Source organism: Geotrypetes seraphini, chromosome 11 (genome assembly GCF_902459505.1).
Source record: "Geotrypetes seraphini chromosome 11, aGeoSer1.1, whole genome shotgun sequence".
Lineage (NCBI taxonomy): Eukaryota > Metazoa > Chordata > Amphibia > Gymnophiona > Dermophiidae > Geotrypetes > Geotrypetes seraphini.
The window spans coordinates 137290301-137395340 of NC_047094.1; the positions used below are offsets into that span (position 1 = coordinate 137290301).

A 105040-nucleotide genomic window follows, 5' to 3' on the forward strand; every position below is an offset into this window, starting at 1 on the left:
TCCAGAGGAAGGCTACTAAAATGGTGCGTGGTCTTCGTGATAAGGCGTATGGGGACACACTTAAAGATCTCAATACTTTGGAGGAAAGGCGGGAGAGGAGAGATATGATACCTACTTACGTGATGTAAATGCGCATGAATCGAGTCTCTTTCATTTGAAAAGAAACTATGCAATGAGAAGGCACAGGATGAAGTTAAGAGGCGATAGGCTCCGGAATAATCTGAGGAAATACTTTTTTACAGAAAGGGTGGCAAATGCGTGGAACAGTGTCCTGGAATAGGTTGTGGAAACAGAGACTGTGTCTGATTTCAAGAAAGCCTGGGATAGGCACGTGGGATCTCTCGGAGAGAGAAAGAGATAATGGTTACTGCGGATGGGCCATTTGGCCTTATCTGCCATCATGTTTCCATATTTCAGACACGATATTTTCACAGAACTGTACTTAGCTTGTGTAGCCTTGCATATTGTGAATGTCGTAAAAATGTCAGAGGGATAACCAGAAGAATTAACATTTCAAATGTTGTTCTACATCTCCCTAAAGCTGTTCATAAGTTCGACCGGGCTTGGTTTCAGGGAACTCAGCCCCTTTATTCAGGAACCCTTCCAGGAGTCACGCAATTAAGGTGAACATAAAAAAAAGGTTTTATAAAAACCTTAATGGAGATGTAGAAAATTTGAAACGTTAATTCTCCTGTTTATCCCACTGACATTTTTACGACATTCACAATACGCAATGCTTCACAAGCTAAGTTCTGGTTTCTACGCTGGGCTGACATCACAGGGTGTTGTTTGTGGAGTTTATAGTAACCAGGATCTTGCGCCAATTCTACCACTTTCTGGTGCTTTTGCTTTGCCAAGCAAGCTGTACTTTTTGAGTTACAAGAGCTCCAGAAACCAGGCAGAGGAGGGAAAAGGAAGCAGGAAGACCCCCTTTCAAAAACTTTTATGGGCACATCCAATTCACAGTTTCATATTCCAGTAGCAACAGGGATCTGCCAGCTTCCCACCTCTGCTCCCCAAAACAATTAATAACATGTTGAGTACATCAGTCACAGCTAACAGTCTTTATTACAATGTGGAATAATTACAATTGCACATTTCCTTATTAACAGCACCAAAAGTTTCTGAAGAAACTGTTTTGCCAACTTTAATAGCTTACTGAAGCCAGCCCTGTTGACGCTCTCAAGTGCAAATACACAACTGTTTAACAAGTCAAAAAATAATCCTGTCGGAAGGAAGCTTTTAAAATCACATCTAGTACTGCATGTACATGTCCCATGTACATACATTGCAACCCAAAAAGCTGACAATCGCAAGCATGTTTTTCCCTGAATCAATACTTGTGGAGCACAAATTCTTATCAAGGTGTTAACTTTCTGGCCAGCATTGTAAGCACTTCTGACAGCGAAGCCCGATGCAAACATGCAAAGAGAAAACCTGTAGTGGGACAGTAGAACAAGTCACCCGAGTGATGTCAGGAACAGAAGAAAGCCAAAGGAAACCTATTCCAATAATGTTGTTAATGGCTTCCTGAGTCTCATTCTGTTAAACCCATAGAGCATGCAGAACTGGTTAATGACTGAATTGGAGAGCGCATCAACTTTGATTTCAACACAGCTGACTTCGTAGTAGGCCAAGATGGAAATACTGCTTTAATAAGGACATGTGCAGCAAATCCAGTATCAATATCAAAGAAATGACTTACATTCAGAAGACGTTCTATTCAAACATCAGAAGAATCAAAAAGACTCATGATGGGAAAAGTAAAACCAACACAAGCAATGGGTTTCCTCATAGGATCCATACACAGGCTCTAACTGGAAGCCCTTATGAGGATGTCTGATCAGTGGCTAAAAAATACTACCCAGTATTAACAGTAGAGAAGAAAACAAAGTCAATTTAAAAGCAGATTTCCTGGTGGTATTCATCTTTAACAAAGCGAAGATCCACTGGTAGACGTTACTTGCCAACCCGCCTTGAACACAGGTCTGCAAAGGTGAGTAATAAAATCCAAAATGTTTTGGATCAGGACTCGGCATAAATCTAATGAATGTTATAAATCTGACGATAATGTCCATTTCCGTAACTCAATGGTAACTGTTTAAATAATCTTTAGTCAAATCAGAACCTACTTTACAAGCAGGAGATGCACAAGCAGCAGCGAAATTGAAGAACTAGGAAAGAATTCTATGATCTTTGTTGGGGCTCTGGTTTTCTGTTATTCTTGTCCAAATCCTTCCGTTTCTTCTATTGCAAACAGCAATTTTTCCTTCAATTGCTCGTAGCTCTTGTATGGTGGCAGGTCCAGGCGGTTGAAGCTAAAAACAAAAATCCTGCTTAATTTCTGAATAAAAAAAAATAAGCCATTGGAAGTAACAGCTGTACAACATAAATTCAAGTCTAGAAACACCCGAAGTTCTATTTAAAAATATATTGCTTACCCAAGATAAGCCACCCATTAACTTAATATAGAAACACAGAAACCATGGCAGAAAAAGACCATATGGCCTATCCAGTCTGCCCATCCAAACCAATTACCATGTTTCCCCGAAAATAAGTCCTAGCTTGATTTTCAGGGTAGATCTAAATATAAGCCCTACCCCCCAAAATAAGCCCTAGTCGCCGGCAGCAGCACTTCCCCCCACGAGACCGAAATACCTTGTAACAAACAGCAACGTCGGCAGCAATCTAGACAGGCTGCTTCAGGGCCTTCTCTCGCCAGGGCGTTCCATGTGCCGCGTTGCTGATGACATCATCAGTGATGTGGCAGAGGAACACCCGGGTGGGAGAAAGCCACCAAGCAGCCTGTCTAGATTCCTGCCGACGTTGCCATTTGTTACAAAGTGTTTCGGTCTCGCAGTTGGCGGGGAGGAGTGTGTGTGTGGGGGTGCACACAGCAGGGGGGATGGGAGGGAGGGAGGGAGGGATAGAAGCTGCAAGGGATGCGAGGGAGAGGTAGAAAGATACTGCACAAGGGGATGGGCTAGAGGGAAGGAAAGATGCTGCACATGTGGGGGAGAGAAAGGAAATAGGAAGAATTGGGGTAGAGGAAGGGAGAGATGATCATTGTACATGAAAAGAGACCTAGTGCCTTTTTTGGGCCCAAAATCAATATAAGACAGTATCTTATTTTGGGGGAAGCACGGTATTAATCCCTACAATCCCTTCCTCTCTCTTGGAGATCCTCTGTGCCTGCCCCACATTTTCCGATATAGTTCTCCATCTCCAAGTCCTCTGCTGAGAGGTCATTTTATGCTTCCAGCACTCTTTCTGTAAATACTTCCTAAGATTACTCGCGAGTCCACCCCTCTTGTCCTAATTCGCAGGACATCAGAATTTAGTTTGCTCTCTCTTCCCTCAACACCTGACTTTTGAATGGAGAACTACACTTGACCCAGTGCTGCAATTCACTCATTACTAATCCCCCTCTCCCAGTAAAATTTTCACATGCACCCTTCCCAGCCTCTGCACATCACTCACCATGTATGACTCCTGGGGAGCCAGTTTTCCTTTCCAACTTTTTCAATACAAAACTTCTGTGGTCCATTGCTCCCTGCAATAAAACAGATTATTTTGTTTTGAGCAGGGGTGAAATACCTACCAGCAGTTTTTCTATGAATCATGTGAGGTAAGACTTAACAGAAAACCTATTGCTTAGCTGATAATCCAGTTTTGTTTCATTTCTCTTCACACTGGTTTTCGTTTAATTAAATAGCAGAAAGGTATCAGTGACAAAAAAGAAAAACCTTTTGTTTTCCTAAAACCAGGAACTTATAATTCCTTAAACATATTGTGTAAGCTAAATAATTAAGGATTTAGCTCAAAAAAAACCTTTAGAAACAGAAAAATGAAGTCAGGTAAAGACCATCTGGCCTATCCATGCCATCTACTCTCCTTTCCTCTCCCTTAGAAATCCAATGCACTTGCCCAGTCTATAGCAACCGAGAACTATTTTCCCCTTTCAAGAAGTCTCCCCTCTTGGACTTCTTCCCTTGGAAACCATCATGTATATTCTGCAGAGAAGGTGCTGCTGCAAGTAGCTTATGAGTGGAGCAATGTCTTCTCTAGTCAGGAGAACCAGAAGCTGAATTTTGTGTGTGTGTGTGTGTGTATCCCGACTTATCTATAAGGACACAGAAAAATACAGATGTAGTTTGTAGCATGAAAAGTGGCGAGCAGCTATTTTGCAGGGAGTGGCTTCAGTCAGGAGTTTGTGCATTTCCAAGGGAAGCCAGCCAATTAACTAGCCAAGCCAAGCGAGGCCGGCCCCAACTTCCCCACATCACTCTTGCAAATAGCAGCAGTTAGCTGAGACACTTCTGCCTTACAGCCGGTGTAAGTGCTGATGTCTAAAGGACGTGTTGAAAAATCAAATTATTTTCAAGCCACATGCTATTGGTAGACTATGAATAAGCAGCTGCTGCAGTACAGTTCTTGGTTTGGACTTTTTCAGCAGTCTGGGTGAGGGCATTTCCTGGTTCAAGAGCCAGCAGCTGAATCCGAGTCTCCAACATAGTAGAGCGGTATTAATCGCCACTGATGTTACTTAATTACAACTAGCAAAAGGCATTGGCTCCCCCTACTTGCAGCAGTTAACTAAATCAAAACTTAAGTTTGATATAAAACCAATTTGTACTGGGCAAAACACATCTGTATCTAGATTTTCATTGATCTTCTCTTTTCTATCTCTGCTCCAAATCCATCTACTGTACTGCCAGCATTGAATCAGCAATGCCAGCTGTGCCAGAGCAAGTTTCTGGCCCACGGCCCTGCTGAAAGACTTTCCTCTAGGGGAAAAAAATGCTCATCTCACTTAGAAATTTCATCTAGCCCAAGTGCTTAAGAACTAAATGTGAAAAACTGTGGCCCTGCTTACTTTGGTAATAGAAATGTTTCTGATGAACTGTAAGCATGGAAATGAGTGTAAGCCAAGAGCCCTGCTTTGCTGCTAACACTTTAGGCTCTAGTAGTATAATGAGACATTCTGCTTCCTTGAGAAACTGGCTTTTTGATTGCGCTATCTTAAAGAGAGCAGCGATGGTCCAGTATTTATGCTCACCCATTAAGTCAGCAAACCCTCCAACTGGAAGCCGACATGTTCCAGCAACAAATTGTAGCAGCCTCATTCGCTTCTCATTGTCCATTTCTTTCACAAACTGAAAGAGAATGCAGGTGAACATAAGAACAGCCACCGCTCACATGGCGGCCCTCTGGTCAAGCGTGAAAAGAGGCACACACAACACACATCTTAATTCTAATCATGTTGTGGAATTAGCACACGCTTCTGGAAAGTAAAAGAGATTAAGTGACCTCCTGATATGCAGGTGAAATGTACAAACTTGCCCAAAGCCCTTAGAGGTGTCCTTGAGTGGTGGTGGGGGGGTGGGGGGCGGGGGTCAGAAGGACTGTTCATTTACATGCTAATTTACTTAGTAGGTGTGCAGTTAATTTTGCTGGGGTAATTTCCAAAAGGAAACTAGACAACATACTTTCCCTTTTGAAAATAAGTACAAACTGGAACTTTAGATCATTTATTGTCTTATTGTCCATTCATTAAGGCTTTTTGGCAGTCTATTTGGGATCAAATAATCACGTAGCATTGTCTTATGATACAATTTTATTTGGCATGTCTATGAGAACTAAATGTCAAATATCTGCTAATAATAACAAACTTTTGATGATATTGACAGGAGTTGCCATCCAACAAATAACATAATTTGGAAGGATTGTAAAAGGCTGAATTATTGTTTCTGGTGGAATTCAGTTTGTCACGTGTATAAAATGGAAAGAGCGTTGGCAGTTCAAAAAGGTTATTATAATAAATTTAAGGATGTGTGGGGACCATTATTAAATTATTATAATGAATAATTTACACTTTTCCCAATTTTAATACACATGTGGATTTGGGGTGGGGGAGATTCTTGGTTTTCCAATATTAATATATATACGAATGACATAAGATATTATTTTCATGTGGTATATTTTAGTTGTATATGAATTTGGGAGGGGGGTGGGGGTTAAGTCTTCTTGTTGTATGATATTGTAGATTTTCAAGTGATGTTGTACTATAATTGTTTGATATTTACTGTACACTTGATGTAAGTTATAAAATGAATAAAGAAATTAAAAAAAAAAGAAAATAAGTACAAAGTCTGTTGGTAAAAACTATCTGAAACTTTACACACTCTGAATATTAAACTACCCCTGCTCCTCCCCAACATTTGGCAAAGTCACTGAACCAATTACTGTATACAGTTTTGTTTGGATATGCTCCGAGAGACAGTGTACCAAATGCAATAAATGAGGTGTGCAAATTCAACTAGTTGAATGATACAAATTCATCTGAACAAAATACGTAGGGAGCTTCCTTTGGATGATGAAATTAGAGTCTTAGATTGCGTAAAAATAAGACAAATGACACTTCATACTGAATACAACTAGAATTGCATTCAAGACTATTACAGTCTTGAAAACTATCTAATACAAACCTGCCAAAACCAAATGATCTGTTTGCTTGTCCTGGTATAATGCCGGTAGATGGTGTGTCTCTGCCAGTCATTCAAATCGATCTCTTGCATCCCACACAAAAGCACCTTAAGGAGAGACATAATGCAGGAAAGTTTTTCATATTTGTTGGTCGCTGGCAACCCCTTCTTCCCCCACTTTTATTCTTGATGCCTATGTGGGCAATTTTAAAAACCATTTCTGTGCATAAAGCAATGCATTATGAATGGAAACAAGTGCTTTTAGGATTGTACAAAAGTCACAACAAGCAAAAAACCAGGAAGGAATCGCAAAACAACCAGAGCTGGCAAGGTGGAGCAGATAGAAACTTGAGAATCCCAGATTTATTAATAACAGAAAATAAAAACAATAAAATCAAATACATCTGGCAAACAGTCCCAAGTTTATACCAGTCTCTGAAAGGGAGTAATCATCATATGCAGATGATTTCACTTTATTCTAACCCTAAAGCCCCGTCATGTAATCTCTCTATCATTGGGTACGGATGCATCTTCTTGTATTAGAACAGGGGTATCAAAGTCCCTCCTCGAGGGCTGCAATCCAGTCGGGTTTTCAGGATTTCCCCAATGAATATGCATGAGATCTATTAGCATACAATGAAAGCAGTGCATGCAAATAGATCTCATACATATTCATTGGGGAAATCCTGAAAACCCGACTGGATTGTGGCCCTTGAGGAGGGACTTTGACACCCCTGCATTAGAGCAATACAAATGGGGGGGGAATGTTCTAATAAAATCCAGAAGATATGGAAGTCTTGTAGTGCCTTTGGTGGAAGGAACATGCAATAAAAGGTTGAGACCATTGTATGACTGATGCTGCTCCTAATATCGTCATCTTGAGTCTCACCTCCAACTCTTTAGCATCAAAGTACTGTAGATATTGCTGTGGTAGAATTTCATTGAAGCCTTCAAAAAAAGCCTGGGTCTGTTCCTCCACACCACGGGAGAGTCGCCATTCTGCGACTAGCCTGGAAGATGGACAAGAAATAAACCTTTACTTTCAACTGCAACGGTTATAAAGGTAGTAATGTACTCAACCTCCTTTCAAAAGCAAGGAAGATTCTGGAAACAAGTCATCCAGTGGTTCCCAAACCTGTCCTGGGGGACCACCAGCCAGTCGGGTTTTCAAGATATCCCTAATGAATATGCATGAGAGAGATTTGCATACCTGTCACATCCATTATATGCAAATCTCTATCATGCATATTCATTAGGGATATCTTGAAAACCCGACTGGCTGGTGGTCCCCCAGGACAGGTTTGGGAACCACTGAATATAATTGTCCTACAGAAAATAATATCTTCTACAGATGAGTGTCTTTATTTGGACATTAGCTGAACTCAGGTCTTCCAATGTGCCTGCATTAGAATTAAACTGCATAATCACTGGGCTGCAGAGTGCACTGAGCTACCCATTTCTGGCTTCCCCCCCCTCAATCGATTCTTTCAGTCTTATTCTTGGATCTCCTTTTCTGCTTCTTATACATTTCCAAATTCTATTATGGCTCTATCCTCCTCTTGAAATTCTAATTAAGTACCAAAAAGGCCACTTGAAGCAGCTGATTCAGAAATGTGGAACACAGGTTAGTTTAAGCAGAGCTCTATTTTTATGCTGTTAGATAACTATATGTAGGCAGAACTTGAGTGCTTAAAATATGCAAGGAGAAGGGGCAAGAGGTAGGGAGATTAGATCACGGGTGGTGGTGAACCTTAACTCTCCTCAGATTAGCAGACACTAGTGGCAAGGAAACAAATTTATCTCCCCCGTTATTCATTCATACAGGCAACTCACACATTTTGCTCCTCTCGTGGTCTGACCTTAGACTCTGCCCTTCCCTCTCTGTTCCCCCTTTTCTCCAATCCCTGCCAAAATACTACATACTAGTAACGTGAATAAGATTGAGCAGTGTAAATCTGGTTATGATCATTCTAAATACTTGGCCCCTTTTGATAACATGGAGACCTGACACTGATTCAGCAAAACAGTTCATTTTTTTTCTCATGCGATCCTTCAATCTGTTAGCAGCAGGCAATACTGTGGATAGAAATTAGGTGAGGGCAAAGTAGGCCCAGCCATAGCTCCTGACCGATATTCCAAACATGGCCTTCCATCCGAGGTAGAGGCTTCTCTTTTTATGAGACTTTTACAGAGAAAGAACTAATACACTTTAGGAAATCTAAAAGGCATTTTCTGATGCTGGTTTTCCATATAACCCAGGGATGAGCAACCAGTTCCCATTAAAAATTAACTTACCCTTAAATAAGTCATATGAAACCAGATGTAATGTAATAATTAGGAAATGATGACTTTGAGGTATTTTTTTAATCTTTACTGTTGAAGTTGTTTTGTATTTATTTGAAGAGAGCTCACTTACCAGCACAGCACAGCACCCCAGTCAGGTTTTCAGGATTTCCCCAATGAATATGCATGAGATCCATGTCATATAATGGGAGCAGTGCAGGCATCTCTCATGCATATTCACTGGGGAAAACTAAGCTGGGTCAGACCAAGGGTCCATCTAGCCCAGTTTTCTGTATCCACAGTAGCTAATCCAGGTCACAAGTACTTGACAGAAACCCAAATAGTAGCAACATTCCGGAATCTCAAAGAATAAGCAACATTCTGGAACCCCAAAGAGTAGCAACATTCCGGAATCTCAAGATTCCAGAACCCCAAAGAGTAGCAACATTCCGGAATCTCAAGATTCCAGAACCCCAAAGAGTAGCAACATTCCCTGCTACTGACCCAGTCTATCAAATTTTCCTCTCCTGACAAGTTCTAGAGCTTAACTATGTTCGAGTGAAAAAATATTTCCTCCTATTTGTTTTTAAAGTATTTCCATGCAATTTCATTGAGTGTCCCCTGGTTTTTGCACTTTTGGAGAGGGTGAAAAATCGATTCACTCTTACCCATTCTACACCACTCAAGATTTTGCAGACCTCAATCAAATTCCCCCTCAGCCATCTTTTTTCCAAGCTAAAGAGCCCCAACCTCTTTAGTCTTTCTTCATACAAGAGGAGTTCCATCCCCTTTATCATTTTTGTCGCTCTTCTTTGAATCTTTTCTAATTCCGCTATATCTTTTTTTGAGATAGTGACCAAAACTTGCACAAGATGAGAGGACACACCACAGAGTGACCTGACTGGGTTGCAGCCCTTGAGGACTGAGGTTCCCCCCTCCCCCCCCCCCCGGTATAGCCAGTATTTTCATTCTTTATTGTAATACATTTCATTGAATTTTTGTAATAAAGTATAGCGGAACATAATGAAACCAGAAGGTCCAAAATATTCAATGACAAGTAATTATAAGCATAACTGTACAATCGTTTGTATGCCTTTATGTAAAAATAAACATATTTTGCTTAGTAAAACATAAAACAGGTAACCAACTGTTGGTAAAAGTTTGCTCAACATGAGATATCCCAAGGATATTCCATTTCCTTCTGGAGCAAGAAATTAAAGCAAAAATAATCTATTGATGTAACGATTTTGAGTACGATTAGCCAATGTTACAAAGGAGGAGGTAAAGGCTGCAGAGTTGCCATCATTCCAACATTCTCTTTTACTGCCTAGGGAATGGAGAAATTAGAAGCCCAGCACAAAGACTTTGCATCATCTCTAATACGGATTAAAACATAATCCTTCTGAACTCATTAGTAGATGCAGAATTCAAAGCTTGCTAGTACTTGCCTAATGTAGTCTTCTTTATTTTCTTCAGTAACCAGAATGTCTCCACCATTAGGTTTCAGCTCATGGCTTTGCACTTCACCCAGAATTTCTTTGTCAACCGAGAAAAACATTTCCAAACCACATTCTTCAATGTTGTTTTCTCTGTAAAGAGGAGGAAAAAACCACATGGCTCTCATAGAATCCAGTACACTGTACACACATGCTGAACAATAATTTGAAAACTCAGAGTTTTAGAAAAAATACTTTTCTTATGTCAACATAAAATACAAACTTGCATTTGGATTCTACTTCCAAAAGACGTGAAAAGGTGGGTAGTGATTATACGCATGTAGCTGATGAAAATATGAGCATACATGGCGATTAAATAAATTTCTACTGTTACTTTAGTTTACTTCTGTTTAACAGTAATAATATTGTTCAAGGTTGTTTCTATGAGTTGGACAGAGCAACCCACCTTTACATAGAAACATGACGGCCGATAAAGGCCAAATGGCCCATCTAGTCTGCCCATTTATAACCAAGTACTCTTCCTATGAAACATTCCAAGTCACATGGCAACTAGAGAATGACACAGGGACAAATTTGTCCCCATCCTGTTTCCGTGAGTTTTGTTGCTGTCCCTGCCCCATTCTTGTAAGCTCTGCCTTAACTGCACAAGCCTCGAATACTTATGATTTTAAAGCATTTGAGGCTTGTGCAGATGAGGACGGAGCTTGCAGGAATGGGGCAGAGACAGGAAAAGAGCCTGACGGGACAGGAAAATGAGTTCCTGCAGGGACGAGGAAAAATTTATCCCCGTGTCATTCTCTAATGACAACTATTGCCAATGATGGCATTCCTAGAGAAGTTGACCTTTGTCTACCATACTGTAAAAATTGCAGAAAAATCAACAATTCAAACTTGTGCACAAGAAGGAAAGGATTTTACAATGCTAACAACTTAGTATTAGTAATGTCTGCAAACATGGCCACGATTATAATCTCTCAGATCACACTGATTTTATTAAACCTATCGACAATCTTCTGCAGTCCAAGCTCATTCAGGATTCAAGAAAGTTACCAGTGGTCAAAGTTTTAAGACTCGGAGGTGTTACAACAGTCTGCAAGATGGTAATTTACTTTCTTCACTGAAAGTACCCCAAGACATATAAGGGCTGATTCTCATCAGGCTGCCAAAAGTGAGGGTGTCATTTAAAACCAATTAAAAGGTGATTTAAAAAAGGGTGCCGCTAAGTAGCATCCCCGACCAGCACCTATCTCCTTGGCAGCTAGCAGCACACAGTGACGCCAAAGCCTGAAAGGGGGTGTGGTTAGGGGCAGTGCCGGACTTCGGCATCACTATGCACCCCTAGCCGTAATTCTGAAATGACCTTGGCCTACATTTGACGCCTTAAGCCGCAATTCTGTCAGTAATTGAGATGTGGCGGGTGCAGATTTTGTGCCTGCCATGGCAGACACTCCTTCCAGAATCAGCCCCATACTCTATGTGTTCCATTAACTAGAGGGTGCAGTACTACCCACTGTGAATAACTCATCACTGACCCCCCCCCCCAATTCTCTACACCAATGAAGTGACAAAAAAGCATCTAGGCTGGTTAACATATTCTACTTTCATAAAACATTCATGTTTAACATACACTCGGGGGTGCAACATATGTATACGATTCGAACTCTGTTAAAATCCATCTTAGGAGATGGACAAATTCACCCTTTGTGGCTCCTGTTCCATTTGTATGCTTTTACTTACCATTTCAGTATCTGGTGAATCTAATTACTCATCATTTTGCACAACTCAAAAATCGCTTATTTACAGTCGTACAATTTAAAAAAATTTTTTTTATTACTTTGCTTTTATGTTGTCTTTTGGTTGTACTTACATTAAGCAAGTCTGATTCTCAGTATTCTGGTAAGATGCAAGCAATATTTCTAATGGCATAAAGTTTCATATTTAATTGATTAGATCAGGTGTAGGCAATTGTGGTTCTCGAGAGCCACAGGCAGGTCAGGTTTTTAGGATATCCACAATGAATATGTACGAGATGGATTTGCATGCACTGCCTCCTTGAGATGCAAATCTATCTCATGCATATTTATTGTGGATATCCTGAAAACCTGACCTGCCTGTGGCTCTCGAGGACCGGAATTGCCTACCCCTGTAGATAAATGGAGCAGTTCTTTCTGCCCCAACTAGGACAAATTTGATTTCTATTAACATATAAAAATTCCACATCTGTAGGAGATTTGTATATATTTTTTCTATTTAAAAAAGTCAGAAGAAACATTTCTTCCTCGAGTAGAACATTATTAAATATGAGTTTTATTGACCAATCCTGAATCACATATAGCAATTACACCATGACAGTCTAAATAATATCATTAACTTACTTTATCCAGATCAAAGAGTTGTAAAACTCTGGATCAACAGATTCTAAATCCTTGAGTCCTACTGGTTTGTTTAGGATGCGCTTATAGAATGGCAAAGAGAAACCAGTATCTATGAATTTCCCATGGAATAATGCCTGGTCAACAACAAGGAACAAGAATGGAGTTAATCCCAAAAATATCAAGGTAACACTATCACATTTACCCAGGCAGAGTTTACACTGCAAAGACTTGGATGCAACCATCTGTATATTTCTTGATTGATTTATTCAGTTTTCTATATCGTTCTCCCAGAGGAGCTCAGAATGGTTCACCTGAATTTATTCAGGTACTCTAGCATTTTTCCTCGTCAGTCCTGGCGGGCTCACAATCTGTCTAATGTACCTGGGGCAATGGGGGGATTAAGTGACTTGCCCAAAGTCAAAAGGAGCAGCGTGGGTTTGAACCTGCAACCTCAGGGTACTGAGGCTGTTAACTTTAACCACTGCACCACACTCTCCCTCTGTGATCAGTCTTAGGAAACCACAATATCACTAATCTATGCTAAAGGAAAGCCTTTTTGCTCACCTGTTCCAGGTGTTTACTGGGACTGATCCAATGACACCAGGACAAACAACTCTCCCAGAATTCAGAACTAAGCTTACAGCTCTGAGCCTGCATCACTCTTCCCAGTTAACTCTTGGGAAAGTAAGTAAACGTGTGCGCAGCAGAGCCGCTAAAGAAAACGGGTGAACTCTGGCAGACCTTCAAGTTCATTGAGCAAAATATAAAGGTTTTCTAGAATAGGAATAGAAATCACGTCCTTATGTGATTATGCTTTTGAAGTGTAATCTGTTATTGGTTTTATTATATTTCTTTAACCAGGTCATTATGGCAGGAATAGGGGAAAATAAATAATCTGCTTCAGACAATTTGAACTTGAGTATATTAAGAGCCACATTTGCTAAGGTTCTATTATCACTTACTAACTGAGATCATAATTCTGTTTTTTTGTTTTAAAACTTACCATTGCAATGAACCTGCCAATAAAGCGGAAGTATTTCAGGTGGTCAGGGTTGATGTATGAGGCTGGATTAATTTGCAAGCAGTAATTATCCTTCCCTGCATATTCAAACAGGCAATACATTGGGTTCAACACTTCATGAGACAACAGAAAGAACCATTCCCTGAAATCGAGAGAGACATGAAAAAATCCATGAGGTCTACATGCATGGACAAACACAATATTAGCACTCACGTGCTCCTTACCAGCAAGGGCACAGACAATTCACAGGCTGTGAAAATGCAGCTAGGAGAGTCTTATGCAAAATCAATACATGATGGCTCCACATTGGTATGCAGTTACAGCAGAAATTTAAACATATGCCATGAGCGCCTAAATGGATTCACTTGTGTGCTTGAATGTTACAGATTCACGTACAAGTGCTGGCAGGGCACTAAGCAGAATTCTGTGAGCTTAGCATGCAACTGCAACGGGACATGACATGGGCATCGCCCACAATTACAAGGACTAAAAGCAGCATTCACACCCATCACAGACATGGCTACTTCTCTAATGGCATTTGGGTGCACAGATTTCATTATAGAATTTGCGCTTGGTGCACTTTGTAGAATTGCCCTGTAAGAGAATTTGTCTCTTAATTTACAAAACAACTTGTAGAGGTTACGTCTTTCTATGCATAGTTGATTGACTGAATATAGTGTGAACAGAAGGGGATTTTTTTGGGGGGAAGGGGTCCAATAGATGGTGGAAGAGACACAGCAAACTGTCTTAATTCCAGCTAGCTGACTCTAGGAGTTCTCTCACCTCCGTGCATTCTCCGTTGCCTCTCTGCGCTCACTTTCCTCAACTTCCTACCCCACCTTGCACTTCAATCCCTCCCCCTTGAACTCTCAGCCTTCCTCCTTTGCATCCACTTCCCCTCCCCCTCCTCCCATCACCATTATCTCGTACCTCCTGTCTCCCTTTTCCACTACTTCATTTGGCTTATTTCTGTTCTGCTCTTCGCTGCGGCCGTGGCTCTACTCTTCCTCTGCCACTGGAAGTCAGGCTCCCAATTGGATTCTCAGTGGCACATTAATAATGGTGCCATTCTGACATCTTTCACTTTTTTTTTTTTTGATGCCGCAGGGGTTGGGTCCTTGTAGCACCTCCCTTCTTCATGTAGTTGGAACGGACCAACTTGTTAAAAAGCTTGATCATTTGGTGTCCACTGGCTCTGGCTGTTAATCATCCACACAGGAAAGCTGGCTTTTCAAGTAGGGATTTCAATATTTGTGTGCTAGCATAAAGAATCTGTGTAACTCTGAAGGGTAAGTGGCTGAATTAGCTCAGTGTGTTTGCTAAACAGTCTTTAGGGATTTTGAAAGTTTCCTTATTTTAGATCCCCCTTTTCCATCTTTTCTTTTATTGCCCTACGTCGCCCCGCTGTCCATTTTTATTTCTTGCTGGTCTACACCTAGCGTCAACTTGGCTGTAAATCAAGCTCCTAATGGAGGTAGTTCACCAAAATATGCTGGCCTACTACAGCAGTAGCGTTTTCCCTCTATTGGTCGATCAAAACCCACATTATACCAGGACACTAAGAGAGACCTGCCCTCAAAAAATGCCTGTTTGAGGAAAGTTAATATCCGGCACACTTTCAAGAACTCTGTGTTGGGGAAAACCATGTGGCACTATCTTATGATACGGTTTTACTTGGAATGAGTATGAGGGCTAAGCGTCAAATTTCTGCTGCTAATAATAAGCTTTTGTTGATCCTTACGGGAGTGGCTGTCCAACAGATAACATATAATTGGAAGAATTGTTCTAGATTAAATTATAGTTTCTGGTGGAACTCAGTATGCCATTTATATAAAATGGTTATTTTGATAAATTTAAGGATGTGTGGGGGCCTTTAATAAGTTATTGTAAGGATTAATGATTATTTGTTTCTTTTCCTTATGGGATATTAATGAAAGAAGGGGGGGGGAGGGTGGGTTAGGATACTTTAATATTAAAAATTGGATATTATTATTATATGTTTAATATTTGGGTTATTGGATGAATTGGGGGGGTGGGGGGATAAAGCTCATTTTAATTATTAATGAAATATTTCAAGTGATGTGATATTTTATTGTTGAAATTTTTGTACACTTGATGTTGAAAATAAAATGAATAAAGATTAAAAATAAAAAGAACTCTGTGTTGGAATCCATCTGTCAAAACAGGCTTTAAATTTCAATAATTTATATTTATTTAATGTATTTATTGATTGCTGCTTCTTCCTTAGGACACAGGATGATGTGTAACATCATAAAAACAAATAGAATACATGAAACAAAAGGACATACAAAAATATCTATATATCCAGATGGAACAAAAGACTGTGGGGTCCTTTTATCAAGCCGCACTAGTGGGATTAGTGCATTGGACATTTCATCACGCGCTAACCCCCATGGCCGGCTAAAAAACTAACGCCTGCTCAATGCAGGCATTAGCGGCTAGCATGGCAGGCGGTTTAACGAGTGGTATTATTCGCGTTAAACCCTTACCGCAGCTTGATAAAAGGACCCCTGTGTGTATATTGTTTTGAAAATATGTGCATAAAATTGTATTTTCCCCTTTAAAAATCTGTCAGCCTGCCAGTGCCACAGGTAAGTCCTCCCCACCCCAATACTTTGTAGGTGGTAAATATGTGGAGGAAAGCAGAGGGGATTTCAAAATTTTGCTGGTTCTACCCCAGTGCCATTTCTTTTTCCCACATGGAAGAATATGCATGTTGAAGACAGATCACTTATTTTCCTCACGGAGGATCTGCAACAATTTTTGAAGGGTTTGATCTAGGGGGCAATCATTAAACATAGAAACATAGAAATAGACGGCAGATAAGGGCCACGGCCCATCTAGTCTGCCCACCCCAATGACCCTCCCCTACCTTTCTCTGTGAATAGATCCCACATGTCTATCCCATTTGGCCTTAAAATCAGGCACGCTGCTGGCCTCAATAACCTGAAGTGGAAGACTATTCCAGCGATCAACCACCCATTCAGTGAAAAAGAATTTCCTGGTGTCCCCGTGCAGTTTCCCGCCCCTGATTTTCCACGGATGCCCCCTTGTTGCTGCGGGACCCTTGAAAAAGAAGATATCTTCTTCCACCTTGATATGGCCCGTGAGATACTTGAATGTCTCGATCATGTCACCCCTCTCTCTGCGTTCCTCGAGTGAGTACAGCTGCAACTTATCCAGCCGTTCCTCGTACGGGAGTTCCTTGAGTCCCAAGACCATCCGGGTGGACATTCTCTGGACCGACTCCAGTCTCAGCACATCCTTACTAAACTAAACTTTGGGTTTATATACCGCACCATCTCCACGGATGCAGAGCTCGGCACGGTTTACAGGAAGTAGGATGAGAGAGGAACTACAGTGGAGAGATTAAGAGTTAGGTGTAAAAGGGTGGGGGAAAGGGGAGAGGCCTAAGAGGGGGGAAATGTTACAGTTTTGAGAATAGCCAGGTTTTTAGGTGTTTATGGAAAAGTTGGAGGGAGCTTGAGGTTCGGAGCGGGGAGGTGAGGTTATTCCAGATCTCAGTGATTCTAAAGGGGAGGGATGAATCAAGTTTGCCTGCATGGGAGATATCTTTTGTGGAAGGGAAGGATAGTTTAAAAATTTGGGACGATCTGGAGGAGGTAGGGGTTGGGGAGTTCCAGGATAGAGGGATTACGGCAGGAAGGATGCCATGTAGGATCTTGTAGGCTAGGCACGCACATTTGAAGTGGATCCTGGGGATTACTGGGAGCCAATGGAGCTTAGACAGGAGTGGCGAGACGTGATCGAATTTGCCTTTCGCGAAAATAAGCTTAGCTGCGGCGTTCTGAATCCGCTGAAGTATGTGGAGGCTTTTCTTGGTTAGGCTGAGGTAGATAGAATTGCAATAGTCCAATCTGGAGAGGATGATGGATTGTACTAGGACTGCAAAGTGTTTTTGGTGAAAATAGGGTCTGACTTTCCTTAGCATGTGAAGGCTAAAGAAGTATTTTTTTACCAAGGATTGGAGATGGTCGTTGAAGGATAGAGAAGAGTCTAAGGTGACACCCAGGACTTTGCTTGAGAACTCGAGCTGTAATGAGGAGCCGGAGGACAATGGGATGGAGGAGCCAAAGGAGTTTTGTTTTGGACTCGTTCAGTTTCATTTGCATTGTGAATGCCCAGGATTGGAGGTTCATTATGCATGAGGATATGTTCGTAGAGAGGTTAGTGAGGTTCGAGTCGGTCTCAAGGAGGACGAGGATGTCATCAGCATAAGTGTAAAGAGTTTCAAGGGGGGATAGTTGGAGTAGTTTCAGGGAGGACATGTAAATGTTAAAGAGGATTGGGGAGAGGGGTGAACCTTGTGGGACACCACAAGTCAGGGTCCAGGGGGAGGATGAGATGCCGCTCATGTTAACCATGTAAGAGCGGGAGCGTAAGAATTTGGAGAACCAATCAAGAACTATGGAGCTAATGCCTATCTCAGAGAGTTGGAAAATTAGAATGTCGTGGTGGACAACGTCAAAAGCTGCGGAGAGGTCGAATTGTAGGATAATACGGTAATGCGGCCTCCAGAATTGCACACAGTATTCCAGATGGGGCCTCACCATGGATCTATACAATGGCATAATGACTTCAGGCTTACGGCTGACGAAACTCCTGCGTATGCAACCTATGATTTGCCTTGCCTTGGATTAAGCTTGCTCCACTTGATTGGCAGTCTTCATGTCTCACTGACGATCACCCTTAAGTCTCGTTCCGCTTCAGTTCTTGTTAGGATCTCGCCATTAAGGATGTAAGTCTTACATGGATTTTGGCTGCCCAGGTGCATGACTTTGCATTTTTTGCCATTGAAGCTGAGTTGCCAGGACCTAGACCAGTGCTCCAGTAGGAGTAGGTCGTGCATCATGTTGTCGGACATTGAATTTATGTCTGTTGTGCTTTTGCCCACTACATGGCTTAGTTTGGCGTCATCGGCGAATGTTATTTTACCTCGCAGCCCTTCTGCCAAGTCTCTTATAAAGATGTTGAATAGGATCGGGCCCAGGACCGAGCCCTGCGGCACTCCACTGATTACCTCCGTCATTTCGGAGGGGGTGCCGTTCACCACTACCTCTGAAGCCTACCTCCAAGCCAGTTCCCAACCCATTTCGTCAATGTGTCGCCCAATCCTATAGAACTCATCTTGCTCAGCAACCTACGGTGTGGTACGCTATCGAATACTTTACTGAAGTCCAGGTATACGATGTCCAGGGACTCCCCAACATCCAGCTTCCTCGTCACCAAAGAAACCCCTTAAAGAACTGCCTAATCAGTAATTTCTAGTTTTGAAATCTTTCAAGCCTGGTTGCTGTTAAGAATATGTAACCAATGTTCCCCTTTACCTTGCCACCCCTCCATAGTCTAAACCTTCTTCTCCAGGAAAGATAATCCACAATCGTCTTCTCAGGTCCTGAGGATTAATACTCATTATCTAAAATAAAGCAAAGGAAAACAGTTTTTCTTTCTTCATGAAAGCCCTTGAAGTGTCACATGTAACATTAACAGGCTCACAACCTAATTTTCAGCCATCCTGAGTGCATAATCTAGGTGTAAGCCTCATTTTCAGCCAAAATTAGGGACCTACATTTTAAGTTGAAAATGTTCCTAAATCTTGGCAGCCAAAATTTGACCAGTTCACCATGGCTGAAAATATGCACCCAAGAACTGTCTCAGTGACAATCGTCATTCTTATGAACACTGGGAATCCCTACTCACTTACCCACAATCTTCCCAAGCTAACTGGGAGCAGAATGTTACCTTAACTCCTACCAGCTAATTTTCCCTGGTTTCCCCCAGGAGCATCATTGTCAGAGGAATAGAGACCATCAAGTATCCTTTCACTTGCTTGTTTGGGAGATTTCAGCAGAGCGTTATGCAGACTGGATGGACCATTCGGGTCTTTATCTGCCGTCATCTACTATGTTACTATGTAGATGCTATCAGCACCCATGCTCAGTTTCTGAAGCCAAGTAAAAAGGAGGAGGGCTGCTATTCTCCATCTAGCATTGCTCTGAAAATTATGGCAGGCTCAAGCGGCATGCTTTAAAAGGTTATGGGCAGGGGAGTTTGCGATTATTGCTTTAATCAAAAGCTTGGGTGGGGTGCTATGATCTGAGCTCTGATTCCTTATCGGTACATATCACCTCTCATTTCTTTCCCAACTTGCATTAGAATACCATCCAATCTTAGTTCATGGCAGAACATTGGGGGTTGGGAGCGTGACAGGCCAGGTACTACTCTAAACCATTCTTCTGTCACCAGCATTTCTGCTGTGTTCCAGGTAGGTCAAACAACTTATCTGCCCTGCAACAGGACGAGCAGGCTAGAGAAGTGCTAGGCCTTATGCACCACCAAACGTGCTCTCTTGCAGTCAGCTAGGATTGGACAGCTTTTTTTAGACCAAGCCAAGGAAACTTGACACAAAAGTGTTGTTAAATATTCAAGGACTTGGGAGCGTTTCTGGCCTCTTACTATGTTGGTAAGATTGTCATTTGTTATACTGCATCACCATATTACAGACCTCAGCGGTTTACATTCTGAATTATATTAAATAATAATAAGGAGAAATTAGGTTCTTACCTGCTAATTTACTTTCTTTTAGCTTCTCCAGACCAGTAGAGGTTAACTTTACGATTGGGTATATATCTAATCATGACCAGCAGGTGGAGACTGAAAACAAAACTTTGGGACAGTATATCCTAGCCCCTCCTCTCTATTTCCCTCAGTCTGCCGAATAGCCAAGCAGAACCAAGAACTGGAAAACAACAGAGAGAAAAAACAATACTCCGAAAGGAGTAACAAATAACATACCCAAAAATGCTGTTGGAAAATGCAGAGGAGAAATTCCCGAAGGAAGAAGGTCCCCACAGCTCGCCAGCTAAGCCAGCCGAGCCACAGCCGCTGTTCTTCAATTCTCCCCGGCCCTAGAAAAATACTAGAACCCGCAGCAAAAACCAAAAACTGCCCGCGCAACAGCCCCAACAACAACAACAACAGACAGGGTGGGGACCTCTACTGGTCTGGAGAAGCTAAAAGAAAGTAAATTAGCAGGTAAGAACCTAATTTCTCCTTCTTTAGCACTCTCCAGACCAGTAGAGGTTAACTTTACGATTGGGACGTACCAAAGCAGTCCCTCTCACGGGCGGGACCCCCGAAGGGCCGATACCAGAACACGCTCACCGAACACCGCGTCCCGACGCGCCTGAACATCTACCCGATAATGCCGAACAAATGAATGCAAGGAGGACCAAACCGCAGCCTTACAAATATCCACCGGAGGCACGAGCGACGACTCAGCCCAAGAAGCCGCCTGACCCCTAGTGGAATGAGCCTTGAGAAACTCCGGAACCGGCTTCTGACTCAGAAGATAAGCGGAAGCAATCATCTCCTTGATCCAACGCGCAATAGTAGCCTTAGAAGCGCCAGCCCCCCGACGAGGACCCGCCAGAAGCACAAAGAGATGATCGGAGCTCCGAAAATCCCGGGTCCGCTGCACATAAGCATGGAGGACCCGACCGACATCCAACTTGCGCAGCTGTCGTTGCTCAGAAGAACCCTCCCGACTACCCAAGACCGGGAGGACCACCGATTGATTGACATGAAAAGGAGAAACTACCTTCGGCAGAAAGGAAGGAACAGGCCGCAAAACAACCCGCTCCTTCGAAAACTCCAGGAAGGGAGCCCTACAAGAGAAAGCCTGTAGCTCAGACACCCGTCTAGCGGAAGTAATGGCCACCAAAAAGACCGACTTCAGCGTAAGGTCCTTCAACGAACAGCCATCCAACGGCTCGAAAGGAGGGCGCACTAGAACAGAGAGAACCAGATTGAGATCCCAAGAGGGAATCGAGGGCCTTATGGGAGGCCTGATCAACTTGGCCGCCCTAAGAAAGCGAATCACATCAGGAATGGCTGACAAACGCTGACCTGTCACCAGCCCCCGAAAAGCCGACAGGGCCGCCAGATGAACCCGAAGAGAAGACCAGGCCAGGCCCCTATCCAGGCCATCCTGCAAAAACTCTAGAATGTTAGGCAGAGAAGCGCGAAAGGAGACCACTCCCCGCGCTCGGCACCATTCCTCAAAAAGACGCCAAACCCGTACATAAGCCCGAGAGGTAGAAAGCCTCCGGGACCCCAAAAGTGTAGAGATCACCTTGTCGGAATATCCCTTCTTACTCAGGCGGCCCCTTTCAAGAGCCAAGCCGTAAGACAAAAGGGAGACGGGTCGAACATGGGAATGGGACCCTGCGTCAGAAGATCGCACTCGAGAGGCAGAGGAAGAGGATCCGCCACCAGATGCCTCACCAGATCCGCATACCACGGACGACGAGGCCAATCCGGAGCCACCAAGACCACCAGCCCCGGATGGCGAACAATGCGAAGCAGTACTCTGCCCACTAATGGCCAAGGAGGGAACACATACAACAGCCCCTCCGTTGGCCACGGTTGGACCAGAGCATCCAGACCCTCGGCCAGACCGTCCCTGCGACGACTGAAGAAGCGGGGTACTTTGGCGTTGCCACTTGTAGCCATCAGATCCATCAGGGGCTGCCCCCAAGCACGCACTAGCAACTGAAACGCCTCGGCGCCGAGACACCACTCTCCCGGATCCAAGAAGTGACGACTGAGGAAGTCCGCCTGAACGTTTTCTACCCCGGCAATGTGAGAGGCCGAGAGGTCCAGAAGATGCGACTCCGCCCAAACCATGAGCCGAGCCGCCTCCTGCGCCACCAGAGTGCTCTTGGTGCCCCCCTGACGATTGACATAAGCCACCGCCGTGGCATTGTCCGACAGGACTCTGACCGACTTGCCCAACAAAAGGGAGTGGAAAGCCAACAGCGCCAGCCGGACCGCCCTGGTCTCCAACACGTTGATCGACCAGGAGGCCTCCTCCGTGGACCAGGTTCCCTGAGCTGAGTGACCCAGACACTGGGCCCCCCAACCCAGGAGACTCGCATCCGTAAGGAGCACCGTCCACTGCGGAAGATCCAGACCCACCCCCTGAACTAGGTGAGGGGTCCGGAGCCACCAACGCAGACTGCAGCGCGCCAAGCCTCGCAGGGGAACCGGAACATCCATCCCGTGCCTCTGGGGAGACCACCTCCGGAGCAGAGCATACTGGAGAGGACGCATGTGGGCCCGCGCCCACCTCACCACGTCCAGGGACGCCGCCATCGACCCCAGGACCTGGAGGAAATCTCGCGCCCGAGGACACCGGGACGCCAAAAGCAGGCGAATCTGAGACTGCAATTTGCTCACCCGGGCCTCTGGGAGGAAGACCTTCCCCAAGGAGGTGTCGAACAGCACCCCGAGGTACTCCAGACGCTGAGCCGGAACCAACCGACTCTTGGAAAGGTTGACCACCCAGCCCAGCGACCGGAGAAACTCCACCACCCGAGCCGTAACCCGGGAGCTTTCCTGCAACGACTTGGCCCGAATTAACCAGTCGTCCAGGTAGGGGTGTACCAGGATGCCCTCCGACCGCAAGGCTGCCGCGACGACCACCATCACCTTGGTGAACGTCCGGGGAGCCGTGGCCAGCCCAAAGGGAAGCGCACAGAACTGATAGTGCCGACCCAAGATCGCAAAGCGCAGGAAACGCTGATGAGAGGTCCGAATAGGAACATGCAAGTAGGCCTCCGTCAGATCGAGAGAAGTGAGAAACTCCCCCGGCTGAACCGCCAGAATGACCGACCGCAGCGTTTCCATACGGAAAGAGGGAACCTTGAGAGCCCTGTTGACCCCTTTCAAATCGAGGATGGGCCGAAAAGTCCCCTCCTTCTTGGGCACCACAAAGTAAATGGAGTACCTGCCCGTGCCCCACTCCGGGGGGGGCACTGGAACTACTGCCCTGAGATCTAGCAAGCGCTGAAGGGTCTGGCGAAACGCCAGCGTCTTCCCAGGAGTCTGACACGGAGAAGCGAGGAAAAAATCCGGCAGAGAGCGGGCGAACTCCAGGGCATAACCGTCCCGCACCACCTCCAGGACCCACTGATCGGACGTGATCTCGGCCCATTTGGGAAAAAAGTCGCGCAGCCGGGCCCCCACCGGAACCAAGGGGGGCGCCGGCAAGGCGTCATTGTGCAGGACGGGAAGCGGGGGAACAGGCGGAGGGATTCCCTGCCCCCCGACGGGCCCCCCGAAAGGGCTGCATGCGCTGGAAGAACCGACCCCGGGAAAACCCCGGAGACTGGAAAGAAGCAGCCCCACGCCCAGGGCGATACTTGCGAAATTCCCGCAAACGCCCCCGGGCCGCACCACCCCGAGACGCCGGGCGGGCACGGTCCTCCGGCAAACGGGGAACTTTCGAGTCCGACAGAGTCTGAATCAACTTATCCAAGTCCTCTCCAAATAAAAATGACCCCCGAAAGGGAAATTTAGTAAGCTTAGCTTTGGACGCAGCATCCGCCGCCCAAGCGCGCAGCCACAACACACGCCTTGCGGCCACGCCAAAAGCCATGGACTTAGCCGAGATCCGCACCAAGTCATACAGAGCATCCGAGAGGAATGAGGCAGCCATCTCAATCTTCGCTACCTCCTGATCCACCAGAGACCAGTCGTCAGACTCTCGATCCAAGACCCGCTCCGCCCACCGAAACACGGCGCGAGCGACCAGTCCCCCACAAATAGCCGCCTGGACCCCAAAGGCAGAGACTTGAAAATTTTGCTTAAGGATGGTCTCCAATTTGCGCTCCTCAGAGTCCCGCAAGGCAGAACCGCCCTCAACAGGCACGGTATGCCGCTTGGAAATAGCCGAGACCACCGCATCCACGACTGGCGAAGCTAACGTAGCCCGATCCCCTTCAGGAATGGGATACAGGCGAGCCATGCTGCGCGCCAGCCGAAACGGCGTCTCCGGCGTTTTCCACTGCTCAAGAATAATATCCCTAATATCCTGATGCATAGGAAAAGAGCGGGAAACGGAACGGATCCCTCGTAACAGAGGGTCCCCCACACGCGGAGTCTCCGGCGGCGCGTCCTCAAAACGCAAAGCCGAAGAAACCTGTTGAATAAGGTCAGGCAGCTCATCTCTCTGAAAAAGGCGCACCACGGACGCCTCGTCACTGGAGAACGGGAAACCCGACAACCCGCCGCCAGCTTCCGTCCCCTCCAGAGGGTCCTGGAATTCCTCAGAAGGGTCCAGGTCCTCCTCCAGACCGACACGTTCCTCCGACCACAAATCCTCGTCCCACGACACCCGCGGACGCTTGGACAAGAGAGGCGGCGGAGGGGACGTCACGTCAGACGAGAGAGGCAAAGCCGCAGGGAGCGCGGAGGCAACCCCACCCCCCGAGACCCCCTGGGCGCAACCGGGACCCCCAGCCGCCTGAAAATAGGCTTTGCATAATGAAAAGAAAAAATCAGGGGAAAAACCCCCCGAGGGTCCCAAGGGACTCCCTGCCACAGCAGGGGACCCAGCAGAAACCTGCCCCTGCTTAGCCAAAACAGGGGGAAGGTCACCTGAGGTGGAAGACAAAATGGAGGGGCCAGACAGAGAAGATGGCGTCTTTCCCGCCAAAACAGCTCCCTCCATAGCCTGCAGCGGCTGAGAGACCTGAATAGTCTCAGCCGCTAAAACAGGCAAGCCGGCATCAGCTGTCAAAATATCAGCTGAGAGGGAATCCTCTAAAACCCGACCGTCGGCGGCTCGGGGAATCCCTCCGTGGGCGGACGGAGAAGACCGGGCTTCTCCACCGTTCCCTGCCGACTCGCGAGGCACCATCGGCGGGGAGCTCTGGGCGCCTGCAGCCGCTGCCGACGGAGCTCCTCCACCGCACCGGCCTGAACACCGCTTGCACAGGCCGGCCGCGAGTGCCTCGCGTCTGGAGCACAATGAGCACTTTTTCCCTTTAGAAGTGCTCATTGCTCCATACGCGACCTAGCTGTAAAAAAAAGTGCCGGTTAGTTGAAAAAATACAGTAAAATACAGTTTTCTTAAAGGGATACAACCCTCCAGACCAGCACTACCTCAGGATTTTTTTTTTTTTTTTTTTTTTTACAGAACAGACTCCACAGGCTCTCGAAGCAATATGCCTTGCTTGATTTAGGGGGCAAGGCTTACTGCTGAGGCTCCTCTAAAAAAATATGGGGAGGTGGAGGAAGTGGGGGGAGGGACCCCGCTCGTGACCCGCCGGGTTTGACACCCCCGAGGTCGGACGAACCCCCAAACAGAGTCCGTCCAAGCTCCGTCCGGCTAAAAACGGGGACAATAAACCTCTAAACAAATTCCAACAGCCCTACCAAGGGAGATGGGTACAGATCACTCAACACCTGCTGGAGACTGAAAGAAGACTGAGGGAAATAGAGAGGAGGGGCTAGGATATACTGTCCCAAAGTTTTGTTTTCAGTCTCCACCTGCTGGTCATGATTAGATATATACCCAATCGTAAAGTTAACCTCTACTGGTCTGGAGAGTGCTAAAGAATGAGAACTTTGTACAAATAAGAGAAAAAAGAGCAGACAATTTTGAGTTCAAATTGAAAGAAAGAAGAGAATAAGAGCAGAAAGAGAATCAGCATAGGGAAAAATAAATAGATAAATAAAATAGTAATAAGATTTTCTCATAAACTGGACAGATCAATCAAATAATAACAAAGACAAGTATAATAAAAAGAAAGAAAAATAATGATTATAAAAATAATAAGATGACAACCAAGGCCTTGAAAATTTCACTACACTTTTGTGTCCATTACCTTGGCTTCCTCTAGAGATAGAAATAAGAGCTGAGGGGAAGGAAGGGCCTGTCCACATAGTTTTTTAGACCAAACAGGACCACTGGGTTGGAGGGGACGTGCGTTTGGAGGGTGCTGGAGACCCACTCATATAGGCATATACTGTATGTTGCCTTTATAAATTGGGGCAACGTAAGGGCTGGTGTCCCTTTTTATGCTGAGGAACCTGTTGTAAAACTGACCCCTTTGGGATCTCCAAAGGCTAATCATGGCAAAAACAAGAGCACTGGAAATTCCAGTCCTGACCTTCAAACAGAAAACTTATTGAGCAAGTGCATTTTAAATACCTGCTGAAATGAGTCCTCAAACAAGTTCTTTCTTGTCACTGTAATCTTTATGTGTTGTGGCAATGCGAGTTGCTGAAACAGATGCAAGTGTTATGATACATAATAAATAAATGGAATAAAGTTTATTCAGTTCTTACCCTCCGTAAACATCAGAAAAATTGTATTACTTTGATCCAACTTTAAAGGTAACCAAATGAAGCGCTTTATCACCTCTTATCTGCAGACCTGAAGTGATTTAGAAGCACAAGTACGATCATCATCCTTTCTCCTTCTCTCCCATCTCCATTCCACCCAACTAACCAGTTCACCGCTCTTATCCCTCCGATCCAACTGTACCTCCGCCCTCAATTTCAGCTCCCATTACATCGTCCTACTTTTTTACCATATGTCACAATTATAACAGGGATTTGTGGTATTTCTTATAATGCAGAAGATATACTGTTTTATCTATGAGATTTTATGAATAAGTAGGAATATGGTCAGCAATGTTGGCAGCAGAAGCTTTTATTAGATACAGTGTTCTTCCCAGGGTCTTTTAGCCGGGCGCACCGCCCAGCTAATTTAGATGACCGCCCGGCGAATCCTTCTGCTACCGCCGATGCTCCTTCCCGGGCTGACTCTCTGCCGAAAATTTTGTGTGACGCTTGCCTTTTTTTTTTTTGCCAGCATGCTTTTACTTGCTTCGGGCCTTCCTCGTTGGCGGGTCCTGCCTTTGCAGAAGCACTCTCCAAGAGGTGGGCTTTTAACTGGGCCTTGAACACAACCAGAGACGGATCCCACTGTAGGGATTCGGGCAGCTTATTCCTAGCATACAGCGCAATACAGCGCAGCAAGGCAGAAAGGACAGAGCCTGGAGTTGGCAGTTGAAGAGAAGGGCACAACCTACCTGTATCTGCCCGTATCACCTTAAACGTACTCAAAGGTGACTGGCCAAATAGCTCCGTGGTGCTCCTTCAAGTTACTAAACAAAAGTCCCTCCTGTACAGCAAATGAGGGATGGGAATGTTGAAGGCAAGTTTACATCTCCATCACTTCTTCCTTGCTTAATATACACCAAGTCCACTTCCCAAAATTAGATTAAAGCAGAGTTTTATTTACCTGACACCAAAACTTGAAATACTGGACTTTTGCCTTGAAATCTCGCACATAGGCTATCTGGGGTCCATTATCTCTGAAAATAAGATGAAAACAGAAGTCTGCTGAAAATTATACTATAAGTCTTGAAAGCAAAGATAATATCTCAAAAACGTGATGGGACTATGTAGTGCAGTAATGTTTGGGGGGGGGGGTTAAGTTCACATTAGGTATCACTGTGGTTGCCTTACTTATATCAATAAGTTTTGGGTGGGGGGGAGATTTGTTGCACTGCACAACCCACACATACAAATGTACCTTATTCATATTCACTCTGGATATCCTGAAAACCTAACAGGAGAGGTTTGGAATGCCATGTTTTAAAACGCATGTCATTTGTACTAATTTGCTTTAAATTATAGCTGTAGGTTGTGTTCTTTTGGTTATTTCCTGTCTGGTCCCCCATTTTTTTCTCTCTCTTTTGCTATGGCCTTTGGGATGTGGGACTGGACATGTGTTTGGAACAAGTTGGAAATTGTTGATGCCATGACTCCACCTTTTTGCTTCCGCTGTTCTTCTTGTTCTTTTATCAGCAATCATAATGGAAGGGGGAGGGGTTTGGGATGGGACTCTTTCTGTATTATATTGACCACCACCACTGTTTGTTGAGTATATCTTCCGTTATTGTTCAATAAAAAATTATTTGCACTTATTTTAGCTGTAGTTAACTCATCTGAAGGAGTCCAATGTGAAGGGATTTTGGGTCTTTTTGTGTTATTTTTTTATTGGTTCTATTTCCAAGTGAATGTCACATTGCATAAAGTTGTAACTGAAAGAGATACGTACTTCACAGCTAAAACTGCTCATCGATAATTAAACATGTGTGTTGTGCATTTTACTTTGCTTTCCATATAGCGCTGATATTTATCCCGTATTCTATTTTTATCGTAATTGTTATTTATAGAAAAATCCTTTTGCACTATGAACTGGATTCTCATGGAATACACATAATATATAAAATTGTTTCCTGGACCTGTCCACCTTTATATCCCCTGATTTTGGTATGGGAATTTTTCCCCCTTGATCACAATACATTAGTAATATCTCAAAAAACTCGTATAAGTTTGTCAGGTGTATAAAATGGAAAGAGCGTTGGCAGTCCAAAAAGGTTACTATAATAAATTTAAGGATGTGTGGGGACAATTATTAAATTATTATAATGAATAATTTACACTTTTCCCAATTTTAATACACATGTGGATTTGGGGTGGGGGGGGGGTTCCACTAATAATATATATATGAATGACATAAGATATTATTTTCATGTGGTATATTTTAGTTGTATATGAATTTGGGAGGGGGTGGGGGTTAAATCTTCTTGTTGTATGATATTGTAGATTTTCAAGTGATGTACTATAATTGTTTGATATTTACTGTACACTTGATGTAAATTATAAAATGAATAAAGAATTTAAAAAAAAAACAACAACAACTCATATAATTTCTGGATTCTTTATAGATTATATTTTAATAGTTTTCCTTTTCTGGGTGGTTCCTAGCTGGTTGCCAGGATTGTCTTTTAAAGGCAAATGGGGACAGTTTTGATGACTTCCAAGGCAGAACATCTAAAGAAACAGCAACAGGGAATATAGAAGAGATACTTACAATGCAGATTTTCCAGTGCGAGGATCGATGTACGTGGTAGTTCTTCTATTGTGATCCACAAAGTATGGAATCCCATCAACGGTAAATCTCATCTCCCAGCCTTCTGGTAGAGGTTTTTCATTCAACTGACTAGAAAACAAGGTAACTAGTTCATATACATAGACCATATCCGATCCTGACTATGCTGAACCGGAGTAACTTTTTAGAAACATGAGAGAACTATAAAGCAATAAACAGGAAATGTTGCAATACCAAAGCATGACTCTTAGTACAGGTTCAAGATCCTTTAGCTGAAACACTGAAAAGCACTGAAAAACAAAATCTGAAGCTTCGTTTATGTTTGAAGGTATCACTTAAGTCCCCTAGTTTGGAACATGTTTGTGTTTGAAGTGTTTAATGGTGGCAATTTTAATGTCTTATAGTCCGTCTTTTGCTGACTTACCATTCCGAAAACCAAAATATGCTTGTTCCCAAGGATTTTGAATACCTGTACTTGGTAGCTGCATTTTCCCCCGATTTTTTTTTTTTAGTTCCGATACCAAGTCCATCCTCTTCACAGAACGGAAACAGTGGTTCAAGACACTATTAAGCTAGAACTCACTAGCAACCTACAGCTACTAGTCCCAAAACATGATCATATTGGACAGTGCCACGCAAATCAAAATTTCAGTTTTCTTCTTTTACAAAAGAAACTTTTAAAAACAATTACAGTTCCTAACAATATACAAAAATATAAGAGCGCTGAAATTTACCCTTGACTCCTGGGATCCTCCCACTGCGTGGCCCGTGTGTTGTGATTGACAAAGTAGACTCGGCCATTGCTGTCTGTTCTCTTCTCTATCAAAAGGGCAAGAAAAGACATTGTTAGTCAAATGACAAATTATAAGTCATAAAATACACATCTATTATGCACACCATAGATTCTGATTTTCATAATTTAGCTTACTACAAACTTCAAAATTAATTCCAATTACAAAACAGGAAATGAAAACATTTCCACTTTTAAAAAGACAAGCAAAACAATTTATGCCATTATGCTGTTACTCAGTAATTTTTCAGGTTTTTTCCTTTATTTAAAAAACAATACAGATTTATCATTTACTTCGCTTTGCCTTTTTTTGTGTGGAAACTTTCTTATCTGTCCCTTTTTTTAAAATATAAATTTGTACTTTCTAGTCAAAGAAATCATGGACAATTAAGTCAATTAATAACATTTACCATCAGATGGAAGGCTTCAATAGGAAATTAGACATTTAAGACCAAGAAGGATTTCAAGTTCTATGAATAAATTTATTTATTTAAAAGATTTATATACCACCTTTAAGCAAAGCGGTTTCCATAAAAATGAACATACATAATTGTAAACATAAGACAGAATTACAATTCTAAAATCAAAGCTAAATTACAAAAAAAAAAAAAAAGATACCATTCTCACCCGACAAACAAACAATATCCAGCCTAAAGTATCCTCCAAGCAATCAATAATAAAGGCATTTAAAGATCCACTTATTGACGCAAACAAAGAGCCAAGACAGAAGTTACCATTTTCCAGGAAACATATTATCATGTAGGCTGGTACGGCTCTACAAACAGGCATCCACAAATCGCTTTTTAAAACTAAAGCGATCCGTGCTTAATCTTAGAGGTCCCGACAGCTTTCTTAGTATATCTTATTTCATTGTTGATAAAATGTGAGCCCTGATTAAAACAGCCTGCCACAGCCTTTATTCCTTTCACACATTCCAGATGTTGAAGAAAAATGGCGCCTCAGTCGTACAACAGAGACGCCGACACTAAATGGACATTGTCCCCTGAGGAAGGCAACGTTGTCGCCAAAACTGGGTCCTAATTGGGATTTTGTTGATTTTTTATCATTTTCTTTCAATAAAAAGACTTGAGTTCCCACGCTGCTTGTGACATCTCCAGTGTCCCTTCTTGCTGCTTTTTCCTTCTTTTTTTGGTTCTTTGGTATAAATGTCTGTGCTTGCACCCTTACGCTAGTATTTCATGAAGAAAGTATGTACCTTGTTTTTATAAAAAGCAGTCTTAATATAGGCAACCTTCATAAAATGATCTCCAGATTGAAATAAAATACTTTTTACTATGCAGACTTCTCTAAATTTTTCAAAGTGAAAATATATGCTTACTTTTGCTTGGAAAATTACCTACAGAAAACTAGGGGTATATATTTGCTATTTGGAACATATACTCCCCTTGATCATACAATATCTCACTGCCCAGAAGGCTGTTGACAAGAGTTCCCCCACCACCACTTGGACCCTCTTCCTGTGACTTAGCTGGAGGTGATCCTTGGGGTCTAGTGGGCTGGGGCAAAAGTTGTTCCACATTGAATTCAAAAGAGCACCTGTGACCCCTAGTAGTAGTCTTAAGACAGTATCACTAGGCATTAGCCTTGCATAAACAGTAAGAACCCCAGGCCACCGGGCATCACCTCCAGGGAAGTCTTGGCTCTTTCATGTAAAAAGGAGTATGGAATGGGTGTGTGATGGGAGGGAGAACATCAGAAAGTATGGGGGGGGAGAGAGGGAGAGATGACAAGCGCAGGGTCAGGCCACAACCCAGTGCTGGCACCCACATAGCTAAGCAATCAAATGATTGGATTCCCTTTTGTGCCACTTAGCTATTCAGGTGCCAACACCCATAGCTGAATAAGTGATAGCTCGATCCAAATTTGCCCTTGGAATGCCATGGAACTGCCAAAATTATAGCAGGGAGGTTCGTGATGAATAGTAAGTAGTACTGCCTGGTTAAGTGCCACTGGCAACTGATGGCCAGCTTGCTCTGAGGGTAGGAGCCATTTCAGCCTGCTTCAACCACTCTGAACTATTGGCTCCTAAGTAAAGTCTACTGCTCCAACGTTTGTCAGAAGATGGATTTTCATATGACTATTACAGTTTCTGCAATTTGTTTTATTTTAAAACTTCTTCTTTATTTTAAAACTTATTTTAAGACTGCTTTCCCAGGTAAAATACATCTAAATGGACTTTGTTTGCTGAATGTAACTTACCCCAACCAAGTGGCAATGGACCGAGTGGGTCAAATTCTTTGCTCTGTGCTGAGAAGTCTTGATTCTAAAGAACATAAAAATTGAGATGCAAGTCTAAACCACCATATTTGGAAGTAACGGTTTAAGGATAAAAAGCACAAAACAAACAACTCAAAGAGCCAAGAGTACCTTACCATCTGATTACGCACTCGTACCCAGTTGAAAGCTTAGGAAGGATTAGGATGAACTAGCTAAATTTGACAGTAACCAGATGAACAATCTTAGTTCATGGCATTGTTGTTAATACATTATGGCAGTCCCGTGAGAACTCGTGGCAGCCAATCAGCTAGCGGCTCTGCACAGGCAGGAGAGAAGGTCAGTCGCTCCTGCCGCGGTTCACTGCTGGACCACTAGGGATTCTAAATGTACACGGGGGAGGCATGAGGGAGGTAAAAATTCTTAGAATCAGCTGGGACAGGAGACGAGAGAGATCCCTCCTGTCCTGGCTCACCGCTAGGCCACCAGGACGGCAGGCCCAGTGGAGGACTGCAAGGCATTGGGAGGAGGGGGAACAAGGGACAGAATCTGGCAGGGAAGGAGGGGGTGGGTGGGTGCAGAGACTGGAAGGGCAGAGCAAGGCAAGGCACCGCACTCGAATATTAACCTCCCAGTTTATATTCAAGTCAACCTTTTTCCCTCCTTTTTTGGGGGGAAAAAGGTTACCTTTGTTTATATTCGGGTCGGTTTATATTTGAGTATATACGGTATTTCTTTGTGCTTTTGTAGTTCCATTTGTTTGTCATATTGTTTTTTTTTAAAAAAAATCTTTCCATCATGCTCCTGCTTCTCTTGCCCACATTAATTTTGGATAGAGGTTTATACAACCAAAATTAATCTGTGTAAGTGCTAGAAATATTACTTTTAAAGTATACATGCAGTTGGCAGTGGATGTCAACCTCATCAATACTGTTATATTACTGCCAACTGATTAATTTCATTATATACTTCACAATCTTAAATGAGTCTCAAGAGCTGCTAGTTTGTGTGGCTTCGTAGTAATATGAAGTCAATCCCTCTGGATCTCTGCAAAATTGACTCACTCATGTTACTCAGGAAACAGCTAAAGCCATACTTGTTTCAAAAACTATGATCGTTTGCTCATTCGGCACACGAGGATCTTAACATTATTTGGCTGTTATTTGTTTGTGAATATTAACTATGTATGTTTTCTTATTGTATTCTGCCTTTAACTGTGGAATGAGCAGAATATACATTTTTTAAAATAACAAAATTAAGAGATTTTGAGATTTTGAAAAATTTTGCATACTCGTGTTTCCAATCTTTGGAGGACCTGTTGCTACCCTCATCCTAAAATGTTGTTCCACTTGTCCAATGTTGTACATCCAGTTCCAAAGGGCCTATGCAGATTTTTGCAAAGAACATTGTTATTTGGTAAAAAGTTGATATTGTTACATTGGTTGGATTGTGTCCCTCTTTCTCTGACCCAGTGGCGAATCTCGATGATCCAGCAGTTGAAGATAGAACGAATGGAAGTGACCGATATGGATTCAATTAAAGGACGTCAACTCCAATCTATATGGGAGCCATTTTGGACAATGTATGCTCGTAGCAATATGTTAAATGTTTAAGTACTGTACACATGGATAGAGAATGATGTGGGGACTAAATTTTCCCAGTCGAAACTCAATCTCCCCATCCCATCTCTGAAAGTTTTATCACTGTCTCTGTCCCATTCCTGTAAGCTCCGCCTTAATCGCACAAGCCTCAAACACTTATGATTTTAAAGTGTTTGAGGCTTGTGCAGATGAGGACGGAGCTTGCAGGAATGGGGCAGGGACAGGAAAAGAACTCGCCAGGATGGGAAAATGAGCTCCCGCGGGGACAGGGAAAAATTTGTCCCCGTGTCACTCTCAACTTGGGTTCCTGAGGATGTCTTTTTTTTTTTTGAAGGTGTGATGGGATGGGTGCATATCACCAATAATGTTCTAGTCAAACATGCACTATTTGGAATGTACCTTTGCATTGTATATTTATTGTTTCTTTTTTTGCTTTGACCAATAAAGATAGCTGAGATAAAATAACAAAATAAAAATAATATCACTGGGAGACTCTTAGGGCTTCTTTCACAAAGCTGCGGTAAATGCACTAAAGTTCATTGAATAATTTCACCAGCCTCAAAGAAAACTGGTCATGAAGCCATGATAGTACATCAAGCTACAGGCATTTTGTAAAGATCATGGGTTGCAAACTGATTACCTAGAGACTTAAGAACATAAAAGCAGCCATGCTGGGACATTCCAGAGTTGAAATTGTGACATCATAATACCTCATTCCACCAATAACTAAGAGAAAACCTCATCAGTGATGTCACAATGGCTTGATTGTCCTATACTTGGCTCACATAAGAACATAAGAGCTGCCATGCTGGGACAAACCAACGGTCCATCAAGCCCAGGATCCAGTTTCCAGCAGTGGCCAACCCAGGTCCCAAGTTCCCAGCTAGATCCCAAGTAGGAAAACAGATTTCATGCTGCTTATCCTAGGAATGAGCAGTGGATTTCCCCAAGTCCATCTGAATAATGGCCTATGGACTTCTCTTTTAGAAAATTATCCAAACCATTTTTATACCCCGCTAAGCTAACTGATTTCACCACATTCTCTGCCAACGAATTTCAGAGTTTAATGACACATGTAAACATAAGGACTAGGCCAATGGCACAGCACTCCGGCTACATGAAAGCACTGTGAACATTTTCAGAACTGGCGAGCTGGCTGTGCCGAGCACATGAAAAGACCACAGCTAACCTGAAAGCTTTGGAAATGACTGCGATGCCAGAATACTAGAAGAGCCAAAGAACAGCATGATAGATGGAAGACATTTGAAAGCATGGCATGACTGCTAGGGTGCACAACAATATATCATTCACCAACGAAAGTGACATGTGCAGTGGACACTGCAGTTCTTACCCCAAAGATGAACCTCTGGTTAAACTGCTGCATCGCTCCTTGAAGCTGGTTACGTTGTAGCTGCCACTGTTCATAATTTCTCACAGATTCCAACGTTGGTCGCTGCCATGTTGTTGTTCGAGTGATGTGATCGACGTAGTATATTCGGCCCATGTTGTCAACTCGACGTTCCCAGCTAAACAGGGCAAGATAGACATTTTATACTGTTTGGGTCAAGCACCAACTGCTCTCTCAGCTAGCTCTGCAACCCCACCAAGCTTCCAAGTTTATGATTTCTTTGATATACCGGCTATCAAAAAAGAATCTAGATCAGTGGTTCCCAACCCTGTCCTGGAGGACCACCAGGCCAGTCGGGTTTTTGAGGTAGCCCTAATGAATATGTATGAGAGAGATTTGCATAGAATGGAGGTGACAGGCATGTAAATCTGCCCCATGCATATTCAGTAGGGCTGTCCTAAAAACCTGACTGGCCTGGTGGTCCTCCAGGACAGGGTTGGGAAATACTGATCTAGATGGTTTACAATCATTAAAAAGCATTTAAAGAAAAATACAGTACAAACAATTAAAATTTATAAAATGGAGGGGAATACAAGACCATGAGGGACTAACATGATGAGAAGGAAGGAACAAGAGGTGGTAAAGAAATACATGGAGATAAAAAAAAATTAAAATATTGGAGGGGGAGGGGGGAGACAATAGGGGGGGTTTCGCTTTGAGAAAAGCGTTTGGTGAAGAGAGTCTGAACTGAGTCTTAACCAAAGAAGGAAAGAGAGCTTTAGTATTAAGAATTGTATGCATCCTTAAAGAGGTAAGTTTTCAGTTTTGCTACCGTCCCTTATCCCGAAGACACCCCCCAATCATTTGATCTCTGTCATCACATTGCGGAAATTAGTTTCTTCAAAATGACATCTGTCAGGTTATTAAATTAGCTTAAGCTCATGGTCACAACTTTGCTGGACTGGTAAATTTTGCTTTAAATACAAGGATTCAGAGACTTTTCACAAAACTGTTCAAGAAGAGATATAACAAGCATAACATATAATAACTAGTCTTTAAGCCCGTTACATTAACGGGTGCTATAAACAATTTGGGATCAAATAAATTGTTTATTGGAAAACCATGTAGCGTTATCTTATGATACTGTGATATCTGGAATGTCTATGAGGAAAAAGAGTCAGATATCAGCATGTAACAACAAACTTTTAATGATTTTGACTGGAGTTGCCATCCAACATATTACTAATAACTGGAAAGATCATAGTAGGCTTAATTTTAATTTTTGGTGGAATTCAGTATGTCATATATATATAGAATGGAAAGATCAATAGCGGTACAGAATGGAAATTATAAAAATGTTATTAAAATATGGGAGCCATTAACATCTTTCTGTCATGATTAGATGCCATTTTTCTATTAATTATACACCATTTAGTATTGGGTGGGGGGAGGGTTACAAATATATGATCTTATAATGAATAGAGGGATTTGAGGGAGGGTGGGGTGAGGGTTACATTTCTACTTATAAGTTATAATGATAAGATGTTCAAGTGCTCAGACTAATTGTGTTTATTATGAATATTTGTACACTTGATGAAAGTTTTAAAATGAATAAAGAATTAAAAAACAAAACAAAACAAAAACATTAACGGGTGCTAGAATGGATGTGTCCGCTGTCTGTCCCCCCCCCCCCGAGCAAAGCTGTCTGCCCCAAGCACACACCTCCCCCCAAAGCAGCCCCCTTTCCCTCTCCCTAACTGTTTCTCCATGGCCCTCTTCTGTCTTTCCCCCCAGAGCAAAGCTGACTGTCCCCAGCACACCTCTCCCCCAAAGCAGCCCCCTTTTCCTCTCCCTATCTCTCCATGGCCCTTTCTGTCTCCCCCTAGCACACCTCTCCCCCCAAAGCAGCCCCATTTCCCTTTCCCTCTCCCCCTCCCTCCATCCTGGCGTCTTCTGGCCTGCTCCTCTTCAAAGCAGCCTGCAATCGTGGTGGCTGGCTTTAGCGAACCTCATGTGCATCAGAGGGAACGTGCTACTGAGGTTGGAGAGCGGCCTGCGAGGTTCTTTAAAGCCGGCCACGATCGCAAGCTGCTCTGAAGAGGAGGATCATCAGCGGCGGCAGTGGTGAGCGAGGGTGGGAGATGTGTTCCCTGCCGAGGAGCTTGCCTGTGCTCCCAGTTGGTGAGTGAGGGCAGGAGGAGGGGAGTGGCCAGAATGTTCCCTGCCGCCGGGTTCTAAAATGGAACACGGCCACGGATCACACACTACAGCGGCAGGGATCATGCTGTTTTAACAGCGCATGCGCCGGTAAGCTTTTATTATATAGTATAATATAATAATTAACAATAAGTGGGCAAAACCCAAAGTAAACATCAAAGAGCAAAAACCAGCATAAAAAATTTTCAAATTTCAGAGTATTCTCTGACTCATTTGGCAAATACACAGTTACCCTTCCATTTTTGGTATATTGAGCTTTGCTGCCCCTGAAATGATTTCTTTCCAGTTATTTCCGTGACCGTTCATTTATTCTCTCTGGCTATTTTTTTTACTTTATTTTTCTTAAGAGCTCACCCTGGTGGCAAGGGTTCGGGTCTATCCCACGTTGTTCTTTTTTCAACGTGATCTACATAATATGCTCGACCATGCTGATCCACTCTCTGTTCCCAACTGCAAAAAAAAAAAAAAAAGGTGAAATCTCTCAAAACAAGAGCAAGTAAAACAACAATTATTAAACGCTTTGGAAAACATGTTAGATTACTCAAAGCCAAAACAAGACTGTCCTTTCAGCTACATGGTAAGATCAACCAACCTTGTCACATATATTCCAAGGTAAACATTTCCAAATGCAACAGATCGTGCGATTTTTCCTTTTAAACATAGACCATCATCTATCCCCTCCCAGCCCTTCGTTAATTCGCCCCCCTTTTCTCTTGCTAACTACACTAGTCCCTCACACACATCTTCAGCCTCACCTTCTGATTCACTCAGCTTCTCTTTTGCACACCCCTGAACCTCCAATGCTCTTTTCCATAGCTAGTGTCCTCTCACTGTCTTCCTCTTCAGTAACCCAGGTCCTAAATTCTTGGAACTGTGTGGGACACTAGTCTCCCAAGGCTAAAAAAAATATACCAGACGGGCTCTGGGGAGACTGGACATGGCCAGCGGTGTCACTTATTTTCCTACTGATCAGTGCAGAAAAGCGGGACTGCCGTTTCCCATCCTGGTTCCGGGTCTCCTGCAAAGGACCTCACAATTCTGCAGTAAGAGAAGCTTACACCACAGACATATTCAAACACGTGGAAGCGTGAACAGAGAAGGATGAGCACCTACCCTGGAGGAAGAGGTCCCTGAGGTGCAGCAGCAACTCGTGACCCTGCAGGATTTACGGGCATGATTTGTCTGGAGATAGGTGGTGTGGTCAATATCCCAGTCGCACCTTCTTCCGGACTCCTTTGCAAAGGTGCATTGGTACTTGTACTTAGTACCGAGGTTGTGCTAGATCCATCAGTCCCGGAAGGAGCACTGGAACCACCTGCTAGAAGGCAATTTTTTTAAAAGTTCCTATCCAGTTATTTAATAACAACTTTATTTTTAAATACCGCAATACGAAAACAGTTCTAAGTGGTTTACAGTAAGAGAAAAACTGACGGCCAGTGAAATACAGTCAATGCAGGCAATAAAAAATACAAGAAGTGCATTATGAGGTAACAAATTTATCGAAGAGAGGTCTTTACAGATTTCACACAGGTGTTCTAATACCTGTGAGAGCCATCTTCTACAATGAAAAGATTTTGCAGGGGAACTCTTGGAATATATACCTATATTCATTAGTCTTCTATCTAAATTGAGAGAGAGAGAGACAGAGAGAGAGACAGAGACAGAGTGAGAGAGAGACAGAATGAGAGAGAGACAGAGTGAGAGTGTGTGTGTAAGAGTCTATATACTGTATATAAAGTTTGGAAATCTGTGTGCATTATCAAGCAGATGTTGAGAGTGTGTGCTTGCTTCCATGGGAAAGTATTACCCTGCCTTGGATAACTGCTGCCACTTACGTGCGTAATCACCACGTCGATTAAGCGACCTGCTGTTAAATTATCCTCTCCATTTAACGAGTCGGCTTTCTGTAATATTCCCTCCTACCTTTAACCAATAATCTTTCAAAACTCTCTCTGGGCTTCTGATAGGTTATCACCACTAACAGTAATATACCCCCCCTTTTTTTTTTTACAAAACCATGATAGTGGTTTTTAGCGCAAACCAGCACGCTGAATGCTCCGCGCTGCTCCCGACGCTCATAGGAACTCACACAGCACATAGCATTCAGTGCAGTTTTGTAAAAGGGGGGGAGGAATAGTGAAGGATGGCAGTTCAACAGGAAGACCCCAACTGCACAAAAAAATCCCCGCCCCCCCCTTCTGTTTTCAGGTTTAGCAGGTTACTCCCATCTACTTTTCAAGTGTAAAAGTCATTCAATCTCTTGCCATATACAGGGTGGAAAAAGCCTCCCACTTAGCATGGGTTGCTGCAGTGAGTGGCTGTGACGGAGGCGAAAGAGCAGCCACTGACGATAACTAGTGCATCGACCGCTACCACGTGCTAGCTGTCACTACTGCCAATAGTGTGATTGCACCTATCAGAACCTCAAGAGGTGCCAAATAAGGAAAACTGCAGAGATGATGTACCTGATTCAGGAAGTTTATTGAAGAGAAAAAACGATTATTTTCCATAATGTTAGAAACTGGGAACCAACACGCTCTGTGTTTCGATGAAACGTCTTCCTCAGGAGTCCAAGATGTCATAAAATCTCAATCATTGTATTGTACTGTTACGGACGGCTATAGGACCTTTTCCAGTCCCGCAACCACGCTGTTACAAGTCAGCTGTATTTCTTATGGTTTTCCATGATTGAGATTTTATGGCATGCTTGGCCCCTGAGGAAGACGTTTCCTCGAAACACAGACCGTGTCGGGTCCCAGTTTCTAACATTTGAGAACCATCGTTTTTTTGTCTTCAATGAACTTCCTGAATCAGGTACATCATCTCTGCAGTTTTCCTTTGTTTTTTGTTTACTTGCTTGTTGGACTTATTTGTCTTATCATGAGGTGTATCTGTGCCATTAGTATCCTGGTAGAGGCCACTGTCAACCAAAACGCTATGGCGGTGCCCCGTCCCTCCCTCGAACCATGTCACTGGCAACATTTTGCATCCTGGTGCAGTCCCAGGCAAGAGGAGTAGAGGGGAACTACTATGTTCTGGGCCCACTGGAACCCTCAGGCAAGACCCAGAAGGAGTTGGAGCGGGGAAGGGAAGGTGTTTGAGCCTTGGAGAGAAATCAGGCGGTTCTAAACCTGGAGAAGGATCATTTGGGAAGGAAGGAAGGGTGCCAGCACAGCAGTTCTTTATATTTGGTTTTCAGTGGCAGACTGTGCAAAGTGATACCTATCTTCTACCACATAGTACGAGTCTAAGTTTAAATATCTCCTTAAACAAATTTAATTTTTTGGCCCCAACAGTAGAAACTTGCCATCGCTGATAGAAAACTGCAGCTAAAGGCAAGAATCAACATTTCCACAGCAGCGACTTGAATTCAACGACGTCACCATTCAACTTAAACTAGCACACTTATCCAACTTACCCAGTTGAGTCAGGCCAGAATCTATCTAGTCAACTTTAGGACACTAATTTCTGACCAGAAAGCACAGTTACTTACCGTAACAGGTGTTATCCAGGGACAGCAGGCAGATATTCTTAACGTATGGGTGACGTCACCGACGGAGCCCAGGTACGGACATTTTTCACTAGAAAGTTCTAGTTGGCCGCACCGCGCATGCGCGAGTGCCTTCCCGCCCGACGGAGTGCGTGGTCCCCAGTTAAGATAAGCCAGCTAAGAAGCCAACCCGGGGAGGTGGGTGGGTCGTAAGAATATCTGCCTGCTGTCCCTGGATAACACCTGTTACGGTAAGTAACTGTGCTTTATCCCAGGACAAGCAGGCAGCATATTCTTAACGTATGGGTGACCTCCAAGCTAACAGAGAGGGAGGAGGGATGGTTGGCCATTAGGAAAATAAATTGTGTAATACAGATTGGCCGAAGTGCCCATCCCATCTGGAGAAGGTATCCAGACAGTAGTGAACTGAGGACCAAGTGGCAGCCTTGCAGATTTCCTCGATGGGCGTGGAACAGAGGAAAGCCACAGAAGCAGCCATAGCTCTGACCCTGTGGGCCGTGACAGCACCTTCCAGTGAAAGACCGGCCCGAGCATAACAGAACGCAATGCAGGCAGCAAGCCAGTTGGAAAGCGTCCGTTTGGAGACAGGACGACCTAGACGGTTAGGGTCGAAGGACAAAAGGAGCTGAGGAGATGAGCGGTGAGCCCTGGTACGGTCAAGGTAGTAAGCAAGGGCACGCTTACAGTCCAGCGTGTGCAACGCCTGTTCCCCAGGATGAGAATGGGGCTTAGGGAAAAAGACAGGCAACACAATGGACTGGTTGAGATGAAAGTCCGAGACCACCTTGGGAAGGAATTTAGGATGGGTACGCAGAACCACCTTGTCATGGTGAAAAACAGTGAAAGGTGGGTCGGCGACCAGTGCATGCAGCTCACTAACCCTCCTGGCAGAGGTGATGGCAATGAGGAAAAGCACCTTCCATGTAAGAAATTTGAGTGAAGTTGTGGCAAGAGGCTCAAACGGAGGTTTCTTTAGTGCTGATAAAACCACATTCAGGTCCCAGACGACTGGAGGAGGCTTCAGAGATGGTTTGACATTGAAGAGGCCTCTCATGAACCGGGAAACCAGGGGATGAGCCGTAAGAGGTTTTCCGAGGATAGGCTCATGGAACGCAGTGATGGCACTGAGGTGGACTCTGATTGAGGTCGACTTGAGGCCAGCGTCGGAGAGAGAGAGCAAATAGTCCAGTACGATTTCCACCGCCAATGAGGTGGGATCTTGATGATGAAGCAGACACCAAGAGGAGAACCGGGTCCACTTCTGATGGTAACATTGGAGGGTGGCCGGTTTCCTTGAGGCATCCAGAATACGACGGACAGGCTGAGATAGATTCTCTGGAGAGGTCAGCCCGAGAGAAACCAAGCTGTCAGGTGGAGCGAGGACAGATTGGGATGCAGTAGAGACTGATGCTGCTGTGTAAGTAGAGTAGGAAACACAGGAAGAGGAATGGGCTCCCTGAAGCTGAGCTGGAGTAGGAGGGAGAACCAGTGTTGGCAAGGCCACCGAGGGGCGATGAGAATCATGGTGGCTTTGTCCCTGCGGAGTTGAATAACGTCCGCAACATCAGAGGTAGTGGAGGAAAGGCATAGAGGAACCGATCCGTCCAGTCGAGCAGGAATGCATCCGGGGCCAGACGATGAGGAGAGAAGAGTCTGGAACAGAACTGGGGCAGCTGATGGTTGTGAGGAGCTGCAAAGAGGTCCACCTGAGAGGTGCCCCACTGAGCAAAGATGGAGCGGAGTGTGGGGGGATCCAGAGTCCACTCGTGAGGTTGAAGGATGCGGCTGAGATTGTCGGCCAGGGAGTTCAGTTCACCCTGGATATAGACAGCCTTGAGGAAGAGACTGCGGGCCGTGGCCCAGGTCCAGATGCAGATGGCCTCCTGACAGAGGAGGGGAGATCCGGTGCCGCCTTGCTTGTTTATGTAGTACACGGCGACTTGGTTGTCTGTGCACAGGAGAAGAACCTGAGGGTAGAGAAGGTGCTGGAAGGCCTTGAGGGCATAGAACATGGCCCTGAGTTCCAGGAAATTGATGTGATGTTGACGCTCCTGAGGGGTCCAGAGTCCCTGAGTGCGAAGTTCTCCCAGGTGAGCTCCCCATGCATAGGGGGAGGCATCTGTGGTTATGATCATGGAATGAGGGGGTAGATGAAAGAGTAGACCCCTGGAAAGATTGGATGAGTTCAACCACCATTGAAGAGATTGCTGAAGAGACGATGTCACAGATATGGGATGAGAAAGAGGATCGGTGGTCTGTGACCATTGGTTGGCTAGAGTCCATTGAGGTGTCCTGAGGTGGAGTCGCGCCAGAGGAAGCACATGGACTGTCGAGGCCATGTGGCCCAGGAGGACCATCATCTGCCGAGCTGGAATGGAGTGATGAAGGAGCACCTGGTGGCAGAGGTGGAGCAGGGTCCGTTGGCGGTCGGAGGGGAGAAACGCCCTCATGAGCGTGGTGTCGAGAACGGCTCCAATGAACTGAAGTCGCTGTGTGGGAAGCAGATGCGACTTGGGGTAGTTGATCTCAAACCCCAGGAGATGGAGGAAGGAGATGGTGTACTGAGAGGCTTGTAGCACAAGTGGAGACGTAGGTGCTTTTACCAACCAATCGTCCAAGTAGGGGAACACCTGGAGGTTGTGAGCCCTGAGAAAGGCCGCCACCACAATAAGGCACTTGGTGAACACCCTGGGCGATGATGCGAGGCCAAAGGGTAGCACCTTGTACTGATAGTGGCGGTGCTGTATCTGAAATCGGAGGTAGCGACGTGAATTCAGATGGATTGGAATGTGAGTGTAGGCCTCTTTGAGGTCCAGGGAACATAGCCAGTCGTGTTGAGAGAGAAGAGGATAAAGCGTGGCCAGGGAAAGCATTCTGAATTTTTCCTTGACCAGACACTTGTTGAGGTCCCGGAGATCGAGGATGGGACGAAGGTCTCCTGTCTTCTTGGGAACCAGGAAGTAGCGGGAGTAAAATCCCTGACCCCCTTGGTCTGTGGGAACCTCTTCGATGGCATTGAGGAGAAGGAGGGATTGGACCTCCCTTAGGAGGAGAAGGGACTGGGAGGAGTGGGACGCAGACTCTATAGGAGGGTTGTCTGGTGGAAGAGTCTGGAAGTTGAGAGAGTAGCCGTGGCGGATGATGTTGAGGACCCACAGGTCTGATGTGATGACCTCCCAACGTTTGAGGAAGAGGTGGAGACGTCCTCCGATTGGCTGAGGAAGAGGTAACGATGGTGGAAGACTGGCTATGCCCTGGAGAAAGGAGTCAAAAGGGCTGAGATGGTTTTGACGGAGGAAGAGGTTTGGCAGGTTGGTGAGATTGAGAGCGAGCCTGAGTGTGTTGCTGTTGACGAGGTCTGTGAGGCTGCTGTTGGGGCGGGTTGAGAGGCCTGGCCGAGAACCTGCGCTGGTAAGAGGACTGTGGTCTATAAGGACGAGCAGGTGGAGTCTTCTTTTTAGGTTTTACCAGAGTGTCCCATCTGGTCTCATGTGCTGAGAGCTTCTGGGTGGTGGAATCCAGGGACTCCCCAAAAAGTTCATCCCCAAGACAGGGTGCGTTAGCTAGACGGTCTTGGTGGTTGATGTCAAGATCAGATACCCTCAACCAGGCCAGACGTCGCATGGCAACAGCTATGGCAGACGCTCGGGAGGTCAGCTCAAAGGAATCATAAATAGAGCGCACCATGAATTTCCGCAGTTGAAGAAGGCTGGAAATGTGTTGTTAAAAGAGTGGAACTCTGCGTTCAGGGATGTATTTTTGTAGGGCGGATAGTTGCTGTACGAGATACTTCATATAAAATGAGAAGTGAAATGTGTAATTATTCGCCCTGTTGGCTAGCATGGCATTTTGATAAAGGCGTATGCCAAACTTATCCATCGTTTTGCCTTCTCTGCCAGGAGGGGTGGAGGCATAAACACTGGAGCCCTGAGTTTTCTTTAATGTAGACTCAACTAGGAGAGACTCATGGGGCAATTGAGGTTTGTCAAAACCCGGAATTGGGATGACCCTGTATAGGCTGTCAAGCTTACGAGGAGCTCCGGGGACAGTGAGTGGATTTTCCCAATTTTTATAAAAAGTTTCCTGCAGTATGTCATGGACGGGTAACTTGAGGAACTCTTTGGGAGGTTGTTCAAAGTCTAAGGCATCCAGAAAGGCCTGGGACTTTTTGGAGTCGGACTCTAAAGGAATAGAAAGAGCCGCCGACATCTCCCTGAGGAATTTGGTGAAAGAGGATTGCTCAGGCTTGGAAGTGGTATCGGGCACTGAGGGTTCCTCGTCTGTGGATGATGCGTCCTCCTCGGTACCGGGTGGGGATTCTTCCCATAAGTCCGGGTCCCTGATATCAGTGTGCGCACGCCGAGATGTCGGGGTGGAAGGCTCGGTGTGGCGGGTCTTAGAAAGAGACTTGCCAGAGCGCATGGAGACGGTACCGGGAGAGGAAGACCGGTGTTGACCCCGGTCCCGGGAAGAGCAGTGCCATTCTGGGTCCCGGGGAGACCGGTGCCCTTCCTGGTCCCGAGGAGGATCGACCTCAGAGCGGGTCTGTACCACAGGACGAGAACGGAGTGGTTCAGCCGAGAGGATCGGCATGGAAGTGTTGAGTGGCACCGAGGGGGGTGGACACCGGTGGGATGGTGCGAGGCTCGGGCCGGTCTGGTACCGAAAGAAGTGGTGCCAATAGGGTCGGTAGCAGGTGCTGGAGTTGTTGCTGCAGCTGTTCCTGCAATTTGTCTTGGAGTATGGCCGCGATGCGGTCATCCAGGGGTGGCACCGGTACCGCTTTTTTCTTTTTCGGTTCCATAGGTGCTGCTCCACGCCCCGGCGATGAGGAGGCCGATGACGAGGCACTCTCCGAGATCGGGGCGGAGCGTTTGCGGGGTCGGCGTGAGGCCGGGAGGACCGGCGTCGCCACTGTGGCAGGTGGGTGCTCAAGGGAGGTGGAAGGCTTCTTAGCCGGCTTACCTGGTGCCAGCGACCCCGAGGAAGGATCGGGCGTCGAAGTGGTCGGTGCCGTCTTTTGCGGTACCGTCGACGTCGCTGCAGGTTCCATAGTAGATCCGGTACCGAAAAGGATGTTCTGCTGGATCTGCCGATTTTTTAAGGTGCGTTTTTTAAGAGTGGCACAGCGGGTGCAGGTGTCAGCCCGATGCTCTGGACCCAAACACTGTAGGCACCAATTGTGTGGGTCAGTGAGAGAGATCGGGCGTGCACACCGCTGGCACTTCTTAAAGCCCGGTTGAGGGGGCATGAAGGGAAACACGGCCTCCGCAAAATCAAAGCCGGAGGCTTGTATGATGGCAACAGGCCCCGCCGGGGCCGGCCTGAAAAATAAAGAAAAAAACAAAGGGTTTTTTTTTTTGTTTTTTTTACAATTTAGAACGGAAAAGAAACCCGAAAGGAAAAAGAGAAAAAACAAGAAAATAACGCGAGCGGGAAGGCAAAAAGGAAGTTTTCAACGGCCGTTGAAACCACATGCGTCTTCTTCGCTCCGCGGAAACGAAGAAACTGGGGACCACGCACTCCTCCGTCGGGCGGGAAGGCACTCGCGCATGCGCGGTGTGGCCAACTAGAACTTTCTAGTGAAAAATGTCCGTACCGGGGCTCCGTCGGTGATGTCACCCATACGTTAAGAATATGCTGCCTGCTTGTCCTGGGATAATAGCAGCGACTGTGAAATATCTAACTCTACCTCAAGATAACCAGCTAATTTTTGTCCAATGAGCTGCTAGGACAAAAGTTAACCATTTCAACATCAGCCTCAGTGTTTGCTCCTATGGCATTTCTTAGCTCTGGTGGTGACTCACAGCAAAGGGTCACATACCTGAAATAGAGAGTCTGTATGGTGTAGGGGGAGGTGGTCTTGAAGGCCTTGGGGGAATAACAGGTTTAAGGCCACCATTGGAAAGTGCTGGAGAATTTCCATTTATCACCCTACTTTCACTGGTCCCAGAATCTTCACAGATATCAGAGGTAGCTATACTCGTGCTTGAAAATGAAGAAGAAAAATATACACAAAATTATCTTCGGATGAGGCATTTGGCATGAAATTCCATTACTAAGCAGGTGACCTGAATTCAATTCTTATATCTGCTCTTTGTTGGAGGGATTTTTTTCGCTCATTGCAGCAGAGATCATACATTGCTTCTCAGGGGTATTATCAGGACACGTGTACCCGGTTACCAAGCAAGTTGTGGTCTTGTTGCCTTTCATGGAGAACTTTTAGGGGTCCTTTTACTGAAATGCTGTGTGATTTTGTAGTTACAAGATGTTAACTGTTGGGGGGGGAAGGAAAGAGCACGCACACTCCCAGCATCTCCCCAGTTAACACCGCAGTAGTGTCCTCATCTCCTGTTGTGCATTATGAAACAAAAGAAAACCAGCACGACAATGCACCTAGCAAAATGATTGTGTTGCGCTGGTTTTCCTTCATTTCACAGTGTTTATGTGAGGTGGGGCGAGAAAAACAGACTCCTGAAGGCAGCAGATTTTGCAGAAACACAGGCCATGTTGGGTTCCAGTGCACACCATTCAATACTGTGATATGTTGCTTTATCCCGTTGTGATTTTAATACTTTTTATGACAGTTTCCTGGTGTCATCCAGATAATAATAATAATAATAATAATAATAACAGCTTACATACCGCAATACCGTGAAGTTCTATGCGGTTTACAAAAGATTAAGCAAAGGTACAAATTGACTGACTTCAAGAGGGGAAGAAGAAAGAGAAGTAATTAGACAGGAAATTCATTGTTGAGGAGAAAAGTGATCAAAAGGACAGTAGGTCGCTATTGAGAGGAAAGAGATAAGTGGATCAGTTGTCAAGATGTTTTAGGAACAGGTGTGTTTTTAGACGTTTCCTAAATTCCTCATAAGTAGAGGGCGAAAGTAATTGTTCTAGGTCTTTACCCCATGATACTGAGTCCCGGATTCTGTAACCAGCGCAGTTTTCAGTGGCCACCGAATGCATGTCAATTATGCAACGGTGCCAAGTACAGACTCGCACCTCCAGCAAAGGTATGCACTGGAAATGGAGGCCAGGGTTTTCCAGGCATACATTTCTGGCACTTACCTAGGATGTGCATCGCTTTAGGCCACCTAACGCCACTTCTGGCATTAGCCACACCCACAGTGCCTATGGAGGCATGATTCCAATTTTTTAGGTGCCATAAAACTCAGTTAAAAACGTTACTTTTTTTTTTTTTTTTTACTGAGCTTGGGCACCTACCTGCGCCGATTAGAGAATTCAGGCCTGAGTGACTCTCTCCACTTTTTTTGTTTGCTGCATTTTTGTGTTTGCTTTACCCCTTTGTTTTTTTGCTAATAAAAAAAAAATCTAAAAACTGCCCTTTAGTTATTTAAGCCTAGTTTGTGTCATTTTAAGTATGCCATTTCTTGCTAATAGTAGCTTTTATTGAGAAATGAAGTGTTTTAAAGGAATCTGGGGAATGTATAGCAGGAGGAGTTTGATTAATCTTTGTAGGCTGTGATGGTTGATCAGGGATAGGCTTTTAAGTGTTTCTAAAAGTATTTTATGTGTTATAATTATGCATTTATTATGATTTGCTTCAAAGCTCAACTAGTGATGTATGGAATTAAATGTAAATAAATATAACGAAAACATAAGAAAATCTTGATCAACAACACAGGCCACAGGTTCCCAAACCTGTCTTAGGAGAACCCCAGCCAGTCATACATGGGGGTAGCTGCTGCTTGCCCTAGGACTGGTAGCCTGGAATCTTGCTACTCTCTGAGATTCTGGGAATGTTGCTACCATTTGGGTTTCTTCCAGGTTACTTGTGACCTGGCTTGGCCACTGTTGGAAACAGGAAGATGGGCTAGATGGGCCAATATGGCTAGTCTTATGTTCTTATTGCATGCATATTAACTGCAGATATTCTAAAAATCTAACTGACTGGGGGTCCCCCAGGACAGATTTGGAAAAATCTTTCCATAAACTCTTGGTTGTAAGTCATGAGAGCTGGCAGAGGACGGGATAATTCAACATCTTTATTCTACAAAATAGTGAGATCAGTTAAGTTTCTGAATAATTAGGGAAAAGAAGATCATGATCTGTGCAGGTCAAATAGTCAAATTAGGCTCATGAACTTGTACCTTTGCTTGAATTCAGATCTTGTGCACTGGGAAGTGTTAAAAGGAATGAAAATAAAGCAGTGTGTGGGGCTGACAGAATGAACAGTACATTTAATGTTTTCCAATTTAGCCCATGATGATTGCAAGTCTACAAATATCTGTGTTACCTGTGGGCCTACAAGCTAATTTTCAAAGGGAAACCTTCTCCTTGAAAACTCCATGGCCAATATAAGAAGATTTGGGGACCATTAACAGATTTTTGTAATGATTGATATCATTTTTCCCATAATAAGATACTAGATAAAGGAGGGGGGGTAGGTTTATTCTCTTTATCATAAAATATAAATAAATTATCATAATAGTTGTTATATTGTGTGCAACTAACAAAATAAGGGGAGGGAAGGGGATTCATAATTGAATAATAGTTGATAAAATTATTACATTTTATATGATGTCTAAAATTGTAGTAAGGATTATATAAGATATGTTGTATGTACAGTATGTTATGGAGATATCAAGTGTATACTTAAGGTAATTGTATGAATCTTTATGACACACTTGTTGTTATATGAAAAAATTAATAAAAAATGTTAAAACAAAGAAAACTCCATGGCCATCATTTGCTGAACAGATTTTATTTTTTTTTATTTTAAATAACACATTTTGTAGTTGAAAAGTAGGCAGGCTAAATAAACACCATGAGGAGATGCCAAATAGTCTCCGTGTGAGCTTTAGCCAGCCCCTTCCTTCTCACATGTGCCGCTGACAGTGGTCTATTGGTTTTAATATAATCGCTTTTCATGGGTAATGTTAGGTGGTATATAAGAGTTAAAAACGAAGTTTATCTGATAGGATAGCTAAAGATCTAAAGAATAGAGGTGGAGAGTGTATGGGGAGTGTGTAGTGCAGTGGTTAGAGCTACATCCTCGGCACCCTGAGGTTGTGGGTTCAAATCCCGCACTACTCCTTGTGACCCTGGACAAGTCACTTAATCCCTATTGCCCCACCGGGACAGTTAGAGAAAAATGCGTGAGTACCTGAATAATCTGTAATCCGCATAGACTTGTAGGATAAGCGGAATATAAATTATTAAAGAAAAAAAAAAAAGTGGTCTTAAGTTTCCCTGCAGACAGGAACGGACAATTTGAAAAGGATTCCTTGTATGTTATCTACTCATTTCCCATGTATTTACTTTATTACAGATATTATAGAATGTTAAAAATTTCTGAGCAAAATAAATATATCCAAAGAGCTTTCAGACGTTTTTTATTTGCCTGCTTTCTTACCTTAATGAAAGTGCATCATTCTGTGTCCGAGATCCATTAGTTTGTGTAGTGTCTACAATATCAAGAAACACAGCAAAGCAAATAACTTACATCAGATACTAAATCCATTTTAATACCACTGTTACACTATTAAATGTTGCTGGAACTGGCTAAAGTTGCATCTGGAAATAAAAAGGAAAACGGAACAATCTCCTGTAATGGTCAAACCCATTCAGTGGATAACTGAAAGAGCTCTATTGGCTGAAAATTGGGTGTCAGGTCAAAAGCGTGACAGGATAAAGGTGCGCCCAGACAATTGAGCGCAGCGTGGAGGCGCGCACCGCTCTAAATTACTGTTTTTAGGGCTCCGACGGGGACATCGTGCCGCGTTGTGGGGGGGTTGTAACCCCCCACATTTTACTGAAAACTTCACTTTTTCCCTGTTTTTAGGGAAAAAGTTAAGTTTACAGTAAAATGTGGAGGGTTACAACCCCCCAAACCCCCATAACGCCGGCACAATGTCTATTAAGTAAAGTGGGGGGGGGGGTTCCCCCCCACGCCCCCCCATCGGAGCCCTAAAAACAGTAACTTAGAGCGGCGTGCGCCTCCACGCTGCGCTCAATTGTCTGGGCGCGCCGTTGTCTATGAACCGAAAATTGAGTTTAGAATCAATTATAAATTATTGCTGCTGGTTGGGATGTTAAAGCAGAACTTGGCTGTACCATCTAGAAAGGAGCTAAGTTTGAAGATGGTGAGAGAGAAGGTTTTTTCATGTCACGGTCCAGAAGAATGGAATAAGCTTCCATCTTTCATTAAGCAAGAAAAGAGTTTGAAGGCCTTCAAGAAATTGGTTCTATTGTCTGATATATACAGTACGACTTTATTGGCGATGCTGCGATTGTTTTATGGCATGTTCATTGAGCTGATCTATTTGGAATAGGAAGATTGTCTGGAGAGATTAATGTTCTTATGTCAGTTTGTCATGTAATTTGGTCTCAGCCCATGTACCTAAGGCCCCACCCATAGGAGGGGCCTTAGGAGCCTGTGGGATGGGCAGGAGAAGAGCAGGCCTGCCGGACGGACAGTGGGAAGACCCAGCCAGGCAACCAACCTTCTAGGTGAGCCCCGGGTGAGTGGGGGACCGGGGGGGGGGGTCTGGCAGAAGGGATTGGGCAGCCCTCCTGCCGGTGATCTTCGGGGAGGGGTGGGGGGGTTTGTTGGGGGGTTAAGCAAGAGAGATTGGGCACCCTCCTGCCATGATCATACGTGGGGAGGTGGGCAATCTTTGGGCAGGAGGGGTTGAGCTCCCTCCTGCTGTGATTGTTCGGGGGGGGAGGGATGCTGTGGCTGCTATACTTATCACAGCAGGGAGAACCCTTGCCGCAATAAGTATAGCAGCTGCATCTACAGTAGCCCGGTTCTGTAACCGGCGTCTGTAACATGAACGTCAATTACAGAATTGGGTTTATTTTGGGTGGGCGCAGACCCGATTCTGTATAGGACGCCCGTCCCAGGCATTCTAAACAGAATCCAAGTACCTATGTTGCCTTTATATATATATATATATATATATATATATATATATATATATATATAAATGCACCTTCTTGAACTTTTCACATACTGTATGTACTCTCTTATAAGAATTACCCCCTTAGTAAACTTACAGGAGTCCAGGAAGAATTCTTCCCACATCAGATTTTAAAATTTGATTAAAAACTCGACCATGTTGCATTAAATCAATTATTAAATGTCAGTGTTTACATAGTGCTACTTGCAAAATTTAAAAAAATGTGTTCAATTTTTTAAAATTGTTTTGTATAAAATTCCTCCAGAAGTTTTTCAAAAGCTTTCATTTGCCTTCATAAAAGCCTGTGAACAGTAGTTTCTCCTTGCCTTTATTCTTCTAGGCTATCAAGATCTCAGTGGGACTTACTGTTTATACAAGTTGCATCCCCATTAGTTAAAAGCTCAGGATCTACTTGCATCCCATCTAGACAAACTGACAAGTCTCCGACCGCTTCTCCCTGTTCTCTGTCACCCTGAAGCTGCAAGGACATCACCACCTCCTCCACTGAAACAAAAATGCAGCATGTTAAAATATAATACAAGCAACAATACGGTCACAGCACCTGTTTTCAAAATTCTGTGTAATTTAATTTAAATCATATCATCCCGAGCCGTCTATTCCATGCTTTGGGGGAACAGCATTTATGTCGCTAAACACTTTGCTGGACGGTATAGATGGTCGTTCGTTCTGACCTTTATCTTCTATCATTTACTATGTCATGGGTCTTTGACTTTTTTATCTTGCGATATACTAATTATTTGTGGGCAGTGCTTTTGTAATGATCAATGAATGTGTAGCCTGAGTCCAAAACAAACATGTTTAACTCAGCAATTAGGTTTCTCTGGACAGGATCAGACAAGTCACTCCAAGATTCTAGACAGAATGACTTCAACAATTTCAAAAATCCACTTCGCTCAAGCAACTATCTTACTCTAAAGTGTGCTTTTAAACAAGCATTTCACCAGTGTGATAAAATCCCCATTTGAGAAGCACATACACCAACATTCAAGCAGTATTTAAAGTAATGCGCATGAGTCAAGTCTCTTTCATTTGAAAGGAAGCTCTGGGATTAGAGGGCATAGGATGAAGTTAAGAGGTGATACTTTTTACAGAAAAGGGTAGTAGATGTGTGGAACAATCTCCTGGTAGAGATGGTGTCTGAATTCAAGAAAGCCTGGGATAAGCATATGGGATCTCTTAGAGAGAGGAGGAGATAGTGGATGTTGCGGATGGGCAGACTGGATGGGCCATTTGGCCTTTATCTGCCATCATGTTGCTGTTTCTATGTTTAATCATTTTATGGTAACCAAAGATCTTTTCAAAATCAGAAAAACAATTTACTTTCATAGTCAGTTAGACCAGATCTTGTACCTCTCTCACAGGTTGGTCCCTCTCTCTGAAAGACATCATAATATATGTTCCAAACACAATCTTTCTGGTACTTTGCTGAAGCACTTGTGTCTATGCCAAGGACCTTCCATGCCCAAATCTTAAAATTTCATATGCAAAAAACAGCACCTTTCAGGAAAGATGTGTTAAACTCAAGGTGTCAACTACCTTTCAAGGGACACAAAACCCAATACTTATAGCCCCGGACAGGTACAGGAAAGAATATTGGGAGTGTTCAAATCCCCACAGAGCTGTAGCTTAAGTCTTGGTATAGAAGGACTATGGACTTTTTCCAAATACTCACGTTTCATGTTGTTAGTCTTCAACGTCTCATAAATGTTTAGTGTAGCGCTTCCTAGTAAAACATCAGACTTCAACGTTTGATGACTCCAGACTCGAAAATTCAATTTACTGATGGGAGTTACAATTCTAAACAGAAATACACACACGCAAAAAAAATCAAAATGACTGCAGAAGCCTTTATTGAACATCCATCTCAAGTTTATTAAAAATTTGATATACCACCTTATCATATATTTCAAGGTGGTTGGGCAATTCAAATTAGGGTAATACAGAAAGTGTATCAAAACAATTAACATAAAAGGACTACAAAGAGAACACCTAGACAAATTATAAAATGACTGGGCAAACAGGTACGAAAGGGAAAAGGGAGAAAAACAAGAGGGGAAATGGACCAAGACAAGTTTAAAAATCCTCATAAGGACAAGTTAGCTTGATTTGGGTAAAGGTTCAAATAGTGAAATAAATATTTACAGTTTATTCAACTTGATATGCCGCCGTATCAGAAAAGTCAAGGCAGTTCACAAGAACAAATAAAGAAGACATACAGAGAGATACAAACCAAGACTTCAAAGGTCTCCAAGGTGGCCAGAAAGCCATACTGACTAGATTGATGTCAGAAAACCAGGTATTATTAAATCACTAAACCTTACCAAATATCTGAGTGGCCTGTATTTTTAGGTCAGGGGTGTCAAAATCTGTGTGAAGATGTTTCTTAAATATCACAGGAATGTGCAGAAGTGATAAGTGAAATTGGTAGAAATGTGTAGAGTCTAGAAACAAACTAGAAAGAAATCTGGGACTCACTGAGGAGCAAACCTGGTCTCAACAAAGGTCTGTTTTTTTGTGAGGGTGCCTTTGAAGTACCTGCTGCTACATTCATTGGAGGCTTTTTTTCTCCCTCTTAAGTTTTGTCATATGGGTTAGAAACCCCCCTTTTATAAAGCTACATTAGGCTTTTTTATCACCGGCCACAACAGTATTAACTCTGACCAGGGCTGTGGAGTCGGTAGATAAATGTTCCGACTCAGACTCCTCAGTTTTTTGTACTTCTGACTCCGACTCCAGGTACCCAAAATTTCCTCCGACTCCACAGCCCTGGCTCCGACTCTCATAAAACTCCTATAAGCATCGGAGCTAATACTGCCGTGGCTAGTGATAAAAAAGCCTAACGCGGCTTCATAAAGCAGGGGGGTGAATTTATAATTTTTGTAAGTCGTATCAGAGTCTGATTTAAAATTGAAAAAGGTGCCAAGTGTTAGTAAAATCATTTTGGGCTTCTTTTTACAAAGCTGCGCTAGAGATTTATAGCGCAAGCCGGCGTGCTGAATGCTCCGACGCTCATAGGAATTAAGGACATGGCTAAAGCATGACAACCCAAATTACACTATTAGACTAGGGTTTAGGGTTAAGCTTGTTTTGCAAATGATCGGGAAACAAATTCCCCTGTATGCTCCATACCAATCAGCTGGTAATAGAAGGTCACACGGTTCATGGCTTCTAGTGTGCTATCTGCACCTGCTTTCCACTTAGGCCCGCACTCCTGGGTACTGGCACTGTTCCAGATCTACTGCTTCTAGTAATCATTCTGTAGGTCTAGTCATTCAGTAACCTTGTGCTGGAGATTTAGTTTTTGGTTAATATCCAGTCCCATCAGGCGCGCTGATGTGCAGAGATTCCCAGGCCGCACACCTAATAATGATTAATGAATTCGCCAGTTTTGGAATTTAGCTTGAAAATCCGGAACTTCTGTTTATCAAGACCAACAGAATTTTTTTTTAATTATGAAGAAAACTGCAAAAAAGTACCTAAGAACAAGTAATTTAATTCAGTGATATGCAAAAAAAGACCAATACTAAATAAAGAGAAACCGGGTGAAGAAGCTAAGACTTGGTACCTTTTCTTAGATTGCGACAAATTTATGATGAGCTTTCGAAGTAATTTGAATTAATAATCTGAAGTAGAAGGGTTACCTGCGAAAGCTCATCATAAAATGCATTGAGTCAGTCCAGTAAAAAAGGTATCGCCTTATTTCCTTTCTTTTATTTCTATATATTACCTTGAAAAGTGGACTAATATGGCCACACTATTTCTTTCTGATAGAAAGTACAATGTAATGTCTCTGGCAGTAATGTAAAGAGAACCAGGATTGTAAGGGATACCATTTAAAGAGAAATAAAAAGAATTAAAGAAAAAAATAATTAAGTCACGAATAAAAAACAAATGTGTGACGTAGCACTTACAGGGACATTTAAGAAGAAATCAAGCCCTGACTTGTAGTGCTCTGGGCCTCAAATCTAAGAAACTGTTCTTTTTCTTGAGTTGCCCAAATGACACATGTAGAACATTTTCAATTTAATGATCCACTCCCAGTCAGGTTCCAGATGGAAGTTCATCTATTAATGCTTCTTAATCACCAATTCCACATCCTAATTTCCCTTTAGGCTCCTCCCTCCACCTAACTTCTTCAAAGTCAAAATCGACAGCATAGCAATGATGGCAGATGAAAGTCCCAAATGGCCCATCTATTCTGCCCAGCAAGGTGTCTAGGGTTGTAACCGTGGCATACAAGTTTCCCTCCATGCTTTCCAAGGTTGCAATTACCACTCTGTGGTTTCTCCTCACACTTTTCATAAACATAGTAACATAGTAAAGGTGGCAGATAAAGACCTGAACAGTTAACTTGTCTCTTCTTTCTGGGCCAAAGTCTGGTCTTGTCCTAGGTTCCAAATGCTGAAGTTGCCGTCTAAGCTCACTCCAGCCTATCCAACCATCCCTTTGTTTGCAGGACATCTACCGTAAAGTCTGGCCAATAACATCCTCCTGTTCCATATTAGTGGAGTTCCCATTGATGCCCACCACAGCCCACCCTACACCAAATCACAATATATGGAACACTGTTCAATACCAGCCTTTATGTTTCTCTGTTTTTAATATTTCTATTCCACTGTTGGTTTGGGATGACTTGTCATTGCGTGCAGATTGCTCCAGTGCTTTATTTCCATGGTCTTGTCATTAGGGGATCCTCCGATTTTCCCATGCCCTTCTGAATTCCGTTACAGTTTTTATCACCACCATCTCATCTGGAAGGCCATTCCTGACATCCACCACCCCTTCCTTAGAAAATATTTTCTGATGTTGTTCCTGAGAGTAGCTTCATATCTTGTCCCTTAGATGTAGTTTCCTTGTCTTTGGTAAATATATAGAGTATATATATATATATATATATATATATTTTTTTTTCTTTTAATTTATAATCTTAGTATGTAAACATCTGTATATATTCCATTGCCCCTTCTCTTAGGTATACATATTTAAGTCCTCAAGTCTCACGTGTCTTTTTGTATGGACCCTGCACCACTTTGCCTGACTCTCTCGACACCAACCTCTTCTGGTCCTTTCTGAAGTAAAATCTCCAAAATGGACCACAGTATTCCAAGTGAAACTTCAAACTTTTGATGTGAGAGACAGTCTCAGATGAAACCTTCTAAACCACGGCAAAGGATCACTTAAATGTAACAGATGCAGAAACCATAGGAATTAAAAACAAACAAAAAAATCAAACTTCTTTTCTGGTTGATATTTCTCAGTGATTCTACCTTATTTCCTAAAGCATTTCCCCCTAAACATAAGTATCCTTCTTGTATCTGAAACATTTTGCCTTTATGGCGTCACAATGGGTAGCGAGAGACTGGACTTGTAAGTTCTGGAACTTCTGAGGTATATCATGAATCTGTCAGCCACGTTAGAAACATGTGACAGAGGTTAAGGAATGGCTTTTCAGATTGTTTTTCAATTTAATCCCATGAATGGGTGATAGTAAGATGGTAATTTGAGGCTTTAGAATCTTTCTATCTGAAAAGCTCCCTCAGAGTTTAGTCAGAAGAACCTTTTCTTCCTCTGACTCCTTAATCACTGCTCTAGTAATTCTAAAGCTAAGGACATGGCAATAAAATGTCCAGCTTACACAGGTTCCATCATGGGGACTTAAATATTATTTTTTAAACTCATTGTAAGGCATGGTACAGGGTTAGACAGGTGCTGTGTGTGGCCATGCCTCCTCTCCATTAGGAGGAGCTGTTCTCTCTTCTGTGTGTTCTTTGGTGTCTCTCTTGTGCTGCCCTTGTTCTACAAGAAGTGCCTCCTGTGTCTGGTCTGGTCTTGATGGTTGGTCTGTAGTAATACTAAAAATCAAGATCAAGTGTGCCCTTTTGCTCCACGGGAGGTTTCTGTTCTCCCTGAGCTCACCGCAAGACACCTGCATTGTAGTTTAAATGTTTAATTCTTTATGCAATGAATCCATGCATGATTTGTGTTTTAAAATTTGTATATTTATTTCATGTAGACCCCCCGACGCAGGCAGATTTGTCGAAACACGGCCTATTTTGGGTCCAATTAATGAAATGTGTTTGTCTGGAAGGCCCTTCGTGCTTTTTCTCTCTCATATGAGTACTAGACATTTTTTATGATAATTTTTAATGTTTAAAAGATTAATGCCACTAGCAAACATATAAAAAGTACTTAACTGATACATTTTAATTTAGATTTGTTCTTTTATGGGGCTCGTTTCAAAACACTTAAGACACACAAAGTACCATAGTAATCTTTGAAAATAAGTCTCTCTTATCACTGGACTGAAATACAAACATAACAAACAAGCAAAAAAATAATAAAAATCCCAGCTCAGCAGTACAATCCTAGATAGCGAAAAGCACAAATGTAATTTTAAAAATACAAGTTACACTATTAATCGCCCCCAAATAAGAATTATTTTGCAGACCTAAAAAAGTAGCTTTTGCTGACCAAACCAGGACCATACCACAGAGGAAATGCAGAGAGCCTCAAGCATAATTCAGCTTTAATGCAATTACCTGGTGCTAACTGGTAGTGTGGGCAACGGCTGGTATAACCTATCTATGGAACCCTTAATATATGAATGTTCTGTAAGAGTACAATTTTAATTAGCACCATTCAGAGATCACGTAGAGGTGATCCCTAAGAACAAAACATGTAACTTGCACTTCCCCACCAAAACCTACACTGTGAGGTGCTGCTTCCACTTCGGACTGTGCGTGTTGTTACATTTTTCCGTCTTCTTTGACTGCCCGTCCACAGAGACTTCCACATAAGGGCTGGGTCCAAACCAGTTCTTTTTATTTTCTTTTAGTTTTGCTGAAATGACTTTAAAAAAATAGGAAAGATTATTTTTTTAAAAAAACCCTCGAAGCTCTTGATTTGATATTCTTATAATGGGAAGGGCAATTTCAAAAGCATCATTTAAGTATGTAAATTCCGATTTATCTGAACAAATTGTTAAGGCTATCCCTTCCCCACCCAAAAGTACACATTAGAGATCAAACAGGTGCTCCTGATGGCTATGTAGGTCGGGGGAGGAAAATAGCAGACACAGGTTGAATGTTTAAATCACATGCAAGAAAAGCCGATACATACTTTACCTCTGAAAATGGTGCAAAATTGGCAGGCAAAAGGCACCTGTGGACTTTGCACCTATGTAGATACACTTCCCCTTCCGTATTTGCGAATTCCGTATCGACAGATTCGGTTATTCGCTATTTTTGACCCAAAATTTTTTTTAAATTTTTTGGCCTTATTTTTAGCCCTGTAAGCCCCCCCCCCCTTAAGCCTTACTTGGTGGTCTAGTGGGTTTTCAGGCAGGAGCGATCTTCCCACGCTCCTGCTCTGTGCAGATCACTCGCAGGAAATGGCTTGAGAGACTACGGGAGCTCAAGGCAGCCATTTCCTGTGAGCGATCTGCATGGGGCAGGAGCGTGGGAAGATCGCTCCTGCCTGAAAACCCATTAGACCACCAAGTAAGGCTTAAGGGGGGCTTATAGGGCTAAAAATAACTGTGGAAAGTTGGGGATAAGGGCCTGAATATTATTCGTGGTTTTTCCATATTCGCGGCCTGGCTCTGCCCCTAACCCCCACGAATACAGAGGGGGAATTGTAGTTTTAAAAATATCCCCAAGTGAACAAAGTATAAATTAAAAAAAAAAAAAAAAGAAAGATTTTTGAGTTCTATGAATGGCTTGTCACATAAGAAAGTAGAGAGACTTACTGGTGATTTGAAGTTGTGATTTCATTGTAAATCCATTGACTGACCCTGATCACAATCCACTGTCAGCTATATCACAGGCTGGACTGTGAACCTGAACAAAGAATAATACATTCAAATTATACAGGTGAAATTTACAATACATTGATATATACAATACATGCAACTAACTCTACTGACAGATGTAAAACAACTTCTGCCCAATTACTGTTACTGCTTTCTAAATGAGACTATCTAACTTCTTTAAATTTCATGTTCAATTTGACCAAGAGGGATAAAGCTAACACACACACATACCCCTCTCTCTCGTATACAGGCAGTCCCCGAGTTGCAGACCCCCGACTTAAGTACAACTCAAATATAAACCGGAACCCCCCATTTTTGGGCCAATTTTAATAAAATTCTCTCTAATTGACCACCTGAAGCAGATGAGATCAGAGTTGAGAAAAATCTTACAGAGAACATTCTAGAGGCCTTAAATTATCCCCGTGTGGATGAAAAGACAACTATAGTATTGGAACAGGCTGATATTTGGAACACACACTGTGCTAAGGCCTTAGAGAAAACGGCACTACTAAAGATGATGATCTTAGGCCCCACTCACAAATGCTCACCCGGTGTATCACCAGACCATTAAATAAAGAATAGAAACTAGAAAGGAGATAATTTGATATCCTGCCAAAGCTTAAAACAGTTCTCAGCAACTAACATTACAAAATAACAATAATTATAAAACAGAAAGGAACTCCATAAAATACAGAAAAGACCTACTCCACTCGTACGATAACACAAAGCTTTAAAATTAGGTTCAAGATGAATAAGAAGGAAGTTGGTTCCAGAGCAGAGACTGCTTTAGAGCGAGTGGACTCCCATTTTCGTCCTGTTGACGGATGGTAATACTAATCTTTTCTCTTGAAAAGATCTCATGAAGGTGTATAGGGAATGGTTAAAGAGTTCATGTGGCTAGGTTCCATGGTTTGAAACGCTTTAATTGGATAATATATGAAACCGGTAACCAATGGTAGTGAAGGAAGAGTGGCTTTTGTGTCTTAGTACGACTTAACTTGATGGCTGTATTTTGTAAAGTCTGAAGACATCCATTATTGAATTTAGATGCTCCCATGTAAATAATGTTACAATAGTCAATTTTTTATATAAAAAAGACATGTATCAGAGTATACAAATTATTATTATTGAAAAGATGTCTGTCTGTCTGATCGTAAAGACCTGAGAGTGTAAAAACCTTTTACTAATTCTGATACTTGATCTGAAAAAGTTAAATTTGATTATCTAATAACGCCAAGATATTTAAATTTACTATCCAAAAGGAATGTTTTTTTGCCATCAAAAGATAAAGTTACATCTGGTACTGATCCTTATCCCTTCAGCCAGCAGGAAAAGTTTTTATCAAGGTTTACAATTAATCTATTTTTTCCAACCATGAATTAAAAACTGTAAAGTAGTATTTATTTATTTAAAAAATGTATAGCCCGCTTAAACCTAAGCGGTGCACAAAATATATATACAATCTTCAAAAGACAATATAACACCAGATAATTTACGTTCATCTAAAAATTGTCCAGTCTAAACAAACTAGCTTTCAAGAAAAAGCCTCTACAAATTAAGTTGTCTTCAATACCTTCCTAAATGTCTGAATATCTAAGTGGTGCAGCCAAATCGTTCCATGGAGATGATCGTCTAATTTTAAGTTTAAAGGATCAATCTTTGCCAGAAGTAAGATATTGCCTGGATGAGGAAACAAATGACAAAGTTCTGCCAAGCCTTAACAGCCGCCAAAACCAATATTTCTCTTGATGCATCATTTCAACCAGTGATTTTGCTGCATACTTCACCAATAAAAGTTTCCACCAGGATCTACAAGCAGTCTTACCCAGTCATAAGAACATAAGAAGTTGCCTCCACTGGGTCAGACCAGAGGTCCATCGCGCCCAGCGGTCCGAACCCACGGCGGCCCATCAGGTCCATGACCTGTTAGGTGGTCCCTGACTTTTCCTATAACCTATCTCTACTTCTCTCTGTACCCCTCAATCCCCTTATCCTTCAGGAATTTATCTAAACCTTCCTTGAACCCCTGCAGCATGCTCTGGCCTATCACGGCCTCCGGAAGCGCGTGTCCACCACCCTCTGGGTAAAAAAGAACTTCCTAGCGTTTGTTCTAAACCTGTCCCCTCTCAATTTCTCCAAGTGACCCCTTGTACTTGTGGTTCCTCACAGTCTAAAGAATCTGTCCCTGTCAACCTTCTCTATGCCTTTCAGGATTTTGAAGGTTTCTATCATGTCTCCTCTAAGTCTCTGCTTTTCCAGGGAGAATAGCCCCAGCATTTCCAACCTGTCAGCGTATGAAACAAACTTACCCTCTTTAGCTCAATACCAGAGGGAGGTCTTGAACCAAATCATGAAAGGCCTTTGACTCCATCGACACCTGCCCTTCAAAGCAAAGGCCTCAGAGAAGGGGACACAAAAATTAAGAATGCCTCTCTAATAGGCAGCTGCCTAAAACATTAAAGAGGGCAACAATGTGCCCTCTATTTAAAAAAAAACAACCCTGATTAGAACAAGCTGAAATGTTACCAACTAGTATCTAGGCATGTTTATGTTTATAGTTAATTCTTTTTATTAACAATTATCCAAATTATATAATGCCAAAGATGGCAGATTCACAACAAACACTATACGTAACATTACACAACAGGTCTCCTTAAATATAAACATCTCATCTCTAGGAAAACTTACAGAAAAATCTGTATTTAACTCAATTGACAAGAAGAGAAAAACTGGCTGGATATAAGTCAATCTCGATTCAGACCCAGTTATAGAATAGACCTGTCCTGGGGAACCCCCAGCCAGTCGGGTTTTCAAGATATCCTTAATGAATATGCACGAGACAGATTTGCATGCCTGTCACCTCAATTATATGCAAATATCCCTAATGGATATTCATGAGGCAGATCTTGAAAACCTGACTGGCTGGGGATCTCCAAGGACAGGTTTAAGAACCAATGGAAATAGAAACAAACTCTACAGACCCACCTCTCTGTTGGAAAAAAAGCTACAGACTCAGCACCCTGAGGTTGTAGGTTCAAGCCCCACACTGCTCCTTAAGACCCTGGGCACGTCACTCAATCCCACTGGAACAGATAGGGAAAAACACTTGTAAACCATTTAGATAACCTAAATACATAAGAAAATAAAATAGTGCTGGATTTCACAGCAGCTTTTGCTCTCATGGACCAGATCATTATGCTAACCCAACTGGCCAAAACAGGTTTCAGTGGCACAGTACTTGCCTTGGTCAGATCCCATCTATCAAATAGGTAAACAGTCCATTGCCACCTTAGGCAGTGACCTGTGGAGACGACTGAATCAATCTCAGTTCTACAACTATGTGGATGGGGTGTAGCTACTCAAACCGCTGAATCAGACCTACCTAGATCCGTGAATAAATTGCCTGCCTAACATAAAACAGAGCTCCTCCAGAGGGTCTCTAACACAAGTGGTTACATACTCAACATCAAAATTCCTTAACTCACAGATTAGGAACCTTTGAGTACAGCTGTACTCAACCCTTCTGCTTGCTGATCTCCCAAATCCAAGCAACTTATCACCTGTGAAGATACTATCTTTTCTCCATAAATCAAGGCTGAATTACTGTAATGCACTTTACATTGGTGTGACTACAGTGGGTTTGCACCAGCTCCGATTCAGAATGCTGTCGCACAACTGATAAAGGTTGTAAGCAATACAATCATATCACACTATTTCTGCAAAACCTTCAGTGGCTACTAGGGCTATATTTAAAAGTACCTTTGTTCTTCAAGGTCCATGGAAGGAAAGGAAGGAAGTCTATTGCCTTTCTGTGGCTCGTATTATATATAGGTTAGTACTTATTTTGTACCTGGGACACTGGAGGGAGGAAATGGGTCAGAGTAACTCAATTTAATTTTATTAACTCAATAGAGAATTTGAACATAGAACAAAGATAGCTTGAAATATCAAACTGCAATAAAATTATAGCCCGCACTTTCAGCCATAAAAGGCTGTACAAGGATGGGAATGGTACATAAAATATATAGAAATTATAGAACAATCCCACTTTCTCCACATTCTCACCGAATCACAATCTCAAGGATTCATAATACTAGCCAAAAAGCTATGTCTTCAATTGACAACAACTAAACAATGTATAGTCTGACACATTTCATCTCTACCGGAAGCTTGTTCCACAAAATTGTCAGTAAGCCCAAAAAACATAGTGACCTAGTGCATATTAATCAAAATTCCTTAGCTGACGATCATGAATATGCCAAGAATGCAAAGTTTATGTTGAAACGCATTTAAGGTGAGACAGCAAATACACCAGACCTATCCCATGTCACTTTATTCTACATCCTCTGTAACCTGAAAGGGATCTCCCTTTATCACGCTATGTGACAGCTGTTAGTGAGCTCTCTCAGGATTCATAAGTGTGTGTGTAAGGGGGGGGTGGGGGGACAGGGGATTGAGACTTGTATACCGCCTTTTTGTAGTTTTAGAACTACACTCAAAGCGGTTTACATACAGGTACTTCAAGCATTTTCCTTATCTAATGGGGGGATTAGGTGACTCGCCCATGGTCACAAGGAGCAGCGTGGAGTTTGAGGTTGTAGCTCTAACCACTATGCCATGACCTTATACTCTGGAACACACTCCTAGAAAAGCTTTCATTTGCTTCCTGAGTTAGACAGCCTGGCATTAAGTGAAGCCTAGCTCTTCTCCAAAGCAGGACTTTCTTACTACTTGGACCATATGCAATTCTTTCCTTAAAGCTAGTCACCCTTTTCTATTTACAAAGATAAACTGCAGACCTCACAGCATGGGGGAACCACTGCTTGCCCTGGATCAGTTGCATGGAATGTTGCTACTCCTTGGGTTTTGGTCAGGTACTAAGGACCTGGATTGGCCACCGTGAGAACGGGCTACTGGGCTTGATGGACCATTGGTCTGACCCAGTATGGCTATTCTTATATGAACCAAGTATAGGACAATTAAGCTACTGTAATATCACTAATGAGGTTGGCTCTTAGGCATTGGTGGAATGAGGCATTATGACATCACAATCTCAGTTCTGGAATGTTGCTCTCATTGGGGTTCTGGAATCTTGCTATTTGAGATGTTGGAATATTGCTACTCCTTGTGTTTTGGCCAGGTACTAGTGACCTGGATTGGCCACCGACCCTGAAGAAAGCCACAGAATGGGGGCTGAAACGTCGACACAGTGAGACCCAGAAACCTGCAACAAGCAGAATGCCAGCTGCGGAAACCCCGAGAGAACACTCTTATCTAAACTTCTGATACTCTCCCTCATCTATCTAAATGCTTTACCTCCACTTGTTCCCTTTGCTGTCCGAGTGGCCAAGGAAAAAACCGGGGTCCTCCGGTCACGATCGAGGATTTTTTTTTTTTTTTGAAACAAAACAATAAGACACGACTTCCGATCGTAAAGAAAACAATAAAAGCCGCGGTGCAAGAAAGGCACTTAAATTTGACGCAGAGAAGAGAAACAGGTCTTTCTGGCTCCGCGGAAAACTAAGAACTGAGGACCACGTTGAGGAGACGCGCCCCCTAGATGAGCGGGAAGGCACATGCATGCGCGGTGCAGCAATAGCAAACTTTGAGATCTTCAATCAAGTTTGCTTGAAAAGCTGTCCGCGATGGGGCTCCGTGGATGACGTCACCCACATGTGGAGAATATGTTGCCTGCTTGTCCTGGGATAATGTAAGTTATTTAAAAGGTTATACTTGCTGCACACTGCCTTGGATCAAGTTTCAAGTTTTTATCAAATTTCTAAGCCAGATACAAATTAAAAATATACTGGGGAAGACAATTAAAAAGATGAATTTCTTAAAAAAAAAAAAAAAAAGGCAGTAAATCCTAGCAAATAAAAAAGATCTTCTATAACTCCTAAAAATGTTAGCTGGTAACCAGCTCTCGCATGCAAAGACAGAATTTTTTTTAGATAATATATGGAAATAAAGCAAAAAACCAAAGGAAAAAACCTTTTTTATTGGATTAAGTCAATGCCTTTTATGATAGGCTTTCCCAGGGAATCTACCTACTGAAAGGTAAACACTTAGGCGACACGTTCTGTGCCATATGTCCTACAGGGGATGCCATTTTGCACATTGGATGAAAGCACTGGAAGACCCATAAGAGTTATAGCAAGAGGATTTCAGAAACCAGAAGAGTGATGTAATCAACATGAATATTCACATCCACGGCAAGGGGAATTGAGTTGCATCAGCCAGGTCACTTTTGAACTGTACTGGTTGCTCAGTAAATGAAAACAAAACTTTCATTTATCCTCGAGGGCAGGTAAAACTAGTAGAGTGGAAAGAAGGGAGCGATTTCAAAACAAACCAACCACAACCTGCTTTCAGATTTCAAGCAAGCAAATGACTGTAAAAGAAAGTTCAGACTGAAGCAGCAAAATAGTTTGAATCAAAACAGTCCTGGAGAACCACCAGGCCAATCGGGAATTCAGGCTAGCCCTAATGAATATGCATGAGAGAGATTTGCATATCATGGATGTGACAGGCATGCAAATCTGCTCCATGCATATTCATTAGGGCTATCCTGAAAACCCAATTGGCCTGCCACTGATCTAGACAGAACAGGGCATATAATAGGGTTAACACTGCCATACAGGTTGTTTGCAGAGTTTGGAGTGTGTGGCACAGTGGTTACAGCTACGAGCCTCAACACCCTGAGGTTATGGGTTCAAACCCACAATGCTCCTTGTGATCCTGGGCAAGATCCTGGGCAATTCTCACATTGCCCCAGGTACATTAGATAGATTATGAGTTCCTGAATAAATTCATGTAAACTGTTCTGAGTTCCCCTGGGAGAACAGTATAGAAAACTGAATAACTAAGTGTGAAAAGTTTCAGCCTCTGATAGAGAGCTGATATTGTGATGTCATAATCCCTCATTCCACCAATGCCTAAGAGCCAACCTCATCAGTGATGTCACAGTGGGCTCACTTTTGCTACTTTTGATTTCTAGTGGTTAAAGTAACAGCCTCAGCACCCTGAAGTTGTGGGTTCAAATCTATACTGCTCCTTGTGACCCTGGGCAAGTCACTTAATCCCCCATTTGCCCCAGGTACATCAGACAGAGTGGGAGCCCACCAGGACAGATAGGGAAAAATGCTTGAGTACCTGAATGTAAACCACTTAGGCTATAAGTGGTATAGAAATACTAAAATAAATCAATCAGAAACTGCAAATAAAATTGCTTTCCTGCTTACTCGTTGCTCCTAAGATGAGAAAGAGAAAAGACTCTCTTTCCTCACCTCTGAGAATAATGAGGTCCTCTATCATCTGACTACTGAGCAATCACATTGCTGAGGTGATCTTGTGAGAAAATGATGATGGAGCATCCTGCAGCAGTTATAACCCTATCTGAAAAAGTTATCTGTAGCCCTGAGTCTTTTCTTCCTAGTCTGCATGATGTGTTGCAGCCTGGCACGGAAGCAGAATTGGCCATGTAGAGGTGCCCGATCCTGAATTATCAGAATTAGCAAGATCCAAGTTTGCTGGGACAGTCACCAGAGAGGAGATGCTCAGGAGGTATCCTGCTATGATTTAAGTTTGCTTCCGATCAACCATGTCATTAGATGCCAGTAGCCATGATTCTCCAAGTGGCAACTAAATGTGAATGACCCATAGCAGATGCCATTTTTCTAGGTGCCTGCCATTTCAGGCAATGCTTATAGAATCAGCCCCTAGAGAAACGGCGTCTGCCACGTGGCAACCATGTTCAGGCACCACTTAAGAGAATTGCAGCTACCGGCCCCTAACAACGAACCTAGGCGTGGGTAGCGCAGGTCAGGGTTTTAGAGGTCTACATTTCTGGTATCTAGGTTCTGAGATGGTATTCGAGGTGTGACCATACCATGGAGCGAGATGGTATTCGAGGTGTGACCATACCATGGAGCGATACAAGGGTATTATAACATTGTCATCTTTGTTTTCCGTTCCTTTCCTGATCATTTATGAGAAATTTAAGACAAGTACGAAAATTCTTTGAAAGACCACAATTCCAGCTCATAGTTCAATCCCTTATACTAGGCCTACTGGATTACTGCAACATCCTCTACCTCCCCTGCAACAATGACTAAACAACTACAAACAATCCAAAATACAGCTCTGAGACTCATCTACTCACTGAAGAAACACGACCATATTACAGAAGCATACATCGACTCACACTGGCTACCAATTCAAGAAAGAATACTATTTAAATTCTACTGCATGCTATTTAAATCGTTAAACGGAGACAGCCCAATCTACCTAAACAACCGCCTCTACCAAACTACATCACCCAGACATAGAAACCCCCCCCCCTTTCACACACCCTCCAATCAAAGAAGTCAAACGGAAAAAACTGTATGACGGACTACTAGCAACACAAGCAGCAAAACTGGATAACCAAATCTCCAACCTACGGATAACCACCCCCGAATACAAGATCTTCAGAAAAGAAATAAAAACGATTCTCTTCAAGAAATCACTGAAACACTCTTAACATATCAATTACTTTCCATCATCCTGCCTTCACCCCGCCCCACAGATACTACCAGTTCTTCTCAACTTCTCTTGAATTCACCAATGATCTTCTACTGTAACCCACCATTTATATCTCTTTCGTAATCCACCTTCTCAACTTCTCTTGAATTCATCAATGATCCTATATTGTAACCCACCATTTATAACTCTTTTGTAATCCGCCTTGAACCGCAAGGTAATGGCGGAATATAAATCTCTAATGTAATGTAATCATTTGCCTTCTTAGCCGCCACTGCTGCTCACTGAACTGAGGGTTACAACATATCCTCAACGATGACACCTAGATCTTTTTCCTGGGCTGGGACTGCTAATGTGGAGCCCTGCATCACACAGCTATAGTTCAGGTTCCTCTTTCCCATATGCATCACTTTGCCCAATTCAGTGATAAGCCTAGAACCATAAAGGCGCCAAATGACCTACCAGGCTGCCCAATCAAGAGTTTATTTCAACAGACTGAAGCACCTTGTGTGGGAAAGAAGCTCCAGTTTTAAACACACAACATGTTTATGGTGAATATTTCAGTATTTGAGGAGTTTATTTGCATGTTCTGGCCCAGCTGTTCCTTTTCTGTTACACTGTCAAACAGCAACACAATCACCCTATGACTCACTGTCTTTATCTATTAAAAAAAAATCCCCCCCCCAAACAAATAGGGAGTTCCTAATCTGTAAGGAAATAAAGGCTATTCAGGTTTGAATACAGATGAGGAAAGTATCATATAAATGGTTCTTTAAGTAGAACTACTATTCCTGAAGGAATTCTGTGCCAAAATTTCCCTCTCATGCACAATTCTCTATGTATCTTGCAGAATTCTGTAAGATAAACAAGAGACAGCACTAAGGATAGTCTGCTCAGACAAATCAGCAGAGGTTGCTGCCCGCTGGCCTGGGAGAGGGGCTGCAGTGAGCACCAGAATGAAGAGGCAATCGACATGCCAGCTCCAGAGAAGAGCGGCCTTAGGTGCTAGCTTTCATGGGCTGAAGTTAAGAGGCAGGAAGTGTTCAGGCTGGGGGAAGGTGACTACAGCTGTTGAGAGTTGGAATAGAGGAGGGGGTTGCATTGAAAGAATGACAGGCATGGTGGGAGGGAAGGCAGAGTTAGTTATGAAATGAGCTGGGAATGCAGGTGGGAAAAGAGAGACTGGAGGTCTTCTGCAGGTTATAAATGGGTTGCACCTTAATAAGATTGTGATTCCATGCTCAATGACCACTCCAGAAAGAACTCACCTCACAAAATTAAGGGTTTCTCTTCAACTTTATCCTGGCTGTAAAAGTGAAAGTTCACAGTATTTGCACTGAACATCTCCATCACATCCTGTTTGTTCTCTTTGCTTCTTTCTTTCAGTTATAGAGCTTTATGCTGCCAAAAAAGGAAACTGACAAGATGAAGTGAACGGGTTGTTGACCTCAAAATAAAGACGTAGCTGTTGGATGCAAAAGGTGGATATTTGCAAACAAATAAATCTGAAGAGATTCTTCAATTTATAGCAAAATATATAGGGAAATATAAACAAATATACATAATGACTGGCCTTATGAGTAAGAATCTTAAAGTGGATGTGGAAAGGCATGGGTGGCCAGTGTTAGCATTTGGCAGCCCTTATAAAGACACTCGGATTGATCCTTACAGCATGTGGCGATTTGCTTCTTGGGTCAGTTGTTCAAATAAGTGGCTCATGACGAGGCAGCTTCTCAGGCTGTATTAGCTCAATTATTATGTTACCTGTTCATCGACATTATGTTTTTTTGCTTGCAATTAAATTCTGTAAGTGGTGTTCCGTAATTTGGTAAGTATACAAATTCTACTATACTATACTATTCAAATTCTACCTGCCTACTATTTAAAACCATAAACGGAGATAGCCCAGCCTACCTAAACAACTGCCTAATCCAAACTACCTCAACCAGACATAGGAGAACCCACAAACCGTTCACACAACCCCCCATCAGAGACGTCTAACGAAAAAAACTGTACGATGGCCTTCTAGCCACACAAGCAGCAAAACTGGACTACCAACTCTCCAATTTACTAATAACGACTTCAGACTGCAAATCCTTCAGAAAAGAAATAAAAACCATGCTATTCAAGACATCCTTGAAGACAAACTAACACCGCAAGACTCATCCCAACTCTCTGAAGCAACTCGCTCTACTTTTCAATTCCAGATAACTCCTTTTGGAATCCGCCTTGAACCGAAAGGTAATGGTGGAATAGAAATCACTAATGTGATGTATAGAGTAGATAGGGCCATGTATACTGATACCCCTTCCTATCTGTGTTTGTTGATTCAGATTTAAGGGAACGGAAAGACCTAGATAGTGATTTATGCTATTAACTAAAAGAACTGGAGCTTTCTTCTGCACTGCACCTTATTCACAGACATCAACCTCTCTAACCGAAAATACAGGTATTCCCTGAAAACCTCTAAGAAAGCCTTTCATTTACAGTTGGGCGAATCAGCATCCTTCAGGATTCACCAATGTCTGCAAATATTTCCCCTGACTTGTTTCTTTTGTTGTTAGTCATTGTCTTACTGACGTGTGGTGATGGCTTTCAGGGGATTCAGTGAATCCCCAGCTCTGCTTTTTTTTTTTTTTTTTTTCTTAATGCAGTTTGATTTGATGAGTAGGCAGCATGCTCAACCACAAACTGCATCAAACAAAAAGTAAACAAACAAAAAAAAAGCAGGTCTCTTGGGCTGCGGATTCTCCAAACCCCCTGAAGTCTCTGACAGTACTGATCTGAATTTGATTGGCTAAGCAGCATTTGCCTGATGCCTGCTTGACCAATCAAATTCAGAGCAGTGTCCTCAGGGCCTTTACGGGGCAGTCCTCTTTCTGCTCACCCGATTTCTTCCACCATACTTAATTCTGGGTTGTTCCCTTTTCAAGTGTACTTTCCCGTCATGATGTTCTTTTCCTTTGGTTTTAATTTTAAATATTGCGCGGTTCTTGTTTCTTAAAGAAGAGTGGTATAACAAAGGAAATAAACCCTGACCTCATTGCCTTAAAACAATATAGTGTTAGAAAGCTGAATTCTCCACCCCAGCACGGGTGAATAATGTTCTTGGATTTTTCAGCAATGCGCTTAGTTACTGTTACTTCTATAGCAACAATTAGCATTTAGGAAATGATTCACCAAGTCTTTTTTTTTTTTTTTTTTAACCAAATCTACAGACTAGGAGAAAAACCAGAGATGGTCGCCAGCCTTTTGCAAAACAGAAAAAGGTCCAGATAACAGATGATTTATTCTTCCTGGAGTTTTTCAATTGCAGCAACTCTTAACTTTCTGCATCCATCATACCCTGATGGCAGGCATGAATTTTTCCCAATTTCTTGCTAAGATCATGTTTGATACTTAAGATGTTAAAGCAGCCATTTAGTTATTTATTGTATTTGATACACCATCTCTCTGAGCAAAGCAACAGGAACAGTTTAAAATAATAAGGTTCAGGAAATAAAACACACCACATACTTAAAAGTAAAATTTAGCTTGTCCAAGGAGTGCCTGGGTTGTCATAGTGGAGGTACAGTCTATTAAAAGGCCATAGTAACGAAATAAAATTTCAAGTCTTTTTTAATCTGTAAATTCAATTCTAGCAGGGGCATGAGCAGAATTTAATGGCGCTCTAGAAAGGGGTGGAATAACTAAATGCTTCTGATTTTGTGACCTCAATGATCACAATAGACAGTATGGAATAAGTAAATCAGCCACACATGGAGGATGACCTGAAGAAAAAGCTTCATGGGAGTGGTCGAGCTGCTTCCTCTGCAAATCCCAGCGCTGCTCCTTGGGACCCTGGGTAAGTCACTTAATCCTCCATTGCCCCAGGTATACATGTAATTTTAGTTCTCCTGGCAGTCCACGGCACAAGTAGAATCCTTCTCCAGGACCAAAGTTCAAATGAGACTTACAATAATACAGAATACAGCGGTCAGAATTATTTATGGCCTGAAGACATTAGATCATGTTACACCCTTTTATCACGAATTGCATTGGCTGCTAATGGAGGCTGGGTATTGTTTAAACTAGGCAGTTTCTGGTACAGGTCCTTCCTATTTAGTCAATAGATTTTCTTTAGCATCATACAGACATACAGTAGTAGAAGAACTCGTCCTTTGTTTAATTTTCCATCTGTCCAGGGTTGCAGGAGTAAGAAATTTCAGAATCATACTTTGGCATCTCAGGCAGCTCTTCATGACAACGAATTCCGAATACTGATGCTTACTACTCATTCCTATGGCCATTTTAGAAAATAATTGAAGACTTATCTTTTTTCTAAATATTTGACTGTTTAACGAATCATCTTATTTCATGTAACATGTTTACTTTTATAACTTTTTGTAAACCGCGCTGAACTTCTGGTTTCGCGATCAATAAGCACAATGTTATGTTATGTTGTTTCCACAATGACCAGCTTTCGCATCCGTAAATGACCACTGAGAAAATGGGTGTCTAGACCAATCTGATCTTCTGTTATTTCTTTGCCTTTAAATAGCTTATCAAGAGCCTTCATTATAGAAGCAACTGATTGCTATTCAGCAGAGTATTTCTTCACTGCTAGTTGCTTCCTTGTTTACCAGAGTCCAAAAGATTACAACTATTTACAACTTCTATCAACATCAAGCTCAAAATTGTCATCATTTTCCATATTCATAATCTTTGGTTTTGTTTATATTCAGCTCTAATCCCATGTTATAGCTTTTGGCATTAACTTTTTTTCAGCAGATATGTCTTCTTTACTACTGGCAATGAGTGCTGTGTCATATGCACAATGCAAGTTGTTCATATATCTTGACCACCTACATTAGAACCAATGCTCTCTTCTTCCAAATTTGCTTTTCAGAAAATAGCTTTTCTGTAAAGATTAACAAATAAGGCGATAAGAGCATCCTTGCCTTACGCCAAGTTTTATTGGGAATCAGTTTTGCCATATTCAATTCTCACTGCAGCTTCTTGATTTTCAGAGAGGCTCTTTAACAACTGAATTATGTGTTTTGGTATTCCTATTTGCACTAAGAGTTCTCCATAGCTTATCATGATCCACACAATCAAAAGCTTTGTAAAATCAATGAAGCAAAAGTATACAGGCTTTTGATTTTTTTTTTTACTCTTCTCCAATATCAACTATCATTGGCAATAATGTCTCTAGTCCCTCAACCTTTTCTGAGACCAGCCTGAACTTCAGGTAGTTCTTGTTCAATGTATGATTGTAATCTTCATTGTATTATTTTCAGCAATATTTTGATGGCGTGCAGAAGTAATGCAATCTTCCAATAATTGTTACAATCTTCTCCAATCAGTTGGCCAATTTTTTTTCCTTTCAAATCTGTTGACACAGCCGAGTGAGAGCCAAGATAGCATTTTCCAAGTTTTTAATTAATTAAGCTGGAATACAGTTGATGCCAGGTGATGAAGTTATGAATATCTTATTTTAGTCACACTGTTAGGAGAGAGAGAGATCATTTCAGAAAGACATCATGTTTGGGAAGATTGAAGGAAGTAGGCGAAGAGGGCAACCTGCAACTACGTGGCTGGATATGTTGACAACTACTATGGGGATGACGCCAGAGGATCTTGTCAGACTAGCACTTGACAGACTTCTTTCCGGATCATTAACTCATCAAGTTGCTTGGACTTGAACCCGAGTTGATGGCATCTAACACACAACATATATGTAAACAGCTTTGAATGTGTAACCAAAAAAGGCAGTATACAAGTCTCATTCCCTTTCCCTATAACTAAAAGTTTATATTTCATTCAAAACATACACGAGATCCAGTGTACCACATATAAAAGAGGGGATATCCTATCATATTGTCTTGTCCCAGTAAACATCTTAATGGCCAGGTTTTGAATAAAAGGAAGTCTTTTGATAGAACAGAGTAGTAGACTGTTGACTAGAGATGGCATAATGAAATATCCTCATAATCAAGTATACTATAACATGCACACAAAACATATCCAAATTTGTCCACTTTCTGCATTAGAGATCTCCAGCAAGGTATTGATCCACATTTTGTTTTACACAGATGAAGTGGATGGACACTATGATGCCAGCAGGACCATCTTTATTGGAGTGAGACAGTAGTCTAGTGATTAGAGCAGCAGCCTGTAAACCCTTAAAGAGAAAGGGAGGGTGGGAACGGTGCGTCCAACTCCCTACACAGCATAACCGCCAAGACGGCATGCCAACCGTGGGGTTTGGTCCTAAAGAGACTCATACCCACCACCCACGAGGTCACCTGGAGAAATTGTCCCAACTTTTTCCCAGCACATGTAAAATTTGGATGTGTTTAGCATCCAGGTATTAAATACACCAATTCCAAACCTGTCTGCTGACTGGAGCTGAACAACTGAGCGCTTGCGACCCAAGTAGGCAGCTCCTGCTGAGATAAGATAGCCGCGAGCGACTGTGTCGAATGCGGCCGCACCTCTCCTGCGCAGGAAAAATGGGAATACTTCTCCCACCGACGTGCTGAGAGCAAAAGAGGCAGCGAAGCTCCATGAAATAGGTTCAATGGGGCTAGATGATTAGTCTCACCCAAGCACCTATCAGCTCCTTCAGCTGCCATACCACTAACCCCACGGAGTCCCTGACAGGAAGAAAAGTAATAAGCACTCACCCAAAACAAGAAAATGAATGGCCAACTGAAGGAGCCAGGACACAGGCCTCTGATGGTGAAAGCCATTACTTAAAACAGTGCCTCTTTTTTTTTTTTTTTACATGGGAAAGGAGAAAGCACAGAAGACACAATGTTAGGTAGACCTGGGGTGAGCAGTTATGTCCCCAAGAGGGTGAGGTAGGGACCTGGGGAGGGGGGCAAGGTGTAACCCCTAAAGCTGGCACCGCTCAGCCAAAACACCTCTCAGCTTTAATGAGCCAGGCCCAGACAGGAGTCCACAAGCAGAAGCCAGGAGCTGTGAGAAACACGTCCATCAGTCTGCTGGAGATACTGGATGGCCAGGAGGCTGTGCATCCAATAAGGCTGGTAGATGGACGTAATCTCACTAGTCTCTAGATTCATCTGCTGTTGATGCTAACGAATATAAATGAAATATCTTCCTGCATTTTAAGTACTACTCATAACATTTTAAAGCAGCTCAAAACAAACAGGTAGCACATTTCTTGCCTCTATTGCTTCCAATTCAATTTAATCTTATCCTGGTGTCCCTTCCCAAGTATATTCCTTAAATTCTTGTAGGTTGACAATGTTCATATTCTAACAATACACTTCCAATTTCACACCGTTTATGTAAAATTCATTTTACATGCATCAATCAACATCTTCTGATGACTCAAAATACAATAACCAGATTTAGAAACATAGAAAAAAGCGGCAGAAAAGGGCTATAGCCCACCAAGTCTGCCCATTCCAAGTATCCCCCCCCCTGAATTTACTCCCTTAAAGATCCCATGTGAGTATCCCATTTTTTCTTAAAATCCGTCACGCTGCTGGCCTTTATCACCTGGAGTGGGAGTCTGTTCCAATGATCCACCACTCTCTCGGTGAAGAAGTACTTCCTGGAGTCGCCATTAAACTTCCCTCCACTGATTGTCAGCGGATGCCCTCTGGTGGTCGAGGGTCCCATGAGCCAGAAGATATCAGACTTAATACAAATATCACAGGTCACATGACACTTCAGTACTAAGTGCATCAATTATTTTAGCATTTTCCATATGGTCCTTGAAAAAATATGCAGCAAGGTTCACAAGTAAAAAAAAAAGAAAAGTAAAAGCATTCCAAGAAGAGGAAAAAAATGAGGAGGGGGGGTTGTAATCAAGATCAGTGAAGAGAAAGGGAACAAGATTACTTGGCGAGAAGAACCAGCAATCTCAAAGAGCTTCCAATCATGTAATCCGTTTAGGTATAAGTGGGATGCAATTAAGTCAGTGACAGGCTGGGACAAGAACTGGTTGAGTGGAAGGCGACAGAGAATAGTGATCAGTGGAGATCTAATCTAATCTAATCTAAACCTTAGGTTTGTATACCGCATCATCTCTACATTCGTAAAGCTCGACACGGTTAACAAGAGTTAGGGTAGAAAGGAACTCCAGTGGAGGGAAGAGGCAAAATGAAGAGAAAATTTAGAGGACTAGAATAACCAGAGAGGGAGGAGGAGTTACATTTTTGAGAACAACCAGGTTTTCAGATGTTTATGGAAGAGTTGGAGGGAGCTCAGATCCCTAAGAGGAGAGGTAAGGTTGCTCCAGATCGCTCTGAGGAAAGGGATGTGCCTCAAGGTTCTGTTCTTGGGCCTGCTCTTTTTAACAGTTTTATAAGCAATATTGCTGAAGGGCTGACGGGTAAGACTTGCCTCTTTGCAGATGATACCAAAATCTGCAACAGAGTAGACACCAGGATGGAGTGAATAACATGAAGAAAGACCTGGCGAAGCTTGAAGAATGGTCTGAAATTTGGCAGCTAAAATGTTGTGCTAAGAAATCAAGGTCATGCATTTGGGCTGCAAAAACCTGAGAGAACGGTACAGTTTAGGGGTGAAGAACTTATGTGTACGACAGAAGAGCGGGACTTGGGTGTGATTGTATGTGATGATCTTAAGGTGGCCAAACAGGTTGAAAAGGTGATGGCGAAAGCTAGAAGGATGCTAGGGAGCATAGGGAGAGGTATGGCCAGTAGGAAAAAGGAGGTATTGATGCCCCCGTATAAGACTCTGGTGAGACTTCATTTAGAATATTGTGTATAATTTCGGAGGCCGCACCTTCAAAAAGATATAAAAAGGATGGAGTTGGCCCAGAAGGCTACTAAAATGGTGCATGGTCTTCGTCATAAGATGTATGGGGATAGACTTAAAGATCTCAATCTGTATACTTAAGCGGGCAAAGGGAGACATGAGAGACGTTTAAATACCTACATGGCGTAAATGCGTATGAGTCGAGTCTCTTTCATTTGAAAAGGAAGCTGTGCAATGAGAGGGCATAGGATGAAGTTAAGAGGTGATAGGCTCAGGAGTAGTCTAAGGAAATACTTTTTTATAGAAAGGGTGATAGATGCATAGAAGTCTCCCAGAAGAGGTGGTGGAGACAGAGACTGTGTCTGAAATTAAGAAAGCCTGGTATAAGCACGTGGGATCTCTTAGAGAGAGGAAGAGATAATACAGACTGGATAGGCCATTTGGCCTTTATCTGCAATCATGTTTCTAATTAATTAAAATATTTATCAACTTAATCAAAAATTAGGCTCATTTCATTGCCAAAATTAATGCTGAAATATTTCCATATGGCCACAGAAAATTGTCAGAAAGATCTGCTGCCTGCAAGGACCAGATTTTTGGAGATCAACCTCCCCTCCCCAACATAACCATCTGAGGAGAGAGAAGTTAAGATCATCAAAGATGTTAAGAATAAAAATCAGCAAAAAAAAAAAAAATACACTGAACAATAAAGTGGGGAGACAAATACTTAAATAAATGATGCAGGAAATAGGGAGCTTGAAAGCTCAGCCACCTTATCTTGTCAGAAAACAGAACTTTGAGAGATTACAAGCAAGCAAGCAGACAAGCAAGATGACCTCCAGTACTTAAGCTCTCACATCATCTGTAACATTGAGTTGCCCATAAAGTCTGATGGGTTATTTTTTTAAAATTTCTACTGGGTTTCCTGTGTTAGAAACACTGAACAGAGAGATTGTGTACATGGTACCCTCAAAGAATGCAAACTTAAAAAGCTATAAACAAATAGTTGCATAACTATCTGAACAAAGTCACAATAAGCAAAGCTTCCATATCAGCCACTTCGCATCTGTAATTGTTAAAACCCCTCTTTAGATTCACAGAGGAAGAAGCAGAGTTGAATGGAGGAGATGAAGCAAGAGCTTTGGTATCACAGCATGTCCTAAACCTTATTTTACACCTACTGTGAGATTAAAAGTTATCATACCAGTAAAACCCCTTATCTTTGAAAATGCTACAAAAGCAACACCATTTACTAGGAGGACTTCGTACCACTTGGAAGGTAAAGTCCATACTTCAATGCCCTTTTCCATGTGTGACGTCTCTTATCTTTTGAGATGGTGAAGCTATGCTTGCAAAGATGGAAGCAGTGAGGTATATGTAAAACATTAATAAGACATACTAAGAAGGACTTAAGAGGCAAAAGGACAAAAGCATTTTTAAAGCAAGGAGCTTTTGAAAGAGTAAGTTGGACCACTAAGGACACTCAGAATAATTCACCCTTTCTATCTCTACCAAAAGGTCTGTTGAGGAAACTACTCATGCCAGAAATGATCACTGAAGATGAGGATTCAGAGAAGCTGAAGCAAATAACTGAGAATGGAAGACATTAAGAAAAGGGCTCCAGGGGTGATTTAGAAAACTACAGACCAGCGAGTACAACAATGATGCTAGGCAAAACAGAAGCTGTTCTTGACAAAACAAACTACTGAGCAAATGGATGCCTTTAAGAGGAAAGCAACCAAAACAGTATGGTGGTCTGCGCCAGAAGATGTGTGAGGAGACCTGAAAACTTGAATATGTATAGGTGAGAAGGTGAAAACTAGAGAATGACACGGTGGCGGTTTACCCGCGGCTACCGCGTATAGCCGCGGGTAGCCCGCCAAAAACGGGGAATGAAAATTAGCAGCCTCTGCGGGGACGGGGACAAGGCCATCACCACCCCGTGGAGCGGTGAATGGTCTTGTCACCGCAGTGAGGCATAAAGGATCGTGTGGTTCCCGCAGCCCCCACCCGCCCACCCGCACGCCGGCTCGATCGTTTAACCAGCTTCCTCTCTCCACCTCACCTTAGTTTGCCGGCTTTCTTTTTCGGCGACCGGAACGCTTTCAAAAGAGCCGCGCATGCGCGGCTGCTCAGTATTCAATCTTCAGCTCTGACCCAACCGGAAACAGGAAGTTGCAGCAGAGCAGAAGATTGAACTATGAGCAGCCGCGCGTGCGCGACTCTTTGAAAGCGTGCCGGTCGCCGAAAAACAAAGCCGGCAAACTAAGGAGAGGTTTCCTTGGAAATAGATTCTGAAGTGACCTCATCAAAGAAGACCAGCACCAAATGTGCAAGAAATCCCTTAAACAATGTCAAAAGAGCCCAAAATAGAAAACTGCTACTGCCTTGAGACTCCATTATTGAAGGAATCAACTTGAAATCACAGAAGAGACAGGAAAAGGTTAAATGCCTCATGGAATCCTCAGGTACAAAACACAAACCAAATTGTGAATGAAATCAGAGCAGACAGTAAGAATTATAAAATTGATGTCATTATCCATCTGGAAAAAAAGGCGTACTAGAAATAATGCCTCAGCAATACAATTTTCAGAAGTTCTATTTGCTCATGGTAAGGGAGAAGAGAGTCTGCTAGTGATGGTGGGGGGACTGATAGAAGATATGAAAGAAGGGTGGTAGAAAGGAACAGATGGTAAAGGAGGGAGGGAAGGGTGGTGGTGGAAAGGAATAGAACAAACATTGAAAGAGGGTAGAGAGGAACAGACCCTGAAGGGAAATGTGGAAGGCAGAGTGGGGAGAAGACGCTGGAAGGGAAGAAGACAGATGCCAGACTATGGGGGAGCGGAGGGAAGAAGATGGGTGCTAGACCAATTGTGGGAGGGGGTGAAGGGAGAGGCACAGTAACAGCAAATGGAAGACGCAGAGAGAAGACACACAGTGGATGGAAGGAATTGAATGAGAAGATGTGGAAAGCAGAAACCAGACAACAAAGGTAGAAAAAAAATTCTATTTATTTATTTATTTTTTGCATTAGGATAAAGTAGTATATTAGTTGTGTTGATAAAAATTTATAAACAAAGCCCTGCCAGCTGAACATCTCTTTCTCTAGTTCAGCAGCAGGAACTTTGATTTATAAGAAAGGAATAAGCTAAATATTACAGTACTAAGGCTTATATGGATGCAGTGGGGACGGTGACGGGGCGGTGAATGGGATGGCAGTGGCGGTGACGGGGCGGTGAAAGGGATGGGGTTACGGTGACGGGGCGGTGAAGAGGATGGTGGGCCGGGGACGGTGCAGTGACGGGGACAGATTTTTCCCCCATGTCATTCTCTAGTGAAAACAAGATGGCACCAAAGTGAGCAGATATGCGATTTGTAGCTTCCTTTGAGCTACTTTTGGTCTGGGAAAGAAACAGAAGGGGACAGTTAGGACTTACCTGAGCCCTCTTCTGTCCGCCTGACCAAAGCCAAACAATTTGCCATTCAATGGAGTCCAAATGAGGCAATCTCTAAAGGTTATGGCAAGAGTCAACTGGTGTCTACTGGCAGCTGTTGGGGAGAAATGATGCGAGAGGGATGGGTGAGGATTTCCTCTTCTTGACCGATGCTCAAGGTGTTACAACAGAATCCAACTCAGGGAATGGGATAAAGGACAAAATCCTGGAACACCAGAGAAAGCTATGATATTTCACCTAGATTCGGGAATTAATAAACTTTTTTTGGATTATTCTGGATGCAATTTGTACAGCTATTTAAGCCCTACAAGGTACTATAAATCAACATTTGATTATTTTAACATAGAAAAATAAAGGCAGATAAACACTATATGGCCTATCAAGTCTGCCTAACCATGTCACCTACTATCCCTTCCTCTGCCTTCGAGATCCAATGTATCCAAGCTTTCTTGAATTCAGATCCACTTTTTGTCTCCACCACCTCCACTGGTGGATTCTTTGTTCTAAAAATCAAAATCTGAAAAAATAGTTTTCTGACTCTAAAAAGTTCTGTAATCTCAGCTCCAGAAATGTTAAGGAAATGTCTTAATTTTTGAATTTATCTTTAGAATAATTCCCTCCTATTGAGAAGATATATTATATTCCTCTTTAAAAACATCTGCTTCTTCAGAAGAACTGGATATGCGAGTTGTTATCTCAAATTTTAAAGGCTTCCATTTATTTTGATGTAACATTGTCAACTTTAATTGTTGTTTTCGCTCAGGCCCAATATGATATACAGTATTAAAATTGTATTTTTGAAATTGAGAAACAGTTTTTCAAGGTCTTAAATCATCTATCTTTCCAGAAGTTTAATATTACACAGACAAGGATAAAGGTTTTTGGCTCCAAGACCCCTTGTTGAGCCATGTGGGCTCAAATTTTTTTTCTTCATTTTCCCTGCAAATGTCTTAGTAAGTTGCAAGAGAAAATATTTTGGAGTCCAGAACATTTAAAAGCTTTTATTAAAAAGAAAAAAGATTCAATTTTGGTAAATATCCTTAGACCTACAAGTAGCTTTGTTCTGCTGCAAGATACCTCTTAATAATACAGGGGTCCTTTTACTAAGTGTGCTAACGGCTAAGGTGCCCATAGAATTTAATGGACGCCTTAACATTTAGCACGCGCTCTTTAGCGCACCTTAGTAAAAGGATCCCACGGACTAAGGGCAGAATATTATATTTTAAATATTTTCCATTTTTGTTTGTTTTGTAATTTTGCTCTCTCTCCAATAGTGGCCTAAGAGCTTGCAAATTCTATATATTATTATTAAAAATAATTTAATTGCCTCTATCAATTACATTAGGCCATACTGTACCTTGCTATTTCTTTGTTTCTTCATGTGCAGTCGGTAATATTTCTGAAAAAAGTTAATTAAAAAAAGAACATATATAGATGAGGGTTGCTAAACTGTCCACTGTCAGAAGTGATGCTGGCTTCAATGGCAAAGGGTCTTATCATGGCTTCTACAGACAGAGTTGGGAATGTCTAACTTGGCCAATATTATGCTTGCTGGTTTAAGGAAACTGGGAACTCAGGATTCTACTTGGGTTGTGGTGGTTTACCTTTTTGTTTATTTTCTAACATATTTTTTTATTTAACCAAGTCAATCAGATACAGAATTTCATTGCACATTCAACAAAAATACAATTAATTTGAACACAAGATCAGCCATACTAGGTCAGACCAATAGTCCATCTAGCCCAGTATCCTGATTCCAGAATGGCCAGTCTAGGTCACAGGTACCTGGAAAACCCAAATAGTAGCAACATTCCATGCGACTGATCTCAGGTCAAGCATACAAAAAAGTCACAAAATATTACTGATAATACTGTTTGGCTCTGCAGATGCCTTGATTATCAACCAAACAAAAGTGACAATCAGACCAATAATGAAGAGCCTCCATTATCTTACAGAAGAGATTCACTTTCTTTCATAGAAATTAGGCAAGCTGCTCCACCCAATGTCATCTTGTTGACTTGAGTATCATAGTCCAATTAGTGGTTCCTTTTTCAAAACAACGCAATGGTGAGCCTGGCAGAGTGGGTCAGCCGCATCTTCATGTTATTTCATCTATCCATGAAAAGGTAGGAACGTCAGACTCTTATGCGATTCTCAAAAGCATTCAATTCCTCCACTTCCTGAAGCTGATGCACATACTTCAAACCACTATTCCTGGTGGAATTCTGCACGAAACATTTGAAATTTCTGAAAAGTGTATTGGTAATGTTTTGCATGGGATTTCCCCCTCCTAAATCCTGAAATTCTTTCCTGCTCTCATTCCCCACCCCTGGATGGAGTGCAGAGGGTATGTGCTGGAACTCCAGTCACATTTAGACCACCCCAAAAAATGTGAAGTGGGGTCAGAAAGGGTAGAGATAGTTTTTTTCCCCCTTTAGGGGCTCAGGCCAGGGCTGCACAGAGTGCTTTGAGCCAATGGTAGCCACACTATTTCCTCTTGTTTGTTTGTATTACATTTCCTAGCTTAAATTTTGGTTCTCTGTTCTTGAATGTGATTTTATAATTCAAATTAGTGTCTATCAAACTGTGTGACCCAAAGAGATTCCGGGTGTGCCACGAGAGATTCTAGAATTGTACTTTATTAAAAAAATTCCCTTCATATATATACACTAGAAGGAAGACCTCAAATTTGACTCTCCTATTACTTTGGTAGGCAACACTCTTCAAGCAGCCACTTTCATCAAAATACTACGGGTCATTTTCAATCAGAAACTATCTTTCCATGATCACATTAGTAGCGTAGTCAAATTCACATTCTTTATTGACACTAACCTAAATTTTCATAATCACATCAGCCAAATCGTTAAATCCTGCTTCTACAAACTCCGTCTAATACGATCCATTTCTTCATTTTTAGAACCAAAATCTATCAACATACTTATTCATTCTATGATAATTTCAAAATTAGATTACTGTAACTCTCTGCTGTTCAATGTACCGCAAAAAGAAAAGAAGAGACTTCAAATAATCCAAAACACTGCAATAAAACTAGTCCATAAAGAAAAAAATACGACCATGTAACTCCACTACTGATCAAATCCCATTGGTTGCCTATTAATCACCGAATCACTTTTAAAATAGCATTCTTAGTCTTTAAAGCTCTGTTATTTAATGAACCACAATTCATATCAAGAATGATTATTCCTCATCATTCTCCCCGATCTCTTCGGTCATTATCTCAAGACCTATTATCAGTCCCTTCTTTAAAAATAGTGGGTACAAGGAGAAATGATATGTTTTCTGTTTTAGCTCCCCAAACTTGGAACGCTTTGCCACTCTATATTAGAAAAGAAAAAGACCTCATCTCGTTTAAAAAACTTTTAAAATCTTTTTTATTCAATGACGCTTTTATTAACTAATGATCTAATTTTTTTTTTTCTTGCCCCTTCCTTATGTGTTTTTACCCTTTTTGTTTCTTCTTTCTTAGACCGAGATAATTGTAACTTTTCCCTCTTTTTCCTAGTGTATCTAGTTAGTCATGTAACCTTTTAAGTTTTAATACTGTTTGTTATCTATGTTTTTAAAACTTGTTAAAATATGTTTTAGAACTGTTTGTCTACTCATAAGGTGTTTTAAACTGTACATCGCTTAGAAAATTTTTATAGGCGATTTATCAAATAAAATTGAACTTGAACTTTAGACTACAACAAATTCGCTCAATTTCAAAATGGCTAGAACCCAAATCTCTTAACATATTAATTCACTTTCATCAAAATACTACGGGTCATTTTCAATCAGAAACTATCTTTCCATGATCACATTAGTAGCGTAGTCAAATTCACATTCTTTAGACTACAACAAATTCGCTCAATTTCAAAATGGCTAGAACCCAAATCTCTTAACATATTAATTCACTCATTGGTCATTTCCAGAATTGACTACTGTAATGCCTTGTTTACAGGGATCCCCCTTAAAGAAATTAAGACATTTACAACTTATTCAAAACGCTTCGATCAAACTCATAATGAAAGTAAAAAAATTTGACCATGAAGAAGAGGCATCCTGGCAGCATAGGCAGAAGGCAGAAAGTCAGCCGGCATCAGAGATCGGGGCAGAAGGCAGGAAATCAGCTGAGGCAGGCCCGGGTGATCAGCGGCAGGCAAATTATTGTACTGCGCATGCGTGGCACGGAAGCACAACGCAAGGAGGCACGGAGATTAACGTGCGCATGTGCGCTAAGGGTTTTATTATGATAGAAGGACTGATCACTCTTATAGGTCATGCTAAACACATGTGATTATCTCTCTATCAGTGGCGTGGTGAGGGTGTCCCTCCCCCACCACATGCAGGCCCCCTTCCCCCATACACCCTTTGATGCGGGTCCTGGAAGTGATGTCAGAGAGAGCATCAGAAAGGTACAGGGGAAGAAGGTAAGTGGCGCACACGGCAAGGGCAGGAGTGGGGAGCGAGTGGGGGGGGGAGAGGTGCCACTGTATCCTTAGGAAGACTGCACTAAGCCACTGCTCTCCATGATGATCTATCTACCTATGGTCGGGGGGGGGGGGAATTTAGAGGTCCTCATGTTTGGAATCTGCCTTGTACTGAAGAACTACTGTACAACATGTAGAAATTGTTGGACTGGGTTTGTCCTAAGTTTTGCTTCTATGCTGATATGTTGGATGCATTCATTGCTCTTGAAAAAATCATAAACAAATAAAGTTTTAGGCAAACAGATCTAAAAGCAAATAGGTTCTGATGTTCTCATTTAAAGGAAAAATATTCAAATGAAGTCATGCTAAGTTAATTGCCGCTTCAAAATCTGAAGAAACCCTTTTCTACATTTTCTCCCCTTATTTACTGCCTGCATCCTCCCAAACAGTATGAAAAGGCGACTCCACTAAACCTCATCAGTCCAGCTTAGCCACGGTGGCAGCAGTTGTTGCTCTCTCTTTAACAGGGCTTGAATCTACGGCACGCCCAGGCCTATCATTAGAAAACAGCACGAGGGGTGAGCCACAAAGCAAGCCCAGAACTTGTTCACTTTTCTACCTTCATTTCAGCTGGCCTCAGTTGTAACAATACCGAACAGGCCTACCATAAGGCAAAACCCAAAGGCAGCACAAGGTCATGGAAAGGTGCATCTAATTTACTAAATACATTCCAACTTCAATGCCAATATTATATTATATTAAAAACACAGCCACTAACTGATGAGTAATGTCTCAGACATGACAGTACCAGGCAGACTAGTCAAACTAGTTTCCTAAAATAATTCTACTGGCTAGGCAACTTGTTGCCAATCCTGTCACACTCTATGCACTCGGTCATGCTGTCTTCAAGGTGTTCTCTCATGTTATCACAGGGAATAAATTGCTGCAATGAATGATGATGCCTCGTACAAAGATGTATTCTATCCTTGATATGCACTTTTGGAATTCACCTTGAACGTGGAATAAAAGCGTACTTTAATTAAATGAAACCTGTTCTTCTGCATAGATATTCATCTATTCAAACCTTTTAGCCCTGCAGTTCCATCTCATTACTTTGGGTTTCCAGCTCAGCTGGATCCATGAGCAACCACCTAGGGAAACCGCTGAGATTTTTGGTGGTTTAAAAACTTTTTAAATAAATAAATTTAATAGCTTAGTTACTAAAATGACAGTCCTTGGCAAGGGGCCACATTCTCAGGGGACCATCTGAGCCTGTAACCCAGCAACTCGCGCTGTCGCTGCACAATGACTAACAAACTAACAAGTAATGGCTACAAACTCTCTCATGACATGGTTCCAGCATATATGGCCTCCAAACCTCCGCCCCGCTCACAAGAAGAAAAGTGATTACGCACACCCTCCACCTTGAGAACTCGCACTGCCTACCACGCGCCTCTGGAACAAACTACCTACCTGCGTAAGATCATCAGAAGGTCTTCTGAACTTCAGGAAGGCAATCAAAACTCACCTCTTCCCCTGACCCTCTATGAGAGTGCGCCAGCCCAAATTCCCCAAACCTTCTGACAAAGGGCCCCAACCCTCCACTATCTGGCTTCTGAAACACTATGTGCTTCATCCCATGTCTGACCAAGCCACATTTTTCTCATACGATTTTCTTCTACACACTGACATAATGTTGCCATCTTTGTCCTACTATACTATACACCATATTACGGTTGCCATGCTATGTCTGCCATGCTACGATCTCTCATGCCATGTTTGCCGCTCCATATCTTCCATGCTATATTTTGTCAAGCATATTGACCATTTTTAAAAATAGTAGGTGGTGAAGAAAATGCTCTGAAAGAATGCAGGGCTGAGAGGTCAAACTCAATGACAATATAACACTAGAACCAAGACTTCTTAGAATAAATATCCAATGGATATTTATTCTGAGAAGTCTTGGTTCTAGTGTTATATTGACCATTTTTGCCAAGTCATGTCATACTATGTTAACTGTGCTTTGTAATGCTAGGTTTCCCATGCTATGTCTCACCATACCATGTTTTGTCATCTCTGTCAGACAATCTATGCCATGCTATCTTCTACCATACTATATCTGAGTGTGGAACAGGAGTTAGAGCTACAGCCTCAGCACCCTGAGGTTGGGGGTTCAAACCCACTGCCACTTAGTCCCCCATTGCCCCAGGTATATTAGATAGATTGTGAACCCGCCGGGAAAGGGAAAAATGTTCAAGTAACCTGAATAAATCCATGTAAACCATTCTGAGCTCCCCTGGAAGAATGGTATAGAAAACTAACTCAATCTTCCTGGATATACAGACCGCACAGAATTCCCCAGCCTGGGGCTTGACCTGGGAATTAAATTCAAGGCCTTTACAGGGCAGCATGCAGAAGCAAAGACCCCTTGCACTTCTCTCCTCCGATGATGGAGCTAGGTGCACCAGAGAAATCATCATATTCTCAATTGAATAAGGAAGTAGAGCAAGCAAACATTTGGCCAATATAACATGAAATGTCTTTCTGAAGTGCTGCCAGGTAGAATATTTTACTGGGTGACAGAGAAACAGCAGTAGGAAGAAAACATTGTTTGGATCAAGATTGCTCCATAACATGACCCATAGAGGAAGACACTGCTGAATAATGTGTTAAATGACGTTGGCAATGATTATTTTTATTTATTCAATTTTCTGTACCATTCTGCCAGGAGAGCTCAGAACCGTTTACATGAATTTATTCAGGTACTCAAGCATTTTTCCCTGTCTGTCCCGGCGGGCTCACAATCTAGCTAATGGGGCAATGGGGGGATTAAGTGACTTGCCCAGGGTCACAAGGAGCAGCATGGGTTTGAACCCACATCCCCAGGGTGCTGAGGCTGTAGCTTTAACCACTGCAGAGCACAACATCCACATAGGAAAGGGTTTGTGACCTAAACCCAAAAAGTGGAACGTGCTAAATGATGTGAGTGGCGTAGAACACAGCATGCCACAGTGCTAACACCAGTCCTAGAGCCAAGAAGGGAGGAGGCATCATTATATTGTAGGGAAAGATAGATGGTGCAAAGTACAGACAGATCATGGAGTAAAATCTGTTCTAGTCTATCATGGACCTGAAATTATAAAATGGTGTTATCTTTCAGCTGGACAATAATTCTAAGTAAAAGTAACAATGGAATGACTTAACAAAAAACAAATCCTCAAGTGGCTCAGACCTGATTTCAGTGGAATATCTGTTGCAAGACTTGTTCAAAAATGCAGTACAATGATGGTTCCCAGCCAACTTAAAAAGTATGAGCTATTCTGCCAAGACAGGTAGATAAAAACAGCACCTTAATGCTGTGCAAAGATGGTAAACACTTGTCTTAAGAGACTCGCGTCTGACATTGCTGCAACAAGGAACCTCCACTAAGTCGGGGGAGGGGGGGTGAAGACTTAATTATGCAACCAAGATTATACAGTCTTTTCTTTTTAATTTCATTTTCAGCATGAAAGAACAATTAGAGACATATGCAGACGTATGTAGATCAGTGTAAAATCTCCTACCTTAAAAGCATTTTGAATTGTAGTTTTTAAAATACAGACGTTGAAAAGTGTACAAGGGTGTGAAAACTTACAAGGTAGAGAAGTGCTTACCTACTATGTGAACTTCTATCCTAGGGGCAAGTGTTTCCTTGAGATTTTGATCAATTGTTTTAAATGTTATATCAATATATAATGTTTACCAAGGAGTGTGATGGCTGGCAGCAGATTGCACAGGCACAATACAGAGCTGCACAGGAATGGGGCTTTCAGGAATCCCGCGGGTATGGAAGTTCCGCAGGATTCCTGAGGGGATGGAAGGATTCCCACAGGAATGTGGTCAAACTCTCTGGTGACTCCAGAATGAGATTTGGAATGCACTAGAACAGCATCTCTCAAACTGTGTACCACGAGAGATTCAAAAATTCCCTTCATAAGTATACACTAGAATAGATAACATGTATATCACATACGCAAGAGTCTATCAATGTTATGAGTGTCTGTGTGCGTAAGGATACAACCACCCAGACAAGCATAGGAATTCTATCAGTGTAGGAGCTGTTACTGCTACGGTTTTGTAAAAGGGAGGGAAAGTAATTTGACAATAGTTTGTCCAATAAAGCACTCTGTAGTTTCAAAGCCATTTTGTTATGGCTGTTTATCTAAATGAAAATCGCTGGCACATTATGCTTGCTAAGGAGTAAAACTACTATCCAAGGCTTTTTAAAGGCCACCGCATTAATCCTACCAAAAAGGAGAATTCTAGAAGGGATATGAAAGAAAATAGCAAACACACTTCAGGAAAGGCGGAAGAGGGGAGATTCGATAGAGATGTTTAAATACCTTCTTCTTCTTAGGTACCATCAACTCATGCTCGAGTTCTAGTGAATTGATGAATTACAGATCTAAAAAGAAATCTGTTTTATGCTAATCCGGCAAGGTCCTCCAGCATCATATCCATGGTTGTTTTCAACGTGTCCAGCTTCTGATTGCAGGTTACCCTCTTCATCTGCTTCCTTCAATCTTTCCAAACATGATGTCCTTCTCCAATGATCGCTCTCTTCTGACAGTATGACCAAAATAAGCCAGTCATAACTTCAACATTTTGAGCTTCTAGTGACAGAGCCAGTTTGATCTCTTCCAGAATCGATCTGTTAGTTCTTCTGGCGGTCCATGGCATGCCTAAAATCCTTCCCCAACACCAAAGCTCAAACAAGTCTTCTTTGTGTCTTGTTTCTGTAGTGTCTAGCTTTCACATCCATAATTGACCACTGAGAAAATGAATGCGTGAACAAGTCTGGTCTTCATTTGGAGTGTTATTTCCTTGCCTTTGAATACTTTGTCGAGAGACTTCGTTAAAGAGACCAAGTACTATTCTGCGGAATATGGACCCCAAAGTGACGGACTGGGTCAGGAACTGGTTGAGTGGAAGGTGACAGAGGTCAATGTAGATCTGAAGAAAGGAATGTTATCAGTGGTGTCCTGAAGGTTCGGCTCTTGGGCCTGTTCTTTTTTAACATCTTTGTAAGCGATATTGCTGAAGGGCTGTTGGCCAAGATTTGCCTCTTTACAGATGATACCAAAATCTGCATTAGTGTAGAAGACACCACTCACTGATGGTGTGGAAAACATGAGGAAGGACCTAGCTAAGCTTCAGGAATGGTCTGAAATTTGGCAGCTAAGATTTAATGCTAAGAAATACAAGGTCATGCATTTGGGCTACAGAAACCCAAGGGAATGGTAGGTACAGTTTAGTGGATGAAGAACTTTTGTGCACGAAAGAGGAGTAGAACTTCGGTGCAATAGTATGCGATGACCTTAAGGTGGCTAAACGGGTTAGCTGATGCTTGCTTACTGGTCTTGGTCCCTTTCTCTGCATGGACTTCTTAATACTAAGAGAACCTGTGGCTCTTCTGAATATGCCAGCAGGGCTTATTTCAGCATTGGACTGACCAGATGACATTTGAAATTTCATGACTTAAATAATAGCCTACTCTGCCTATGTACAAATTCAAAGTATGAAACTGAAGGCACTGTAGCCAAGCTATATATCTGGAAAGATCCAAGTGTTGCACTAGTTTTCAATTAAATGCAGGTGCACCATTTTTTCAGCTTTATTTAAACTGTGATTCTTTAGTCTTATAGGAAAAAGGATAATTTCATTTAGTTGTATATATTTTTGGAATGCTAATCCAGGATGTTAAGCCTGTCCCATGCAATGTATAATACAAAGAAGAAGAAAACCAAAGAACAACAAGTAACAAGAATCAAACCAAATATCTCACCAGATATAAACACACACAAGCTGTAGATCTAACCACTGTGCCACACTTTCCCCTTTATTTTATATTGAAATAATTTTATTAAAGTATAAAAAGAAATATTCTGTACAACTGTCATTTTATAAATCACAAATATAGAAAACCCCTGTCTCCCCTCCCCCTCTCAAAAATATTCCCTCCCCTCCCTATAGAGACAACTGAACAAGCTAACCCCCCCTTTTACAAAACCGTAACATGTTTTTTTTAGCACCGGCCGTGGTGGTAACAGCTCCAATGCTCATAGAATTCCTACGAGCGCTGGAGCTGTTACTGCCGCAGCCAGTGCTAAAAAAACAAGCTATAGTTTTATAAAAAGGAGGAAGGGAAATTACTACAAAATGCTGCATAGAAAAATCATGCTAACAGAACACCTTGGTCACACGCACAGAACACAAATGCCAAATCCATAACAGCTGACCACAAAGTATAAACATAAATTAAACCAAAATCCCAGGAAGCCACACCTTGCATGTAGTACAGTATACCTTGGATTGCAAGTAACTTGGTATGCAAGTGTTTTGCAAGACAAGCAAAACATTTTATTAAATTTTAACTTAACAAGTAAGGTCTTGCAATACAAATACATACAGTATACAAAGGTCACATCATCACAACTGAGCCGATGATTCTCTCTCTGACACTGCAGGAGTGCAGTAGTGACTGTTCTAAACAAGCAAAGTCTTGCAATACGAGTACATACAGTATTTTGTATTAAAGGTTTTGGGTTGTGGAGTTTCCGTTATTTCTTATGGGGAAATTCGCTTTGATATACGAGTGTTTTGGATTACAAGCATGTTTTCAAAACGAATTATGCTCGCAAATCAAGGTTTGACAGTATGATGGAGTCAAAGTGGAGATACCATAATAAAGTAGTTGTCAAAAGTTGTATGTACGACTCCAGAGCCCTGATAATAAGACAGCACACCCTGCTACCATTTTTATCAAGATAAGAACATAAGAATAGCCTTACTGGGTCAGACCAAGTAGCCCATTCTCACAGTGGCCAATCCAGGTCACTAGTACCTGGCCAAAACCCAAGGTGTAGCAAGATTCCAAGCAGTGTTTTATATCCTGTCCTACCCAGGAGCTCACAGTAGTACACGCAGTGTTTGGGGTACAGGGGTAGAAAGAACGTTTTAGAGGCACATGGCTATACAGTATAGCGCTGGGAGGGGAGAGGACAGATAGATAACATAAGAAGCTTCTTATGTGGTGCGCCCACATCTGGAGTACTGTGTCCAGTACTGGTCGCCATACCTCAAGAAGGACATGGCAGTACTTGAGGGAGTTCAGAGAAGAGCGACTAAACTGATAAAAGGTATGGAAAACTTTTCATACGCTGACAGGTTGGAAATACTGGGGCTATTCTCCCTGGAAAAGCGGAGGCTTAGAGGAGACATGATAGAAGCTTTCAAAATCCTGAGGGGCATAGAGAAGGTAGACCGGGACAGATTCTTCAGACTGTGGGGAACCACAAGTACAAGGGGGCACTCGGAGAAATTGAAAGGGGACAGGTTTAGAACAAATGCTAGGAAGTTCTTTTTTACCCAGAGGGTGGTGGACACATGGAACGCGCTCCCGGAGGCTGTGATAGGCCAGAGCACGCTACAGGGGTTCAAGGAGGGTCTGGATAGGTTCCTAAAGGATGAGGGGATTGAGGGGTACAGATAGAAGTAGAGGTAGGTTATAGGAATAGTCAGGGACCACTTCACAGGTCATAGGCCTGATGGGCCGCTGGGCGCGATGGACCTCTGGTCTGACCCAGTGGAGGCAACTTCTTATGTTCTTCGCTTTGCTTTTATTATGCAGAAGAATCAATGTACTAGGCAAATGCACTTCAATGGTCTGCAGACAAGACTTTAACTTTCGCCATAAAATTCTTCCTGCTGGTCGTTAAGGGTTAACAGAAGTTCAGAGCCCGTCCACGACTAACGCGCAATGCACTTACATGACGGGAGGGGGAGGGGAAGGCGCGCAGGCCGGTCTGTGGGGCAGCCCAAGCTGGGCTTCCGGTTTCTTTGCCCCGGGGAGGGGGGCCGGCCCGGAGCTCGCAGGCTCTTCTCCCGACGGCACCTCCCCCTCGGCTCCGTCTCTCGCCGCCGCGGGTCTCCGGCTCCCAGAGGTCACCGAGCGAGCGCACGCGCCCTCCCTCTCTCTCCCCGAGCGACTCTCCCGCAGACTGTTGAGCGCGTGAGGGGCGGAGCCCTTCGTGCGTCAGGGAGGAGACGCCTTCCAATCGCGAGCGCCTGGCGAACCAGTTCCGGGAAGACGCGTCACGCCGCCCTCCGCACGCCACTTCCGCTTCCGCGCTTACGGGAGCCCGTCTAGGACTGATTAGCGCAAGTCGTCCGCTGGTCGAGAAACCCCATAGTAGAGCTGACGAAATATTGGGAAAATAGCGAGAGTGTCAAATCAGATCAAATTATAGGGTGTTCCCAGTCCCATTCGATTTCTAGGCTGGAGGAGACTTGGCTTTTAATTTGCTGCATTACTGTAGCCATTACAATACTTCCCAACACTTATGATTTTAAAGGGTTTGAGGCTTGTGCAGATGAGGATAGAGCTTGCAGGAATGGGGCAGGGACAAATTTGTCCGTGTCATTCTTGTACTAACAACATGTTTTGGAAAACTTAAAATACTTTTCTATTACCGCAGAAGGCCCACAATACTTGTTTGCCTAGGGGCCACCACAGAATGGAGGAGATGGAGGCAAAACAGCACTTTATGTTAGGCAAAGCTGTTTAAAAACAAAATATAGGCGCCTACAAAACCAGCACCTAAATTGCATTTATGGGGAAGCCTTAGAATGCCTAAGGTTGAAGTAGGCATGGCTAACACCAGAAAAAACTTTAAGCGCCTCACATCAAACATATTGTAAACCCACTTTCCAGAATTTGTGAATCACACTAAAATCTTATAAGAATAGGCTATCACACAAATATATAAACACATGAACAGGTATTTCAGAGAGAAACCAGGGGTCTCAAGTGCTCCCAGCCAGAAGCCCGATGTGTATTACAAAGCTAGTGGCTTATTCGGGGAGCTATCATCGGTCCCATTTATGCTCTCTGTACCAGTAATTTATAGTTGTTTTTATATTTTTATATATATTTTATTTTTTTATGCTTTTTTGTGCTATTTTCCATATTTAGCACAGCTGAAATACTAATATATCGCTCTTCCGTTTTAATAGAAATTACTTAGCTTTCATGTTCTTTGGCTGAAAGTATCATATATCAATTTTCTTCTCAACAGCGACGGAAGATCTCCGTTTCGCTCCTATTCATTAAACAGGAGCTTCATCAGGAAAGCGCCAGAGGCAGCACTGTTAACACCCCCGGCGCTGCAAAGATATCCGAACTGATATAGTGAAGAGTCTGCTCCTTACAAAGACCCAAACAACTTAAAGGGTCAAGGAGCAGCTCAAAGCCATATTACGAGGCTTTAAATCATTAAAGAGCGTCTGACGTTAGTTGCTATCCGGAAGTGACGTCAGACGCTCTTGTACCAGTTCTACTCCACTCATGATTTTGTAGACTTCAATCAGATCTGCACTCAGCCATCTCTTTTCCAAACTGAAGAGCCCCTAACCATTTTAGTCTTTCCTCATACAAGAGGAGTTCCATTCCCTTTACGCTCTTTATCTGCTTCATTTTTCTATGTTAACACTGCCCTGGTTGTTAAACTGAATCTTAGCAGGCAGAGTAGGTTAGTGATGGATGTGGTAATGGGTAAATAGCAACAAGGACAGGTGGAAGACAGCACTGGAAGTATCCAGTCACAAACCTACACATAGGCAGCTCAGGCATAATGCTCATTTGTTGATCTGGAACAGCTGCAATAGCAATAACTGGCCCAGTGACAGCAGAACCCTATTTAGGGATGATGCTCTCATCATATGAAGAAGGGGAAAATGCATTTCCATTTACAATACAGTGCAATATCGTTTTATGTAGTTTACAAACAAGAATCTAAAGCAATACTAGGAAATAACATACAGACAAAAATTGATAATTCTAACTACTTGGGGGAAGCCACTGATTTTCCTAGATCGGTAGCATGGAATGCTGCCGCTATTTGGGTTTCTGCCAGGTACTTGTGAACTGGATTGGCAACTGTTAGAAACAAGAACCTGGTCTAGATGGACCACTGGTCTGACCTAGTATGGCTGTTCTTATATTCTTCATTTTGTAAAAATTTCTAAAACAATGTATTTAATTTCTTCCAAAACTTAAAAAAATTAGCGTCATACCCGTCTACAGATCATACAAGCCGCTGTCTTTTCTAATGTCTGTAATATTTTTCTTTGTCCACACAACCTACATATAGAACATTACAATAGTTTAGTTGTGTCAAAAAGGTAAAAACAATTTATGAAAAATGTTCTTTACCAGTGTGTTAAACTATTCTGTCAAACTCAAATCTGAATTTAGAGTAATCAAGTTTCAAGTTTATTAAAATATTTGTTTGACCGCTTAATCTAATTTGTAAGCGGTTAACATGATAAAATTACATAAAAACAAGTTAAACAGTTATATTGAGACGTATATTAAAACAGGGAAAACAAGTGACTTGCACAGACATACGGCAACAAAGGGACAGATGGGGAAGAACTACAATTGATATAGGATAGGCAGAACATAAATGGCTAAAACAATAGATTAGGTAAAAAATTATTAATAAAAATTAAGATTTAATTATAAACTTGGCCCTTAAAAGGGCATTTTAACCAAAAGCGTCTCGGAATAAAAATGTCTTTAATCCTGTTTTAAATTGTTTTATGTCTGATTCGTTACAAAGATATATAGGCAAAATTCCAGATAGAAGGAGCAGTAACAGCAAAATTGTTGGTGCGTAAAGTATTAATTGATTTTAAAGAAGGTATAACTAAAAGATTTTGAGAAGTTGCGCGGAGGGATTTTGACGTAACATACGTGATTAAAAGGCTATTAATAAAATCAGGTTGGTTATTCAGTCTGGTTGTAAATGTTAAAAGTGAAATTTTATAGTTAATCCTATGTTCGATTGGCAACCAATGGGCGTTGATTAGGAGAGGGGAGACGTGATCATATTTCTTTGCCCCGCTAATGATCTTAATAGCGGTATTTTGGACGATCTGTAGTCGTCTGATCTCTTTTTTTGTAATGCCCAAGTTAAATTTCAAAATTCCAATATTTAGGGCTCCTTTTACGAAGCCGCGTTAGCGGCTTTAGTGCGCGTGACTTTTAATCACGCGCTAACCCCCGCGCTAGCCGAAAAACTACCGTCTGCTCAAGAGGAGGCGGTAGCGGCTAGCGGTTTAGTGTGCGCTATTACGTGCGTTAAACCGCTAACGCACCTTCATAAAAGGAGCCCTTAATTTAAGAATAGGTAGTGAAGAACCAACCAAAAGAAATTTGGTTTTATCTTTATTCAACATTTTTTGTTTGTTTAAATCTTTATTGATTTTCAAACTTTGATAGTGCAATACAATTGGTAAATCATAAATACTGCATAAAACGCACTAATAACTATACAATTATTACATTAAACAATCATTTACTCCCATCCTCATCTTAATTATTAATACAATAATACATATGATGTGATTTCAATATTACATATTACATTTCCCTTCCCCCAACTTTATTCAACTTGAGTTTAAATGCGATTGCCCCTTTTTCAACCTGCATTTTTTTAATCTTGCACCAACCAATTAATTTTTTTCGGAATCCCTCAGGACCTCTAATAATATAATTATTATCTGCATATGTAAAAACTTTAGAACCTGCTAGGCAAAATTCTTGACCAAATAATTATTTTAAACCTATTCATTTCCACAGTCAGATATCCAGACATGTGATCACAGTAGGGTTACTTGGGGTCATTTACTAATAGTTAGCATGCCCTAATGGCATTAGCAGGTGCTATCTGCCACAGAGCCATTTTATTCTTCTGAGTCCTGAGGCAAATAGTACAGCATAACCACTAGTATGGTCCCCAAATTTTGGTACCAGAACATTGGGATTTTATATCTCACAACTTAGAATATAGACAGTTAGGATCGCCATAAAGAATTGCCATCATACTTCAGTGGTTTAACGCTTCAATTTTTGAGTTATCAGCCACTCAGTTTACTAAGGCTGGAACCAGCTTGACATTTTTCTCTGTTTAGGCATCAGGTGCCACAGGAAAGTGTTCGTGCTTACAATGCCCTCTTTAAGAACTTTTTGAAGTACTAGACTTGCCCCTGAGATTTCAGTAATTATATACAAACAAACAAACAATCATGGCCACCCCAACGCCATCCCTTTCAGAAAAATCCTGCCAAAACACAATTGGACATCGTGCTTGTAAAATTAAAACTGTAGGGGCCCAATGCTATATATCATGCCTAAAAAATTGGCATCAACTAATGTAGCACGAAGTGTGACTCTATAAAAGTTACGTGTAACTTGTAGAATCACACTTAGGGCCACTTATGCCTGATTACTTTTAGGTGCACTCATTTGCCTGCTCCTAAGTTATGCGCACATCGGCACATATTCTATAAACATAAGAACATAAGAATTGCGAGAGGTTAGAGAAACTGGGCCTCTTCTCCCTTGAAAAGAGGAGACTGAGAGGGGACATGATTGAAACGTTCAAGATAATGAAGGGAATAGACTTAGTAGATAAAGACAGGTTGGTCACCCTCTCCAAGGTAGAGAGAACGAGAGGGCACTCTCTAAAGTTGAAAGGGGATAGATTCCGTATGAACATAAGGAAGTTCTTCTTCACCTAGAGAGTAGTAGAAAACAGGAACGTTCTTCCGGAGGCTGCTATAGGGGAAAACACCCTCCAGGGATTCAAGACAAAGTTAGACAAGTTCCTGCTGAACTGGAACGTACGCAGGTAGGGTTGGTCTGTTAGGGCACTGGTCTTTGACCTAGGGGCCACCGCGGGAGTGGACTGCTGGGCACGATGGACCACTGGTCTGACCCATGATTCCATGCTACCGATCCAGGGCAAGCAGTGGCTTTTCCCCATGTCTTTCTCAATAATAGACTATGGACTTTTCCTCCAGGAAATTGTCCAAACCTTTCTCAAAACCAGCTCTTACTTTTTTTCCCTATCCTAAATCTACCCCCATTGGCATTCACTTTTAGTCTCCTAAATTTAGGAGCTTACTGACATCTTGAGCATAATTGTAGGCACGCAACATATTTTCAAAGAGGCAAACTTATGAACCTAACTCTTAACGTCAGGTACTTAAATCCTTTAAAAACTGATCCCATAGTAAATAATTCTTGCTTTTCCAATTCCTTCACCTAGAACTTTGGATATTCCACACAATGTCCATGATCCGCCCCCTTTTCAGCATTGCGCACTGCAGCTGGTGCGCAACTTTTATAAAATCACACCTATATATCAGGCCACCAGTTGGGACACAGAATTCAACCAACTATCTCATGTCTTTCTCATATCTGGAATTTAGAAAATGTTCGAAAACTTACCCCCCTCCTCTACTAAACCGCGCTAGCGGTTTTAGTGTGGGGAGCCGCGCTGAATGGGTCGTGCTGCTCCCAATGCTCATAGAGTTCTTATGAGCGTGGGGAGCGGCGTAGGCCATTCAACGCGGCTCCCTGCGCTAAAACCACTAGCGTGGTTTAGTAGAAGAGGCCCTTATTCTCTAGATTTTTGGGTAATTAAATTCCAAGATGATTGCTCGGTTGTAAGTAGATGTAATCTTTTGTAAACCGCATAGATCTGCACGGTTATGCGGTCTAGAAGTCAATTTTTATGTTATAAGCTCTTGATTGCCAATTATTGGTGACAATATGGCATATTAAATTACGTTGTGCACAAATATTGGCCTATATGCACTGATGTATGCACACACACCTTTAGGCACTATTTATAGAATTTGGGGGGTATCTGTTTGATCCGTGTATCCACATTTTATATGGTCCTTCAGAAGGAGGGGCATACAAAGATTTGAGTTATACAAAAAGTAAAGTTGCTCCTCTAAATAAGAGAACCTATATTGGAATAAAATCAGCCTCTGTTTAAAAAATAAAATGTTAAAAGCTTAAAACTTTTCAGTGTTTTGAGTTTTTGACACATCTCAGAAATTGCCTATTTATTCTTAATATAATTCACAATGAACCAGATTATTGGTATTTGTGGAATATAAGTAGTTGTATTATTGGTAGGGCTGTTCATCGATTAAAATCTTTAATCGCACAATTGATCGCAATTAAAATTTTTAATCACATGATTAATTGCATAAAACACCCTCTCGCATTTCCTCCCGTACAGTGCAATATATAGAAAGCAGATGTAAATTCTCAAAACGGACACATTTCAATTCAATTGTCCCATAGAAAGGAGGTATATCAAATCCCATTACCCCTTTTATCGTACCTTTGTTGTCTGGTGGGAACAAGCCTCAGTGGCAGCCACAGGCTCCCCTAATACTTCCAGTTCCCAGCCCCTGCAAAGATTGCTCCATCTGAGACCACTAACTGCCCCATAATCTTTGTATCACAGGCAAGGTAGAAAGAGACAGCAACTATGCTGATTCTCATTGACCCACAGGCACTTGGGCACCTGCTGTGCTCTAGTATGCAATGTGCCAAACTGCTACGGCTTCTCCTCTCTCCCTGCCAAGCTGAGCTGTTGTGACTTACCCTGGCCCTCATATGCCCTGGTCTGCCAAGCCCTGGAGTTCCCACAGGCAGTCCTGCTTCCATCAGACATGTCTCTGAAATGCTTCTACCTTTTTTTTATAAACACATTTGCCCACAAGAGCTAGGGGAAGTGAAACTGAGATTTAGAGAGAGGGAGACCACATATAGACCACACAGACACTCAAGGAGTCTCCTACCAGCAGCCGCCCCCCTCCTCTTGGCCAGGATCCCTTGGGACCCACATAGGAGCCAATAAGGGGAGGAGATTAACTTAAAAACAAACCCAGTATCTTTAAAATGTGTAGCCTTCTGCAAATGAGTCATCTGCTTTCTGATTGGAAGCCCATCCCAACCTATTCTCAGGGCTTCCTCCTACAGAACCTCGCCTATCCCAGAATTCCTTCTTTGGGATCAGAAGCATGGAATCTCGCCACTATTTTGGATTCTGGAAGTAGGGTATTGGGCTTGATGGACCATTGGTCTGATCCACTATGGCTCTTATGTTCTATTGCTTTCCCCTGCCCCTAGGGATGAAATTTTGTCTAACCACCCCATGATATTTCCCCTGTGGGTAACAACCTTTATACTTCTATGGACTGAGGAGTTTTCCTCCCAGCTTTACAATACAAACGAGATATACCATACACCGAATACCCAATATATGCAGAGTAATCTCATGCATGTTCACTGTGGATAGCCTGAAAACTTGACTGGTTTGGGAATCCCTCATATAAATGTATTACAAATTTTCAGGACCAAATGCATGCTCTGACTTCTGATCTAATGCAAATCACTCGCTGAACAGCTGTTTTCTTTTTCAGGCCCTACAGCAGCAGACACCATGGTGTCATACTTGACTCCTGCTGGATTCCAACCTTAATTTGGTTTCAGGTTTTGCTTATCTTTGTACTTTTCAACTAAGATCTTCCTGTAAATGCATTATGAATTTAAATAAGGTTACATATGATTTCTTTCTCAGTTATATCACTTTCTGGATAGAAGGTCTGATAGTTATTAGCCAAATGTCTGTAGGGACAGAAATAATTTGGTGACAGGTTCCTGCTGTTTCTTTATTAATTATTTTCCTTATTTAGCCTCTAATGAATGTAGTGAACACACTCCCAATATGGACTAAAGTTGCCACTGTTATCTTCATAACCTTACTTTTGTGATATCTTCTATAATAAAACCCTAGGCACGCATGCGCACTTAGGATTTTGTGATCCTTGACAGCATGCTGTGTCCTTCCGTGGCCGTATTCTATTTACGGTGCACAGTGGCTTGAGGCGCGCGCAGCGGCTTGCGACGGCTGCTTGCGCATGCAGGCGGTGGCGGTTTCAAGAGGAATGGCTGGAGAGTGTCGTGTGGGTGCTGTGAAGTGTCCCTTGCTGGTAAACATCCTCAAATGCTCAGGGAAGGAAGAGGGAAAGGGGGCTGCTTTGGGGGAGGGGTGTGCTGGGGGGCAGACAGCATTCATGCTTTGCTCTGGAGGGGAAGACAAAAGGGGGCCACGGAGAGATAGTCAGGCATGGCACAACAGAAAAATACAGGCAGGCAGGGAGCCAGGGAGAGCAACAGAGAGACATACAGAAAGAAAGACAGGGGGCCAGGGAGAGAGACAGGTGCAGGGAAAAGGTGCTGCTGGATAGGGGGGAGGTAAAAGGAAGGGAGAAGGCCTACTGCTGGACAGGAGTGAGCAGGGAAGAGGTGCTGCTGGACAGGGGAGGGAAGTAAAAGGAAGTGAGAAGAGCTACTGCTGGACATGGGGAACAGAGAAGGGGTGGTGGTGGACAGCCTAGAAAAGAGAGAGACAGAAAGAAAACAGCTGAGAGAGAGAGAAAGACAGACACACACATCTATTCTAGCACCCGTTAATGTAACGGGCTTAAAGACTAGTACAGTAGATATTTACTTTTTTAAAAATGGCTCTCCTCCTTTTACTAAGCTGCAGTAGAGGTTTTTACCACAGCCTGGAGCACCACGGTTACATGCTATAGAATTTAGGGACTAACATTATAGAGTGTAACTGCAAATTAGGGTCAATTTGTGTCAGTTAACATAAGAATATAAAAACTGCCATATTGAGACTGACGGAAGATCAAGCCCAGTATCCTGTTTCCAACCGTGGCCAACCAAGTACTTAGATAGAACTCAAGTTGTAAAACAGATTTTATGCTGCTTATCCTAGAAATAAGCAGTGGATTTCCCCAAGCCATCTCAATAATGGCCTATGGACTTCTCTTTTAGGAAATTATCCAAACCTTTTTTAAACTCTGCTAAGCTGATTTCATCACATTCTCCAGCAACAAATGCCAGAGTTTATCTCCAGTTTGTTTTAAATCTACTACTTAATAGCTTCATCACATGCCCCCTAGTCCTTTTCATTCCACTCACCTACATCATAATTTAGTTTTCAACAGATGCTAACTCAGGATAATAAGAATGGCGCACGTGGATGTGAGCAGTGGCGTACCAAAGGGGGGGGGGCGGTCCGCCCTGGGTGCACGCCCCCAAGAGGGTGCACAGCCAGCCACCTTCCCTATTCTGCCACTGCTACTTTCCTTAACCAGCAGCGGCGGCAGTAAACAGGGGTGTCCACGGGTGCTCCCTCTGGCGGCTACCTGGAGCCCAAAGTTGATTAGCAGTAGGTGAGATCCCCTCCCCACCGCAAAACGGAATTGGACCTGGTGTAATACGCCCAATTCCCAATCTCTGCTGTTGCGCACTTCCCCCTCGCACCTCAGTCTCCCACCTTCCCTTGGCTCCCGGATTGGTCTCTCTTTGGTCGCCGCCATCCAAAAGCGAGGCTTCCTGCGGGTTCCGCCTCCAGTCCTACAATGTGCTTCTGTCTCCTTTCAGCAACAGCAACAATGGCGGCGGCCCAGGTCCTGCTGTACCGGAGAGCGGCAAGGGTCCTGTTGCGGGAAAGGCTGTAGCTTGGACCGGAGCCACAGAGGCGGGCGGTGGCCCACTTCACTTTCTACCCAGACCTGGAGCCCAGCGAGTACGGTGAGGAGAGGCGGCAGGAGGATGGAAAGCACACGTGCATCGAGCTGGAAAGAGGGCAGAGGGGGAAGAAGTCATGCCAGCTCCCTTTCTCAGCAGAGGACTTAGAATCTAAAGTTTAAGGGACTTTCCTAAGGAGCAGCAGTGGGATCTGAACCCTGCTTCTTGATTTGGGTCAGATGCACAAAGCCTCCCATGCTGGGAACGTTGCATTTAGACTGGTTACCAGCAAGGGAGGCTTTGTGCATCTGACTCAAACCAAGAAGCAGGGTTCAGATCCCACTGCTGCTCCTTAGGAAAGTCCCTTAAACTGTAGATTCTAAGTCCTCCACTGAGAAAGGAGATACCAGCCCATGGAAGGGGAGGAAGAGATGTCATGGCGTGGGGGGAGGGAAGGGAAGGAGATAGAGATACCAGACCATGGTGTGAAGTGGGAAGGAAGGAAAGGAGAAGAGAAAGAGAGAGATGGCAAAGCATAGGGGAGCGGGTGGAGACAGAAAAATGGAGTGGGGTGTGAATCTGAAATGAATCATGCAAAGGAGAGAAGGGACACAGGATATACAGTTTATTGAAGGGACATAGAAAGAGGGAAGAGAGAGAGGGTGGACAGTAGATGGAAGGGGCAGAGAGAGTGTGGGCAGTAGATGGAAGGGGTAGAGAGAGAGGGTAGAAGCTGGGTGGAAGGGGCAAAGACAGGGCAGATGTTGCATGGAAGGGAGAGAGGACAAACGCTGTATAGAAAGAAGACAGCAAAGAGATGATTAAAGCAGAAACGACAAAAGGTAGAAAGATTTTTTTTGTTACTTTACTTAGAATCAAGTAGTATTGTAACTGTATTGAGAAAAGTTTATAAATAGGAAATGGAAATAAGACAATTTCGGGGACTAAACCCCTTTCCTCAGGTCAGGACAGGATACCATAACAGCAGAATACTGTACTGTTCTGAAGAAAGATTTGGCCTCTAAAAGCTAATTGAAAAATGGATTAGTCCAATCAAATGGTATTTTCTTATTTGTTTTATTTTTATTTGTTAATTTGTAAAGTGGCGATTGTTATGTATCAGTTTTTTCAAATTTACATCTACTGTCCTTATATTTTGCACAGTATTAGGGGACATGTGTCATTGTTTTTGTGGTGTTACATTGTATGCAGAGTCTGGTTTCTTGACGGTTCAGTTTAACTTTTGTCTGACTTCGAACGCATGGGAAATTTCGTCCACCGGACACTGCAGAACCAAGCTACGACTGATGATGTGGAAGCTATGTGGTCATCCCTGAAATCTACCATACATGAAGCAACAAGCCTCTACATTAAATCAGTACACAAATGGCGGAGAAACAACAAACCCCAATGGTACTTCGCAGAAATCTCGCACCTCGTCAAGGAGAAGAAAAAAGCATTTATTTCCTACAAATAAACGGAGACTAGGGAAGCTAAACTAGAACATAGGGCGAGGTCTGCAGCAGTCAAAACGGCAGTCAGGGAGGCCAAACTTCAAGTGGAAGAGACTCTGGCAAAGAATATGAGGAAAGGGGACAAATCCTTCCTCAGGTATATTAGTGATAGGAAAAAGAACACAGATGGGATAGTACGCCTTAGAAAACCAGATGGAAACTGCGCAGAATCAGATTCCGTTAAAGCAGAACTGCTGAATGAATACTTCTGCTCGGTCTTCACCTGCGAGGCACCAGGGCACGGTTCGCAGTTGCAGGCAAGGCCCAGCGTGGAAGACCTGTTTCAGAATTTCGAGTTCACACCTGGCGACGTCTACTACGAACTGGCAAGACTCAAGGTGAACAAAGCCATGGGACCGGACAATCTACACCCCAGGGTGCTCATTGAGCTGTGTGATGTCCTGGCAGAACCGCTATCAGGACTCTTCAATCTCTCCCTAAGTTCGGGGAGAGTCCCCATAGACTGGAAAACAGCTAACTTCGTTCCACTGCACAAAAAGGGTTGCAGGGCAGAGGCTGCAAACTATAGGCCGGTGAGTCTCACATCAATAGTATGCAAACTCATGGAAACACTAATCAAACGTAAATTAGACGCAATCTTGGATAAGGAGAATCTACGGGATCCCAGTCAACATGGATTCACCAAGAGTAGGTCCTGCCAATCCAATCTCATCAGCTTCTTTGACTGGGTAACAAAACAGCTAGACTTGGGAGAATCCGTGGACGTCGTATACCTAGACTTCAGCAAAGCTTTCGATAGTGTCCCGCATCGCAGGCTGTTGAGCAAGATGAAATCAATGGGGCTGGGAGAAACACTAACTACATGGGTCAATGACTGGCTGAGTGGCAGACTTCAGAGGGTGGTAGTTAACGGTACCCTCTCTAAAACATCGGAGATGACCAGTGGAGTACCGCAGGGCTCAGTCTTGGGCCCGCTCCTTTTCAACATGTTCATGGGGGACCTAACTAAGGTAAGATAACGTTATTCGCTGACGATGCCAAACTATGCAATATAGTGAGAGACGGCAATTCACCCGATA

The 105040-nt window shown here is 42.7% G+C and overlaps 1 protein-coding gene across 7 annotated transcripts; it reads right to left on the bottom strand.

Moving 5' to 3' along the window:
* Positions 1-1049: 1049 nt before the first annotated feature.
* ITCH (itchy E3 ubiquitin protein ligase) lies at positions 1050-93106 on the bottom strand. Of its 7 annotated transcripts, XM_033914183.1 has the most exons (27): positions 92837-93106; positions 81956-81997; positions 80581-80692; positions 69673-69805; positions 59822-59912; positions 58782-58923; positions 53747-53871; positions 52420-52557; positions 50505-50556; positions 46947-47110; positions 38725-38929; positions 37966-38061; positions 35398-35572; positions 32431-32494; positions 30155-30239; positions 29403-29531; positions 27762-27834; positions 26664-26735; positions 18991-19079; positions 13604-13763; positions 12601-12734; positions 10217-10357; positions 7375-7495; positions 6489-6593; positions 5060-5156; positions 3481-3553; positions 1050-2318 (listed from the first exon to the last, which is right to left on the bottom strand). In XM_033914183.1, exons 5-27 carry the CDS (start codon positions 59844-59846, stop codon positions 2219-2221), a joined length of 2565 nt encoding a protein of 854 aa, XP_033770074.1. In that variant the 5' UTR covers positions 59847-59912; positions 69673-69805; positions 80581-80692; positions 81956-81997; positions 92837-93106; the 3' UTR covers positions 1050-2218. The 7 variants fall into 7 exon arrangements, with proteins under 7 accessions (XP_033770074.1, XP_033770072.1, XP_033770077.1 ...); XM_033914181.1 differs by lacking the exon at positions 81956-81997; XM_033914186.1 differs by lacking the exon at positions 69673-69805.
* Positions 93107-105040: the final 11934 nt, after the last annotated feature.

Coding starts and splice junctions, on each gene's coding strand:
- ITCH (XM_033914180.1), bottom strand. CDS start 59,846: ATGAAATCACAACTTCAAATCACCA. Junction 53,872..58,781: donor TGGAAGCAGCACCTCACAGT/GTAGGTTTTGGT, acceptor ATTTCTGTTTAG/AATTGTAACTCCCATCAGTA. Junction 32,495..35,397: donor ACCAGAGGTTCATCTTTGGG/GTAAGAACTGCA, acceptor TATGTTCTTTAG/AATCAAGACTTCTCAGCACA.